At 45.3% G+C, this 119,465-nt stretch overlaps 5 protein-coding genes across 5 annotated transcripts in view; 2 read left to right on the plus strand and 3 right to left on the minus strand.

Annotated features, from left to right (window-relative positions):
• Window positions 1–1,076: 1,076 nt before the first annotated feature.
• On the minus strand, window positions 1,077–3,285 carry LOC133024412 (E3 ubiquitin-protein ligase TRIM39-like). The gene is made up of 2 exons (XM_061091506.1): window positions 3,217–3,285; window positions 1,077–3,133 (listed from the first exon to the last, which is right to left on the minus strand). Exon 2 carries the CDS (start codon window positions 3,129–3,131, stop codon window positions 1,491–1,493), a length of 1,641 nt encoding a protein of 546 aa, XP_060947489.1. The 5' UTR covers window positions 3,132–3,133; window positions 3,217–3,285; the 3' UTR covers window positions 1,077–1,490.
• Window positions 3,286–14,085: 10,800 nt separating this feature from the next.
• hivep2a (HIVEP zinc finger 2a) lies at window positions 14,086–94,454 on the minus strand. Its single transcript, XM_061091417.1, has 18 exons — window positions 94,079–94,454; window positions 85,984–86,039; window positions 70,365–70,418; window positions 52,354–52,420; window positions 31,368–31,423; window positions 29,950–31,273; window positions 27,809–29,691; window positions 27,321–27,584; window positions 26,945–27,113; window positions 26,766–26,850; window positions 24,898–26,623; window positions 24,649–24,806; window positions 21,151–21,326; window positions 19,880–19,981; window positions 16,516–17,380; window positions 16,283–16,373; window positions 15,474–15,593; window positions 14,086–14,805 (listed from the first exon to the last, which is right to left on the minus strand). Exons 6-18 carry the CDS (start codon window positions 30,932–30,934, stop codon window positions 14,113–14,115), a joined length of 7,317 nt encoding a protein of 2,438 aa, XP_060947400.1. The 5' UTR covers window positions 30,935–31,273; window positions 31,368–31,423; window positions 52,354–52,420; window positions 70,365–70,418; window positions 85,984–86,039; window positions 94,079–94,454; the 3' UTR covers window positions 14,086–14,112.
• Window positions 94,455–104,026: 9,572 nt separating this feature from the next.
• aig1 (androgen-induced 1 (H. sapiens)) lies at window positions 104,027–114,604 on the plus strand. The gene is made up of 6 exons (XM_061091428.1): window positions 104,027–104,289; window positions 108,116–108,271; window positions 110,494–110,595; window positions 113,504–113,619; window positions 113,793–113,959; window positions 114,147–114,604. The coding sequence occupies exons 1-6, from the start codon at window positions 104,149–104,151 to the stop codon at window positions 114,164–114,166; spliced, it is 702 nt and encodes a 233-aa protein (XP_060947411.1). The 5' UTR covers window positions 104,027–104,148; the 3' UTR covers window positions 114,167–114,604.
• Window positions 114,605–116,207: 1,603 nt separating this feature from the next.
• adat2 (adenosine deaminase tRNA specific 2) lies at window positions 116,208–118,433 on the minus strand. Its single transcript, XM_061091432.1, has 6 exons — window positions 118,221–118,433; window positions 117,532–117,636; window positions 117,145–117,295; window positions 116,960–117,066; window positions 116,792–116,864; window positions 116,208–116,484 (listed from the first exon to the last, which is right to left on the minus strand). Exons 1-6 carry the CDS (start codon window positions 118,305–118,307, stop codon window positions 116,456–116,458), a joined length of 552 nt encoding a protein of 183 aa, XP_060947415.1. The 5' UTR covers window positions 118,308–118,433; the 3' UTR covers window positions 116,208–116,455.
• Window positions 118,434–119,247: 814 nt separating this feature from the next.
• Window positions 119,248–119,465, plus strand: part of pex3 (peroxisomal biogenesis factor 3) — a 6,216-nt gene continuing 5,998 nt past the window's right edge. The window contains exon 1 of the mRNA XM_061091423.1: window positions 119,248–119,426. Coding sequence (XP_060947406.1) covers window positions 119,354–119,426 — 73 coding nt within the window. The 5' untranslated portion in view covers window positions 119,248–119,353. The remainder of the gene's footprint in view (window positions 119,427–119,465) is intronic.

A 119,465-nucleotide genomic window follows, 5' to 3' on the forward strand; every position in this document is an offset into this window, starting at 1 on the left:
TAAAAATGGACGACTCTTCCTCCTGTTGCTCTCGACCAATCAGGAGTCAGTGTCAGCTGTCAATCATGTTTTAAAATCATCAGAAAAGAGGTGAATTCATCTTTTTTGGCACTAGGGGGCAGTAAATCTTATAAGCCAGGGGTTTTCAACCGGGGGTCCGCAAAATTCGCTTTGATATTTCAACACATTTCCAGATTACTCTTGAAAAATATCTAAAATAATAAAAATATGTCTAAAATTATATAAAGGTGCTGGTGATCATGAGGTTAAACATTTGTTCGTGTGATATTGTATGAAATTCATTTGTGACATATTCTGCATTACTTTGTCATCTTCCCTCTTCAGTTGTAGCCCCAGTTTATGTTGATTGTTATTGATCACCGTTACTTTAACGTTCTCTCAACATGTCAGCTACACGTCTGCACATTTAAGTCATGAACGTTATATATTGATGTACATATGGTTCTGAGATGCAGTACAACTACAAACTGCTTTTAGATTTTGTTTTCAATTCTTAAGCACTGAAAATCAACCGTTTTTTGTTGTTTTTTTACACAGATTTTGCTAGATTTGTTTGAGGTTTTTAAATAAAACCAACATGGAAAACCAAACGTTAAAACTTCCTTAGGCACGCGCGTGCGTACACACATCAGTGTTGCTTGTTGGCGCTGTTTATTCAGTTTAACAAGAAAACACGACATGTCTCCAGCTCAGACCAGAGAAGTCAATTCGCTCTAAAGACAAGATGATATTTGAGATTGTATACGGCCCAGTGGGTCTCCGAGGGTAAACAGAAGACATCTGCAGAAATAAAGTTTATTATTTATAAAAATGAATTAAAAACGTTTACAGTTTAGCAAATTTTTCCACGATCATTGAGACAGATCTCTTGCAATAAGATGTAGTTTAGGCCCCTTAACATTTATCTCAGTGCAAAAAACTGAACCTGTGATCTGCTCCAAACACTGGAACCTCGGACTGTAATCCTACGAGTAGTGTGATGTGAGGAGGAACTGCTTTAGTCTTTAATATATAAATCCAGCTGAGCTGTGACATGAAAGAATGACACAACAGAATCTGTATATATTCAGTTTATTATGTAAATATTTCAACGATTGAAACACCTGATAAAACACTTGAATTAAAACCAACACCACATTATGACAGTAAACTTTACCATTCTTATATAAAAGGATCAGACAGTAACAATAACTAGAAACATGCACTGGGTCCATACATTTTTTCCAGATTTATATGGGGTCCCTGTGACCTTTGACCAATGTATTTCATTAATAGATCTTTGATTCAAAATGATAAATAATCAACATTTTCTCATTTGTTGTTCTCTGAGGCCACCATGACCTTTGACCTTTGGCTACCAGATTCATAACCAGTTCATCCTGGATTCCAAGTGAATGTTTGTACCGAATTTGAAGAAATTCCCACTTGACTTTCATGGGTTTCGTGTTCTCCAGAATGGGACGGATGAACTAGTGAGTTTGAGGTACAGGTGTAATGATGAGAGGGGCGGAGTTTCTTCCATAAGCATTCCACCCAGGGTAGAAGAACGGATAAAGTTTCTCTGTAAAGCAGCAGCCTGTGATACAACCGATGAGTGATTTAGAGTCTACATTGTAAAAAGACACCTCACCTTTGTTGTAGTCTACAAAGACGCCCAACTTCTGAAGCTCTTCTTTCAATATTATAGGTTCTGAGTCTGCAGTTGTTTTATATTTGCCCCCATCCAATAAAATGCACCAATATCCATTTTCAACTGACCGACCCAGCCAGTTCTTTCTCTCCACCGACTCCCTGACCACACCAACGACCCAATGTATCTTTCCTTTCACCTGCACCTCAAAGTAAAACTTCCCTGTCGTGAATCCCTCTTTTGCCAAAACCTGACAAAATACATGAAATCTCTTTGGATTGTCTGTAACTTTGTCCTTTTCAATGTTGTCTTTTACTGTAACTTGTTTTCCGTCTTCGCTTATGACAAGTGAGTTATGTGCAGTGTCAGGGTCAAGGGTCAAGTCGACCGCGTGCTCTCTCATTCTTCTCATTCGTTTCATTCTGATCTCAGGAATCTCTTCCATTATTTCCTCGACTCTCTGTTTCAGCCGAGTCAGGTGACCTCGTGTTGCCTGGAAAGACAGGTCAGGGCCGAGGTCTGTGTCGGGACAGCTCTCGTGTGGAGGTTTGGACAAGGTCAGGAAGCTCTGGAGGAAATGATAGTGATCCTGTGACTGTGACAGATGTTCCAGCTGACTGCTTCGGCTCTTGAGCTCAGTCACTTCCCTCCTCAGTTCTTTGAGAAGCTCTTCACCCTTTTGCTTTATTCCTCTGTGCCTCTGCTGGATCACTTCAACCAGCTCGGCCTGGCTCGCCTGAATGGACCGGATCAACTCGGTGAACACCTGCACGGCGGCTTGTTCCTCCTTTTCAGAATCTACCCGGCTGACATCGAGTAATTTTTCAACCTCCGCTATCTTCTCAATCCGTGTCTGTATCAACTTCTGCATGTTTGCCTGTGTCTCGTATTTTGTTGCCGCTACTTTTTCATATTGCTCCTCCAGGAGGACGGCCTTGTGACCCTTGTGATCAGCTGTAAAACACAGGAAGCAAATGAAGGCCTGCTCCTTCAAGCAGTACAGCTCGGTCATCTTGTTGTGTGTCTTGCACATCCTGTCGTCGAGATTCTTCACTGGCTCTATTAATGTGTGACCTTTGAGCACAGCAACTCTCCGATGCGGCTCCAGGTGTGACTCACAGAAAGAAGTCAGACACGTCAGGCAAGATTTAACGGCCTTTTCTTTTACCTCAGAGCAGAAGTCACAAAGAACGTCAACAGCAGGAAGCTGTGGGCCTGGAGTCGAGGCTTTGACTTGAACCAACTTCTTAAACTCATCAGCTAACTCTGAGATGAAAGTGTTGACTTGAAGTTCAGGTCTTGTGGAGAATTCCCGTTTGCACATGGGACACTGGCAAGTGTCTCCGCTGTCCCAGTACGTGTGGAGACATGAGCTGCAGAAGTTGTGTCCACACGACATCGTGACTGGGTCTGTGAACACGTCCAGACAGATGGAACACAGTAACCTCTCCTCTGACAGCACACAGCTGGCTGAAGCCATATCTGGACAAACACATGGGAGGCAGTTATAACTCATATCTGTACTGAATAATCTGTTATAGATTTAATGGAAGGTTTAAATTTACCTGTGAAGTTTGAGAGTTTTAGAAGCAGCAGCTTGAAGTGACGAGCAAACTGTAACTTTCCTCGTTGAGTTTCACTTCAGCTTGATGACGCTGGTGATGGCCCCTCCCCTGCTGCTCTGCTCCACTTCCTGGTTTTGTTTAACTCTTTCCACTCTGGTCACATTGGGAACTACGGTGGCCCTGAGAGCTCAACGCACAGCAACTTAAGAAAACACATGCAAGTGGACAGAACACATGCAGGTGGAAAACATCTTCATCAATTTCACAACACAACACTACACCAGTGTTAATTTTGGCAGCTATTTTTGATTTAGTCTTAGTCTTAGTCTTTTGACGAAAATGCATATTAGTTTTAGTCTAGTTTTAGTCATTTTTATCCTTCTTAGTTTTAGTCTAGTTTTAGTCGACGAAAACAAATTACATTTTAGTCTAGTTTTAGTCACATTTAATAGCCACATTAAACTCCTTATCTTCCCTTCTCAGGTCCAGGGACCCCCTGTGTTGTGTCTACAACTGCGTACTAGTCTAGCTTGCAGTACTTAGGTTGTCCATTAGATGTCCCTCCTATAGGTCTATAGCAGGGGTCGGCAACCTTTACTATCAAAAGAGACATTTTGCCCCCTCTTCCCCCAAATAAAATTTGTCTGGAGCCGCAAAACATATTTGATAACAAAGCTGATAAAATGTTATATAAAGTTAAACTATACTAATCTGTAGATTATTGCATTTATGAAATTATAGAACAACAATAAAGAAAACTGTTGACATTTTATTTATTTTTACCTGTTACAACAAAGGGAAACACCAAATGCTTATGAAGAGGAGAAGAAAATACACAGGCAAGTGTAGGCCTACTTTGAAATAAATTAAACGCAGAACTATGTAGGGTTATTTGAGTCATCCCCATATTTGTGGGAAATGTATGAAATAAAAAGTACCCTATTTTGAAATAAATAAAAACATATAGCTGCAGCCTATATATTTTAGTTGGCGTTGGCGAAATGTGAAAACAAAAAGTGAAAGCAGATCAGACCGGAGGAGGAAACTGAAGCTCGGTAGAAACCAGCTGCAGCTTCTGCTCTGATCCAGAAGCTGCGGCGCTGATCTCAGAGCAGCTGAGACCAGAGAAACTCTGTGTTTTCACTGTTTCCATAGTTAAGAAGCAGCCGGGGAGTCAGTGAGCGGCCTGCTTCACATGAAAGAGCTCTGATCTCTGTCTCTCTGAGCGAGTGCGCGGGGGCGGAGCCTCGGGACCGGTGCGCTGTCTGGCAGCAAACACACACACACACACACACACACACACACACACACACACACACTCGCCGCTCCGGGTACTTCATGACGGCCTGATACGATTATGTTTTTAAAAATTGTTGTGACTTAGTCAACCGCCAACATTTTCGTTTCGTCTCGTCTCGTTAACGAAAATTAAAATAGATTTCGTCATAGTTTTTATTTTCAAAGATCCATTTCGTTACGTCTTCGTCTCGTCTGAGTCATGGGAAAAGGGGCGTTAACGAATATTTTTCGTTATCGTTATCGTCAACGAAATTAACACTGCACTACACAACATATCACAGGAACGTGCAGCAATGCAGAAAACGACAACGGAAGTGTTTCCAGAGGACAACTAAAAGTGATGGACACTGATGTCATAACAATATCTAAACAAAAATAAAATTACAATATTGCCTCATTTCCAGTTAACTTTTGACTGAATGTTTTAACGGGAGAAGACACATTTAAAGCCTCTGATCAGAGACCATATGTCCCTCGGAGCTTTAAATAGAGCTCAAGCTTCATGTATTTTCAGGCGAGTGTGTTTCTGGCCTCGACTCTGGAACTGGCACCGCTCTACCTCGACTGAGATGAACAGCCTGGACGATGAGACGCTGCCAGCTGGAGGACGTCCAGGTGGACAGACACAGGGACACACAGGGACACACAGGTTCACTGTCCCACGTCACAGAAAGATGCACTTTCAGTTTGGAGGTAAATCAGGAACCATTCATGTTCTCATCTGAGACTCTGGCTCCGAACCATTCACAAGCTGGAGTCCAATCAGCCGGTTGGACTAAAGAGCGGCTCAGCACATTTCCTCCCAGTTGCATTTTCAAACTGGAAAAAAAGAGCAAATAAACAAGCGAGTGTTTCTGTGTGTTCAGCCAGATTCTGTAAATAGACGGAGAAGACATATGGCCGTGCAGGGCGGCAGGTGCAGGCGGTGAGGAGCCCCAGAGGGAGGAGCCTCCCTCTGGGGCTCCTCCCACGTCAGCAGATCCTCCGTCTCTGCAACATTCTGTCATCTGTCGTTCTGCAGCAGGGAAATATCACAAGGAGCTTAACCAGGGAAATGAAATAAAACTACACAAACGTCCCTAGAAGCTGTTTTGTGAAGCAGAAGTTTGTCGTGATCTCAACGTTTGATTCACACAAATGAACTTGATTCAAGTTAATTTCTGAATAAAAACGTCTGTTTCAGTTTTATTCTTTCAAAGTTACAGACGCTCACTTTAGGAAATTACTGGAATATGTTAATTTATAGACTTCTATTACAAGAGCTTCTTTCTCCAGTAACTTAAAAGCCTGATTGTTTCTGTCAAACTATTTTAAAACCAAAAACGTCCTTTAAAAATAACCTTGAGGGTGAATTATGAAAACATTAAACAGGAGTTTATCGTTTGTCCTGATTTAAACTTCTGAATTTAACGATTTCTGTCAAATCAGTGAATCTGTGTATTTGTAGAAATGCCCTTTAAGGCGTTTTTAAGATATCGTGTTTACAAGAATGCTACGTTCATACGAACAACAAGAAAAACCTTCTGCCTCCGGCCACTAGGTGTCGTCTGGAAAAGTGAGGGTTGGTCCTTTAATGACACGATCATTCTAACACATCTGGAACTGCTGGACAACTGCTGTGTGTCGGGGTGAATCTTTAACCAGCAGTGTGTGTGTGTGTGTGTGTGTGTGTGTGTGTGTGTGTGTGTGTGTGTGTGTGTGTGTGTGTGTGGCGGGGGGGGGGTCACATGCATTAGCCCCTTACTCCCGCCACAAACAAGTCGGGGCGTTCCAGTAAATAACCAGCAAACAATTTATCTGTGCCCACATCTGGTTCTGGTTGGACACACACACACACACACACACACACACACACACACACACACACACACACACACACACACACACACACTTGATGTAGTGAAGGTTTTACTTCCTGTGACTCAGGCGTCTTCTCGGCCTCCATGTTTCTTGAAGCTCTTCCAGGAAACGGAAGGAAAACATTTTGTCATTTCTTCCAAACGACCACATCTGTGTGTGCACTACCTCCGTCCGCCAACAGGGGGCAGTGTGCAACTGTGCTCAGCTCCTCTCCTCCTTTTTCTCATCTCTCTCTTTTTCCTTATTAAAATCATAATGGACAGAAACCGTCTCCTCCTCTCTTCTTCTTTTTGTCTCCAGTTAATATTAACGTGGAGTTTCCATTCTTCTTCTTTCGTTTCCTCTCAATCTTTCTTCATCTTCTGTTTTATTTTGGAAACAAAAGGAGGAAGATTTTTCGCAGTTTATCCACTTTCCTCCGTCTCTCATCTTTAATCGTCTTTAAACAGTTCAAGATTTCTTCTCCTCTCTCTTATCCTTCGTCCTCTTTCCTCCTCTTCTTCTCTTTCCTCCTCCAGATGAACTCTTCCTCTTCTTCTTCTATCCTCCTCCTCCTCTTTACCTGGACTCCGCTCTTCTGTTTCTACAATAAGAATAAAGACTTTTATTCTATCTTCTTTTGTTTTACAGATTATAGGAGATCAGCCCGAATCAGCTGTTTCCAGAAAATGGAAACATTTAAACCAGATTAACTTAAACAATATATATATGATTTTAGTGTTTGGAAGGTCAAAGGTCGCTGCCACCTTACTATACTGACATCAATAATTCATACGCCTTCAAGGAAAGTAGAACTTTTATTGGATTTCTTCCCTGAAGTGATTCTGGACGAGGCTGACGTGGTTGGAGGTTAAAAGGTCAAAGGTCAAAGGTCGAATGGATTTTACAAAACAACGTGAACACATCTCAGGATGTAGTTGTGAGGGAACTTTTTTAAAATTGGGATCAAAATATGAACGGATACGATTTTGGTTCGTCAGAGGTCAGAAGAGCTTCGACCTCACGACACAATAATTCATAAGGATTCAAATTGTTAATATATGAAAAAAGAGCCTCAATCCGGGTCTTTGTCACGGCCTCGGAACGGAAGAGGATTTGAACAAATACAATAAAAACTGATTTCCGAACCCATAGTCTGCATCACATGTATAAAATGATTCTGAACAGACGAGGACGTAAACTGTCATTAAACGTTAAATATTATAAAAGTCTTTCAAATTCTGCTTCTTCCTCCGCTTTGTTTCTGCTTCTGTTCTCGTCTTCTGACCTCCTCTAATTTTAGAAATGTTCCTGCTGGCATCTCCCATAAAAAACTAACAAATTGAGCTATCTCACTTTCCATTTGGACACACACACACACACACACACACACACACACACACACACACACACACACAGACACACACACACACACACACACACACACACACACTAATTGCACCTCTTTTTTCCTGGCTGCTAAAAATGGAAACTTGTTTATTCCAATGAACAGATGCCTCCATGACACACACACACACACACGTTTGTTCATGTATCTTAGTGTGGACACTCGTTAACACTAAACACCCGCTGGTCTCTCACCTGAACTCAAACTAAACCTGAATCTGACCCTGAACCAGGTCCTCACCCCCACACAGTCAAAGTGGGTCAGAGACTGAGGACCGGTCAACATGTCCCCAGGCTGCAGGTTGTAGGCTCGATATGGTCCTCACAAATATATCTGTACCAGTACACACACACACACAGACCACCCATGGCTCTGTGTGTGTGTGTGTGTGTGTTCCTTTACACACACACACACACACATCTCACATCACACTCTTCACTGGGTGTGTGTGTCACTCAGCTGACTCGTCTCTCTGGTTCTTCTCTCCAGCAGCAGAGTGAAGGATCCTCAGAGACCTTCTTCTTCTTCTTCTTCTGCGTGGGAGGACGAGACGAGTCGGAATCGAACCCCCGGGCTCGGTCGGGGACGGACTGAACCACTTTCAGGCCAAATTGAGCCTTTGTCAAGTCTCGCCTCTGCTCCGCTCGCCCCGGTTACGGTTGCTAAGCGAGACAAACAAGTGGCCCCGGAGTCCGTCTGCACCGAGGACACCTGTGGATTTAATTGAGTCATATTTCTTATTTAGCCTCGTTCAGCCGCAGCTTTGAGAAAATGTGGTTTTCGGTGTCGTCTCCAAACACCAGCGACCAAATTCATATTCATAAGTAAAAAAAAGCCTGAATAGATTTCACGTCTGCTGGAGAATCAGATCCAACGTGTCCCAGCGTTTAAATAACAAGAGAAACGTGTGGAGACGGATCCGTCACATCAACACAAACAAGAAACTTCCACTCGAGCTGTTTCCTGAGTGTGACCCCACGATCGACTTGACCTTTGACCTTTTGGATATAGAACATTTTCGTGAATAGCTCACGAATTTTTGCGGTGAAAGTTTGAATGCTTCTTGGTTTTTTAACATTTCTTTGTTGTCGAGTCGATGATAAAGAATCGGACGTCTCTTCGCTGATTGTTTTCTCAAACACAGTTTGTCACCAAACTGCAATGCATTCTGGGATATCGGCCCCGAGAAGCATCCTCACTTCCAGAGCCAGTAGATTCCAGTTATTAAGATACGTTCTATAAGTTATTTGTCTAAAAGCACTGGTATCAGACCAGTGCTCGCTGCTCACAGGTCCAGTAACAGGAAGGAAACTGGTCTCACATCATCTCTGAGTGAAAAGCTGGAAATGAAACTGCAACAGTTTGAAGTTAAATGCAGAATCTGCAGAACGACATTTCCTAAATGGAGCCAGAAAAGTCTCTAAAGTGTTAATTACAGCCGGGAACAGCAGTTAAATGTGGTGTTCCCCTCCACCCACACACACACACACACACACACACACACACACACACACACACACACACACACACACAGACACACACACACAGACACACACACACACAGACACACACACACGGGGAGTCCCACCACAGCCAGTTTGCTACTAACCATCAAGTCGTGTAAACAAGTCGATTTGGGCGACACACAACCTGAAATGAGAGCTCTCTTTTTACCCAGCATGCATCTGTCCCGTTGCGTGAGATCGTGAAATCTCTCCCAGTCGGGAAATGATACGCTGAGCGACGTCCCCGACATAATTAGTGGTTGCTTCATGAGACATGATGGTCTGAGTGTGTGTGTGTGTGTGTGTGTGTGTGTGTGTGTGTGAGTGTGTGTGTGTGTGTGTGTGTGTGTGTGTGAGTGTGTGTGAGTGTGTGTGAGATAAGGAATGTGAAAACACAACCAGCAGGGAAGATACTTTAAGATGTTGGTGATTCCTGCTGCAGGAAACGACTGTGACCTCAACAACCACGTGATGTTTGCACCTCTGTCTGTTTGTCTGTTTGTTTGTTTGTCTGTTTGTTTGTTTGTTTGTTTGTTTGTTTGTTTGTTTGTTTGTTTGTCAGCAGGATGACGCAGAAACTCAGACAGTTATTTCCTTGAAATTTGGAGGAAAGATGGAATATGAGCCAGGACAGAATCTATGGATCTGTTGTTTCTTTCTTTCACGATGTGAGATGTGATGTTTGGATATTTTCACCAACGTCCCAGAGAAGAATTCATGAAGCTGCATGAAACGACAGAAATATAAGAAGAGGACAAACACTCCCTGAATCTTCATATCATCTTATCTGATATGATCTTATCGTCTCGTGACATGTTTTGGTTGATGTGTCTCTTATTGTCGCACGTGAACCTTCAGCTTCTTCCTCAAGCTCCAGTAGATTTAGAACCAGATATTAAGGATCGTGAATTTGACTCTGTCCTCGACCTTCTTGATTTTTTCACTGTAGATATCAACAAACTATTAATATGAAATCCTCTGAAACAGATTCATGTGTAATAAGAGCTGAAATCACCTTCTCAGATAATAAAGACATAAATATATATATATAATAAATAATAGAAGTAACTTACTGATTGATTGATTGACAGGTGCTTGTTTTTCCTGAACACAAAAATGTTCAGGTACAGTCTGCATACTCTAAAAGTTACGCTCAAGAGTAAACACATGGAAGAACAGGCTCAAAGGCAGTGACACACACACACACACACACACGAACACACACACACACACACACACACACACACACACACACACTCGTCTCAGGGGAGATTTCCATATGCTCGCAGCGCTGAACCATGCAAACTACACTCACACCTCACAAACCTGGGATGAAAGTGATTCCTCCGAAACACTAATCAGCTCCAGAAATAACTCTCTTGATCAGCGTCTCCCAAACGGCCGCGGGACTCACCGCCGGGAGGACAGACTGACAGAGCAAATGTAAGATGACACCAACCCAGTTGTGTCAAAAATGAAAGGAAGGAAGCACAGAGAAAGAAGTAGACAGGTAGACATATGTGGGACATGGCTAATGACAGGGAGTACATTAAAATTAGAAATGAGAGGGAGACAGGAGCAGGATGAAGACGCTGGTACAGTCAGAGTCGTATGTGCTGGAGACTTATTCACTGACCTCCTTCAAACACGGGATGAAAGAGACTTTTTACACAAAACACGTCTGAAGTGAAGCGTCTGACTCTGTTCTCACTGCAGCTTCACTTCACACAACATGAAAACACAATAAATGTCATAAACACGGAGGAGAAAGCAGATTTGGTTTATGTGAAAACCACACCCACAAGACACAAGGAAGAAATCAAATATAAAAAAAATCCTCAATACAGCTTCTATTATAGTCTTTAAGAAAAAATTCAACTTAAAATTCTACAAAAAATACTGCAAATTGGGTTTTCTATAATAATAACTTATACTGTCCGTAAATCATTGATTGATTGATTGACTCTCAGTAAAGGCGATCAATCAGTTTGTATTTGATTTGCATTTAATTGCATTATTTATTGATTAAGTTTTATTTTCTTTTGATTAAAAGAAACAATCGAGAGACAAATATGAAAGATATGCATCCCAGTTTGTTTTGATGAACGTGTTTAATATGTTTAACCTTTAATCCATCGACGAGGTTCATCTGCTTCCGTTTGTTTGTTTGTTGAATTGTTCTTTATTGTGTTATATATGAAATTTATATTTTGAATCTTATAAATTTCTTACTATATTTCCCCTTGTGCTGCTTTGTCAAATTGAATTTCCTCTTCAGGGGATTTATAAAGTCTCTATAAAGTAATTTCTTCATATTAATATGTAATTAACACATATAAACGGTAAATTAAAGAGTTACCATTTTGATTCATGGTGTTTTAAAGGTTAAATCCTGATTATTGATGAAATCAAATCAAAGTCTTTATTGTAATTGTACGAGATGATAAAATGAAATTCTCAGATCAGCTGCGTCCGTGCGCCGCCATCTTGTTTCCAGTGAAGAAATAAAGCACAGACAGATAAATTACTGTATTTATATTTATTTGAAAACAACAATCCATTTTTTCCACTTCTACTGCGATTCCTTGTTGACTGGGGTCATACATGATATTTGTATTAATTCCACGGAACACCATCACACACGTTACCCTTTTATATGCACATTTACCTTTTTTTTGTCCTTTTTTTGTATTGTATTGTCGTCATTTCTATACAATGACTTGTGCTTTGATATTCTTGAAAGAGAGAAACAGACTTTTTTTAAAGACATTGCTGTCGTCATGATAAGTGTATAGAACAGAGGGAGGATCCAAATAGAAAAGAGTGGTAAGAATAAGAGGATATACTGGTCGAGTACACACCGATACAGAAAACAGAGACACACACTCACATTGCACCTGCCCGACTCCACCAGGACCACACCCCCGACCCCCCCCCCCACCTTCTCCTCCCCCCCGACTCTACGACGGGTTTGAAGTACAACTGCTGTTGCCTTGCAACAAATACTCCCCCTGCTGGTGAGCAGAGCTCCGGCTAAATATTGCTTAGCTACAAAATGAAATGAAGGAGCGGAGGAGAGGAAACGCAGAAAAGACCCGAAGACTGAGAAGCTGATTGTTGCTTTTTGAGGCTTCAGAACAATTCATCTTCAATTTCAATGAAAGTTTGCTGCAAAATAAAAAAGGTCAGAGAGCTCGTCTTTAGAAATATAAGGTGCATTTATCAGAGAGTTTGCTGAACGTGTTTGTCTCCAGATGAGAAGAGTTCAGACACGATGAGAAAGAGAAGTTTGTCTTCGGGGTTCGACTCAAGATTCAAGATTCAAGACTCGATGCTGAACCGACTGGAATGTTTCCCCCTTTTTAAAAAACTGTTTTCATTCAAGCAAAAGTCACGTGACGCAGAGTGGAGCCGTTCAGCGGCTGGAGTCGAGGGAGGAGTGTTAGAGGGAGGAAGAGGAGAAAGAGGAGGAAGAGGAAGAGGCGAAAGAGGAGGATGAGGAGGAGCAGAATGCCACGGTGCAAGAAGGCATGTTCATTCACTTAATGCTGAGTCTGAGCCTCGCAAATAAAAAAAGAAACAAAAGAAATTAAAACCAAAAAGTTTTAAAACAAAAAATAAATCACAACCAGAGACGAGAGAAGAGCAGCAGAGAAAATGTACAAGCTCATAAATACATAACCTTAATGTGAATGTCATTCTATATGATAAGTGCAGAGAGAGAGAGAGAGAGAGAGAGAGAGAGAGAGACTCTATATTCTGTATGTATTCATATGCTGGGTAAATATTCATCTTACTTCTATGTGTATATAGCTCCAAGCAGAGGGTGCTCACTTAGACGTATATAAATAGGTCTAACATATAAAGCCATAGTACAGTGTTTATATATCCTCGCCCTAATGTCAGCGATAGCAAAAAACCCATGCTTTACATAGAAAAAGGCATCCACGACATTTAAGAAAAAATTTACAATTTATGAAACATGGTAACAATAATAAATAGTATTATATAGAATTGCCGCTGTACACAAAAAAGCCATTTTTTTTAAAATTTCACTCATATAAAAATATGTTTTAGTGCAACCGTACGTAATAGTAATATCCATAACTTCACATCGCTTGTCCAGACTTTTTAAGGTGTCCAAAAAGAGAGAGAGAGGGAGAGAGAGGAGGAGGGAGGAGGAGGAGGAGGAGGAGGAGCTTGCATTTATTACAAAGCTGATATTATTGTATTTACATTTACCTTCCTGCTTCGTTTGCTTATCAGAATATAAGCAACAAAAAAAGGTTGAAAGAAAAGGCACACGCAGCTGTCCAGTCTTTTGTTTCCGTACCGATTCTAACCCGACTTCCTCCTTCCTCCTTCCTCCTTCCTCCTTCCTCCTCTCTCTCCTTCCTCCTCTCTCCTCCTCTTTCCTCTCCTCTCCCAGTCGAGCGCACGTTGTTTCCGTGCACGTTTGCAAATCCTCTTTAAATAAGAAAGTGTCCGATAGCAGACATGTGACAGCATGCTGCAGAAGTTCATTCATGTTCTTTGTATGTATCTGAGAGAGAGAGAGAGAGAGAGTGTGTGTGTCTGTGTGTGTGTGTGTGTGTGTTTGTGTGTGTGTGTGTGTGTGTTGAACTAGAAGAAATGTGTGTGTAAAGTGTGCAAAGGTCATTTCTCTCTCGGTTGCACTTCATCCCTTCCTATTATCCCAAAACAAAAAAGAACTCCTCCTCCTCTCCTCCTTCTTCCTCTCCTCCTTCTTCCTCTCCTCCTCCTCTCCTCCTTCTTCCTCTCGTTCTTCCTCTCCTCCTCTCCTCCTTCTTCCTCTCCTCCTCCTCTCCTTCTTCCTCTCCCGCTCTATGACACGTCTCTGCTCCTCTTTGTGCTTTCCTCCTCTCCGTCTCGCTCCGCCCTCGGAGGTCTGGACGCCGTCGGAGGCTGGAGGGCGTCGCCCGCGGGGCTGTGAGGGTGAGGAGAGGAGGTGGAGGATCGGGGGGAGGAGGGGCCTGGCGGGTGGGCGGGCCTGAGCTCCAGGCCGCTAAAGTGCTGAGTCCCCGGGGGCGAGGGCGAGGGGTGAGGAGAGGGCGGCGACCTGGAGACGGAGGGCGAGCGGCGCTGCTGATGGAGGGAGTCAGGGGAGGAGGAGGAGGAGGGGGAGGAGGGAGGAGCTCCGCCTCCATCTTTACCTTCACCCCCCCTCAGGCCTCTGTCCGCCGGCTCCTCGGCGTCGATGCAGAGCGAGGCGATGGCGTTGGTGCACGTCAGCACGCCCTCCTCCTGCTCCGGCCTCACCCCCCCGCCGTCCCTCCCCTGCGAGGACGGGTGAGGTCCCGACGACTCCCTCACCCACTCCCCCCCCCCTCCTCCCCTCTCCATGAAGGAGATGAAATGTGGGGGGGCAGCCTCGCCGGGGGTGGAGTCCTCTGACGTGCTCTTCTGCACCGCCAGGCGCGGCGCCCCCTGCTGGGCGAGAGGGACGGAGACGGAGGCGTGGACGGAGCGAACCATCTGGATCCCTCCGATGGGGGTCATCGGGTAGGGAGAGCGCACCTGGAACCACAATGACCACGTTCAAGGATCCAGTGAAGGTAAAAAGACACAAACACACACACAGACACACACAGACACACACATTAAATCTGTAATATATCATATTAGAAACACAGAATCTAGAATAGTGAGTAAAGTCAAATAAAGGAAAAACAAAAGTACAGAAGCGTATTGCATTCACTTGAAATTTTTTAAAAGCTCTGGGTAAAAAAAATAAAGTTCGATAAAAACAGGATTTTTCCTGTTTTCCGAACTTTTTTTCCCCCTGTTTTTCCGAGATAAAAATCCTGTTTTTCGCTCAAATTTTTTTCCATGCTTTTATTTTGAAAGTGACGTATAGCTTCCATAGACGTAGCGTCAAATAAACCTGAAAACATCAGTCTCGACCATCTTTCAGGGGAAATATGCTACAGATAGGTAGAGGATAGTTTTTATTTTTGTCCCGTTAGTGGCTTTATTATAGAAGATTGATGTGTAGTTCCTGTTATAAGCAGGTTGGTGTGGACTCTTGTTTTGAAAGGGGTTCTATCGATAGAGAAAAGTGAAGGAAAATAAACGAGTGTGATGTTCCGAAGGCTTTTTTTTTTTTTCAAGTGAATGCAATACGCTTCCGTACTAAAATGTAGAAAACAAATAAAATCAATATGATAAAAGTAAGCTGTCGTCACCTGGAGTTGAGAATGAAGAGGAAGGTGACTGAACAGGACTTGGTGAGGCGGGCTGGACTGGTTGCCGTGGTTACCGGCCTGCCGCTGCTCCCCCAGTGACGGTGAGTCTGGACGAAGTTCCTGGAAAAACACGAGAAACACGAGAGCAGTGAAACAAACTGAAGATCTGATTGAATAAGTTGATTCGTCCAAAGAAAACTTTGAAGAAACCTCAGACTCATTTTTTAAATCTGACGTCGACATTCAAAAAAATAATTACACGCACTCAGTTCTAGTTTTAATAAAAACACATTTGACGCTTCGTGATGAAAAAGCAAATATGAAAATGAGCGTGGTCGGACGTGTCGGTAGAAAAACAAATGAAAAAGAAACAAAGTCTCAGTCGAAACTTCTCGAGTCTGAGAAAAGGTTTTTAAAACATGAATTTATTATTTGAAGAACAGACGATGATCAGTTGTTTAAAGTCGCAGCCGCAGCAGAAGCCAGAGTTTGAAGTGGAGCTCTTAAGAAGAAAAACAGCCGAGTTATTAACCGCAGCAGCGTCGGCCAAGATCCCGTTACCACCAGAACCCAGCAGCCCCATCTTCCCTCATCCCTCGCTCCGACTCTTTCTTCCCTCGTTCTCTCTGAATGTTTCTGCTCCGGCTGCCAAACGCTTCTCTTCTCTTCACTTTGTGCATCAGCTGCTTTTCTTTCCGTCTTAATTTCTACTTCAGGTTTTTCTGCCTCGACGCAACGACTCACAGAGTTTAGAAAATCACCGTTGAGAAGTGAACTGGGAGATAGAGAAGCAACAAACTGGTTCTTACCGTCTCCATCTCCGAGCTGCTCCTGCGACGCCCCAGAGAAGAGAACTCCCCCTGACCCGCCGGCCTCAGGCTCCTGGCGCCGCCCTGCTGGCTGCAGGTCGCAGGTGCACACACATAATAACAACGATTAATATCTGTTTGATCCTTTTTACAGGAACGAAATACGATAAGAGGTAAATCCAGAGAGTTTATCAGATATGTTGTTGTCAGATTATGGTAAACAGTGACCTCACCTTGGGGGGTGGAGCTGCGGGTGGAGTCCACGGCGAGGGGACAGAGGCCGGAGCCCCCCCCGGTGGCGACCTCGTGGTGAGAGGTCACGCTTGTAGTCTCTTCCTGCCGGAGACGTGGGTCGGGACAGAGGGGAGAGCAGTGAGAGGTGTGTCCTCCTGGGGGACAGGTCCCTCCGGTACCCCCCCGCCGCCCCGTGGTCTCTCTTGGGGGAGATGTGTCTCAGGGGGGAGACGTCCCTCCGGGGCGAGAGGTGTCTGGGCCGGGGCGAGAGGTCGCGGCGTGGCGAGAGGTAGCGGCGGGCGGAGGGCGAGGAGGAAGGGGAGATGGGGGAGGGGCAGCCGGAGTGGTCCAGCCCGGGGGAGGAGAGGCGGGAGGAGGAGGAGGAGGGGGGGTCCGGGGAGTGGAAGGACAAGTCTTCATCCATGGAGGAGCCGGGTGGAGCCAGCAGCCGGCTCCCCAGCGCCCTCTGCAGGCCGTGATGGTACTCGTGACCACGCTCCCTCGCCGCCAGGTCGCTGGGCGGAGCCTGCGATGTGATCTGGATGCTCGGCACGGTGGTGAAGTATCCAAACAGCGGCGGCTTGTTGGCGTGTCCCAGGAGGTCGGAGTGATGAGACAGGTGAGGAGACGGGTGGGAGGCGGCCATGGCGCTGATGGACATGGCGGGGAGGCCGTACGGCGTCGGGCTGGTGGAGCGGGAACGAGTCTTTGGAGTCGAGTCGCCATCGTAGTCGTCCTCTTCATCGTCTTCATCGTCATCGCCGTCATCCTCGCCGCCGTCAGAGTCGTCTGCATCGGAGAACTGGTGGTCGGCCATCACGCCGCGGGAAACCTTCTCTGACCTCTGACCTTCATCTCCGCCATCTACGAGGCGATGAGGAGGGAGAGAGAAGAAGAAGAGGAGGATGAGGAGGAAGAAGAGGAGGAGGAACAGACCAAAGGAAGAGGAGACGAGAGAAGAAGAAGAGGAGGAGGAGGAAGAAGAGAGCAAAGGAAGAGGAGAAAAGAGAAGAAGAAGAGGAGGAGGAAGAAGAGACCAAAGGAAGAGGAGAAAAGAGAAGAAGAAGAGGAGGAGGAGGAGGAAGAAGAGACCAAAGGAAGAGGAGACGAGAGAAGAAGAAGAGGAGGAGGAGGAGGAGGAGGAAGAAGAGACCAAAGGAAGAGGAGAAAAGAGAAGAAGAAGAGGAGGAGGAAGAAGAGACCAAAGGAAGAGGAGAAAAGAGAAGAAGAAGAGGAGGAGGAGGAAGAAGAGACCAAAGGAAGAGGAGAAGAGAGAAGAAGAAGAGGAGGAGGAGGAAGAAGAAGAGGAGGAGGAAGAGACCAAAGGAAGAGGAGACGAGAGAAGAAGAAGAGGAGGAGGAGGAAGAAGAAGAGGAGGAGGAAGAGACCAAAGGAAGAGGAGACGAGAGAAGAAGAAGAGGAGGAGGAGGAGGAGGAGGAAGAAGAGACCAAAGGAAGAGGAGAAGAGAGAAGAAGAAGAGGAGGAGGAGGAGGAGGAAGAAGAGACCAAAGGAAGAGGAGAAGAGAGAAGAAGAAGAGGAAGAGGAGGAGGAGGAGGAAGAGACCAAAGGAAGAGGAGACGAGAGAAGAAGAAGAGGAGGAGGAGGAGGAGGAGGAGGAAGAAGAGACCAAAGGAAGAGGAGACGAGAGAAGAAGAAGAGGAGGAGGAGGAGGAAGAAGAGACCAAAGGAAGAGGAGAAAAGAGAAGAAGAAGAGGAGGAGGAGGAGGAAGAAGAGACCAAAGGAAGAGGAGAAGAGAGAAGAAGAAGAGGAGGAGGAGGAAGAAGAGAGCAAAGGAAGAGGAGAAGAGAGAAGAATAAAACAGTGACAAATGAAAACGTAGAATAATGAAGGGAGGAAGAGGAGGGATATAAAAAGTGATTGATGATAAAAAAGAAGAGGGGAAAAAGAATGTAGAGGAATTTAACGGAGAGGAGGAATGGAGGGAGAAGAAGAATCAGGAAAAAGTAAGAGGAGAGGAAGAGGAGGAATAAGAGAAAGTAGGGAATGTGATGGATGAAGAAAAATAAATAGGAGACAGCAGAAGAAAAGGAAAAGGAAAAATCAGAGAGAGAAAGAAGAAGAGAAAGAAGAAGAGGAAGAGGAGGAGGAAGAAGAGAAAGGAGGAGAAATTAAGACGTGAAATAAAACCACATTTTCTCTCCGGCTCCCAACAATAAAAAGTCAAAGACAATAAATCTCCGGCTGAACGACTTCATTCTGGAATAAAACAAATCTGCTCGTCTGAAAACATCATCATTTGTTTGTTTGTTTCTCTGAAGACAAAGAGTCAAAGATTCAAAGATTCAAACTGACCCTGAACCGAAGATTCATCTGGAAACTAAACCGAAAAACACTTAGTTTTTATTCTTTTTTAAAATTTGCTTTTTCTTTCCTCCTCCAGACGTTTGAAGATCGTGAACTTTATTCAAACGACTTCTCACAGAACCTCGAGTCTGTTTGAGTCTCGAATGAAATCTGGAAACGAAGCCAAAACATTAAGAATTCAAACGCTGATGATGATGTCAGAGTCTGTTGATGATGAGGAGTCGTCTGATAAACAGGCTCGACCAATCAGGGGTCAGTCTCACATGTCAATCATGACGACTCCGCCCATTTTTTATATCATCGAATAACAGATTAAAACCAAACTGATCAGAAACGAGTCCTGGACGTTTCCCGACAGCGAAACTAAATAAAACAAAGATATTAAATTCCTTCACGTTGTCGATGGGAAACAATCAGAGATGATTTATGTCTTTTTATTGGTATTAAGAAAGTAAGAGAATCACCAGCCTGTCGTTAATCCTGATGAAAACTCTAAATGAAATGAATCCCACTCGTTATCAAGTCATCTGAAGATTAATGGGAAACCGAAAACCCCCCCGACCTCACCCCCCCCCCCCCCCCCCAGCCAACTCCTGCCAGGAGAATTTATTATTTGTGAATATTTCATGGGAAATCTCGTTCATCCCTCGGAGCCCACAACATCTTCCCCAGTAATAATTTTCAGATTATTTCCATATCAGCTGATTAATGGGATCCTGGACTCCGGGAGCCCCCCCCTGCTGCGTCGGGGGTGGGGGGGGGGGGGGGGGCGATGAACGGCAAACACTCCTCTCTGTGTCTGGATGGAAAATAAATGTGTGGCTTCACAAATTGTTCCTTGGAGATGTTTATGGAAATCTGTGAACGCTGGATAATAAGAGGCTGAGAGACTTTTCTCTCTAAAGCTGCTGATGAGTCGAGTGTTGAGCTCTGCTTCCATTTCACTTCCTGTCCCGGTGCGACCACACGGAGCAAAGCCCGGAGTGTGTGTGTGTGTGTGTGTGTGTGTCTGTGTGTGTGTGTGTGTGTGTTTACCTCCATCGTCTGCCTCTGCGTCCTCAACCGACGACATGGACACTCCCAACTCCAGACACTTTTTCATATGAGCCTTTGACTTCATGTGCTTCGTCAGGTTTCCTACAAACACACAGTGGTGTATAAAGTACTTGAAAGCCATACTTGAGTAAAAGTACAGATCTCTTACCTGAAAGTGACTTCGGTAAAAGTAGAAGTCACCCGTCAGAAAATGACTTGAGTAAAAGTCTTAAAGTAGCTCATATTAAAAGTACTTAAGTATCAAAAGTATCTGGTGTTGAAATGTACTTAAGTATCAAAAGTAAAAGTAAAAGTACCAAAATTAAAATGCTTAGTGCTTTTTATAGTAGGCCTATACAGACACAAAACAACCTAAAATGTTTCTCCTCAAGATTTATCTCAACTGACTGAAAAATTACACCAACAATATGAATATAATGTATATAATGTATCATTTTAAAAATTTTGAACCCTAGATGAGAGCGAGAGAGAGAGAGAGAGAGAGAGAGAGAGAGAGAGAGCTGCGCCAACCTCCGCTGCTCAAGTAACGAGCCAGTTTGAGAATGTAAGAAGTAGAAAGTACACATATTTTTGTTCGAATGTAACGAGTAAAAGTAAAAAGTCGTCAGGAAAATAAATACTCAAGTAAAGTACAGATATGTGAAAAATCTACTTAAGTACAGTAACGAAGTATTTCTACTTCGTTACTTCCCACCACTGCAAACACACACATTAGACACAAACACACACATTAGACCCACACACACACACATTAGACACAAACACACACATTAGACCCACACACACACACATTAGACCCACACACACACACACATTAGACACTTTGAGTGACGAGAGGCTCAAATGGACATTTTGTAAAAGCCGTACAACAAAAACAACCACATAAACAAAATTACAATTAACAAATCACACATAATTTCTTCATCATGTGATTTAATGAACATCGGGCAGAAAACAGCTTTTTAATAACGATCAGATATCCTCAGCCTCTGATATGATGGAGGCTCCCGTCCGACCACCATGTTTTATTCACCACTTACTTCTATATTTTGGGATTTTATTCTTCAATTAAAACCTCGATAATGAGTTTTTTCCACTAAAAATATCTTCGTAAAGATGCTATTCCTCAAAAGCGTGATTAGTCTTGTTCAAAAGAAAGTTTCAGGGCAAATTTGTGAGATGATGGATCATTTTAATTTCCTGAGGGGAATGTAAAAGTCCCGGATATGAGATGGTGACTGCAGCCCTACCTTTGGTCTTGAAGGCGAAGTTGCAGAACTTGCAGACGTAGGGTCGGACGTCCGTGTGCGTGCGGATGTGTTTCTTCAACATGCTCGGCTTCTTGCAGCGGATTCCACATTCCTCACAGATGTACTTCCCTCGGCCGCGACCACGGACGTACACATAGTCCTCGTTGGATTTGTAGCTGGAAGAAAGAACAGAAAGTTATGAGAGAAATGTGATTTCCAGGTTTTGGTTTCAGCTCCGTCTGTCTGTTGCTTTGTTTGTGTGATTGTCAGCACGATCACATAAAAACAACCACACTTCTACAAAGTTCGGTGTAAGGACGAATAATGGTCCAAGAAATGAGCTGTTAAATTTTGGGTTTGATTGAAGGAATTTTAATAAGACATTTTTGAATTTCTATCACATTCTTATGGCCCCTGGGAGAGGGCAATGGTTTTATATCGTCCATTTTCCTTAAGTTTAGTCACGACTAATAAATATGTCCCTTATACGCAAATTTCCAATGTTTTAATTAAAGAAAATAAAGATTCTCATCCCCGACAATTGGAAACAAATTGTTTAAACTAATTCTTTCACAGTCGGCAGCTCCTCTACAGCAGGTTGGGATTTATTTCATTTCACCAGATTTTATTCTTTCCCTAAAGGTGAATAAATATAAAAAAAACATCTCCACAGCAGAGACACAACTCAAAAAAAGCACCAGTGCAGGTTGCTGATGGAGAGAGAGAGAGAGAGAGAGAGATCCTCAGGGTCAGAGGTCAGAGGTCAGCCGCCCTGCAGCTGGTACAGAATCACAGTCACCCTCTGGGACTCAGATACTCGCTGACACACAGGTTCTGCTTTAAAAAGGCTGAAGCAGGTTTTCTCTGTGCTCGGCTGCAGCTGCCTCAGACAGAAGCAGCCGAGTCTTCGATCCGGATCAAACACGAGCACGTTGCTAACGAGCTGAAGTTAACGAGCAGCAAGGAGATGTTAAAGAGTGAGAGAGAGAGAGACGACAGGAAACGCCCTGAGATGAAAGTTGTGCGTCTTTAAAACGTGATGTGAAGTGTGAAGCTGCTGAAGTTCACACGAGTCGTCGCTGCAGGATGAGACGAAGGAGGAGAAGTGAGAAAAACAGATTAACACGTTTCCTCCCGAGAGGCGGAGAGGAAGAAATAGAGAGGATGAGTTTTCTCATATTTCTACTCATCAACTCGTTTATATGCAGATGATCCGACCGTCTGAGGAAAGTGATGCTTGCTGAACATTAAAGAACTTTTCATTAATGTCTCTTTCAAGGAGTTTCAAAATAAAACAGCAGAATTCCACCTCTGTGCTTTGTGTGTATCCTTCTCTTCTTCCTTCCAGTCCAACTTTTTCTTTGATTTAACTTAGGATTTTACATTAAAACAAGAGTAAAACAGTAATAAGCAGATAGATCCAGGTTATAACAAGGACAGAAATAAATTGTGTTGTATTAAAAAGCTTTTTCACATTGTTTCTCTCATAATTAGTTATTTTTTAAATGTCAGAGGCGTTGGAATTAACATTTCTTTTCATTACAATGGATTTCTTTTGTTTTTGTTTAATTTAAATTGCTCACTTTTTATATTTGTATTTCTTTTAGAGGGAAATCATTATGAAGTTTCAATCCATAACTGCAATTTAACATTTTATTTTGCTTTATGATGGATTAGTGTGAGGATCATTTATTATCGTTTACTTTAGTATATAGTTGTAACATTTTCAAATAAACCTGAATATGAACAGGACTTTAAAAACAGAGATTCAGGGTCAGACAAGCAGCCGACACTTGGCAGCAGCATCAGTTCACATCTGCACGAGTCTGTCTGTCACCAGTCAGACCCCGGCTGCATCTTCTCTGTTTCCCGACGCAGAAGCTTCACATTGAGGTTCTGTGTTGTTTTGTTTTATGCTAAGAGAAAGAAGGGATATTTCCTTTGTGGTGAGATGGTGAAAGCGGCTGGTGAATTGTGTCGTTTCCTGTCCTGTCTGCAGCGGCTGCAGGAGGAGAAGGTGAGTTCAGGGCCTCGTGTGTTGGAGGAGCTGGAATATCAGGTTCATCAAACCAGCCGACTGGGGGGGGGGGAATGCCTCTGAACCAGTCGAGACGTTTACACAGCTGCGGCCAGTTATGAAAATGAATTATGATGATGATTATTTTGTTTTATTCCGCTCCGCTCACAGCACACGGTAAGATCATGAAGCAGATTCGCTTACCGATTCTTTCAAGGCCGGTAATGGATTTGATTTCTCTGCCAAAACTTCTCCTTTATGGATTTCTGTCATCTAAAGAGATTTTAATCCTGTCGTGTGTTTGTTAATGAGCTTAAGTGTGTGTGTTTGTGTGTGTGTGTGTGTGTGTGTGTGTGTGTGTTTACTACTGCTGTGCATCATGTTTATGTAAGTGCATGTGTGTGTTTTCCTGTTTGTATGCTTTTATCCATTTATTGCTTCTAAAATGTCCTTCGGGACAAAAGAGAATTACTTCACTGTCTGCTGCATTTAATAACGGTTGTGTGTCTGTGTGTGTGTCTGTGTGTGTGTCTGTGTGCGTCTGTGTGCGTCTGTTCCATTCAGCAGCCTTGCTCTCACTGGCTCTACTGTAAGACTATAAACATTATGATGCAGGAGGAATATCTCACTACAGAGGTTTGTAGATTTTACTCCCTCATACAGTCTTTTTTTTTTAGACTTTAGACTTTACTTAATGAACACTTAAGAGCAAATGTTTATTTGATTGTTATTTATGTCTGTCCTTGTTATAACCTGGATCTATCTGCTTATTACTGTTTTACTCTTGGTTTAATTCTAATTCTAAAAGTACCCTGGTGAAGAACCTTGTTAACCTGCAGCGATGAGTTCTGGATAAAAATCTTTCTATAAAAGATGAAACTAGATGCTAAAAATAAGAAAGAAGGAAAACGTCTTGGCTGCCGTCCCACTCAGACATTACTTTAATCATGGAGTTGATTGATTGACTCAGTAAAGTAACTGTAAGGTTTGGAATCTCAGTTTGTCAGATTTCAATCACTGTCAAAATCTGACCAGTTATTCCTGAAGAAGACTCCTTCTGTGCACCAGATGTCACTGAAGCTCCTTTTAATAAACTGAGAAAACAATTAAAAGTAGAATGTCACTTAAACCTCCACCGAGGAGCAACAGCCCTTTGAATTCAATCCAGCTGCACACACTCATAGATATTAGTTTCCGGAACATGAATGATTGATTTCATCAAGATCCATGAATTAAATGTCATAAAACCTCATCACCATGTTAGAGACAGATCCTGGGTTGATGGGTTCTTCTCTGACCCTCAACACAACCTTCCACCTCCAGTTTCGTGGTAATTCATCCTGTAGTTTAAGTTTGATCCTGCTTACAAACCAACAGGCTGAGGGACCGGGGTGAAAACATAACCTCCACTTCGTCTTGGACATGGACAACGATGATTTAGCATTTGAACCTAAAATAAAAGTGTCTGATATTGAACATACCCGCCTTCGAAGATCTTGATGCGGGAGGGTTCTCCGGCGGACTGTTTGGCGGAGACCTCCTTCTCCACCTGCTCCTCCTTCGATCGGTCCCACGACACCACTCCTTTCATTTTCCTCCCAAAGTTACAGACATCAACGGGCATCAGCTCTGGTTTCAACTGCAGAGAAAAGGAGGGAGAGGAGTGTAAAGGAAAAGGGTTTCTTCTCACCTGTGTGTCTCTGTGTTGTTTCCTCTAAATTTCTCTTCACCTGATCAAACCTCAGCTTCCAGGACACAGACGACACCAGTTTTCCAGAGCTGGGTGGAGACATGGCTGATGTGGTGTAAACAAAATCTATGTTCCTCCTCTGCTTGGACCTCAGCAGGGCCAGGGCAGCCTTGGTGCTGAGGTTCAGAGGATTGGGATTGTACGAGTTCACACACCATGAGCTGTAGACCGACCCTCGCAGAGCGGCCGGGCTGCTGTTGGGTTTGGTGTATTTCAGGAAACACCAGCTGACTCTGCTCGTAGTGCGCAGGCTCGGGAACTGGAAATACTGCTGCACATCAGCCATGTCCGTGAGTAGCAGCGTCTGGCCCGTTGCTCCGGATAGTCCTGCGCTTTGGTTGGACGCGAGCTGAACCAGAACGCCGACCGGGGTTTTACTGGATGCACCTGGCTTTGTGTTGTCACCATCTTCTGCATCATTTGAGGAGACCATAGACTGGGGGCTGAAGCTGGGCTCTGGAGCTGAATCATCCACATCGAGTTCCTCTGGGGAGTCTCGGCCGCCTGATCGGTCGGTGACGATCTGGAGAGGAGGGGTGAAGCTCTCAGCTCGGGGAACATCAGGGAGGTGGGGGGCAGAGGAGCGGACGGGAATGGAAATCTTTGTGGCAAAAGGGAAGTCGCTCGGTGGGGAAGAGGACATCCTCTCAGAACCATCGATGGAGCCGTCACTCTTCAGCCGGGCTTGCAGACCTCCGCACTTCCCTTTATCAGCTGTGCTGCTGTTCTCAGTTCCACTCAGCTCCACAGCGCTCATCTCCTTCACAATCTGTCCGTACATCCTCTCCTCCTTCACTCTTTTCTGCTGCTTGGTCTTGAAGAAGAGCTCCAGAGAGCTGGTAGGGGAGAGCATGCGCTTGCTGCCGCCGATGCCGGACCCCGAGGCGTCTGTGGTGGAGATGGTTCCTGATGTTAGTGACAGTGGGATCCCTGTGTTTAGCCTTTGCTCCGGCAGAGAATCTGGAACCTTCCAGGGAGGGTAGCACAGAGTGGAGCCTTCGGTCTTTCCCAGGAAGTGTGACAGGTCGAAACCTCCTCCAATTCCTCCTGGTGGTTTGCCGGTGCTCGCAGCACCGACCGGGGGAGACATGCGGCTGTAGTCAGCACAGCCCGGACTGCTAGCTACCAGCTGACTAACACTTGTGTACATAACACTACCAAATGATGGCATATGGGTTTGGAGCCGTACAGGAACCATCATGCTGGGCAGTGAGGCCTGTGATCCCAGGTTCTGGGTCGCAAAGACAGGTTGGATCTGCTGCAGAAGCATGGAGGTGCTGCTGGAGCTGGGCAGCAAGAACTTAGAGGACAGCAAGCCAAAGTTCTGCTGTTGGTGGGACAGAGGAGAGTTTCGGGATGAGAAGGAGGCAGGGTACATCGGAGAGCTGGCGTTTTCAGATTTTCCATCGTGTGACTGTTGATCATGGATTTGCTGCAGGGAGTGGGGGGGTGCGTGTTTGAGTTGTGGGTGTCCAGCGAGGCTGCCTGGTGATCGGATGTGGAGTTTTGGGAGCTGCTGCTGGGACGGCTGATGTCTTGGCGTCTGTCCGGCCTCCTGAGACCAGAAGATACCTGGTTGCTGGAAGGAGAGGAAGGGGGGGCCACTCTGGTAGTGCTGCATCATCACTTCCTTGTTCATGACCTCATGACCTGGATGTTCTCCTTCAGACGACGAGCCCTGGGCATGCAGACGATGCTGTTGGGACCTGTTAGGAAGAAAAGGTGGAATATTCTTAGTATTATACTAAATATAGATAACAACATTGTATTAATTGAACCAGTTGTAGTCCTGGAAATTGTTGAAAGGGTTGATGGAATTTTTTCATTCTTTCCCAATTGAACTCTTACCTTCCATAGAGTGGTTCATCCTGCAGGCTGTCCTCACTGATACTCTGCTGGAGGACATGCTGGTGGTGCTGGTGAGATCCCATACCTGGGAATAAAACATACAAATGGAAAATGAAGAAATTATCCCCAAAGTTTTCTAAATAATCAGCTCTAATAGATAATAAGAGATGAAAGCTTACCACCGGTGCTACTGCTAAATCTCTTGGTCCTGCTGGCTACATCAGGGCTGCTGTGGGGGGATCCTGGTGGTCCGGACCAAGTCACATGTTCCAAACTCTCCTGCTTGATCAACATCTCTGTGCCGCCTGGTTCCTGAGAAACTGACTCTGGATAAACACTCAGCGACGCCTGTCGAACGTGGGTGAAAAGAGTAGTGTGTGTCAGTTGAAATGAAATGTTAAGATACTAAGTGTGTGAGACAAAGTATGTGCAGTCACATTGATATTATTATTGTTATATATTATATAGGAAAGGAGTAGTATTAGTGTATATCGGCCAGACGTGTGCTCATATATAAGAACAATGATGCAAATAGCATGAGACGGTTACTGCTACCTGTCGGACCAGATATCCTCGCCGGCGTTCCTTCATCGCAGAGGCACTGGAGTAAAGCTCTCCCTGTCTGGAGGTCGACAAGCTTCCATAGTCAAAGGACTTGCTGCGCATTTCAGGCAACTCCGTGGGCAGTGTGCACGGTGCCTGCTCCGACGAAGACCTCCTCATCTCCCTCTGCTGGTGGTGGCTGGAATGACCACTGCCGGGTACTGTCAGGAACTCAGACTGCTTAGCTCCACCACTGGGGGCCAACGAGTCATCCTGCTGCAGAAAAATTGCAAAGAAGGAAATTCAGAATTCTTCCCATTTCCCTTTATACAAGTGCCAAAGTACAAGTCATCAATTCATTACAAGTACGTAAAAGTAATAATAATGTACCATAACAATGGTGGGAGCGGCGCAAGAAAAGCATTCCAGAAATAAACTGTACTAAAGCTGCTGGAAAGTTAGTTCAGATAGTTAAAAATACTAAACATATAACAAGGTACCTGTTTGACGGGTGAGACAGACTTGAGGCCTTCCTCTCTGTCGAAGGACATAGAGAAGGAAGAGGAGTGGGATAGGTTGCTCTCCTGACTGGGGCTGCGAGAGAGGCTGGTGCAAGTCGACTCAAAGCTCGATTCCCCGGACGAGTGCTCCATGTCCGCCAGACGGAGACGCTTCTTCTTGGGTGGCAGCTTTTCTGATGGCATCTGGGAGAGCGTGTCGCTCCTCTGTGGCAGCTGGAACTCCTCGACATGTGGCGGCTGCTTATCTGGCTCCTTGGTCATTGGAGCTTCTGTGTCTTTCTCAGGTTTGTCCGGCTCCTCTGTCACCCTGATCTCAGGAACTTGGATGTTGGGTTGTCGGACCAGCTTGTGTGGGATGTGATAAGGCTGACCAGGGGAGGCTGCGGCTGACGACGATGAAAGGGAGGCCAGGTCACTGTCACTCTGCAGCTGCTGCTCCATGCTCTCTGGCAGTAGGGCAGATTCAGGACTGAGAGCATCTTCATAGATGTCTGTGTCCGACTGTTCAGAGTACTGGCTGGGTGGACCTCTCTCTGAGGACTGATATCCTGGATGCTCAAAGGACTCTGACTTCTCAAAGGAATTTGGCCGGCTGAGGGAGTTGGTGTGTTGGATGACTGATATGACATTCCCAGCTGCCTTCCTGCACTCAGACTCAGTAAACAATGCAAGGTCCTCAGAGCACATGCTGGCACAGGTGTCAAAGCTATCTGATTGGCTGTGAGCACTGAGAGAGCCCTTTCCTATTGGAGGTGCTCTCGACCCATCAAAACTACTCTGCTTAAACTCATAGTCCCCTATCATCTCCACTGAACCACTACAGCTACTGTCCCCATGTCCAGGGCTGTCCTCCTCGTCCCCAACACTCGTCTCTTTCCTCCTTTTTCTTGTGGCTATTTCTGACATGCTAACTTTAGTACCATATGGGCTATAGGCAATGTGCTCTGGGACTCCTGGGCTGCGCTCGCCAATCTTCATACCCAGAGATGAAGCTAAATTCTTGGGCAAGTGTCCGTAGCCCTCGGCCTCTCCTACATGGGCTTCAGCGGCTGAATGTTCAAACGCAGCCTGTCGTTGGAGTCTGCGAAGCCCTTGTGGGTAAAACACATCATCTGGTGACATCATCTCATCGAAGGAGTGGCTGCCCCGAATACCTGGTGGGACGCTGAGGTTAGGAGGGGAGGAAGTTGGCATAGAGTTACTCCTAATTAGGGTTCCAGAATCAGATGGAGGCTCCAATAGGCCTGTACTGCTTTGACAAGGTCCTGTTGGATACTGCTTGGGATCTCCAGAGATCCCTACATCCCCTCTGAAACAGATATGATCCTCAGCTATCTTCCCCATCTCCAGATTAGCACCAGATTGTTTTAAACTAGACAGGCTGGCTGGGTCTGCCCCTGCCATGCCCACCGTGATGGACTGCCTGGATCTGGAGTTGGGTCGGTAGTACCAAGTCCGACCAAACATAATCTCCTCGTACGTCTTGACATTAGAGTTTGGAGAGCTGATCTGCTGCTCTGCACTCTCAGAGCGGGAAAAGTAGCCCGAGTCTGTGCTGCCTTTGCTGTGAGGACTGAGGAGGTTGAGGGACTGGGACATGGCACAGTCAGTGTCCTGGCCCTTCTTCTCCGCCAGCCTCTCGGCCAATCGTTGTTTGATGCTGGGGGAGTCGTCCAGAGAATGCGCTCTTCCGCCAACCTGTGATCCCAACATGTGATGGGACCCCTTGATGTCCTGAAAGGGTGGGCACTCCATGCCTGTGGAAGGGACTCCCCCAGACTTGGGGACAATGAGGATAGGCACTTTAATAGATCCCACAGGCAGCTCTTCAGCCGAGTCTGCATATGCTGGTTCAACACCACCTGTGCAGTGAGAAAGAGTGGAGCATGACAGAGAATAAAGTAAAACATAAAAGGTAGGGATTGATTAACAGACACCTCAGCAAATGAATGAGTTTAGCTGAAGTCACTGATTATTAAGTAATACAAAGAAATGTCCATATTGAGAAAAACTGAAGCATCAAAAATACTTGATTGTACGTTGATTAAACTCAAACACTGAGTGATACCTGCTAAATGTTTATCTTTCTGAGGAAATTGGCTTGATCGATGGAGGATTACCTGTATTCTTGTCAGCCTCAAAGGAGATCTGTGGGATGGGTCTGTCTTTGTCCATCAGCATGGTGGAGCCCTCCACACCTTCCTCGTCCGTGTCGGTGCTCTGCTCTCCGTCGGAGTGAACCTCGGCCTCACCCGCTGGCGACGCCTGGTCCATGTCCCCACTACGAGCTACAGCTAGCTCTGAAAACGGTACGAGTCCAGCCTTGATGGCATGAGCATGGGACTTGCGATGCTTGTAAAGGTTGCTCTTCGTTTTGAAGGAAAAGCCGCAGGGTACACATGGATATGGCCTTTCTCCAGTATGTGAGCGGATGTGCTTCTTTAGGACGCTGGGCTTGGCGCAGGCTCGACCACAGTAGTGACATATGTACTTACCGGGCTTTTTCGGCTTTAGCTCTTTTTTGCTGTACCCCTCCTCTCCAGGCTCAGTGCCTGACTGAGAATACTGTCCAAAAGAGCTGGGTAGACTAGGAGATTTCTGCCGGGGAAACCTCCCAGCCCCATGAGGGTGAGAATGTCCCGGATGTCCTACGGGGTAAAGGTCATCTGAGGGCAACTGGCCAGCAAACGGCCAGGCATGTGGCTCTAGGCCAGGTTGAGGTTTGGCTCCTGAGAGGAAACGCTCAGTTTGGGGGTGCTGAGGGTATGGCTGTTCCAATTGGTAGGGGTATCCCCTTGGGAACCCCTGAGCAAAGGGTCCTTGGGGGTCTTGAGATGATGGACCTCCAATAGCTCCAAGTGCAGAGGGTCCAGATATCAGCTTTCCAGAATTCCCTGTGATTGCGTACTTCTGCTGAGGCGCTGATCCCCCGGTGGCACCACAAGGCAAACTCTCACGGTGTTTCGACTCTTGGTCGGCAAAAGTGCTTCGTTTGGTTGTTGCCGAGGGTTCCGACGCCCACTTCCTTTGCAGAGGCACCTTCTCCTTCCCTGCTTCCTTACTTGAGGACTTGTGCCCAATGGCAGCTGATTCACGTGCCTCCATTTTTCATGAAGCTCTTCTTTGGGTGAGAAGAGAGGGGAGGGGGAGTTGGGAGGGCGGATGCTGGAGGGTTACCAGTTCCCCAATCTACCAGACATGATAGCTTAATCTGTGAGGGGTTCCGACAAGTTCACAGAAACAGAAAGGACTCATCCATTGCCTCGATAGAGTGATTGTGGAGCCAGGCTGGAAACAGGAATCAGGAAGTGGACATTTAAATGGAGGTTTGGTGGAAAACATCAGAAATATTTCTCTCTTTTGGCCATTTTGTAAACCGGCTAATGTTGTTGTGCGCTGTTTTTCTGTCCAGCTCATCTAAAGGCAGAAGGATCCTTGAGTGATCTGGAGAAGAGACACAAAACAGAGACACATTTGAGGAGTTTTGGAGACCAACAGTGTAAATCAAACACAATATCATCAAAGCATCAACACAAACCTTTCTTCAGGTAAAGGTGCTTCGTCTTCCTGCTGCTTCATTCGCTTTTCAGAGACCTGCAGAAACACAAAAGAGAAAGAGAGATAACAAGTTTAGTTAATTATCCATCAAATCCAGTGACAGTAAAAGATCGCCTTTTATTTTTGAGTAATTTACATGTTACATGTTGCAAGTGCAACACACGACCACACACGACAACACACGGAGAAGCTGTGTGAATGTAAATGTCATTGATTGCTCAGTTAGTTCCTTCACACTGGAATCTATCTGCGCTCGTTGCCTTTTCCGTCTCTTCCTCCTGCCTCCCCCCCTCCCTCCCTCCTCCCTCCCTCCTCCCTCCACTCAGTGAGTCACCAACGCAAAGCAAACCCACGCTGTTCCTAAAAAGACACAAAGGCTTATAAATAGTTCTGTGGAAGTGACGTGTGAGTGTCATAATGTGTGTAGGCGTCCGAAAAGGCCAAGTCGAAGAGCAGTCATCACTGCGAGCACCTTTCCTTCCTCTCTGGTGTCAGAGTTCTATAAAACTTGGTGTGCACTCCGTCACACACACACACACCAAAGACACACACACACACACACACACACACACACACACATACACACACACACACACTTCATACAGTACTTGAAAGTATTGCAACTGCACTGCGAACACTGCAGCAGATGCAGTGTGTGTTTCCGTTGTTTAACGTTTCTTTACCACACCAACACCTGAAATCAGAAGCGCATACACACACGCAAGCACACACACACAAGTACACACACACACACACATACACACACACGAACATACACACACACACACACACACACACAAACACCTGCTGAAGTTGCAGTTTTGCCTTTGTATTTCCTCATCTCAGTGTTTAAACAACCTCCCTGGCATTCTGATTGCGACACACACACACACCCCCACATAAACACACACACACACACACACACACACACACACACACACACACACACACACACAATGTAGCCACAGTGCTGGTAAGCAGGGCTCAGTGACGCGTGTGTCTAGGGGCCCAACGTGCGATCTATAAATAGCGGTTGAGGAAAACATGCTGTATTCTTAGCAGCAGGAACGCTAACTTGTGTGTTTTTTCACATGTACCCCCCTCCCCCCCCCCACACACACACACACTCACACACACTCACAAACAGACCACAATGATTATCTCAGACCTGGGTCACATTTCTATATTTTCCATGGTGTCGAGAGTGCAAGAATGTGCAATGAAACCCAGAGGAGTCTGTTAGAAACAATGGGTTTCCAGTTGGAGAATCAAACTCAGCATGAAGCTGATTGGCCGGTCGGAGGGTCAGCTGACATAACTGCCTGAAGACAACCTGCGGTGATGACCTGGAGAAGAAGTTGCTGCCAAAACAAAGTCGAGGCAGCTTTCAAACACAGAAGTGATTCAATAACGTGCTCGGATCCTTCGGTATCACAGAGTCGTGGCTCGTGTGTCCTCATGAGGCCGCGGAGCAGGAAACCAGCTGAGGTGCAGGAGCCAGGATGAAGATCAGAGTCGAGAGTGAATCTACGTTAGATTAATGTCAACAGCTACTTTTTAATCACTTGAAAGTCTCATGATTCTCAGTCGAGTGATTTTACTTCAGCTTTGCTTAACGCCAGGTTTCACATCATCCCAGAAGAAGAAAAGGGAAGTTACAGGCGGAACATAAAACCACAACAACCCTGGTTCTGTGAGAGAACTCACCCAACCTGACCCTCACCAGCAGGAGACTGGTCTGGGTTCTTTTCCTTGATTACAGACATGTGAAGTGTTAAAATCAGACCGGCCAAAGGGACTTGAAGTGTCCTCATAGTCAAATCCAAACACCCCAAAAATATATATATATTCAGACACAGAAAAATCCAGTTTGAATATTCATTCAGTGTTTGGGCCTAAGGGTTCAGGTTTGTGTAAGTTATGGATTTTGCACAAGATTGATTTTGGGTGAATTCAACTTCGGTTTATCGACTGAAACTCAACAATGAAACTTCAACCTCGTGTCATTTCAGCCCAAACAGACACATTTTTAGATTTCTTGACCCTGAGGTCTTCAAACTGAGCCTCTTGTGCCACCGATGCATGGATGAATGATATCGCACAAACACAAACACACACACAAGTCCAGATATCTGACTTCCTGAATCACACACAATCATAATCCTGCAATGAGTGGAACGAGTTGGACCTTAAAGCAGATAATTACCGGTTAAACTCCAGCGTAGCCGTATGTAAAGTGACTGGTTTTATAATGAAAGTGTTGAATGGTCTGCAGAGTGAGTGGGAGCCTGCAGTGAATGGCTTACATAAATCTGTATTCATACGCGCACCGACACAACCTGCCCCAGTTCCTGTGCGTAGGTGAGACGTAGCTACCGGCCATGTTTCTGTGTAGGAAGCCAGTGTGTATGGGGGGGGGGGGGGGGGGGGCGGCAGAGGGCATGACGAGACACCCAAGTTGTAGGTAGGTCGAAAACAAGCAGCATTCACAGGCTGCACTCAGAAGCAAATATAGTGAAGCACACAAACACTCACACACTCTGATGTATGAGGATGTTTGAAATAACCCGAGTTACCTAACGCACGGGAGCAGAGATCAGCTCGACTTCCACAGAACTGGAAACAGATCGAGATGATGCTCAACTCCCACTGACACCAGCAGACCGGAGCTAAGTTTGTTCTGTGTGTATGTGTGTGTGTGTGTGTCACTATCATGTATCCGAAGTTATCTAATCCCAAGGAAACAGCGTTACACAAGAGTGGTTGCATTAGAAACAACCCGAGGAGGCACCGGGTTCATCGGTGGGTTTTCTGAGACGCAGGTGGACGAAACAAGCACCTACAAGAAGTCATGATTTCCTGGTATTGGACAAACAATAAAACTAAATTAAGTACATTTTTGTCTTTCACTTAACGGTGGTTTGCTGTGGTGGTCGTTCCAAAGCACCTGTCGCTCGACACAATCACACAAAGCCTCCGTGTCCAGATGTTCCTCAGAGATGTTTACAGATGTTCAACAGTGAGAAGAGTTACAGGTATGAACCAGGACACATGAACCCAAACCCTGGAGGTATGAATATACTGTGTGGGCATTAATCATGCACTCAGAGGGCTGTGTGTGTGTGTGTGTGTGTGTGTGTGTGTGTGTGTGTGTGTGTGTGTGTGTGTGTAGGAGGCTGTTGAATCCTGAGGGCGGTCGATCTCTCTCTCCCTCTTCATTTCATCCAGCTTCACTGGGAACACGTTCGGGAATAATGTTGCCAAACGATGAGATAAAAGATCAATATTTGTGCAAATCCCCGTCTCTCTCATTGATAGCGTGTGTGTGTGTGTGTGTGTGTGTGTCTGTGTGTGTGTGTGTGTTTCACAACAGGATTGTAATGCATTCATTAAACACACACTCAATCATCCCTCTCTCCTAAAATGTCTTGTTCAGATATGCACTGGATAAGTCTTTCATTTACTTTCAGTGAAAGACCCAGACGAGGGCAGAGCTGGCTTCTGGTACAGTGTGTGTGTGTTTGTGTGTTTGTGTGTGTGTGTGTGTGTGTGTGTGTGTGTGTGTGTGTGTGTGTGTGTGTGTGGTGTGTGGTTGTTAGTTATTCTTAAATTGGCGAGCCGGGGTGCCACATACCAACAGGAATGGTTGGAATTCCTGCGACACAAAAACAGAGAGAATGTATCTTTGTGCGTGTGTGTGTGTGTGTGTCTGTGTGTGTGTGTGTGTGTCTGTGTCGTTTCTCTCTTTCACAAATAGCATTTTCTGCTTATGAATAAAACCATGAGCCGAACACAGAACGACTGTGTTTGGGTGTAATGATACTTTCGAGGATACGGAGCGGCAGAGGAAACGAGAACACGAGAACACGAGAAAACAAAAGATGACAAAGGAGAGAAAGACAAGAAGGACACAGGAGAGGAAATAACAACACAAATGAGGAAGTGAGTGTATAGCCTGAAGGAGAGAAGGAACAAGGTGGAGCAGTGTCGGGGGGGAAATGTCTTATGGTAAAGAGGTGTTGTTTATAAATCTGACACATCTCAAAGCACATGAAGAGAGTGAAGACTACACAACTGGAGGCTTCAGGTGGACACACAGACAGTATCAGGTTTTACCTCCATCTTCATCACACACACACACACACACACATACAGGTTTATGTATAGCAATTACCATGTATGCATGGATTACACACACACACACACACACACACACACACAGGTGCGGTTCATATTTCTGAAGTGTTCTGCTGCTTCGGGTCGTCAGACGCTGCGTAAATTATTTAAACATGTTACTAATGGTTTCCATTCAGTGATTAACCACTTTATACAGAGAGAGAGGGGGGGGGGGAGAGAGAGAGAGAGAGAGAGAGAGAGAGAGAGAGAGAGAGAGAGAGAGAGAGAGAGAGAGAGAGAGAGAGAGAGAGAGAGGGAGAAGCTGGCAGTGTGTTTGACTTGGTTCGTCCTCGACTGGACTGAATCCACTCACACCTCCATTAACACACTACTTGTGTTTTACCTGGACCGAGTGTGTGTCTGTGTGTGTGTGTGTGTGTGTGTGTGTGTGTGTGTGTGTGTGTGTGTCTGATATCAGCAGGTCGATGATCAAACTGAATTAATAAACTCTCCGACTTTGTTTCATCAGATTCTGCGACTGTTTGACATGTTCTGTTGATTTTGTCGCTCAAACCGAATCATCACTTGTTAACTTATCTGTGAACTCACTTTAAGTTTCTTGTAGAAAAGCACACACGTTGAATTAGAACGATCAGGAGACGCACACACCAGCATCAACACAACACATGGGAAACCAGAACAAATAGTAAAACCAGGTCGAGAGGCGTAAAGAGGTTTGACGGGAAAAGCGGTTTTATCTGAGGAAAATAGAAAGACCTCCCTTTTATTTTCTGGGTAAAAACACAGAAGTGTGTGTGTGTGTGTGTGTGTGTGTGTGTGTGTGTGTGTGTGTGTGTGTGTGTGTAGAGGCCCCGGCTGCAGCAGAGTTAAAACATTTTAAGAGCGTCTCTGCGCCAGGCCAAATAAAACTCGGGGCCAATCCCAGCGCCGGCCAGAAGTTTAATAAATAAAAAAGCACTTGCTCAGCAGTTCTGTTTGAATACCTCTGCCCCCCCCCCCCACTTCAGGCCAGGTACGTGTTTAACGCATCTCTGTTTTTTCGAAGATTAAAAAAGTCACGTTTGAAGTACGTTGCGTGGAAATTAGAAACATGGGCGCTGTTCAGCGACTCTGCCCTTGAGCAAGGCACCGGAGCAGCAGGAGGTCGTGGTTCAAAACCAGGAAACTCCCAGCGAGACACGAGGGCAACTCTACCTCCGGCCCGAGGAGGTTTCTTTACAGACATGTGGTTCTACCTGTAAAAAGCAAAGGTTCTCCAGGGAATCCCAGCGGTTCAGTGTCAGGTGCGATTCCCTCACAACGGGTTTTTATTTACACCTCAGCAGCGTTTTCACAGCAGGTGAATCCAACCCTCTCTGTTCCTCCGGTTCTATTCCTGCCTCTCGCTTCCTACAGATCCCACAAAGAGTCTTTAACAACCTCCGGAGAACGAAAACACCTGAGGGTCACACGTGTGGGCGGAGCTCGGTGAGATTCTCTTTTCTCTTTTCTGAATTCTGGTTTATTTTCTGCTCTCGTGGGTTCAAGCATCTGCCTCCGAGCTCGAGAAGGACGAACGCACAATCTGGACAGTTACCTCCGAGACGGACGATTCTCAAGTTGGGAGAAAAACGTCCTTTTTAAATGAGGAGTTAAACATAATATAACAAAGAAGGAGAAATATCCCACTAATAATACACGAATTGTTGATATATATCTGAAATAGAAACACGTCCATCGATGAAATAACAATCATCATCACATTAAACTCATTATTTCAAGTCTCAAACTCAGAGCAGAAGCATCATCTCTCTCCCGTCCCACGACTCAACTCCACTCGCTGCTCGCCGCTCGCTGCTCGCCGCTCGCTGCTCACGCTGAAGCCGCCATGTTTGGTTTTAATTTGGATTCTGTCAATCACGAGCTGAGCCGACGCATCAACGCCGATCTGAGGAGCCGGAGAGAAGAGGCTCTCCAGAAGGCAGGGGAATGAAATCCTAGAGCCACAGAGATGAATCAAGAGCACTTCAACTGTACACACACACACACACACACACACACACACACACACACACACACACACACACACACACACACACACAGCAGACAGCTTGTAGACAGTGATTTACAGCAGGTAGGAAGTCAATTACTGCTACTGGATATTTCTGTTAGAATATGTGTGTGTTTGAGTGTGTGTGTGTGTGTGTGTGTGTGTGTGTGTGTGCCCTCAATAGGGTATGTGTGTGGGAGGTGGCAGCACAGGCGGCTTTGCTGAGACAGGATGAGTGTGTGTGTGTGTGTGTGTGTGTGTGTGTGTGTGTGTGTGTGAGTGTGTGTGTGCGTGGGAGGAGGAAGTTGTTGAAGTGCCAAGGTTACAGTTCTGCTGCTGCTGTAGAATCGCTGTTATAAAATCCACAGTTACACAACGGACAGACTCGGAACTCAGAGCCGCTCTGTGACGGAGACGGGATCAAACTTTGGGATCATTCACAAACTTCATCTCTAAGTTAAGTTTGTAGAGTAAAACTCTCAGATGAGCTGCAGACACTGGAAAGTTACAGGAAGGTAAAAGTCGAGGAATAAGTCAAACTGCACAAATTCAAATTAAAAACAGGATGAACGTCAGAATTTGCTGAAGCGAAACAAATCAAAACTTTATGCAACATGTGAAAAAACCTTTTTCAAAGTTGACACAAAATAAAAAGGAAATTGAAAATGTTGTGTTGAATACGGTGCAGAGAAGAAGCAGCTTTGTGTTTCACTTCTGTCACGCTCAGATGCAGGAACTGTCCCCTGCAGGCTTCCATAGGTAATCTGTGTTCTTAGAATATAACGTGTGGTTTCCAAAGAAAAGAGAAACTGCAGAAGAAACTGCTGACCAGCTAAAAACCCGCAGCAGCAAACCGAAGCAACGAGTTTGGTTTGAAAGAAAAGAAAGTTTGTGTTACAGTCGAGGGCGGAGACGCTGTTTAATTGGTCAAAAAATATAAGCTCCAGGAAAACAATGAAAATCTGATAAAGAAAGAAATATGACTTTTAAACTCACTTTAAACTTTGGCTGCTCTGAGAGAGAAAAGAGTTTTAATGTGGAGAATAAATATCGTGGATGAAAAGTCGGAGTTTATTTGTTTGTTGATGTTTTTACCTCTCGGACTCACAGGCGAGTTTTTAACAAGACAAAACTTCCCGTTCACACAACTCAGTGAAACCACAATCTGTGTGTGTGTCTGTGTGTGTGCAGCTACAGCTTTATAGGACACACAAATCTCCAGCGTCCCAATTTATTTACATTTAATTTATCTTTTCTTTGGTGAGTATAAATTCAGCAAGTGCCCAAACTCTAACTATTGCTCCTCGGGCGAGTCTGAGATGTTTGTGGTTCTCTCGTTACGCTTCGTGCTGTAAACGCAGAGTCGACACTTCCTGCCTCCGCTCACACCAGCTCATCGGGGATTTACTCCCTTGTTTCTTCAGGAAGACTTTAATTGTGACACGTCTGAGGGGAAGTGTTGAGTTTCAGGGACGGCAGCTTGACGCCAGGACGGAGCAGAGTCGAAACAGATGAATCAGTTTCTGTCAAACACAAGTTGGCAAAACTACTGAAAGAAAATGAATCGTTTGCCAAATCAGCTGTTTGGACAGAAACACCAATAATTCATCTTTTGTAACTTCAAATCTAGTCAAATTTACGGCTTCAAAAATCATAACTTTTCAGCTCAAGTCAGAAACAACAATTTATTGTAAGAATTCAGGTCAATCGTCAAACGACAGTTTACAAAACCACAGAGTTGGTTCAGCAGCTGTTGAATGAAAGAATCTTCAGAGCGAAGCTGCAGCTAAAGAATGTTTTCACCATTTCCTTGATTTAAAGAATAAAAAACAAGCCACAGGGAGGATTTCAATGTTTGTGTTTTGTCCAACAAACAGTGAAAAACTTAATTTATTGTCATATTTGACAAAGAAAAGCAGCAGATTTAAGGACCTGAAATTACATTTAAAAATAATAAAAAAAACGCTTTATCTCTCTCTCTTCTTAGTTTAGTCTTATTTTATTATTGCGATTTATTAATGCATTGTGTCTTTATTGCTTCTCTTTCATTACTAAGTTGATTTTCTTTCATGCGTTTCCCTGCAAACAATGTTCATCTGCTTGTTCTTTATTATTATAAATCATGAGTCAGAATCTTGAGTCTAAATGGACAAACTTCTGATACTCTTTCATTAATGTTATTTTTGTATCTATTTGTTCCAGTGTGCACACACACACAGACACACACACACACACACACACACACACACACACACACACACACACACACACACACACACACACACACTGCAGTTACAGTAACATGGGAAACGAGATGTGACCCTGCGCCAATTCAGACTGTAAAAGAATTCCATGTTCAATGTTGTGTCTCTTGGCACACACTCTTACATACGGCACACACACAGTACACACACACTGTGCACACACACTGTGCACACACACTGTACACAACACACTGTACACACACACACTGTACACACACACTGTACACACACACTGTACACACACACACTGTACACACACACTGTACACACACTGTACGTTCAGAGTTTTCTTTTCCAAAACAGCCGTTCTTCTGCAGCTGTGGCTGTTTGAGCAACATGTTTCCATTTAACCAAGAAAGCTAAAAGAGACAGAGGAAAAGATGGAGAGAGGGAGAGAGAGAGAGAGAGAGAGAGAGAGAGAGAGAGCGAGAGAGAGAGAGAGGGAGTAAAAGAAACAGAGGGGAGGGGTGAGGAGGTAAGGAGGGGAAAAACAGGCGTCCTGTTGGTGTAAATTGCCAGTGGAAAAGAGAAGGCGGTCATATTTTCCACAGGGCCGTTGAGCCAGCCTTGAAACTATTACTGAGTTAGCCCCGTGTGTGTGTGTGTGTGTGTGTGTGTGTGTGTGTGTGTGTGTGTGGCTTCATTACATTTTCCACAACAGTTTGCAGAATACACCAGGAAGCACGATGGACAGAGGAAGGAGGAGAGAGGGGTTTGTTTAGCGGATGGTTTTCAGTTCTCCTGTGATGCACCAACGTCCGAACTCTGGTGTTTCTATAGAGCTGCTTCCTCATCATCGCTCCTCCGTATGAGGAGGTGCACGTGTGAACGCATATCTCCGAATGAGGAGGCGCATGTAGCTTCCACGACCTTTCTCCACCTGACCTCCTGGTTAGTGTGAAATCCAGGAGAAGCAGTCGATGTCTGAGCGCAGCAGAAGATCCTCCTCCGGGTTTTAACCGTAGATCACGTCTGAAAAACGGCTCTCGAGGTTTTCTGAGCTGAACCAGTTGTAATTAAATTCTTTAGGGCGTGATCCAGGGTTCCCCCCCCCCCCCCCCGGCTCCTCTGAGGTATTTACTGGCTGTTGAGGAATAGGTTTATAGCTGAAGTGTCCTCCAGCAAAACAAAACCTGTTTGACAGATAACGCTGAGGATTCCTTCACCGGGTTGGTTTCAGATCTTCAGACTTTTCAGTTTAGTCAGAAACTAAATATCAGTTGTGTGTCTGGGTCTCAGACCTGTTGTGGGTTCAGGTCTCAGTTGTGTGTCTGGGTTAGGGTTGCAAAATTCCGGGAATATTCAAAGTTGGAAACTTTCCATGGGAATTAACGGGAATTAACGGGAATTAACAGGAATATACGGGAATTAACGGGAATAAACGGGAATATACGGGAATTAACAGGAATAAACTGGAAATGTTGTGGGTAATTTATACTAACTGTATTTACCTTGTCATATACAGACATAAATATAAACATTTTGTTGTGTCATAGGCTGATTTGAGTCCTGAGGAAACTTTGGGCACTTGACTATATGCTTCTGCATCGTTGTGTCATTCTTAACATAGGTCTTTGCACAGTATTTGCAAATGTACACAGCCTTTCCTTCTACATTGGATGAGGTGAAATGTCTCCACACATGAGAGAGTGCACGTGGCATTGTTCTGTAGAATAAGATGAGAAAAAAGTTTGTAAAAAAACACTAATGCAATGCCAGAGATATAAATAGTTAACTATTGCAATTGTCTGTAAACATATTTTACAATTGATGGATAAATGAATGGAAATAGTCTAGATGAACAGATGAACAATCCTCAATCAGCATGCTAATATATTTTCCCAGTAATATCATGGAAACTTACCTGACTAGTCCTGCACTCTACAGCAGGCCTCAATAGCCCTGCTGTAGAGTGAAGCATGCTGGGAGTTATCTGTGCATGTGATGGAAGAATGACCAGTGGAGGGTTGAAACTCAACGTTCCATACATCTTTAAAATAGAGTTTTGAATGATGTTTTTATTGCTCAGCGTTTAATTTGCGTAGTGTTTTTTTTTTTTTCAAAATTCCCAAAATTCCCGAGCTAAACTTCCCATGGAAAGTTTCCGGAAAGTTTCCGGAGATTTACCGGAAACTTTCCGCCCCTTTGCAACCCTAGTCTGGGTCTCAGACCTGCTCCGGGTTAGGGTCTCAGTTGTGTGTGTGGGTCTCGGACCTGCTCCGGGTTCAGGTCTCAGTTCCCTGCAGACCTCCAGCAGACACTGGGGCAGTGTGTCACTAACAGTAACAAACAGAAGCTCATTGTTCCTCCTCAGATCCGGTTCGGACCCGAAGTCGAGACCACAACAGTCTCTTCTCTTTCCCGGCTGATCTAAGTTTAGCTCCGGTGCCTCTGGCCGCGGCCGCAGAGACGATTGTGACGCAAACTGCAAAACCTCGACACACTGGCGTCCGTTATAGAGCTTCTTCTTCATGCATTCATCCTGATTGAGCTGCGTGCACAGAGCAGTTTGTGTTTCTGCAGATTCTGAGTCTGTGAGTGAAAGATGCATCGAGTGGGAGCGTCCGGCCCAGAGCTCCGAAGGTCCCAGTCAAACACAGGGCACAAGACTGCTCCTGGTGTGTGTGTGTGTGTGTGTGTGTGTGTGAGTGTGTGTGTGTGTGTGTGTGTGTTTACAGGCAGCATCACACTTACATAAGCTGCTTTTCTTTCATCTGCATCCCCTCGTTTCTCCTGCTTTCCTTGTTGCCTCGTCTCCTTTGTTCTCTTGCCTCCTCTTGTTGTCTCCTTCACTCGTCTGTGCACCTCCTTTTCCATTCCCTCTTTTTCATTCATGCCCTCCCGTTTCCCTCTCCTCTCCTCTCCTCCCCTCCTCTCTTCTCTCCTCTCTTCTCTCTTCTCTCTCCTCTCTTCCTCTCCTCCTCTCCTCTCTTCCTCTCCTCTCCTCTCTCCTCTCTCCTCTCTCCTCTCTCCTCTCTCCTCTCTCCTCTCTCCTCTCTCCTCTCTCCTCTCTCCTCCCCTCCTATCCTCCTCTCCTCCTCTCCTCTCCTCTCTCCTCTCTCCTCTCTTCTCTCTTCTCTCTTCTCTCTTCTCTCTTCTCTCTCCTCCTCTCCTGTCTCCTCTCTCCTCTCTCCTCTCTCCTCTCTCCTGTCTCCTCCTCTCCTCTCCTCTCTCCTCTCTCCTCTCCTCCTCTCTCCTCTCTCCTCTTCTCCCCTCCCCTCCTCTCCTCTCCTCCTCTCTCCATCGTTAATAAAAACCCTGCAGGCAGGTTTGAGCTGCACCATAACGCTGAGTTAGTTTTCCTCTCCTCTCCTCTCTCCTCTCTCCTCTCTCCTCTCCTCCTCTCCTCCTCTCCTCCTCTCCTCTCCTCCTCTCCTCTCTCCTCTCCCCTCTCCCCTCTCTCCTCCTCTCCTCCTCTCCTCCCCTCCCCTCCTCTCCTCTTCTCCTCTCTCCATCGTTAATAAAAACCCTGCAGGCAGGTTTGAGCTGCACCATAACGCTGAGTTAGTTTTCCTCTCCTCTCCTCTCCTCTCCTCTCCTCTCCTCTCCTCTCCTCTCCTCTCCTCTCCTCTCCTCTCCTCTCTCCTCTCTCCTCTCTCCTCTCCTCTCCCCTCCTCCCCTCCTCTCCTCTCCTCTCCTCTCTCCTCTCCTCTCTCCTCCCCTCCTCTCCTCTCCTCCTCTCTCCATCGTTAATAAAAACCCTGCCGGCAGGTTTGAGCTGCACCATAACGCTGAGTTCGTTTTCCTCTCCAGGCCCAAGTTTTCCTGGAGCACATTGTTTCACAGAGTTGCATCAGAAGCAGTTTGAGCCTCGGAGCAGCGATAAGATAACTCACGTAGCATGGAGGCCGGGTAATTACCAAGACTTTCACTTACAGACCTCACAACCCAAACAGGATCCAATTAAGGCCGGTGGTACCAGTATTTATGTGAGGAGGGGTCGAGAGAGAGCGCCCATTATAGAGCGTAATAAAACATGTATCATCTGTGGAACCAGTGTGTGTCATCCTGTAAAAGCTCTCAGAGGAAGAGTTTGGTTCCAGCCCCCCCCCCTCAGTCCTTCACCTCCTTTTCATTCAAGCCTGTGTTCATTATGAAATGTTTTCCATTGTGATATTAGAGAAACAACTTTGCACGGACGAGAACAAAAGGCTGACGCACATAAATGTTGAATGTGGCTCAGGGGGGGGGGAGCGAACATTTCTTTTTGCAACGTGTCGTCACAATTTGTTGGACTTTTCCAATGAAGTGTATCTATGAGAAATTCAGAAGTTGTGTATAAAGTCATTATTGAGTAAATAGAGGAAGACAAAAAAAAGAAAAGTGGAAAAACCCTAAAACAACATTTAGATGAAGTCTAACATCTTCGCTCCTGGCTCCTCATCTACAAGCAGTGAAATGCACAGTGTGTGTGTGTGTGTGTAGTTTATTCTCGACACAATGGGGGCGGGTGGTTCAATGAATACTGTCCCCAACACCCGTTACTCACACACACACACAGACACACACTGACTGTCCACCCACGCCACACAGAGCTAATCGCTGTTCCCTCACATCCGAAGAACAGCAGGTATGTAGGAGGTGTGTGTTCTCTCTCTCCTTCTGTGTGTGTGTCTGTCTGTGTGTGTCTGTGTGTGTCTGTGTGTGTGTGACTCGTACCCTACACCTGCACATACAGAATGTTCCTGTTCCATTTCCTGCAGCAGAACTTGCTGCTGATTTGCATCTCTTCTCCTGTAATTTCCTTCTCTGTTTAAATTCAGCTTCTTTATTGCTGCGACATGTAAAACAGATTAATGTCGTCAGAGCAAATAACCTAAAGTAGAGAAGTGAACTTTCTGTCTAATGCAATAGTTTGAAATGTGCATGAAATGCGTTGAAGGAAACACGGCCACCGAGCTGTGAACGTTCTCCTGATAGAAAACAGAATCTTCCTCTAAGTGAGAGTTTAACCACGAGATTAATAATCGTGGTTTCATCACTACACGTGGTTGTTGTGTAGCAGGATCAGATATCTTAGCAGAAATTAAATGTTTGCTGATCAGTATCAACACATCTGACTTGTGATTGCTTATCAACACGTCCTCATCACGTTGAGAACTTTATCTCCTTCTCCTACAAAGTGTATTTGCTGCTGCACTTTCAGTTGCAGTTGCACAATTTCGAGGAGACAAAAAGCCGCACAACCAACAATCTCAACTCCAACACAACATGTGAAGCTCGGTCCAGACTCAGGAACATGTGGGGAGCGTCCAGGCGAGGGGCGGAGCCTGTAGAGCAGCAGGAGGCGGGACATGACGTATAAACTCATGTAGAACTGAAGGATGATCAACCTCGTGTCTCTCAGTGTCCATCTCCATGGAAACCAGCTGAGTACCAGTTTATTCATCAATAAAATCATCCAACACACAAACAAATGTACACACAACCACACACACACACTGCTCTCTATCTGTGAGGACACACACTCAGGGGGGGGGGGAGGACGCCATAGGAACAGATGAAGGCGCTGTCAGCAGCACCTGCTCCTCCTCCCATGATCCTCTCTGCTCCTCATGGACCACTGACTCCATTTATAAAAAGAAGGAGCGCTTGATTTGTTCGTCACCTTCACCTCAGATTGTCAGGTTTCAAAACGCTATAAAAATATCCTGGGAAAACAAAAAACAATATTTGTTCTTTTCACGTTTTTTATTCTCAAAGTCAAATTGTCACGTCGGGAAACAATCACATGACTCCGCCTCCGCAGCGTCACACACAAAGAACCGTCAGTCAACACTGTGTGTGTGTCTGTGTGTGTGTGTGTTTGTGTTTCAAGCCTTTGTCTTTCTCTCTACAATCCCCCTTTGTTTTAACGTCTTGACCTCCACCACCTCTCTCTCCCTCTCTTTCATTTCTTTGCTTCCCTCTTCTCCTCTTCCCACTTCTCTAAATCCATCTCTCCTCCCTTCTCCCTTTCTTTTCCTCTCCTCTCTCTCCTTCCCCTCTTTCCCGTGGCCGTGATCATCCCTCACCTTTCCTCCCATTTTCTGGTTACACTTTTCCCGTCGTCTGCAGTTTTTAATTAATCAGGCGACTCGTTAACGAACTCTCCCCCCCCCGACCGTTAATTAATCAGGTTCCTGCCTTAATGAACAGTCTAAACTTGTTAAACCTGTTTCGCTCTTAATTAGCCCGTTAGCTCCGGGGCCCGGCGCTCCGACAAGACTATTAGGAGCCGTACTACGCCTTGATGAGCGTGAGCGTGAAGATGACCTCACTCCCTAATGGGGCTGCTCAAATATTTATAGGGCAGGAAGCTGAATGGGAAGAATGATGGAGCTCAGGGAGACAGCAGACATGAGAAGAGCGATGCTGCCTCCGAGTGCTCGTACGCTACCGACCTCCGACCTGCGAACACGTGAAGACGAGTGAAGCCCGAAGGGTCAGAACACGCCGCTCGGCCTCCTGTACCGAGAACATGTGGACGTTAACTGCTGGACGTCACCTGACAGGTTCTGGAAAGTCACTGAATCGTTGGCTCACGGACAAGTTCATCGTAAATTTCATCAAAAAGGTTGTATCCAATATATATTATAAAAAGGTTGAACAATCAGTTTGTTTTGTTTGAGTAAAATGTTCAGTTTTGTGGCCAAAAGCGATAAAAATAAGTTTATAGAAACTCAGATCCTCCTTTATGAACAGGTGTTCAGAGCTGGAGCTGCTGAAGGTCTCAACTCGATCATCTGGGACATTAACTGTCCCTCAAAGTCTTCTGATGAAGTGTTAGCACGAAGCCCGTGTCCCTCGCCGCGGCGTCGAACCCGGGAACGATCTGGACCTTCGGGTGATTCATGTTCTCGCCGGGCAAAGTCGTGAAGTTTACAAAAACACGAATCACGGTGATTTGCTGCAGTAATTCACTTCAGATCCGAGTGTTGGTTCCTCCTCCTGCAGGCGAGTGAGATCATTCCACTTGTTTCCAATTCCTTCTTCCCTGTGTCAGGAATCCTCTGGCAGCACGTGAGAGGACGACTCAGGCAACACGCACGTGAAGAGGAATGAAACCAAACCTGTGAAAACTGGAGCGCGATAAAGAAACCGACGGAGCGAACGCATGAAATCAGGAACAAATGAAATGATCTCACCCAGATTTCCCTTCATCGTGAGACAAATGGGATTTTAAGACTTATAATTAGATTAAATTACATGTTGATGCTTATCTTCAGGAATTCAGGATGCAGAACGACAGGAAAGAGAGGAGAAAGGAGAGATGGAGGGGGGGGTGGGGGTGGGGGGTGACGCCATGGATGTGGTATCTCGCCGGGGAAAGTTTGGGGCGATGACATCAGAGCGTCGAACACAAACACTGGAACGAGCACGAGGTCAAGGTGTTGTGTTACCGTGAGGAGAGTGGAGGATGGGAGGATGGAGGGAGGAAGCCAGAGTCCAGAGAGGGAGAGAAAGAGATGAAGAGAGAGAGATGAAGAGAGAGAGAGAGAGAGAGAGAAGAACAGAAAGAGGGAAACAATAAGACGATGAGCGATAAAGAAAGGAGGACGAGGGAAAGAGGTTAGAATGAAGTCAGTGTTGAGGGACTGGGTGGAACCAGATGGGAAACACATGCTGTGAAACACACACACACACAGACACACACAGACACACACACAGACACACACAGACACACACACAGACACACACAGACACACACAAACACACACACACAGAGACACACACACACACACACACAGACACACACGCTCCAGTGTAGCTGGAGTCTTACGATGACCTCCTGACACCAGATGGAAGGATGACGCTCCTTCCTCTCACCTCCAGGATTCTGTCAGTCACAACTCGGCATTCTGGGAAACTGAGTTCCCACAGTAGTGATGCTGCGTTCAGGGCCCAAGGAAGAGGAAGTACATACAAGCTTCACACAGGAAAGCAGAGTTCAGGACATGTGATCGGTTCAACTTCTGAACTCTACAAGAAAAACTGCCAGACTGCACCTTTACTGCAACTTTACTCTGGAATAAAAAACTAAAATGCTTCCAGTTTAAATGTTAATTATTATATCAATAAAGAAAAAATACTTTTTAGCTGCAGATTAAAAAACTGCTTCTAGTTTCCAGCCCTGGTTCGCAAATTTAGCCTTAGATTCCATATTCTACAGAAAATGGCCAAAATTTGTATGGAAATATCATTTTCATCACATTTGAGATCAAGTGTTGACATCTGCATGGTCAGGCCTTTAAGTGTGTATGTGTGTGTGTGTGTTTGTGTGTCTGTGTGTGGTTTGGGGGGGTTTGGGGGGGGTGAGATGACACAGCATGACGCCGAAGCTCCCCCGCTTCCCGAGAAGCTGATGCGTGAGCGGCAGTTTGTCTCCATGGCGATGAGCAGCTTTTGACACCTGTAGCTGTCATACCCCGACAACAACGTCACAGTGTGTGTTATGTACAACGCACACAGACACACACACACACACACACACACACACCCACACACGCACAATCATCTGTTAATGCCGCTCGGAGACTTTCTGGTCGACAGCGGTTGAAGTTGCACTGAACCACGAGGGCGTTTAAACAGATTCAACATGGAGGATCCTTCCAGATTACGAGTGTTCACGGAAACACTTCAACCGTCACCGTGTCGGTAAGAAAAACACCGACGCTGATAATAGACGGTCGGGAGCCGGGATGTGTGATCGTAACAATCGCACACGATTGCAGATGAATTAAAAAGCCGATGCTCTTCACTCAATGTGTTCAGTGTCGTTATCTCTCAAGTTACCAGAAGCTTCCGTCCCTTCCTACAGATTCTGAATATCCACATGTTAAATCTGTTTATGGAGATTAAACTGATCAATGCTGAAGTGACAGATCTGACACTTCCACGTGTGAGCCGGACGAGCCTGACATGGAACCAGTAATTAGCCGCTGACTCATCGTCGGAAGTGAATAATCAGGTTTCTGTGAGACGTGGATTCTGAGTTATGATCCACATCGTTGAGATTCATGTGAAACCACGGAAACAGACGCTGCTGCTGGATCCTGACGCGTTGCATCACAAACACAAACCGCCATCATCGACCAGACCGGATCCAAACCATGTGACCCGGTATCACAACGTCAGGGTGTGTCTATGTGCTGGAATCTGGGGTCAGGTGTCGTCCAGAGACGCCTTGAAAATCTCTTTTATAGTCGAAAGGATTTTCCCCAATAAAATGTGGTTATCTAGGTTTTTCCTTCAGGGAACTTTACGCTCAGTTTCTCTCTTCGTTCACACACAAACGTTACTAACACAAAAGCAAGAAAGTTGAGATTGTGGTCTTTCCAGTTGTGCAGGTGTGCGCTCGGCAGGTGTGACCAGCACAGGACGTTGTGTTTGTTTTAATTACACAAGGGAGCTCCCTTTTGTCTGCATACATTTTTTGAAGTCAAACAGCTGACTCGTGATTTGTTTCAAAGTGAGTCAGCGGTGGATTCTGGGAAAGGGTTGGGTGAAGATGACCAGGGCTGATGGGAAATACACACACGCACACACACACACACACACACACACACACACAGGCCAGTTCCAGATTGTTATGCGTTTTATTGCTTTGGCAACACAGCAGTGACAGTCGTGCCAGTGATGGATGTTTGAATGAAACCGAGTCGAGTGAGAGCGGAGAGCAAACACACACACACAAAATATAAGTACTTTTCAAGAATCTCAGATTTCAAAATAAAAGCACGCACAATGCGAGACGGAGAACGGACAGAGGGAGAAACAAATAGTTTTGCAGCTGTGTATTCATAACTCGACCTTTACCCAGAATCCCTCACTCTCTAGAAATGTCCACAAATATGTTCAAGTAGAATAACGACCCGCTGTGTTTACAGATTCGTCCGTTACCTCATGGAAAAAGTGAAATGCACATTCAGAAACGTTATTTTCTGCTGTTGTGCAAACCACAAAGCCAAAGTGATATTAGTGGTATGAAATTATGATTACTACATGCTGATGCTGAAACCGTATACATCTCTGGAGTTCAGGCTCGGAGGTAATGATGATGAAGATGAAGGTCTCCTGCCAGGATTCTGCCTCAGCTGCACGGACGTTTATTCATGTTTTCACCAGCGTTGCAATAACAGAAGTTAAATCTAAAACCCGGGGACCGGATCCCGAGATGACGGGAAACCTGAGAGTTTCATTTCGGATCATTTGAACCTTGTGAAATAACAGATTGTTTCCTGTACGTCAGGAATCGTCACGATAGGCTGATAACGGGAAGTTAAAGGTCAAAGTTCATCAACTCCTGAAGAAGAGACGTCTCCGCCGAGTGGTTCAGGATCCAAATCACACGGGAGGAAAACTCCCTCCTCATCGTTACCACAGAAAACAGAAGTTGGTAACATCATGTCTGACCGCTGATGTGTGTGTGTGTGTGTGTGTGTGTGTGTGTGTGTGTGTGTGTGTGTGTGTGTGTGTGTGTCAGTGGGTCTGAGGCTCGTTGGTTAACGTGCAAACTTCAACAGCTGCTTATACGACTTTTAGCCTCTTTAAGAAAAAGTACATATCAGGTTGTATCACGAACAAAATGAAAACTTTCAGCTTTTATTATAAGTTTGTATTATTTTGAATATAACTACGTCAGATCTTTATCATTTTGTTTTGTTTCTTTTCGTAACAGGTTTTTTAAAAAAGTCTAATAATCACGATCATGACTGAAGACTCTACTTTCATTGAGTCTTATTAAACATGAACTTGCACCTGTGGACGAGCAGCTCTCCACACGTGATCCAGCACCGGACACATTTCTGGAATTAGCCGACAGAAGTCTCGCTCAGCAGTGTGCAACACGTCTGCACAACAATCTGTGAGTTAGTATTTCCAAAGCTCGCAGCCAGTTGGAAGTTACCACCCCAGCTGTTTGCCACCTGCTAGCGTGGCGTGCGTTTCCTGCTCCGCATGCAAACATGTATTTCCACTTTGCGTCGCTGCCGTGCACGAGGCTGAAAACAAACGTGATGCACCGAGCTTCTCGTCGCCTTGGTAGGAGAAGTCGCTGCCGAGTCCTTCAGGTTTTCTCTCATCTGACCCCAGACTCATTCTGCTGTTGAACAGACACTGTGGTGATCTGTAAGTTGATCCACTTTCAAACAGTTTGACATTCGTGTTTATTCGACTTTCAGACGCACAAAACCAACTCGTTTCACTGGTGGATTAATTCTGTCTATTGTTTCATTTGATCCCGTGTTTATGAACATGCAGCTCGTTGTGAGCCCGGGTTGTGTTGTTGATAAAAGACACATTTCCCATCGGGGGGGGGGGGGGGGTAGTAAGAAATCCTCGAAGCCTCAGCCCCCCCCCCCCGAACTGAGTGAATGCACGAGCGTTACCCAACTGGAGCGAGACAGCTGCAACAATATCAGACTGGAGAGAGAGAGAGAGAGGGCGAGAGAGAGAGAGAGAGAGAGAGAGAGAGAGAGAGAGGGAGAGGGAGAGTGGGGGGGTCAGCGAGGTTCTATTTTTATCTCCTGCGAGTCGTGTCTCGGCTTGAATGGAGGCAAAGAAGCAAACAAGAATTGTGTTGAAAGGCGAGCGCAGGCAAATTATTTCATAACCTTGGCACACAGCAGGCTGCTGAGTGCCAGGGTGTGTGTGTGTGTGTGTGTGTGTGTGTGTGTGTGTGTGTGTGTGTGTTATCATGCTGCACTATAGGACATCATCACAAACTCAAACTTCTCCAAAGCTCCACATGATGCATCTTCTCGTTGCAAAATGTACTGCTGCCCTAATTAGTTTTTCTTGATATCTTTTTATATTTGGCTCCTACTGCTCGTTTGTATCACTGTGTGTGAGTGTGTGTGTGTCTGTGTGTGTGTGTCTGTGTGTGTGTCTGTGTGTGTGTTTTAGGGCACGTACTAAATTCAGTTACAGCTTTCTAACAAAGTTCTTTGTCCCAAAACCACAAAGTCTGCGTCAAACCAGAATTATCAGAGTTGCTCACATCGCCTGGTGATTTATTTCCCTGGAATGTGTGTGTGTGTGTGTGTGTGTGTGTGTGTGTGTGTGTGTGTGTGCGTGTGTGTGTGTGTGTGTGCGTGTGTGTGTGTCTGTTTTACAGCTGTATTCTTGCTCCATTTGTGGCTGTGGTCACATTTAAATTCTGTCCTCTCCTGCAGTAACTATTTCAATTCAAGGAATTCTCTTCACAGAATCCTGGAGGCTGCAGTCGTCCTCGAGACACGAGTCTGAAAACCTGCACGTGACAAACACAACAGCACCGGGGACGCCAGCGGTCGCACAACAGCAGGGACACCGACATGCACAACAACACATCCTGTACCAACAAGAAGCCAAATGAGAAACTCCATCAGAAATGTACTGAAAATACCAGTTCACCACCAACAGCAACACAAAGACAATCACTAACCGTTCTGCAGGTGAGACCCACAACGAGGTTACACCCCCCAGTGACCTGATTTCTACCAGTTCAACAACAGAGTCTGAACTGGGACCAGCAGCTGGGGGGGGGGGGGTTGGGGGGGGGCAGATCTGCTTACCTGCAGGTCTGCACGTGCTCAGGTGGATTTCAGCCGGAGTCCCTGGATGAGGGCTCACGAGGCCGTCCTGGAAAACAGATGAGAGAGAGAGAGAGAGAGAGAGAGAGAGTGAGTGAGTGACACCGACAAGTCATTAGAGCCGACTTCAACTCAAACCTCCATAAAAACACAACATATCTAATATCTATATAGTTTAAATCGTATAATATATTATATACGATATAAACATGGTGAATTCCAGAAGATTACACAGTTTCAGCCAAAGTTACTAAAGTACATTTACTCAAGTACTTTATGAGTTACTGGTACTTTACTTTCCACAACAATTGTTTTGTGAGTGTGTGTGTGTGTGTGTGTGTGTGTGTGTGTGTGTGTGTGTGTGTGTGTGTGTGTGTGTGTGTGTGTTTCTGAGGAAGCACAGTCACTATCGCAACAGGAAATAAACAGGATGTGGTGGAGGAAGTGGTCACTGGGGGTGTGATACAGAACCCTCCCCCTCATCCTCACATTTTACAATTACACACACACACACACACACACACACACACAAACACGCACCACACACATAGACACACACGAGGAGAAACACAATAAGTGTTTTCTCAATGAGAAGAAAAGAGAGACAGTGGAGAGACGGGAAGGAAGAGAGAGCGAACGAGGGAGTGGAGGAGAATGAAAAGAGAGGCAGAGGGGAAAGACAAAGAGAGAGAGAGGGAGGAAGGGGAAGAGAATGAGATATAGAGGGGTGAGAGAGAGAGAGAGAGAGAGGGAGAGAGAGAGAGAGAGAACTCACAAGAATGAAAGTTCCTTCAATTCATCGAAATCGTTGTCCGTCACAGACACACACACACACACAAACACACAAACGCAAGCACACACACACACACACATACACACACACACACACACACACACACACACACACACACAGAGGAACGACTGTTTTGAGATCAGATTTTTCCCCGAGTCGTCCTTTTGCTCCGGTCTGGAAAAACTATGACCCTGTTTTTCTGTTTCATGTCTGTCAAAACAGTGTGTGTGTGTGTGTGTGTGTGTGTGTGTGTGTGTGTGTGTGTGTGTGTGTGTGTGTGTGTGTGTGTTATTTCCGAAGAGGAAAAAAAAGTTGCACAGCTGTTCCGCTTTGCCCCATTTTTGAATTGGTTTATTCCAAACAACCTGATCAGACTTCATCATATTTGACCCGTGAGTCAGTTCTGCTCAGTGATCAGAACCTGAAGCTGCTGATCATCTCCTTCTGGTTCATGTGAAAATCATAACTGCATCTGTCAGTTGACCTTTGACCTACAAGGTGAGGGCTGCAGCCACAGCTGAAGCTCATGATTTATTGTTGTGAATCCATTCATCTATTAATAATTTATAAAAACTCAATAACTTCTTCCAACTCTTAATTTACTGTCACATAAAATCACAAGAGCTTCAGTAAAAGTATTAAATACTTCATAACAAGTAAACATAAAAAAATTGATTCAAGTAGAATAAGGACAAACAGTATTAAATTAAGTAATACCACTAAAGTACTATAGTAATTTGTTTTACTATGTGTGCAGATGTACTTTTGTAATGATCGTAACATGCAAGTATTTGTATTGTCAATGTGTGATACACTATTTAAAAGACTGTTAAATGAGTATTCAATAATTACTTTCATTATGGATTAATTTGATATATATTTTCCAGTTGAGACGATTGTAAAGTTTCTGTAAATAGTGAAAAATCTCACAGTTCAAAGCAAAACTTATTGATTAAAAGGAAAATCGTGGTTAAACGAGAGGAAACTGATTTTTCTGTGGGACATATTATCGATCCTCGTTAACCGTCTGTTGACGAATCAAAAACCTGAATCAGCTCCTCTCTCTCCTCCTGATCCTTCGCTCGCCCTTTAAACAAACCATTAAAACCATGTGAGCATGTGACTAATTCCTGCTGATCACATTTCTCTCGGAGACACACGAGGCCGGAACAAGGACTTGTGGAATATTCCTCTGTTGATTTTCCGTTCATTGTCGCCTCCGGCCGAGGGAAAACTGGGATCTATTCTCATCTCTTCCCTTTTCTCTTTCTCTCTCCTGCAGTGAACTCGTCCACGACTCATATTTCTGTTTGCATCCTCGTCCTGCTGCTTCCAGCCGGGTCCCAGGAAACCAACACACCACCGACCAGCTCCCAGAGAAACACTGCAGCTCCACCACTGACTCAAGAATCCAGTTTCCAGAGAAACACACAAACTCACTTTGATTCGTCTCATTGATACAAATCATCAAACTCCGATTATACAACAAATCAGTTCAGTAAAAATCTGCTATGGTTTCACATAATCCTCGTGAAACCATCAGCTACTTTTTCCTATTGTTTGGTTCGTGTCCCATCTGCTAACATGGAGGAGGCAAGGTTTATGACCTATACTGCAGCCAGCCACCAGGGGGGGATCCAGATGCTTTGGCTTCACTTTCACGATACACACACTGTTTTTGCATGAAATGGATTGAAACAAAACTGGAGAGCAAATTAAAAATATACCTACAAATATTCACGCACTGTTTGAAAACCAACAAAACAATCAACAAACTTCTTCAAACCGAAAAAGTCAACTGACGCAAATGTTTCTAAACAACCAGATAACTTCCTGTCGTTCTGAGTCGACTTCCTGTTCCATCGTTTCTCTGCTCGGACGGAAAAATGTCAGAGTCGCATTTTGGGAGTTTTATGGTCGTAAGGCAGCGAAGAGGAGGAGGAGCAGCTTTTATTCCACTGTTAAGCTGCTCATTATGAAGCTCGACAACACACACACACACACACACGCACACACACACACACACACACGCACACACACACGCATAACCTCCCACCTGACACAAACACACACATGAACACACACACACACACACACACACACCAACAGACCGCAGAGGAATTTCCTAGTTTCATATAAAACTGATAATGGGATGTGTCCCAGCGGGAGCGGAAAATCAGAGGTGACTTACAAGCCTCCACATTCCAACCCCACACACAGACACACACACAGACACACACACACACAGACACAGACACACACACACACAGACACAGACACACAGACACAGACACACACACACACACACACACACACACACACACACACACACACACACACACACACACACACACACACACACACACACACTGAGGTTCGAGAGAGCAGACAGAGAGAGTTTGGCAGAAGGAAAACCGTTAGCTCCTCTAAGTTTCCATGTCGGCCTCTTTGGAGGAGTCAAGAGGAGTCAGGAGGAGTCAAGAGGAGTCAGGAGGAGTCAAGAGGAGTCAGGAGGAGTCAAGAGAAGTCAGGAGGAGTCAAGAGGAGTCAGGAGGAGTCAGGAGGAGTCAGGAGGAGTCAGGAGGAGTCAAGAGGAGTCAGGAGGAGTCAGGAGGAGTCAGGAGGAGGAGTCAGGAGGAGTCAAGAGGAGTCAGGAGGAGTCAGGAGGAGTCAGGAGGAGTCAGGAGGAGTCAAGAGGAGTCAGGAGGATTCAGGAGGATTCAGGAGGAGTCAAGAGGAGTCAGGAGGAGTCAGGAGGAGTCAGGAGGAGTCAGGAGGAGTCTGGAGGAGTCAGGAGGAGTCAAGAGGAGTCAGGAGGAGTCAGGAGGAGTCAGGAGGACTCAGGAGGAGGAGTCAGGAGGAGTCAAGAGGAGTCAGGAGGAGTCAGGAGGAGTCAGGAGGAGTCAGGAGGAGTCAGGAGGAGTCAGGAGGAGTCAAGAGGAGTCAGGAGGAGTCAGGAGGAGTCAGGAGGAGGAGTCAGGAGGAGTCAAGAGGAGTCAGGAGGAGTCAAGAGAAGTCAGGAGGAGTCAAGAGGAGTCAGGAGGAGTCAGGAGGAGTCAGGAGGAGTCAGGAGGAGTCAAGAGGAGTCAGGAGGAGTCAGGAGGAGTCAGGAGGAGGAGTCAGGAGGAGTCAAGAGGAGTCAGGAGGAGTCAGGAGGAGTCAGGAGGAGTCAGGAGGAGTCAAGAGGAGTCAGGAGGATTCAGGAGGATTCAGGAGGAGTCAAGAGGAGTCAGGAGGAGTCAGGAGGAGTCAGGAGGAGTCAGGAGGAGTCTGGAGGAGTCAGGAGGAGTCAAGAGGAGTCAGGAGGAGTCAGGAGGAGTCAGGAGGACTCAGGAGGAGGAGTCAGGAGGAGTCAAGAGGAGTCAGGAGGAGTCAGGAGGAGTCAGGAGGAGTCAGGAGGAGTCAAGAGGATTCAGGAGGATTCAGGAGGAGTCAAGAGGAGTCAGGAGGAGTCAGGAGGAGTCAGGAGGAGTCAGGAGGAGTCTGGAGGAGTCAGGAGGAGTCAAGAGGAGTCAGGAGGAGTCAAGAGGAGTCAGGAGGAGTCAGGAGGAGTCAGGAGGAGTCAGGAGGAGTCAAGAGGAGTCAGGAGGAGTCAGGAGGAGTCAGGAGGAGGAGTCAGGAGGAGTCAAGAGGAGTCAGGAGGAGTCAGGAGGAGTCAAGAGGAGTCAAGAGGAGTCAAGAGGAGTCAGGAGGAGTCAGGAGGAGTCAAGAGGAGTCAGGAGGAGTCAAGAGGAGTCAGGAGGAGTCAGGAGGAGTCAGGAGGAGTCAGGAGGAGTCAAGAGGAGTCAGGAGGAGTCAGGAGGAGTCAGGAGGAGGAGTCAGGAGGAGTCAAGAGGAGTCAGGAGGAGTCAGGAGGAGTCAGGAGGAGTCAGGAGGAGTCAAGAGGAGTCAGGAGGAGTCAGGAGGAGTCAGGAGGAGTCAGGAGGAGTCAAGAGGAGTCAGGAGGAGTCAGGAGGAGTCAGGAGGAGTCAAGAGGTGTCAGGAGGAGTCAAGAGGAGTCAGGAGGAGTCAGGAGGAGTCAAGAGGAGTCAGGAGGATTCAGGAGGATTCAGGAGGAGTCAAGAGGAGTCAGGAGGAGTCAGGAGGAGTCAGGAGGAGTCAGGAGGAGTCTGGAGGAGTCAGGAGGAGTCAAGAGGAGTCAGGAGGAGTCAGGAGGAGTCAGGAGGACTCAGGAGGAGGAGTCAGGAGGAGTCAAGAGGAGTCAGGAGGAGTCAGGAGGAGTCAGGAGGAGTCAGGAGGAGTCAAGAGGAGTCAGGAGGAGTCAGGAGGAGTCAGGAGGAGTCAAGAGGAGTCAGGAGGAGTCAGGAGGAGTCAAGAGGAGTCAGGAGGATTCAGGAGGAATTCAGGAGGAGTCAAGAGGAGTCAGGAGGAGTCAGGAGGAGTCAGGAGGAGTCAGGAGGAGTCTGGAGGAGTCAGGAGGAGTCAAGAGGAGTCAGGAGGAGTCAGGAGGAGTCAGGAGGACTCAGGAGGAGTCAGGAGGAGTCAGGAGGAATCAGGAGGAGTCTGGAGGAATCAGGAGGAGTCAGGAGTGGTCAGGAGGAGTCAGGAGGAGTCTGGAGGAGTCAGGAGGAGTCAGGAGGAGTCAGGAGGAGTCAGAAGGAGTCAGGAGGAGTCAGGAGGAGTCAGGAGGAGTCATGAGGAGTCAAGAGGAGTCAAGAGGAGTCAGGAGGAGTCAAGAGGAGTCAGGAGGAGTCAAGAGGAGTCAAGAGGAGTCAGGAGGAGTCAGGAGGAGTCAGGAGGAGTCAGGAGGAGTCAAGAGGAGTCAAGAGGAGTCAGGAGGAGTCAGGAGGAGTCAGGAGGAGTCAAGAGGAGTCAAGAGGAGTCAGGAGGAGTCAAGAGGAGTCAGGAGGAGTCAGGAGGAGTCAGGAGGAGTCAGGAGGAGTCAAGAGGAGTCAAGAGGAGTCAGGAGGAGTCAAGAGGAGTCTGGAGGAATCAGGAGGAGTCAAGAGGAGTCAGGAGGAGTCAGGAGGAGTCAGGAGGAGTCAAGAGGAGTCAAGAGGAGTCTGGAGGAGTTTGGAGGAGTCAGGAGGAGTCAGGAGGAGTCAGGAGGAGTCAAGAGGAGTCAGGAGGAGTCAGGAGGAGTCAGGAGGAGTCAGGAGGAGTCAGGAGGAGACAGGAGGAGTCAGGAGGAGTCAGAAGGAATCAAGAGGAGTCAGGAGGAGTCAGGAGGAGTCAAGAGGAGTCAGGAGGAGTCAAGAGGAGTCTGGAGGAGTCAAGAGGAGTCAGAAGGAGTCAAGAGGAGTCAGGAGGAGTCAGGAGGAGTCAAGAGGAGTCAGGAGGAGTCAAGAGGAGTCTGGAGGAGTCAAGAGGAGTCAGAAGGAGTCAGGAGGAGTCAGGAGGAGTCAGGAGGAGTCAGGAAGAGTCAGGAGGAGTCTGGAGGAGTCAGGAGGAGTCAAGAGGAGTCAGAAGGAGTCAGGAGGAGTCTGGAGGAATCAGGAGGAGTCAAGAGGAGTCAGGAGGAGTCAGGAGGAGTCAGGAGGAGTCAAGAGGAGTCAAGAGGAGTCAGGAGGAGTCAGGAGGAGTCAGGAGGAGTCAAGAGGAGTCAAGAGGAGTCAGGAGGAGTCAGGAGGAGTCAGGAGGAGTCAAGAGGAGTCAGGAGGAGTCAGGAGGAGTCAGGAGGAGTCAAGAGGAGTCAGGAGGAGTCAGGAGGAGTCAGGAGGAGTCAAGAGGAGTCAGGAGGAGTCAGGAGGAGTCAAGAGGAGTCAGGAGGAGTCAGGAGGAGTCAGGAGGAGTCAAGAGGAGTCAGGAGGAGTCAGGAGGAATCAGGAGGAGTCTGGAGGAAACAGGAGGAGTCAGGAGGAGTCAGGAGGAGTCAGGAGGAGTCAGGAGGAGTCAGGAGGAGTCAAGAGGAGTCAAGAGGAGTCAGGAGGAGTCAGGAGGAGTCAGGAGGAGTCAAGAGGAGTCAGGAGGAGTCAGGAGGAGTCAGGAGGAGTCAGGAGGAGTCAAGAGGAGTCAGGAGGAGTCAGGAGGCGTCAGGAGGAGTCAGGAGGAGTCAGGAGGAGTCAGGAGGAGTCAGGAGGAGTCAAGAGGAGTCAGGAGGAGTCAAGAGGAGTCAGGAGGAGTCAAGAGGAGTCAAGAGGAGTCAGGAGGAGTCAAGAGGAGTCAGGAGGAGTCAAGAGGAGTCAGGAGAGTCAGGAGGAGTCAGGAGGAGTCAGGAGGAGTCAGGAGGAGTCAGGAGGAGTCAGGAGGAGTCAGGAGGAGTCAGGAGGAGTCAAGAGGAGTCAGGAGGAGTCAAGAGGAGTCAGGAGGAGTCAGGAGGAGTCAGGAGGAGTCAGGAAGAGGAGTCAGGAGGAGTCAAGAGGAGTCAAGAGGAGTCAGGAGGAGTCAGGAGGAGTCAGGAGGAGTCAAGAGGAGTCAGGAGGAGTCAAGAGGAGTCAGGAGGAGTCAGGAGGAGTCAAGAGAAGTCAGGAGGAGTCAGGAGGAGTCAGGAGGAGTCAGGAGGAGTCAGGAGGAGTCAGGAGGAGTCAAGAGGAGTCAGGAGGAGTCAGGAGGAGTCAGGAGGCGTCAGGAGGAGTCAAGAGGAGTCAAGAGGAGTCAGGAGGAGTCAAGAGGAGTCAGGAGGAGTCTGGAGGAGTCAGGAGGAGTCAGGAGGAGTCAAGAGGAGTCAGGAGGAGTCAGGAGGAGTCAAGAGGAGTCAGGAGGAGTCAAGAGGAGTCAGGAGGAGTCAGGAGGAATCAGGAGGAGTCTGGAGGAAACAGGAGGAGTCAGGAGGAGTCAGGAGGAGTCAGGAGGAGTCAGGAGGAGTCAGGAGGAGTCAAGAGGAGTCAAGAGGAGTCAGGAGGAGTCAAGAGGAGTCAGGAGGAGTCAGGAGGAGTCAGGAGGAGTCAGGAGGAGTCAGGAGGAGTCAAGAGGAGTCAGGAGGAGTCAAGAGGAGTCAGGAGGAGTCTGGAGGAGTCAGGAGGAGTCAGGAGGAGTCAGGAGGAGTCAGGAGGAGTCAAGAGGAGTCAGGAGGAGTCAAGAGGAGTCAGGAGGAGTCAGGAGGAGTCAAGAGGAGTCAGGAGGAGTCAAGAGGAGTCAGGAGGAGTCAGGACGAATCAGGAGGAGTCTGGAGGAAACAGGAGGAGTCAGGAGGAGTCAGGAGGAGTCAGGAGGAGTCAGGAGGAGTCAGGAGGAGTCAAGAGAAGTCAGGAGGAGTCAAGAGAAGTCAGGAGGAGTCAGGAGGAGGAGTCAAGAGGAGTCAGGAGCATCTGCAGAGTCTGAACATGTTGCTGCAACGTGCACGGGCAGTTACAGCTGGATTCAGATGAAGGGATAAGAAAAAGAGCAGAAAGTCAAGAGAGCGGGAGAAGGAGTGAGATGGATTAAGAAAGTGTAGAATAGCTCCAAGGAAATATAGAAGGAGCAGGAAGAGGAGAAAGAAGAACAGGAGAGACAAAGACAAATGGGAGAGAGGAAGAGACAAAGATGACAGGAGGAGATGAAAACAGAAAAGATTAATAACGGAGTCAACATGCGATGAATGGATGAGGAATGTTGGAGAAAAGAGGAGTTTTTGCTCCTCTTCTTCTTCTGACCTTTGTTCCCTCGCTCAACTTTACTTTCATCTCCCATCATCCTTTCATCTTCCGGACCCCCCCCCCCCCTTGTATTCACCTCCTCATCACGAGAGACTTTTCTCTGATATGAGGAAATGCAGCTTTACCTCAAAACAGGAATTATGATTATCAGTATTCCCATCTTCCTGTCCTCCCTTCATCCCCAGCTCCTCCACTCCTCTATTCTTCAGTCACTTTTACCCTCACGTCATCATCCCTCCATTTCTGCCTCTATCACTCTCTCTCTCTCCGATCCATCCACTCGTCCATCTGCTCCTTATTTCACTTCTCTCGCCACATCGTGTTTTCATTTCTTCCTCCATCGCCACGGTTACGTCTCTCCCTTCCGTCTCGTCACCTTCCATCTGTTTCTCCCTCTATCACTCCGTCCGTGACTCCTTCTTATCACTCACTCCCATTTCCTGTCATCCCTTCATTCTCTGCCTCCTTCACTCCCCATAACTCCTCTGCCCTTTTCCTCTCCTCCGTCGCTCCACCGTCGCTTCATTAGTCCTTGATCGCTCTTTTAATCCCATCTCTCATTCTTTACCTCCACCGTCCCCTCTTTATTTTACTCTTTCCCTCCTTCCATCAACCTGCATCCCTCCTTCCATTCTGTTTCATCCCTCCTTCCTTCCTCCCTCCCTCCATTAGCATATCTTCCTCTTCTGTCATCACTCCATCATGAAGCTCTGTTTGCCAGGCGACCAGAGGCTATGATATGCTGCCACTACCTGCTGTGTGTGTGTGTGTGTATGTGTGTGTGTGTGTTTGTGTGTGTGTGTGTGTGTGTGTGTGTGTGTGTGTGTGAGTGTGTGTGTGAGGTCCTGGCAGCTTGTGTAGCACAGAAGGTAAAAGGAGCTTATACCTGCAGCGAGAGAGAGAGATGAATGTAGAGAAAAATGGACGTCAAGGCGACACAGCCACCTGTCCTTGTGTGTGTGTGTGTGTGTCTGTGTGTGTGTGTGTGTGTGTGTGTGTGTGTGTGTGTGTTTGTTTCTGTGTGTGTGTGTGTTACAGACAGCGGAAGCTTGTGTTCAGTAATGTAGGTCAGATGGAAAGTTGGATACGTGTCAAAGAGGAAGAAGAAAACAAACGATGCAAAATGCAGATTTTGACAGCGACTGACGTTATATCAAATTATTAAATCGAAGAGAGTGTTTTAAAATCTTGATTAAAAATTGTACCCATCTATTCATTGTAAAAAACGTTTCTCGCCTTTTTCTTGTGAAAATCCTCTCACATTTATAAGAAAAGATAAAATTGTTGACACAGTCAAAGTACAACAAGACTTCACATCCAGACCTGACATGACAATCACTAGGAAAAGGTTTGATTAATCAGGTTTGTTTAAATTCCATCTAATTAAAACTTTCTGTGTAGTTTAGTCGAGCTTTACTGTCGCGTTACAGATGAAATCACACGTTAAAAAGAAATCTGATCACTGAAGTTATGCAGAAAATGAAATGAACTTCAACATTAGAAGATGCTCTTTGAGAAGTCTTCATAACAATCTTTAGAAACATGAAACTACTAATATGAACATTGATTATAACACACCTTGCTTCCTGGTGGCCGACGGCTTACGAGCTGATTTACATTCTGACACTGGTTCATTTGTAACTGACCGGACTTCACCTCAGTGACACAACAGTGCGGGGGGGGGGGGAAGTTTCTTCAGTGCATTGCAAACAGTATCGAAATGATTTGTTTGCATAATATGCAAAAACAGTAACAAACACTGAGCTGCTCTTTGGCAGAAAAGGAGGATTCATATAAAGTTTTAGAGTTTTGGACGTGAATCACATAAAACATAAAAACTAACTTTGCTTCACACGTGTCCAAACAATAAAAGGATTCATTCACAATTCTTCAGTGTGTTTTGTCCCGTCTGGTGAATAAATCTGTGAGTTATGGCCACATGATTTGTGACATCACACTGACCTTGACCTTTGACCTCCAGTCAAGACGGAGACAGAGAGATATTGTGTTGTTTATGTCTTTGTTGTCAGTTGTCGTTATTTGTGCATTAGCAGCAGCAGCTAATGAAGATAAAACACATGACATGTAATTCATCGCAGTCCAAAGGAATCCGGTTGTTTAGTCGCGTCTTCAGAGACGGACCGAGGACTGAGACATCACACAGCCCGTGCACGTAAACACACACACACACACACGCGTGCACACAGACACACACGTGCGCATACCAGGGGCAGAAGCAGCACACTTCACTGTCTGAGAATTTGTGAATGGAAAAATGGTTTAACACACTTGGCCGAGCAGCAGGACTTCCTACGCTTCTCTCAGGGACGACTGGAGGAACTGTCTCCGTCTGTCTCTCTGTCTACACGTCCTCTTCTCTGTCCTCTGTCCATCTGTCCGTCCACTCGTCTGTCAGACTCCTTGTTTCTCCATCAGTCTCATCTCTCCTCTCACTATTTGCCTGCAAGTCTGGATGTTTTTCTGTTTGTCTATTTTCTATTTCTCTCTCTGTCCGTCTTCCTCTCTGCTTATATTTCTGTCTCTGGATCTTTTTCCACATTTCTCAGACTTGTCCATCTGAGCGTTGACTTGTCTCTCTGCCTGCTTCAGATCTCCCTGACTTCCTCTCTCTGTGTCTGTCTGCATGACGGCCTGTCTCATGTGTGTGTCTGTGTGTCACTTTATTTGTCTTTTCCATCGACAGTGTGTTTACTGAAGTGTCTGTCAGTCTTTTTCCAGAGAACCACACAGACGGCTGCGTTTTTTCCACCGTCTCTTTCTCTCCGTCTGTCACAGAATCCACACTTCTACCAAAAGTCTTATGATAAAGCATAAAGATAAAAGGTCAGAGGTCATGGAAGATTGAATGACAAGAGGCAATTAAGGGGAGGGCAGTCAAGGAGAAAGTATAGTTTTCGAAATAAAAGTCTTTCTAAGGCTCAAAAGTGATGAGAGAGACAGAGTAGAAAGATGTGAGAAGAAAGACAGGAGAGGAAGGAAAGACTGGAGGAAAGGGGGGATGAGGTGAAGGAAAATAACTGAAAAAGAGAAGGAATCAAATGAAAATGCAAAAGTTAAGAAGAGCTGAAAGAAATTTTAAAAAAGAAGAATAAACAGCGTAAAAATCGGAAGAAAAACAAGACGAGAAAATGCTCCCAAGGTCGCTGTAATCGCAACTGTGTGTGTGTGTGTGTGTGTGTGTGTGTGTGTGTGTGTGTGTGTGTGTGTGTGTGTGTGTGTGTGCATGTGTAAACTAGAGTAACTTGTTATGCAAGGAAGGTCCCAGCAGCGAGGGAGACATGAAACATAAACACAAACACACACTCACACTGAGTTCAACCTGTTTTCCTGTAAATCACTTTGTGTGTGTGTGTGTGTGTGTGTATGTGTGTGTGTGTGAGTGTGTGTGAGTGTGTGTGTGTGTGTGTGTGTGTGTGTGTGTGTGTGTGTGTGTGTGTGTGTGTGTGTGTGTGTGTGTGTGTGTGTGTGTGGCAGCCCTCGGTTAATGGAGGGAACTGACACCACTGTGTGAGACAGTCAGCTGTCCAGTGTGTGTTTGTGAGTGTGTCCATTAACAACAGTGCCCAAGGAGAGATGGATAGATAGATAGATAGATAGATAGATAGATAGATAGATGGATGGATGGATGGATGGATGGATGGATGGATGGATGGATGGATGGATGGATGGATGGATGGATGGATGGATGGATGGATGGATGGATGGATGGATGGATGGATGGATGGATGGATGGATGGATAGATAGATAGATAGATAGATAGATAGATAGATAGATAGATAGATAGATAGATAGATAGATAGATAGATAGATAGATAGATAGATAGATAGATAGATAGATAGATAGATAGATAGATAGATAGATAGATAGATAGATAGATAGATAGATAGATAGATAGATAGATAGATAGATAGATAGATAGATAGATAGATAGATAAATAATGAAGTGGTCCATGTCTCTGTCACCCTTGTCACACAAACACACACACACACACACACAGGTACACACACGATTAACCACACACTGTCACTCACGGCTGCTGCATCGCCACGACAACAGCAGACGAGGACATCCCCCCTGCCTGGTTGCTAGATAGATAGATAGATAGATAGATAGATAGATAGATAGATAGATAGATAGATAGATAGATAGATAGATAGATAGATAGATAGATAGATAGATAGATAGATAGATAGATAGATAGATAGATAGATAGATAGATAGATAGATAGATAGATAGATAGATAGATAGATAGATAGATAGATAGATAGATAGATAGATAGATAGAGAGAGAGAGAGAGAGAGAGAGATAGATAGATAGATAGATAGATAGATAGATAGATAGATAGATAGATAGATAGATAGATAGATAGATAGATAGATAGATAGATAGATAGATAGATAGATAGATAGATAGATAGATAGATAGATAGATAGATAGATAGATAGATAGATAGATAGATAGATAGACAGACTGTGAACCAACCTGGCCAGCTCTCTCTCTCTCTGTCACCGAAAGCATGTCTCCGTTTTCTAACTCCCTTCTTCCATTACCACGGTAACAGACACACGGACCGGCCGACCCTCGCACACACACTTTCACACTCTCTGTGTTACTCTGTCACACACACACACACAGACACACACACAAACACACACACTCAAGTTTAAACTCCCATGATGTCCAGTCCGTCAGCAGCCTCCCATTCATCCACCCATCCGCTCCTCCGTCCGTCCTCCACTCTGTGTTTACATCTGAGTGTGCTCACTTGTTCACCAGGCAGACAGCCCTGTGTGTGTGTGAGTGTGTGTGTCTGACGGAAGGTGCTTGTGTGTGTGTGTGTGTGTGTGTGTGTGTGTAGCAGAGTGGGAGCCCTAGAGAAACACTCCTCTTGCCACAGGAGTAAAGCCCAGGCATGACGCAGAGCCAGAAATAGATGGAGGGGCCCCGGCTGGGGGGGAGGTGCCGGGACAACACACACGGCTCTTCTGCAAGGACTCACACACACACATACACAAACACACACTTATACTGTACATATATATATATATATATACTGTTTACACTACACATTTAAGGGGAAAACTTATAATTCACACGTGCACTGAGATGAGAGGAAGCAACAGTACTGCATGTTTTTGTAAATATATCATAGTTCACGGTTTTAATATCCTTTTAGAAAAATCTCACTTTACATATGACAACACAAATAATGGTAATATTCAAACTACACATATATGTACAGTAAAGGTGACAGGATGGATTTCCATGAAATTTGATTGCAGGATGTGGAGTCAGAGAAGAACCCAAAACATTTACTTTCATTGATTTCTATGAGTGTGTGTTAATTGATGCAGCTTGATTGTTGATATTGAATATTTTCCTTCAGTAAATTATCTTAATGCTTCTTCCACCTCTGAGCAGGAATATGATCACACAGGAGCAGGATTAATATATATATACAGACTTAGAAATGACCCCTGTGTCTATACACTTGCTGTGTGTGTGTGGATGTGTGTGTGTGTGTGTGTTTGCAAACCTCATTGCTATGCAGCTTGTGCCTGGTTAAACTCTGATGTACACACTATGTATTATGTATGTCCGTCCTCACATATACACAGTATTATGAATTATGTATATGTAGAGCCTGCAACTATAAATAGTTCCTCTACTGTTTAACTTCAGAAGAAAAAGTATTTTTATCGATGCTTTTGATTGGTGAATATTGACCGATATGAGTCTATATCAATGAAATACAGTCTTAAAGATTACAATCGATACAAGAGATGTGTATTTATATTAATTGTTGTTATTGTTGTATTTGGTTGTGTTTATGTTTTATTTTCCTATATAGTTATTTATAACAAACTTCTCAATTTGTTTCTGAAACACTTTTCCTCTTCTCTCTCCCAACAGATTCCAATAACTAAGAAGTCTGGAAAAAGAAGAAATAAAGTGTTCTGTCCTCGCAGAACATTAATAAATATGAACAATTTCACTCAGACTCATGGAAACTCGTCTTCTGTCAGTTTCTCAGTCAGCGTACGGTCATTTAGGGGTGGGGCTTTGACGAGAGGGCCAATCGGAGGAGGAGGGACATATCGTAAACTTTTCCAAGATTATAAAATCCTTAGATATCTTTATCAGCACAAATCCACATGTTTACGGATCAAATTATTTCATAAAGAAGTAAACAGCCGTTTGTAAACATTAAACAACAGACCTGTAGTTTTTTGAGGCGGTCAAATACATGTCTGTTCTCTCCTCAGCATTAACTGCAGCTCCAGAGCTTCTTGTGTTGACTGACACACGCACACACACACACACACACACACACACACACACACACACACACACACACACACGCACACACACACAAACACACACTGCTGGTTACGAAACAGCTGTTGAGTCGAAGGCTCTGCATGTATCGGAGCAGTGAGAGTGCAGCTTACATAAATACATGATCATATCTGGATTGCTCTCAGTCTGAAAATATATAATCCGCCTTGTTAGGATCACTCAGCATGAGGGCGGAGCGAGGGAGGAAAGAGAGGAGGAAGAGAGGGATGATGGAAGGAAGAAAAACTGTCAATGTGAACTGGATCCCGAGCCTGAAGCCCATCGTGGTTTTAACCAGATGAACCAGTGCTAACGCTCAGCAGCTGCAGCTCGGACAGCGCTTGATATCTAATGTTGTCGCGTCATGTTCACTTCACCTCAGCAGGAAAGTGAAAACTTAATATAATGTGAATGCAGAATAAACAATAATCTTTGAGGCATTTATGTACGGAAAAAAGATGCGTCCATTACTTTAAGAGTCTCAGGTGAACACGTCGAGTGTCGAGCTGCAGATTTGGATCCTGAGAGAGAAGCTCTGCATGGAGGACGTTTGTCTTTGTAGCTGCTACGAACCACTACACTCACTTCTCTTCTTCTTTGTTAATGGGGAATATTAATTTCCTGTAGTCCATCTTTACTGGATTAATATTTGATGATTAAATATGACTCGGAGCGTCTCTTCCTTGTCTCCAGCCGGGCTCCGTCTCAGTCTTTGTCTCTCTGCCGTTTTACTTTCTGTCTCTTTAAATGTGGTTTACTTCTTTGTCTTTTGTTTCTGTTTTTTACTTTTTTCTCTCTATGTATCAGTCTTTCTTCTTTAGTCCTATATCTTCCTCTCCGTTCCTTCATTGTTGTTCTTCCTTTCCTTGTTTATTGTAAATATTGATCTGTTTCTGTTTCACTCTTTAAATTCCTCTTTCTCAGTGTTTTGTTTTCTTTCTCCCTCTCATCCCTCTCGTTCAGTCTGGTGGTTCTTGACCAGGTCCTGAATCTTAGGTCCAGTTGTTCCCATGAGGGAGGGGCCTAACGTGGATCCAGACGGAAACGCCAACCAGCAACAGTTGTTTAAACACATTTGATATCCAGCAGCCAGTCACGGGTGGATTTAGCCAATGAGAAGTCAGCATGCTACTTTGTATAATTATGTGCAGCGCTATTTGAATCCCTATGTGGCTCATGCTTGCTAATGCCGTCATCCATAAAGTTTTTACCACCCACGCAGACAGTGAGACCTCATAGTTCCAGCTGTAGTTGTGCACCAACCTGCAAGTATCTCCCTCTCATGCACAAGTCTGAATTTTTGCGTGGGATCTAAATAAGTTCTTCGGAAGGTCGTCTTCCCACAGTTTTATAGTCTCAACACGTCGTTTCCTTCCCACTCGTTCTCCACAACATTCAAAACTAAAGTTTTCTGATTCTAGAGAAACCAGTCGCCAGTTATCTGACAAGCATCACAAGTACTTGTACGGACATTAATTTACATGCACGTACACATACCTGCATGCAAACAACCGAGAACGCCTGCGAGTGCCGACATGTGGAGCGCTACACACACACAGACATATAAAAACACATATTCGAACTCACACAGACACACACACCCACAGGCATAACAACATTTAGAATGCATGGCAACACACACACTTCATTGCATGCCTGCAACCTTACTCATAAAATAATGAACAAATGAACAAACAAACACACACACACACACACACACACACACACACACACACACACACACACACACACACACACACACACCTCTATAGACAACAGAGAGCAGCCGGTATCTTATGTGAAGCAGAGAAAATGCAAGAGTTGTTCTTTTCCACAGCAGAGTTTCCCTGCAGCAAAGCATCATGGGAAACAGCGTGCTATGAAAACGCCTGAGAGACCCTCGCACAAAAAACAAAAATTTAAATAGTTCAGATTTAGTTTTCTTCTTGGTGTTTTTGACAGCAACTGCAACTGTAGTTCATATTTTGTATCTTTTCAGCTGAACGTTGATTCACTAACTTCTGTTTGACACTGTTAAAATGTTTTATCAAAGTCAATAAAGCTTTGTTTGAGTGAATTGAGTGAGAGAAAGGGAGCGGGACCACTTTAGCCCCTAAGCCACGGGGGGGGGGGATCCAGTCGAGTGTTACGCAACCAAGCCATGCTAACACACACAGACACACAGGCCAGCTGTCCCTGACTCCAGCAGTGAAAACTATCTCTGCTTCCCCGTCTCTCTCTTCCTCTTCATCTGCCTCCGTGTCCTTGTCAAATCATTTATACAACATGGCCAAAAGTATGTGGACACACACCTGTCCCCTTTTCATGGTTTGGCATTGGCCCATTTAAATCAAGTAAAGAAACGGCAGCAGGAGTTTGTTGTGGAGGATAGAGAGCTCCGGCCTGAACCCGTCCACGACCTTTGGGATGAAGTGGAAGCGAGAGACAAACCTCGTCCCTCAACATCAGCGCAGGACGTCCCTGACGCTCTCGTGACTCAAATCCCTGAAGCCAGGTTCCAGAATCTGGCAGTAAAACTGAAACCAGAGGAGAAGACGCTGGTGCAGCCGCTGGTTCACGCTCACCGGTTTGGACAGACACATACGTGGTGTGTGTCCGCAGACTTTTGACCATATCTCATTTCCTTAAGTTGTTTCTCTCCTCAGTTCTTCCTCTATCCCTTCACCCTCTCTCCTCCTCCTCACCCATCACTTCACACCCACTCTCTTTCTCTCTCTCTCTCGCTCAGCATGTCACTCTACAGGGTGTCATGTTGCCCGAGGCACCTGTCGCCCCCTGGGGGTAATACACTCCGACTGAGACAAACACTTGACTCGACTTACTTGAAAAGGCGCTGCTTGTTATTAGAAGTCTTGCAGTGTATGTGGGGGGGGGCTTCCCACTTTTAACAACGGCAACACGCACACACAAACACACACAAACACGCACCCGTATGCCAGCAGCCTTCGCAGCATGGCCGAACGAAGACAAAGCACAATACCTCAAGTTCACCCTCATTAGAGACAATCCTGCCAGCCTCAAACACACACACACACACACACACACACACACACACACACACACATTCACACACTCAGAGCAGTAGCTGGCTGTGCAGGTACAGCTGACAACAGTGGCTGACGTCAGCTCTTTACCGTAAACCTCCCTCAGTGGAAAACACAGCAGAGCCAGCCTGATTACAAAAACTAGAGTGTTTACCCCAAACGTCTGTTCATTAAAATTAACGAGCCAAACCTCAAAACACAAAGGTTATGCCCGACACTAAGCACAGAAAATCAACACAATAATCCCACATACCTGATTCCTGGACCAGGGAAGGAACACCTGTGACATGGTCCCATACTCTGAGCCCTGAGGAGACAGAGAGCAGCAAATCAGGACAAACGTTTATGAGACCTGTGTTCATGCAGTATTTGTCTTTATGATTCTAATTTTGAAAAACTTGTCAGTTTTTAAATTGAGTGATTCCTATCCCATGAGCTTTTTGTAAGGTTGTGCTATTGTATAATGTCTCTGTGTTTTATTTTGCCCATATTCAAAGAAGGACTGTTATCTGTAGCTGGAGTAGAAAGTTTAATTTGCACATTTAGAAATATTTGTACATTAATGGCTCATTTTAAAAGATTCACATCTTGACCTTGGATGTGAGAGTTGTTGGTTGTTTTGTTTGCTTGAAATCACACAACTGTTCGTAACATAAGATCCATTGTAAAAAGCTTAACGACCAAGAGTACAGTCAACCTACACATACTGATCTCTACATCTTTGGACAATTAAGATTGACTTGAAAAGGCGCACCAGCTTCTTTTGGATTTAGTTTAACTACATTTATCGGGCTCATCACATGAAGCCTCACACGGGGCACCAACATAAATACTTTATGTAGCATTTTGGAAGATGTTCACATCTATTGGAGCAAATTTGAATGAATTCACGAGTCATCAGTCTCAGACTCTCCTATGCATTGATGAAGACATGAGATATGGCTCTTCTGATCCTCGGTGTGAAAGGCAGCAGTCGGGTCTGAAGGCACCAGGAGAGTTTCCTGAATAAAGAACTGTTTCTGCACTATGATGTGGTTAAGAACCAGATGGGAACATTTCATAAATGCCACGGTTATTTAAAGATGTTTGCAACTGAATAAAAACAACTCTTTCAAGGTGGATTGGAATTGGCCGGAGGTTAAATAAGATTTTCTTTTTGATAAGACGTTTAAAAGTGTCTGTAACACACTCCGACATCAGAGAACAGAATAATGGACCCGAGTATTAAAAACCTCTTTGAGTGTGTGAGAGTGAATTCTTTCTAGGGGGCGATTTGTAGGCCTCTGATAATAAGGAGAATGATACAGACTCAGAGAGATGGAGGTTAGCTGGGCACATGAGGACAGAAAGTCTATAGGATGAAAAGTTAGCCAACTCCTAAAGACCAGATAAGGATCATCCCTGGGTAGAATAACAGAGAATCTGGAAAGAATTAATTTATGCATATTTTACTCAATTTTTTTTATATTGTACACTCCATTACTAGACAGATGAGAAATATAATGCCTTTAAACACAAAAACAGTAAGTTATCTGCTGATTATACAACATTGATCTATTATTATCAGCAATAAGAGGCTCTAGATTAATTTTAGGTTGGACCTTGGTGACAGCCACCTGTCTCCCTCTCTATCTGTTTGTATTTCTGTCTGTCGGCTCAGCTGCTGGTCTCTGCGTGTCGTCCAGTTCAGGCTTGCCCCATGAAGCTAAAATTATTCGGGGCTGTCCCCACGGACAATCCAGCTATGTGTCCGCTTCAGGGAAGCAACTTTGGTCCCAGAGACATCAGGAGTATCCAGTTTAGTGATACCCTAGCAAACTACGCCAGCACACACACACACACACACAGCTACTAGGCCTGTGTCAGGGTTAAGGGGGCAGAGCCGTCAATCACAGCTGACTGAACCAAACTAACCGACCAGCCTAAACCTGCAAGTCTCTTTTACTGTTTCACGAGCCGACTACATGCTGAAAAATGGTGTGTCACATGACTGTTGGTTTCAAGTAACTTTACCCAACGTGAGAGTGTTAGTTGAGAATCCCAGTGAATGAGGATCCTCTCCAGCCCGGATCAGTTCCTGGAAGGATTTCTCAAAGTACCAGCCAATTTCTAATCTTTCCCAACACACCCTGGCATCAAACTCAGCACCACTTCCCTGATGCGTTTTCCAGCAAATTCTAGTAGAACTGCTTTTATCCATTTTAAAGAGGTAATTTGGGCGTCATGTGCGCCCGTTCATCATTCATGTGCCTTCGTCCACCTGCGAAAGAGACGAAGACCCGTGTGGAAATCAAGAAAAGAAGCTTTTTTCTCATTTGAATCTGTCTGGAGATCCAGGAGCAAGATTTACAACCTGGACGGAGCTGCTCTATTATACCAGGGTAATGACATATTGGTCAGGAGTGTGCAGACGGGATGGTTACGGTCCAACACCGAACTTGGCTCTGCCCAGAATGAAATAAATACACCTGACAACTACTTCTAAGCTGAGTTATTGATACCAGTCTGGTGCCATCACACCTGCAAATAGACCAATGTTCAAATCTACGCTCACCAACTATATTTGGCAACTCACGCTGCAAAGAATGTCTCGAAATTACTGTACTTTAAGAAGTGGAACAGCAGGAAACTTGGTCTAGAACCAAGAAGAACAAATCTTTGAAATGTGAGTTTCAAAGAAGCTGATTGGATGAAGCCTGTTTTGTGTTTATGCTAATTTACAGTGCTCATTCCACAGAAAACACAAAGACAGGAGAGTGGAACCCATCGTCTCATAAACTCTGAGGAAGAAAGTAAATATCTACATCTGTGTTTTAATAACTCTTTGAGGTAACCAGGATTGACTTTGCGCTGCCACTATGTAACTCTGTAACTCTGTTGTAACGATAAAAACACTAATCAATGATCTAAATAAGCTTCATTAATCCAATTAGACTGGATGCATACTCTCCCTTTAGAGCCGGAAGAGACGCAAACATCCGCAATGTCATCATTTCCAGAACATGTGACTAATGCAATACATCGTGATTTGCTGAAAAACTTATTGGAAAAGAATAAGAATGAAAAATATGGATCATTTCTTTATTTTGTGTACCAGAAATGTATGTAGAAATTAAAATGTTGTTAAACGTTGTTAAAGTTCTGTCGGCTCTTCAGAAAAGCTTCATGTTTTAAGTGATTGTGTTCAAACGATGCTGAGGTTTAACAGCGAGTTCTCATTATCTGGTCCTAATGTGTTACGGGAAGATAAAAACGTAAAGATTATCATCAGTGTTATGAGCTGGAAAACATGGAAATCTGCAGCAGAACCACAGTCGATGCAAAACTTCTCTCAAAATCAAACATTCAGTCGTAACTGCAGCTCTGATCAAATCTAAAATGAAACAACTTCCTGATTTGATTGTTGTTTTTATATTGTGTTTCACAAAATGATGCATCTAAAGATCAGGTTGAGAATCATTGAGTTGAGGAACCCCCTCCCCCCCCGAGCCGACAGGAGGAGGAGCTGCCAGCCCGGCTCGGTGTGTGTCAGTCAGCCGGCGCTTCGTTAACTAATTAGTGAGCTCGTTTATCTCATTAGGCTCTGATTGATCTGCCAGCTGATGGACTGGCAGCCCAGCGCCTGTGTGTGTCTGTTGTGCGTCAGACGGAGCCAGCTAATCGATATTAACAACGCAGGGAAGAGTTTAACTGTTACACAACCTCATTATCTGGCAGTGACTGTGCAAGGGGGGGGGGGGGGGATTCCAGCGTTACACCAATGTCAGCAGAAGGGCAGCGTTTCCTGTTAGCGTTAGGATATTAGCTCAGTTAGCACTAAGAGCTGGTCATCGGGTGATAACTGATGGTCAGGGCACGGCTGGATTCACACAACGTTTAACTGTCACACACAGTCACATAGACACACACACACACACACACACACACACACACACACACACACACACACACTGTATCAAAATGAGTGTGGACATACACAATTGATGACTTGTGTATTGCTCATAGTGCTCATAAAGTCATCTGTACTGGGATTATTGTGTTAGTTAGATTAGAGTAAATGAATTAATGAGCCCAATTAAACCCCAAAAAGAGAATTGATTCATCATTTAAATCATTACTTAATATAAATGAATAAAAATTTGATGGATCCAGCTTCTCAAATCTGAGAATTAACCCAACAAGTGACAAATTTAGTCTCATTTTGGGATCATTAACACACTTTTCTTTTAATCCTTCCACGTTAACATGGATATAAAATAATACACTGACTTTTTTTTCTGCCTTCGTTTTCCCTTAATGAATTTCCTCTGTGAATTGACATTTTCCATCATCTATGAACGGAACCTTCGGCTAAATCTGACTTTCCATTGTTTTAATTTGTTGTTGCATTCACTCATTTTTTCCCTACGTTGTTTTTGTAGCTCTTATTTTTTCCATGAAATTAAGAGAAGGAAAAAACAATTGAATAAAGGAGTCGCAGTCAGCAGATGAGTCAGACTTCGCTTCCCGACAAAAACAAATCAGAACAGGTTGTTTACCATCAGGACGCCGACTCGCAGGAAAACTTAAAGCATGACGGGAAAGCTTCATTAAAGCAGCGTGGGAAATCTGTTGTTGTTGTTTTTAATTTAGTCTTTATTTCTCTGAGGGGGAATTCCACACATTCCCACCTGGGAGCTGCCCCACATCTCCACCACAGGCTGGGATCTGACCCAGGGACCTCGAGGACAACAAGTCTGTCATCTCTGCCCTTTACAGAGCGGTGAATAAATACATTAAACAGCTCAGCTTCCCCTTATCTAACTGGAGAACCAGAACTCCTCTTCTGCTCTGAGGAACCTTTCACACCTGATGTTTAGCTTCACACTGACCTGAAGAGTCTGAAGCTCTGAAACAAACCAAAATCACATGTTCCAAACAACTCGCTGTAGCTCAGCAACTCAGCAGAAAGTTTTACATCTAAAATTGAACGTCCTTCCCCGCTCCGCTATGGCGCCGTGCCCTGAGCGTGCACACTCCTGATGCCGTGCACACTCCTGATGCCGTGCACACTCCTGATGCCGTGCACCGATGAGGCCGATCCAGGTAAACACCATTACCCTTCACTATTAAATCTGTTTTGATTAGGGAGGAGCACAAGGAGCTTAAGGGGAAGTAGACAGTTTTAACAAGTATAAGACTTTATATCAGAAGGATGTTTTCTGGATTCAGTATTTGTGCACACACACACACACACACAAACACACACACACACACACACACACACACACACACGCACACGCACACACACACACACACACACACACACACACACACACGCACAGTGTAGTTTTGACTGCTCGTTCACCTTTAGATTTCCATGTGATGCAACAGCTTAGGGAGGAGGGCATGGAGAGGCTAACTGTACAAATCTGGCTCCCCTCCTCTACACACACAAACACACAAACACACACACACACACACACACACACACACACACACATAGAGCTGTCTGCATCACCACTGCACCATCCAGGATCAAATATGCATCAAATTATATAAGAGAGACTCTTATGTAACAGACTCGATTCCCTCCTCTAGCCCAGTGTGTGTTCGGCATGTGCGTGTGTGTGTGTCAGTGTGTGTTTGTGTGTGTGTGAGTGTGTTTCACGCTGAGGTCTGTGGCTAATGAAGCCATCTTTGCAGGGGTAAAACACAGAAACAGAGGGAGAGGAGGAGGAGGAAGAGGAGAAGAGCCAAATATAACTCCTCTGGTCCTGAGAGGCATCTGAGAGGAGACGAGGAGAGGAAACGAGGGTAGAGGAGACGAGGGTAGAGGAGACGAGGAGACGAGAGGACACGAGACGAGAGGAGGAGGAATGAGAAGATGAGATAAGGAGAGAAGAGGAAACCAGAGGTGATATGAGGAGAGATGAGATTCAGTCACATTCAAAAGTTCAACTCTCTCTCTCTCTCTCTCTTTCTCTCTTTCTCTCTTACAAACACACACACACACACACACACACACACCCTGCCCAAACAAACCCACACCCAACATAAACACAACACACACAGCTCTGCCACCACACAGCCGCCTCTCAGCCCGACACTGGGATCCACAAACCGAAGGGAAACCTTTAATGGCCTGAGGTCGGCTGAGAGAGAGATGGAGAGAAATTACAGAGTTGGGTTTGGTGAGCAGGGAGAAAACCAACCGGGAGTGTGAGTGGGTTCATGTGCAGCGGGTCTGACTCTGTGTGTGAATGTGTGTCTTTGTGTGTGAACATGTGCATGAACAAAGCGTGTGCTGCGTGTGCTTCACCTGCGAGTGTGTGTGTGCAGAGGTCTCGTTTTTCCAAAGCAACACGTTGAACCTTTTACCTTCAACGTTCTGACTCATCAAAACAGGAAATCACTGCTGACATGATAAAAAAACACAAAAGGTAAGAAAAGAGGCGACTTTTTGGTTTGTGAGCTGCGGTTTTGAACATTTCGACAGTTTGTCCAGCGCCATCTTGTGTTTTCTTAAAGCAGAAGTAACCATATAAGGAGGAGCAGGAGGTGGAGCCGGACTTATATGGATTTTTGGGAGCAGATATATAAAATCGCAATTGCAATTTCTTACAGCAATCAGATTCCTAAATTCTGAATAAACACAAATATTTAGACAGACTTACTTGTTTTAATTAAACTGCTTCGAGAAAGCAAGTTCATTTCCATTTTTTAGTTAAAGCAAATTACCAAATTGAAGTAAATACATCAACAATAAGATCTTAAGCAAACACAACTTAATAATATTATTTATTTACCATTTTATTTAAGACAGTGTTACTGTTTTTAGGTTGAAATTTTACCAAATTTAGTAAATACAACTAAGTTCTAGGTAAAAGTAGATATAAAATTGTTTGATAGACAGAATTCTGCAAAAACTACAGGACATATTTCCATGAAACATGAAGAACTCCAGAGATTTTGGTTTGGAGCTCCAAGTTTACAGTGTGGCACAAGCCAAAGTATTTTCCACGGCTCAGTTGAAACTCATCTAAACTTCTATATCACTAAGAAATTTGTCAACATGCTAAGAAAATTATCATCTTGAAGCCATTTCTGACTCGTTTTAAATTAATTTAAGCTGCTAATTGCCGCTAATTTGCATTTCTACCTGCTGGCCGTTGGCATTTTACAAATTGGTTTGCAATTCTGTCCACAAAACCATAAGTGGACTCATAATGTGCTTCACTTTCATGCCAGCGATCACGATTTTGGAAGGGACATCTCCTTATTTACATTTTTAGACTTATCTGAATATATTTGCATAGATATTTCTGGCCCTCAGCTGAACGCTGCCGGCTTTTAAACATCCAGTGGGAATTAGATCCACGGAGCAAATTGTACTGACGACATTAAGACTAACGAGAGAACACACAGGCAGACGGCTGACAGCTGCTTCTGATCCTCCTTCAGTTAACACACAGGTCTGATATCAGCCAGTCGTCAGACAAATCCTGTCACTGACACCAGTGTAGTGTGTGTGTGTGTCTGTGTGTGTGTGTCACAGCACGAAAACACACATCACATACAAGTACGCTCACAACAAACAGGGAATATATTTAATTTCTCCTCGTTCTTCATCAGTTAAACGACTGAAAAGTGAAAAGAGACCACAGCTGACAGCCGGGGGGAAAAGGAGGATCTGTTTTGAATTTTTGGATTTTATTTTGGTGCACGGGGATGAAAGAGGAGATGAGGAGAGGAGGGGGGGAGATGACACAGGAGAGGGAAGGAGGAGAAGAAGAAAGGATGAAACGGGGGAGTGGATGAGGAGATTGGAAAGAGGGAGACAGGGGGAGGAAGTTGAGAAATGTGAGGACGGCGGAGGAAGAGTTGGGAGGAGGACCGAGAAGAGGATAGAGGGATATATAGATGAGCAAGGGGGAGAGAGGAGGGCGAGAGAAGGGAGGAGAGAAGGAAGAAAGGAGAGGGTGCATGGGAGGTAACAAACGGAGATATAGAGGAGTGGAGGAGAAATGTAAGACGAGACAAAAATAGAGGAGAGAAACGAGAAGAAGAAATGAAGAGATGAGAGGGAGGGTGGCAGATTGAGAGGAGAGAAGAGAGGAGAGAAGAGAGGGAGGAGGAGTGATGAAAAGGAGAAGAAGAAGAAGAAGAAGAAGAAGAAGAAGAAGAAGAAGAAGAAGAAGAAGAAGAAGAAGAAGAAGAAGAAGAAGAAGAAGAAGAAGAAGAAGAAGAAGAAGAAGAAGAAGAAGAAGAAGAAGAAGAAAGAAAAGAGTGGAGAGGAGGAGGAGAAGAAGGGAGAGGAGCACATCAGAGAGGAGACAAACAGGGAGGAGACGAGAACAGAGAGGAGAGAGGGATGAGAGAGAGGAGAGGATTGAATCCAGAGACAGAGCTTTGAAGAAGAGGAGGAAGAGGGAGGCATGGATGGAGGGATGGGAAAAAAGGAGAGCAACACTGAGATGAAAGAAAGAGGGGAAAAGTTTAACTCTGACATGTGAGGATCAGAAGAAGGAGAAAAGAGAGGGAGGCCTCAAATGAAATTTACATTTCTGCAACGACCTCCGTCACAAAAAAAAGAAAATGGTGGAAAAACATCAGTTTATCATCTTTTTGTAAAAAGAGGAAGAATTTAAAAGGCTCAGTTCTTAACTCACGGAAACATTGGGAACAAACCAGAGAACTGATTCAAAGTCTGGGTGTCGCTGTGATTTGAAATATAGAATTTATTAATACACATTGTGTTAATAATCCTGCACTTATTAAATCATTTTAGTTTTTTCCTGCTTGATTTGCCAAAAATGTGATAAACACAAATCAAACTGAGCTGAAGATGAAGTCTGCTGCACATTAATCTTTACTGATTTGGCAGATGAAACCGATCTTTAATTATTTTAGTCGCGAGAACGTACGTGAGACGATCGGGTCGAGACGCAGCATCACACTCTCCACAGGTCAGAGGTCAAACGTGACTTTACAATAAAAACGTAGTATGAAAACTTTCTTAAGTTGTTTCTTTGGACATTTATTTCACGTCTCTAAGTCGCCGTTGGAATCTATTGCAACTAAATCCAGATTAAAGCATCTGCCGTGTGAAACATTTTGAATAAAGGCTTTAAATTCTGTGTTTTGGGGGATTTACCTTAAAATACCTCTAGTGAAAACTTTTTAAGATTTTTACGTATAAACTTTTAAACGCGTTTATCTAGAAAAAAACAAATAGCAGAAACTTTGATTTGAGAGTTTATCCGGTGAGAGCTGAGACGGTTTTAACGTACAGACGAATATTTAATCCTTTGACTGGAGTCAAAACTGAACTCTGGGAATTCTTCTTCAGCTTCATGGACGATGTTTTTAATAAAGTCAAATCCCGTTGATGTTGATTAATGTCTTTTCCAGGTTTTATCTGTATAATGTTCATGTCTTCACACTTAAACTCTCATGACTGCACAGGAGACAGACTGAAAAAGACAAATATCAGTGGGGGGGTGTTTTCAGGTCGCGTCAGATTTACTTCCTCTCTAATTCTTCGCCTGCACGGCCGCGCTCGGCACAGACCGGCGTTAGCATGTGCTAATCCCTGTCGGGAGGCGCTAGGTGCTAGCCAGCTGTGCTAGCTCTTAAGCCCTAATACCCTTAGTGTGAGTGAGCTAGCGTGGAGCTAATCAGTCTTAATGCCATGCATACGGGGTTAGCCGCGGAGATGGCTAGCTGCTGTAGCAGCGGCTAATCCGAGCGGCTACAGGAACGAGCCCAATCCCCCGTTTCCCCCCAAAATATGTCAATTTTAGAAACTGCAGCGTGGGATTAAGATTAGAGGAGGAGAATAAAAATAGAGCGGAGGAGAAGAGAATGATTGAAAAAGAGTAAGAGCTCTAAGCACTTGTAACGTGTTATTCGGGAGGGAGGCACTTTTGTTTTTTTTGATGGCATCATTTACTGTAAATCTTTTAGAAAGAATGTGTTTCATGTAACAGTCTCCTCAGGAAACCACATTAAATTCATCTGATTTTTATTTGGATCTGCACACATTCATAAATATCAGCCTCATAAACAAGTCAGAGAACAAACAGACTCAAGTCCTAATATTTGCATCATGGCTGGAGCCATTTTCCTGAGAACTCTGATATCATATGCTCATATTTAACATTTAAATCATTTGATTGGTATAAACACAGCGGAAAATACTGTGACATTTATCATGATAATTATTGATATTATCTTTTTTATCTTGATGGCATTTTTGGCCGAATCCTCCCGGCCTGTTTGATTAGTTAAGACGCTGAGATAATTTGCCTGATTGTCGGATTAAAAACACACACACACACATACACACACACACACACACACACACACACACACACCACAGGCTCTTGAGTGTGTTGACTTCCTGTGTGAGGACAGGATGTGATGTCACGCCGCTGTGGGCTCAGAAATATCTCGTTCGCTCTTATCTTTAAGTGCAAGTGCTTCAAACTGAAGCTCCTGCTGCTCTCTGTCGCTCGCCCAGTGTGGAAAATCAAACCCTTCACTCGGACCACTCCTCTTCCTCCTCCTCCTCCTCCTCTTCCTCCACTTCCTCCCACTCCTCCTCCTCCTCCTCCTCCTCCTCCTCCTCCTTCCGCCCGTCACATGTTACCAGCCTGAGAGCCAGGGCACTGACACAGGCCTCTCTCTCTCTCTCTCTCTCTCTCTCTCTCTCTCTCTCTCTCTCTCTCTCCCTCTCCCCCTCTCCCTCTCCCTCTCTCTCTCTCTCTCTCTCTCTCTCTCTCTCTCTCTCTCTCTCTCTCTCTCTCTCTCTCTCTCCCCTCTCTCTCTCTCTCTCTCTCTCTCTCTCTCTCTCTCTCTCTCTCTCCCTATCTCTCTCTTTCGGGCAGGAAGCCACCAAGTGGCACAGCAGAGGCGAGCCACCTGTTCCTCATGGCAGAGGAGATTACGGAGGGACGGAGGGAGGGATGAAAAGACGAGGGCACGAAATGACAGGAGGGGGCGAGTGAGGTGAAGAGGAAGGGCACCAGGGAGTGGATGAGTGCAGGAGGAGGGAGGGGAGAGAGAGAGATCATGTGGAAATGGGAGGAAGAAGGAACAAGGGAATAAAAAAGAAAAGATGGAAGCGAGACATGGGGGCTATAAAGAACGAATGGAAGAAATAAGAGAGTGGACGATGGATGAAGAGAAGACGATGTAATGAAAATGGAGGGATGAGAACAGAAAGAGAGGGAGAGGAGGGATTGAATGATGGGGATAAAGGGAAGGGACGAGAGAGACGGACAGAATGGGTGGGGGTGAGGAAAGGAGTGATGTAAAGGAAAGACGACAGAGCGAAGGGATGGAGGAACAAAGAGGTGAGCAAAGAGAGCGACAGCGGCCAATCACAATCCCTCCTCCCCTCTCTTGACCTTGTCCTCCCTCCATCCATCACTCCTCCTCTCCTCCCACAGACATCCTGTCTTCCTCTGAGCGAGTGTCCACCTGCACGTGACGTCTCTCACCGACACACGTTCAGATTTATGAATGAAGACGACGGCTCAATTCACACGCGTGGTTTCCTCTCCCTCCTCCCTTTAAATTGTCTTGTTCGCCCCCTGGTGGCTGCCTACGTATAAACCCCGCCTCCTCCGAGCTGAAGCACGTATCGAAGACATGTTTCCCAAAGATGGTTTCTGTCAATTCAGGCGATTAATCAATTATGCTAACGTTAGCTTTTAGCTCATAGCGCGAGCGCAGGCCTCAGAGAAACGCTAGCATGGCTGAAGATGCTCAGTTGTGTTACTCACGTGTGTTTCTGAGGTTTATCGCTGTTTGTGCGACTGTGTTTAGAAACTGTGGCAAATTAGAGAAGCAGCTGAAACACACACACACTCACACAGGAGAACACACAACGAGGTCAGAAACACAAACACATGCACTCAGATGAACAAGCACAGACACACACAAAGCCGGTTTCTTATCACTGACAGGGATTAAACAAGCATGGACACACACACACACACACACACACACACACACACACACACACACACACACACACACACACACACACATATAGGGCATGTACAGGAAGTCTGCAGCCTGCAGAAGCAACAGAGCCGTGATTTGCATGAGGAACGATGCGGAAGTGAAACCAAAGCTTCTTATTGAGCTGCACAGTCCTGAGACACACCACTGTGCACACTCTCTCACTCTGACACACACACACACGCACACAGACACACACACTCACTCACACACGTTCATCTGTCTTGACAACACATTCCCTGTAGCCCCCTGACTCTTTAAAACTCCTAAACTTAAACTTAATTCTTATCTGAATCTTAAAACACTCTCTTTCTCTCTCTCTCTCTCTCACATACACACAGGACAACCAGACACACACACACAGCACAACCACACACATGAACACACACACACACACTGCTTTCCCTGTCATTTGAATTCACAAACAAAGAGGCCACTGGACTTCTGGGTACCTGCAGGAAATGGGAAACAAACTAACGGCTGTTGTCGCGGCAACAGCCATATCCCATAACGCTATTCAAATTCTAAAGCTCCGTTATCTCTCACATATACACACACTTGTACACACACACACACACACACACACACACACACATTTAAAGGGAGGAGGGAGATGTTCACCCAAAGGCCATTCATTTGGACACAGCTGCTCAACAATGCACATGGTCATCAGTCGCCCTGTGTGTGTGTCTGTGTGTTAGTGTGTGTGTGTGTGTGCGTGTGTGTGTGCGTGCATGCAACTCTTCCTCTCCATGTGATGTTGTCAAGGGCACAGCTTGCATCCATCGTACCAAGCCGTGGTCACCATGGCAACAGAACATACACTTCACCTCCGACCAATTTTTCTTTGACTTTTTGTTATTCGTACATACTATTATGTGGGGGGTGCAGGAGGTTAACCTATGCGTGTGTGTGTGTGTGTGTGTGTGTGTGTGTGTGTGTGTCTGCGTGCGCTTCAGTCACTTCCTGGTCGCTCTTGGGCCAATCAGAGCACAGGGAACCATGTGCGTTTCTCATTGGCTGACTGTCCACTAATGTTCTTTTTTTCCGTGTTGGCCACTTGTTAATGTTCCAACTCTCTGTTACCATGGCGTCCGGATCCATTTGGGCGCCCATCCCTCTCTCTCTCTCTCTCTCTCTCTTGCTCTCCATGTTCTTCTACTTCATTTATTTCTTTCCTTTTCTAAATTCAGCTGTTTGAACATTTGTCTCTGTCTTGTTTGTTTGTTTGTTTGTTTGGAAGCTGTTGATTATTTTTAAATTATTGTTACTAATTATCCTCTTGTTTGTTTTTCTAGTTGAATTGTATTTTTTTATAACGATTAATGATGAATTAAAGGAAAAAGCTGAATAAACGAGCAGAGGAACTACGGGTTTGACGTCTCGCTGATTGGGTTCATGAATGTTGTTTTAATTATTGATGATTTTGAATCTTATGCAGAGGCCTCAACGTTCACCTGATCTCAGCCCAGTTATTATGAAACATCAAACACAGGAATATTAATCAATATCACTGAAAAGAAAAAGACAAAGAAATGAAGAAGAAGACAATGAAGAGGAAGATTACGAAGAGGAAGACGAAGATGAAGACGAATACAAAAGAAGACGACGATGACGACAAATGTGGTTATGAAGAAGACAAAGACAAAGAAGACAATGATGAAGAAAACAAAGACGACAACAAGAACAAGAGGACGACACAGATGAAATATTCAAAGACGAAAAAAACGATGTTCATCAGAATAAAAGGACCATAATTTCAATTTCAATTTGTAACTTCATTTGCAGAGAGAGAGAAACACACTGAGAAGAGAAAACTGTCATCACATGTTCTCTGAATCAAAACTCATCTTTTCCACAGAAATCAACCAACTAATGTTTCATCGTTTTTACTTCCTGCTTCTTTTATTCAGTTTTTATCGACGTGTAATTTCAAGCTGCTCAAAAAAAAAATGGACGTCTGATCTCTGAAGCAGCCGTTGACATTTGTCCCATTCTACGTACTCATAACCCAATAAAACACACACACACACACACACAGACACACAACCTGTGCATCTTAGAGCATGTGCACAGTCTGCAGGCAGCGACGCACATCCTGTGTATGTGTGGTGCTGTGTGTGTTTCAGTGTGTGTTCTAAAGGCCCACACGTCTGTGCTCTGAGGTGCAGATAGTAATCTCTGCTTTACATGATCTATTTCTGTCTGACTCCACCACACACACACACACACACACACACTCACACACACTCACACACACTCACACACTCACACACACTCACACAAAGTGGTGGGACTGATGTGAGAGTGAGGGGGAGATAGAGGAAGACAGAGGGTGTTTGGATGACATCGTTCATCTCATCCTTGATACGAAGCCGTCGGTTGCACAGGAAGAGGAAGTGACACCGCTCTCACACACACACACACACACACACACACACACACACACCTACACACACACACACCTACACACACACACGCACACACTCTTCTACTATCCACTACATCTCTAATCTTCTGTGTGGCATTAATCTCCCACTTCTCTGATATTATCTTGTGTTTGAAGCAAACATTCGTTGTCATGCTCAAAGTCCCAAGATGCCGAGGCCTCGTGACCTTTGACCTTCCTGGTGCTTAGAAAATGAAACAAGACCAAACATTGCTGAGCTTTAACAAAACTAATTTCCAGCCTGGAGGTATAAATTAACGACCATGATCGTTTGCCAGTGTCAACTGTTATCACGTGTTTTACTGTCAGAACAGATAAATGTGTAATTTCACATTTTACTTCCTAGTTTTTTTGTATTTTTCAGAAATTTCCTTCTGGGTATTGTATCGTGTCTCCTTCTTGTATTGTGTATTCTTCTGTGTGTGATACAACAGCAGCAGATTCATTCCCATCAATGTCGTTAGTGCTAAATACAGGTTTTGAATCTCAAATCTTGAAAAAGTTGAATCTTGTGACGTCTATTTCTCAACAAAACACGAGACCAGAGACGAATATATTATCGTCATCAGCTTCAATCCATGAAACCATCTCCACTCGTGTCTCTTCTCTGTGTCGGCTCAACAGAAGGTTTCCTTTGTAATTTGGCTTAATTTGTTTTTAACTAACGGGGAGAGCGATGTGTCACGTTGAAATAAAGAAACACTTTGTTTTTCTCCAGCACACAGGGACACATTTTCTCTAAAAATTATATTTTTCTCTTTACTGAAAACCAAATGACTCAGGGTTAACAAGAGACTCTTATGATTAGAACCTATCACCAGATGTATTCAACCAGAGTGTATTGTGGGTAAGGAAGCGAGCAGACAGAAACTTTAGGCGCTGGCGGGCGGCGCCACCGTCAACGTGAGCTTTTTCATTCACACTCCCGGCTGAGGTGACACCTCCGGTAACGAAGCTGGCCGGTTGCCCCGACAACCAGCCAGGGAAAAAAGGCAGCGAGAGTAATTCTGGGTAAATGAAAGCAGCTCCAACGTCTCCTCGTCTCTCGCTCGCTCTCATGACAAAAGCTGCGGCCATTTTAAATCATAATGATGCTTATTATTACAAAAGGTCCTTTCCCTCCATTTTCTCCTTGTTTTTCAGGCACTCTCTCACTTCCTGTCGGGAGATTTCACCTCAAACTACTTTCATCTCAGTGGTTTGAATTCATCTTATTACTGTGAGATGCTTCATATTTCACTTTAATAATCTCGTTTCACTTTCACTCTTATATTTAGATTTATTTTCTGTTCCGTGTCAGAGTGTCAATTTTGCCGTAATCGTCCTTTTTCTTCTCACTTCACAGTTTATTGCTTTCTGCAAACACACACACATACACACACACACACACACACACACAGACAGATCCTACCTGGTGAACTTTTGCCACCTGGTCCGGTTTATTAAGTCCGACACTGGTCACAGCCGCTGCAGGAAACAGAGACAGAAAACACATTAAAGATGATGTTCAGTGCTTCATGACAACGATTCAAAGGCTTTATTGTTATTTGCAGAAATATCATATTAACCGGGATCCAAATCTAAAGAAAACTCATCAACTCTGACGTCCACACCACGGAAACTGAGAAGTTTGGAAACCTCGTGCTCTTTGTTAACAACATGCGGAGGAGACGAGATATTATTCAAGCAATTTGCAACACACGTATTCCTTCCTGTTTAAATCTGCAAGTGAGAGGTTGTTTGATATGTGTGTTCAGACGTGTTAGTGCGGGTGGGGATTAAAACTGATACTGAGCCTAAAGGCCGGTGAGGACAGAGATCGTTTTAGTTTGAAATCATGTTGTTGAAGTATGGAAGAATCCTCAGAATGAACTCGGTACATCAGTGTTGGATCTCATGCCCTAAGGAGCTCATCCCTGCAGTTTCCAGAATCTGATGGCGAAGCTGCAGTATTCACGTGTCCACATACATACGTTTTCCCAGAGTTTTAAAGGTCAAAAGGTCACGAGTGGATCTCAGCGTATTGTTTCTTGTGAAATCTCCCCGACGACAGCAGCCGGCACTTTGGAATCATGAAAACTCTCCTTCATTCCCCAAAGTCTCTGTTGTTTCCTCTACAGATTTCTGAGCGTTTGGCATTGACATTTCAAACCCTTCGATAAATCCAACGATGAACATGAAACCACGGAGTTTCAGATCCGTCCTGTCACCGTTTGTCATCTGGATTCTCACTTTGCTTTTGTCACTTTCCTCTCTCTTCTGGGTGCGCCGCTTTAAAAGCCCGTTGGGGTTTCTGTTCTGCTTCACCCGCTGGGATCCGATTTCTTTTCAACCCCTGATATTTTTGAAGTGTCATTTATCTTTTTCTCATATGCAAATATCTCAATTTGAATCTATAGCAGACACCGGCTCTGTGTTTTCATTGTGCCACAATCAGAGAAGAGGAAACCAACCCAGGGCAGAAAGTGTGTTTACTTTCATTTTGAAAGAGTATTTACTCTTTTAAACAACTTCTTGGTACAAGGACAGCTGTGGAAATATTTCCACCAAGAGGAAGTGAAGAAAAAATAAGGCATAAAATAAAAATATTGGATTTAAAAAAAGAAGAAAAAAAAATAAATTGCCTTTTTTCTCGTAAAAATCTACTTTCTATAATTAAGTCAACTTTATCTACTTTATCCATTCGTTTTCAATTATAAATACTTTTATGGATTTACAACAACCACATTACAAACTTCTCCTTTTTCCTTTCGAGAGTATTATTATGATTCTCACTGAGCCGGGTTTTACCTTCAGGTTCAGAAGGCGAATCATGAAAGTGAAAGTTCCACAGTCAACTCAGAACTCTACAACCTGTATCGTACATTCTCTGTTTCTGGTTTCATGTCCGTGGCGGCAGAAACAGAATCCACCGTATGACTGTTGAGCGCGGCACGAAATAGCGGCTGTAGATTTGAAAGTGAGTCACATCTGAAACTGTGAAGGTTACCGGTGGAGGAGATTAACCAAACCGTTTTTATTCCCTTTCATTTAATTCATATTAAACCAGAGCTGCTGGAGTTATATTCATGATCAGCCCCAGGAACTGATGAACACTACATATCGATATTGGCTCGTGCTCAGAGGCCGTTTCCCTCCTGAGTGAACGGAGCTGGACGTTTATTAAGAGCAGCTGCGTTGCCAGGAGGTGGACGAGGGGGAGAACGGGCGGAGAAATCACATGACGGTCACGCCAGAGAAGGTTTGAGTTCCATCTGTGGTTCGGGCAACAGAAGCTCTGTGGTTGAGGTCAAGCAGAGATGGTGGAAGTTTAGGAACACGCTGCGAGTTGTGAGAGGAAACCACGAAGCAGCTTAATGTCACTAACGTGGATATTTATAAATCAAATAAGTTGAATCAGTATCAACACATTGTGAATTAACATCTCGTGACCTTCATAGAAAGTTGATTCTGGTATTAAAGACGAGCTCTTGCTCTAAGTGCAGCAGGATGACGAACTCCCACTGAAGGTCACGGGTTCACAGCTGGATGTAAAATGATTTTTAACTGCATCAATCAATTCTTACTGTGAATGCTGTTAGTGACGTGCTAATGGCTCCACCCACGTCAGAGCAGCGTGGTTGGTTAGTTGTGTTTCTCCTTGGTAAGCGTACGATTGGCCAGTTGAGGGGGGGAGGAGTTACGTGTTGACTGTAGAGTTACGTGTGATTTACAATCCGCTCACTGGGAAGTGGCAGCGAACAGGGGAAGGAAACAAGGGGACGAGCAGGGGAAGGAAACAAGGGGACAAGCAGGGGGAGGACACAAGGGGACGAACAGGGGAAGGAAACAAGGGGAAGAACAGGGGAAGGAAACAAGGGGACGAGCAGAGAAAGGAAACAAGGGTACGAACAGGGAAAGGAAACAAGGGGACGAGCAGGGGAAGGAAACAAGGGGACGAACATGGGAAGGAAACAAGGGGACGAGCAGAGGAAGGAAACAAGGGGACGAACAGGGGAAGGAAACAAGGGGACGAGCAGGGGAAGGAAACAAGGGGACGAACAGGGGAAGGAAACAAGGGCACGAGCAGGGGAAGGAAACAAGGGGACGAGCAGGGGAAGGAAACAAGGGGACGAGCAGGGGAAGGAAACAAGGGGACGAGCAGGGGAAGGAAACAAGGGGACGAGCAGGGGAAGGAAACAAGGGGACGAGCAGAGGAAGGAAACAAGGGGATGAACAGGGGAAGGAAAAAAGGGGACGAGCAGGGGAAGGAAACAAGGGGACGAGCAGGGGAAGGAAACAAGGGGACGAGCAGGGGAAGGAAACAAGGGGACGAGCAGGGGAAGGAAACAAGGGGACGAACATGGGAAGGAAACAAGGGGACGAGCAGAGGAAGGAAACAAGGGGACGAACAGGGGAAGGAAAAAAGGGGACGAGCAGGGGAAGGAAACAAGGGGACGAGCAGGGGAAGGAAACAAGGGGAAGAACAGAGAAAGGAAACAAGGGGACGAACATGGGAAGGAAACAAGGGGACGAGCAGGGGAAGGAAACAAGGGGACGAGCAGAGGAAGGAAACAAGGGGACGAACAGGGGAAGGAAAAAAGGGGACGAGCAGAGGAAGGAAACAAGGGGACGAACAGGGGAAGGAAAAAAGGGGACGAGCAGGGGAAGGAAACAAGGGGACGAGCAGGGGAAGGAAACAAGGGGACGAGCAGGGGAAGGAAACAAGGGGACGAGCAGAGGAAGGAAACAAGGGGATGAACAGGGGAAGGAAAAAAGGGGACGAGCAGGGGAAGGAAACAAGGGGACGAGCAGGGGAAGGAAACAAGGGGACGAGCAGGGGAAGGAAACAAGGGGACGAGCAGAGAAAGGAAACAAGGGGACGAGCAGGGGAAGGAAACAGGGGGACGAGCAGGGGAAGGAAACAAGGGGAAGAACAGGGAAAGGAAACAAGGGGACGAGCAGGGGAAGGAAAGAAGGGGACGAGCAGGGGAAGGAAACAAGGGGACGAGCAGGGGAAGGAAACAAGGGGACGAGCAGGGGAAGGAAACAAGGGGACGAGCAGGGGAAGGAAACAAGGGGAAGAACAGGGAAAGGAAACAAGGGGACGAGCAGGGGAAGGAAAGAAGGGGACGAGCAGGGGAAGGAAACAAGGGGACGGCTGCAGTTCAGATCCTATGATCACAAAACATTGATTCAGCTCGACTCTGATGCATTAATGAAGTGAGACTAATTACAAGACCATGACAAAGTGGGTAAAGGTCTCTCTCTCTCTCTCTCTCTCTCTCTCTCTCTCTCTCTCGCTGCTTCCATCTCTCCATCATCTCCTTGTTCGTTCAAATATCCACAAAACACACAAACACACACACATCCGCACACACACCTGACAGCCTGTCCCTTTGAGTTATGACAGGTTGGGTTACAACATCAGCCTCTGTCACACACTCACAAACACACAAACACACACACACACACAGACACACACTCGCTCTTTCCAGCGAGCACAAAAACACGAACGACCACGTTTCCCTTCTCGTTAGAAAGCTGCCCCGTGATTGGTCGGTGGGAAACAGCTGTGAGGTGATCGTTGATTGGCTCCGGGATTAAAGATGTCCTCTGTTCATCATCAGCTTCCTCTCGTCTTTTGTCTACTTGTTTCCTTTCCTCCTCTCTCTTTATCTTGTTTCCTACACTTTCCTCTTCCTTCCTTTTTCTATTCTCTAGTCTCGGTTCTCATCTCCTTAAATTTTTTATTTATCCACTCGTTTCCTCGGCCTTGCTTCTTTTCCTTTCCTTCCTTCTCTCTTTATATTTTGTCCCTTTTTAAGTTACTTACTCTCATTCTATCTCCTCTTGTCTCCTATCTCTCTTCTCCTTCTTCTCCCTTTTTTCCTTTCCTCTCCTCCTGTTTCATTCCTTCTCCTCACTTTGCATTTTGTTCTTTTCAGCTCCTTTCCTCTCATGATCTCTCTAAATCTGTCTCTCTGCTCATCTTTCCTCGTCTCCCGTCACTTTCCCTTTGTTCATGTCTGTCCATCTCCTCTCGTCTCCCTCTTCCTTCCTCCTCTCTCTCCCTCCTTCATTCCTTCACCTCCTCCTCCTCCACTTTTCTCTCCATTGTTGTTCTATTGGCGGTTTCTCCTCCTCTCCTCCAGGTGTCTACGTCCAGACGGAAAGAAAACCAAACCACAGAGGAGCAATTTGCAGGAGAAGCCAGTCAACCAACTCATTAGGCCGCACGTGTGTGTGTGTTTTTGTGTGTGTGTGTGTGTGTGTGTGTATGTGTGTGTCTGTGTGTGTGTGTGTCTTAATAATTTAGCCGTGGTTGTCAGGACCTCGGTCACCAGAGCGCTCTCAGGTTCCTCTACAGCTCTCAGGTAATAGCACACACACACACAGACACACACATACACACACACACACACACACACATACACACACACACACACACAGTGGATGAGCTCAGTGTGAAGTCTGAAATCCTCCTTAAAGCTCTGAATTCATCGCTTCCTCCTCATCCCTGAGACTCACTGAGCTCCGTGTCCTGTTACTGAAGCTTTTCTTTAGTTCTGAAACGCTCCAACTCAGAGTGGAGCCACGCCTCCTCCGTCCAATCAAAGGTCAAAGGTGAAACTCTTAATATAGAACTAGAAAGTCCCACAAGGATGTTGAGGCACCTGAAGCCTAATCAACAATGACCACTGGATTTGCAAAGCTTTCAGTTTTTCTCCCGTCTCGTTACCAAACAGGAAGTGTTTCTGTTTCTGGTGCGTGTCTGTTATTCATTAGCAGGATTACGTGATTACACCACCGATGGAATGATGCAGGACGGATCAGGGCAGAGTCCGATTCAAGTTTGGTGCAGATCTGAATAAATGGGCGGAGTTCAGTCTATGGTGGTAGTGGGGGGGGGGAGGGGGCAACAGATTCCCAGTGACAGGTTCACAGACCAGAGAGGGAAAGAGAAGTTCTTGGAGCTGAAACTGTCTGCAGACTGGATGTTTGAGATTTGTGCGTGCGTGCGTGTGTGTGTGTGTGTGTGTGTGTGTGCGTGCGTGCGTGTGTGTGTGTGTGTGTGTGTGTGTGTGTGTCCCTTCATCACGTCGCACCGTACATCTGTATTCATTTCAAATTCTCCAGCGATGACGTGTTTGCTACTTGACAGCAAAATACAAAGTTATCACATCTGCAGCGAGCGACCAGACACAGGGAGACGGAGGGTTTCAAATGATACAACACACACACACACACACACGCACACAGACACACACACAGACACACACACATACACACATACAAACACACAAAACACATCCCACAAGGCCTTAATAAATGAATTGAATGTTCAGTGCAGAAAATCAACTCACACTTCATGCACATCCTCTGTACACCTGTCCACCAGTGTGTGTGTGTGTGTGTGAGTGTGTGTGTGTGTGTGTGTGTGTGTGTATGTGTGTGTGTGTGTGTGTCTGTGCATGGATTCCTGCTCCTACGCAGTACATGACGATGGCCATCTGAGGTGACAGTGAGACAGATGGTATGTAGGTCGGCCTCTCTCCATGCTCACTCTCACACAGACACACACACACACAATCACACACACACACACACACAGACAGACACACACACACACACACACACACACACACACACACGTGCACGCTCACAGCCACCAGCGTGTGTCCCCACAGCAGAATAGTTGCCGTCTCTTCAGCTGCAGGATTATAACCTCCTCACCTCCACACAGATAAATTCATCTGGTTCCTCACTTGTTCTGCAGAGACACTGGTTTGTAGTGGTTCTAAATACTGGTGTAGTGTTGTCGAGTCTCAGTCAGTCGCACAAAATTCAACACTGTACTTCACGGGACTGTTTACGACACACATGACGAGTGTGAAGCCGATGAGTTGAACGGCTCTTGAGATATGTGAGTCACACACTGGAGTTATTAGATATATACAATCTATACAATGCTAAAACATATTAGAAGTTAGCTTCCTAGCCTCCACCCTGCCGTCGTGCCCTTGAGCAGCATCTCTTCAGCGCCTGTTTCATGCAGTAACAGTGTTTCGACCCTGACCTTTGACCTTTGACCTCTGATTGCAATGTGGAGCTTTTCCTTCACACAGAGACCAGAGGATTATGACGCGCAATAACACAGGACGTGACGGTGTGATGAGGCTGCAGATCAGAGAGAGAGAGAGAGAGAGGGAGAGAGAGAGAGAGAGAGAGAGAGAGAGGGAGAGAGACCAGGGCCGGGTCGTGTGTCGGAGTCTCCCCGGCCGGGGCCCCTCTCTAGACGGCAACACGTCATGGAACATTCCCGGAACCAGCCAGCGCACCACCCACCCTCTCTCTCTCTCTCTCTCTCTCTCTCTCTCACACACACACACACACGCACACACACACACACACGCACACACACACGGACACACACACGCACACAGGAATCAAACGATGTGCACATGAGATAGAGTCGCATCTACACACGAACGCAGTTGTTGTGTTGTGACACAAAGTGACAACAACACAAAACGCGTCTGACACGGAACCAGGAAACACCGGGGCGAGTGCGCGGAGGTCACCACGCACGCCAGATCACCGGGAGTCATGGCAACACAACACACACAACACACACTCACACACTCACAGGTGAACTTCACAGAGCCGCGGAGGCGCGTGCACGTCTGCACGTCCAGCGCGCACGACCTTCCAGACACCCTCACCCTCCTCACACCTCTCCCCCGGCTCTGGAGCCTCTCTCCCCGGCTCCAGAGCCTCTCTCTCCCCGGCTCTGGAGCTCCAGGTGCCCGGCTCTGGAGCTCCAGCAGCCGGGCTCCCTCCCTCTCTCTCCCCGGCTCTGGAGCCTCTCTCCCCGGCTCCAGAGCTCCAGGTCCCCGGCTCCCTCCCTCTCTCTCCCCGGCTCTGGAGCTCCAGCAGCCGGGCTCCCTCCCTCTCTCTCCCCGGCTCCAGAGCCTCTCTCCCCCGGCTCCAGAGCCTCAAGCAACCCGGCTCCAGAGCTCCAGGTCCCCGGCTCCCTCCCTCTCTCCCCCGGCTCTCTCTCCCGGCTCCAGAGCTCCAGGTCCCCGGCTCCCTCCCTCTCTCCCCCGGCTCTCTCTCCCGGCTCCAGAGCCTCCAGGAGCCCGGCTCTCTCCCTCTCTCCCCCGGCTCTCTCTCTCCCTCTCGCTCCCGGCTCTGGAGCTCCAGCTGCCCGGCTCTCTCCCTCTCCCCCCCGGCTCTCTCCCTCTCTCTCCCCCGGCCTTGCAGCCACCCTGGCCGCGGAGGCTACTGCAAATTCCTCAGGATATTACGCAACCTGGGTAATCTGCATGCAATGCGATGCGTGCCCAGGGTATTCCCCGTGCACAGCCGTGCCCTTATAAGCTAAACGAGCCGATCCAGAGCCGTGGAAACAGCCCGGAATGTGCGTCACGGTGCAGAACAGCTCGCTGTCACAGTGAAACGAGAGAGAATGGGTCCGGGTCCGGGTCTGGGTCCGGGTCCGGGTCTGGGTCTGGTCTGCTTACCTTCAGGCTGCTGCGCTCCGGCTCCGGGAGAAATGACAACAAGCCAACCCGGTGACAGGAGCTCCGAGTCCGGGCTTCACACCTCGAGGAACCGGGGCTGAGGAGCGAGGAACCGGGTCCAGGAGGCGAGGAACCGGGTCCAGGAGGCGAGGAACCGGGTCCAGGAGGCGAGGAACCGGGACCAGGAGGCGAGGAACCGGGGTTAGAATCCACAGGAGTCGCGGAGCAGCGGAGGGAAAGTTGTGCGTAAAGATGAAGGAATCCTCTCCGACCGGATCCGTGCCGCCGGAGCTGCTGCTGCAGACAGACAGGCAGACAGACAGGCAGTGTGTGCGTCCCGCTGTGTTGTGAGTGTGCATGTGTGTGCGTGTGTGAGAGAGGGTGAAACCAGGAGACACACACACACACACACACACACAGACACACAAGTGCGCGCACACGGGGGTTATTCCAAGCGCCACTTCCCAGAATAGCAGCAGAGAGAGAGAGAGAGAGAGAGAGGGAGAGAGAGAGAGAGAGCGAGAGAGAGAGAGGGAGAGAGAGAGAGAGACGGAGTGGCAGAGCGAGGAGAGAGAGAGAGAGGCAGAGAGAGAGAGAGAGAGAGAGAGAGAGAGAGAGAGAGAGACAGGGAGAGAGACGGAGTGTCAGAGCGAGGAGAGAGAGAGGGCGTGTGTGTGTGTGTGTGTGTGCGCGCTTGTGACGTCATCGGATCCCCCAGCGCGCACCCAGGGCAGAGGGAGGGAGGGGGGGGGGGGCAGTGGCCGAGGAGGAGGATCTGTCTGCAGCTCTCTCACAGAGCAGGATTCCCCGGTCACCTCTGGAGCGACCTGTCTGTCTGCCTGTCTGTCTGCCTGTCTGGATGCCTGCACGTCTGTCGCTCCAGACCGGAAGTGAACACATTCAAGTGCATTTTGCAGCATGAAACGACCTTGAAATCACATATGAATAAATATAAATCCATCTCTCTGTACTATTATTAACAATCATCATCGTTATTATCGTTACCTTCGTGTGTAAGATAAATAATAATATCTCCAGGATAAAGTGCACACAACATTATTAACCCATTAATCGCCTAATCGCTTTATTTCCGCTTATACCTTCTGTGTGTGTGATTTAGTGGCCTCTAGTGGTGAAGGTGCATATTGCAACCAGCTAATTCCCCTCGTCTCACCCTCCACTTCCTGTGTGTGGCCTCCAGGGAACGTAAAAAAGCAAAAAGGCCTCTCGGGAGCTGGACTTGGGTTTGATCATTCTGGGCTACTGTAGAATTACTGGAAGAATGTGAACGAGTTTGACCCGGAAACCTCAGAGGAGAAGCTGAAGTTCTCCATGGGCGAGTTTCCCTCGGGAGGAGAAGTGGTAAAAGACAAATATGTGAAATATGTTTCCAGACTATTTATTTATTTATGTTTCCTTTATCCTGACACATTTTTAGGACACGCCCACTCCAGCTGATTCACTTCATCTGTCAAACACGTCCAGTCGAGAACACGGAGCTTGTTCACGCTTCTTATGAATCAAATCAAGCTTGATAAAGTCGTGTCTCCTCCTCAGAGCAGGTTCGACAGGTTTAAAAAGTGACTGGACACAAAGCAGCTTGCACCTGAGGCGCCGCAGGTTTGATTCCCTCAGGCAGGCGGCGAATCCACCGGCCTGATGTGTGAAGCGAAGCCAGCAAATTCTCACACAAGCCTCCAGTGTGATGAGGAACCGGGCGGACATTTGCAAAGCCGAAACTCAGATAGCTCCCATTGTACCTGGGAACAGATAATCACACGTAATGGTCCGGTAATCGTCTGTGGACGGCAGAGAAGTTATTTTAGGTCAGACCAGCGAGTGTACATCACCATCCAGAAACTTTTAGTCCTAAAGAAGAAATGAAATGTCAGAGTGAGCTGTAGATGGACGACAAACTGGAGGAACACAAATATCACAGGATGAAAACCACGAGCCGTACAAGAAGAAGACGACAACTTGGAAAGACGAGCCGATTTGAGAGATTTGAATTGAGAGATTTGAAAGTTTGAACAAATAAGGAAAGAACAGTAGGTTGGTAATCTGGAAAAAAGAGAGAATACAAGCAGCTCATATCAGTCTGTTCCTTCGCACCAGCTCAGACACAAGAGTGGAAATGATTGAAGGAAATAAATACATTTGTAAGAGCCATTATGCAGTGTGTGTGTGTGTGTGTGTGTATAGTTAAATAATCATGTTGGTTTTATAATTTCTTATATTATCCAGGTTTGTAGTTTAAGGTTTGTACAGTTGTATATTTTGTATATTGTGGGTTCTATATTTCAAGTATATTTTGTTTTGGCCAGTTTGATGAGGCCGTGAGGGGAGGAGTCTGTAGGAGTCGACTCAAACACGTTTTGACCGTGACATTTATGTGAAACGTGCGTGAAATGTGAGTGACATTAACGTGAAGATGACGGGAAAGTGATGGTTGATATCAGTGACAAGAGAAAAGAGTGACGTTGTGACCAGTCTGGAGTTAAGGCATGCCAATCTACGATAATGGATTGTTTAAATCCTGTGTCTGATCTGTGCTGGAAAGGAAAATAAAATACCTCACTTCAAGTTTAACCTGCCTCCTGGATTCGTGTCACAGTGGGTTATCACTACGGGACGGGTTCTGTTGTTTGGACACGAGTCAGCTGTAAGGAAATACTCCTCAGACACAATCAAGTGGCCGTTATTGCAACTAAGGTTGCAAAATTCCGGGTATTTTCAAAGTTGGAAACTTTCCATGGGAATTAACGGGAATATACGGGAATATACGGGAATTAACGGGAATTAACGGGAATCAACAGGAATAAACGGGAAATGTTGTGGGTAATTTATACTAACTGTATTTACCTTGTCATATACAGACATAAATATAAACATTTTGTTGTGTCATAGGCTGATTTGAGCCCTGAGGAAACTTTGGGCACTTGACTATAAGCTTCTGCATCGTTGTGTCATTCTTAACATAGGTCTTTGCACAGTATTTGCAAATGTACACAGCCTTTCCTTCTACATTGGATGGGGTGAAATGTCTCCACACATGAGAGAGTGCACGTGGCATTGTTCTGTAGAATAAGATGAGAAAAAAGTTTGTAAAAAAACACTAATGCAATGCCAGAGATATAAATAGTTAGCCAAACAATTGGAATCGTCTGTAAACATATTTTACAATTGATGGATAAATGAATGGAAATAGTCTAGATGAACAGATGAACAATCCTCAATAAGCATGCTAATATATTTTCCCAGTAATATCATGGAAACTTACCTGACTAGTCCTGCACTCTACAGCAGGCCTCAATAGCCCTGCTGTAGAGTGAAGCATGCTGGGAGTTATCTGTGCATGTGATGGAAGAATGACCAGTGGAGGGTTGAAACTCAACGTTCCATACATCTTTAAAATAGAGTTTTGAAAGATGTTTTTATTGCTCAGCGTTTAATTTGCGTAGTTTGTTTTTTTTCAAAATTCCCAAAATTCCCGTGCTTAATATTCCCGTGGAAAGTTTCCAGAAAGTTTCCGGAAATTTACCGTAAACTTTCCACCCCTTTGCCACCCTAATTGCAACTGAGTGGAACGGCCACTACAACATTTACACATCAAGTGTATTTCAGGAGCTTGTGCTGTGGATCCTGTCGTGTTCCCTGAGTCCAGTCGGAGAGAGGAACCTTCTCACCTGTCTGGCTCCACACATGTTGACATTCTCCTGCTGGAGTCTTCTCTGAGATAAGATCATTGTGTGGATGTGTGAGACGAGCTGAACTCCAAGATGGCACCGATTCAGTGGAATGAAAATAACAGATCCAGGCCTCGAGCCAGAGAAAAGTTTTTCTGCTACTTGGTTTTTTCCAAGTTGTGTAGTGGAGTGCGTTAGTGTTTCTCTCCCTGGCCCCGACTGCACTTTGCATTCAGGTGATGACATGTGCATCAAACAGCTCCTCCAGGCTCTGCACAGGGAACTAAAGCTGATATAAAACATTTAATTTCAATGGTCTGTGGTAAAAATGTTTTGTTTTCTCTGCAGCTGTGGAACAAGGAAAGCAATCAACAAAGTTCATGGAAGTTCCTTTTACTTTGAAGAGCAGCGGCAAAGTGTAAAGTCAGAAAACCATCGGCTCAGGTCAGGTAGTGACTCGGTATCTGAGGAATGTCCCAGGTTACTGTGGGATGAGAGGATGGACTGAGAGGGATGAATAAATAGATAGAGATAGATAGAGATAGAGATAGAAATAGATAGAGATAGAGATAGATAGAGATAGATAGAGATAGAGATAGAGATAGAAATAGATAGATAGATAGAGATAGATAAAGATAGAGATAGATAAAGATAGATAGAGATATAGATAGAGATAGATATAGATAGATAGAGATAGATAGAGATAGATAGAGATAGATAGAGATAGAGATAGAGATAGAGATAGAGATAGATATAGATGGATAGAGATAGATAGAGATAGATAAAGATAGAGATAGATAGAGATAGATAGAGATAGATAGAGATAGAGATAGATAGATAAAGATAGAGATAGATAAAGATGGATAGAGATAGATAGAGATAGATAAAGATAGAGATAGATATAGATGGATAAAGATAGATAGAGATAGATAAAGATAGAGATAGATAGAGATAGATAGAGATAGAGATAGATAGATAAAGATAGAGATAGATAAAGATAGGTAGTTGAGTGTTCAGATCACTGACCTCAAGCAGCAACACTTCTCAATGAAAGACCTGCTTATCCTTGGTATGTGTGTGTGTGTGTGTGTGTGTGTGTGTGTGTGTGTGTGTGTGTGTGTGTGTGTGTGTGAGTGTGTCTCTGTGTGTGTGTCCGCACCATAAGTGAATTAAGGTCTGCCGTCTCCCATAAGACGCTCATCGGGACGTGATCTCATCACCGGTGACCTCGGAGTCCCCATGGCGACACCGTGGCAACACAGCACCATGGCGACGGGAGCTGCTGCAGCTTCTGATGCAGCGAATCTGCATCTGCTTTTCATACGAGGGGGGGGTGGGGGGTGCAGGTCGCAGCTCTGCACAGAGACGCTCTCTCTCCTGACAGGAGCTGTGCATGGAGGTCAAATGTGCACGGAGCTGCTCAGTTGTTGTTCAAAGTCAGAGAAGTGATTTCCACACAAAGCTATTTGACCAGCAATTGTCATATATCTATAACTCTGTCTATAATTTAAATAATGTGCTTTCAGGCCAGTTGTAATTTTGATGAAGTCGACGTGAGAGCTGCTCTGGCGTCAGTTTCACTTTGTGGAGTTCCTTAAATTTCTTCTCTATACGTAAATGTCATTTCTGCACGTTTTCAGCATTGAAGCATCTTTATGGATTGAAAAATAAGAACAGGAGGAAAGAAAACTTGCAAAGCTTAAAATCGAGAAATAATATTACAATCGTTTGATTCACTTTTCATTGACAGACACTTTATTAAAACTTTCAGGCTGTGGACTAGAGTCTTTCTCTAGACTAGAGTTCAGCTCCGACCTGACATGCATTTAGTTTTTGTGTCCAAACTCATTGTGTGTGTGTGTGTGTAGGTGGGGCAGAGTTATGTAACTGTATCTGAATCCATATGTGCAGGATCAGATTCATAAATGTGTACAGGAATCTGCAAATGTGTATTCAGAACCTGTGTGTGTTATAATCTGTTTTGCTCTCGGAGTCAAACCTTTTCACTTTTCAACCATTAATGTCCGTGTCCACATTCGAAGGTTTGTCCAAACGTCTACAAATCTCAACACGTTTATACACATCTGCAGATTCCTGTATGCATTCAGATACTTCTACACAATTACTACACACGAGGACTGAGACACACACACACACACAGAGATAATCCTGCTACATACATATTACTGACTTGTGAAGCCTTGAGGAGACTGAGGTCATCACATGGATGACTCATAGATAATTATGCTGCTTAGCATTAGCATGCAGCGACCCCTCTTTGACACAGAGGCGAGTTTGGAGCCAATCTCCTCCGGGTGAAATAACGAGTGCGATCGCAATCCCACGATGTTTAGTCATGTGACCCGCTCCGAGGTCGCAGACCGGAGCCCAAACCCTCTGTTCACGCTTTGCACTCACTGGTGTTAAAGAAAAACAACCATGAACAAGGAACCTGCTGAGTAGCTACGGGAAGTTATGAATAATCCATTACATCAGAGGGGTTGACACACACACACATATGCATATGTACACACACACACACACACACACACACACATGCATATGTACACACAAGCAGCCGAGCGGTGGCCTCGGGCTCTTGTCCCAGAGTCGAACTGTAACGCTCTGCAAGACAAAGCACTTCTGTGACAGCTGACTGATTACTAATGCTTAGTCATACACACACACACACACACACACACACACACACACACACACACACACACCGCTCCCCTTTGCTACCACTCCCAGTTACCACAGATTGACAAGTGAGCAAGTTGTGTTTGTCTGACACACAATTTTTTGTGTGTATCTTTCCATCTCCTGGTCTTTGATTCACTTTCTGCAGCATTAATCACTGACACTGTGTCATTCTAACATATACAAACCCACACACACACACACACACACACCCACACACACCCACACATACACACACACGTACACGGACACACAGACATGCTGTTATCAGTGTGTCGAGGTGTGGCCCAACTGTTACATAAAGGTTCCAGGATAAAGGTCAAACTACCTGAGAGATAACAGTTCCATCTTCTGAGGTGTGTGTGTTTGCGTGTTTGTGTGTGTGTGTGGGGAGGGGGGGATTGGTTGAGAGAGTGAGAGAGAGAGAGGAGACAGTTCGAAGGAGTGAAAGGAAACGTGTACACACACGCACGCACACGCACACACACACACACACACACACGCACACACACACACATACACCATCAACCTTGTTAGCACTCAGGTTGTTCAGGGGCTAAACTCTGCCCCCTACTGGTCAGCATCAGTACTGACACTTGCTATTATGACCAGCTTTGTGCAGACTCCATGATTTTGTTCTCGTCAAGTTTCATGGAAATGTGTTCAGTAGTTTTTGTGTAATCCTGCTGACAAACTAACAACAAGTTGTGTTGCGTAAAGAGTTGAAATGTTGGTTCATCCACATTCACACCGAAACATGTCTCAGCAGTTTGAGCTTTTAAAGGAACCTGTGAGATGTTCTCTCACCAGAAATACTCCTGATTTGATTAATAGTTGTTTCTAATCGCAGGTTTCTGATAAGATATATAACAGTTCATCACATTCTATTCATAAGCAGCAAAAATAACATTTAATTGACTTACTTTTTGTGTTATGGTGAAATCAGATGTTTAAAAGTAGAAAAGGAACTTACATCGTTCGATTGATAATTTCCTCATATTTAAATGTTACAATCATAATATACACGTTTATATAAAGTATAATTGTAATCATGATGCTGAGTAACCTGTATAATTACAGGTCTCCAGCTACTTTGTGTCTGTGTCTGCACAGTTTCCATCATGGAACATTGTGGAGAAGAAAGAAGGGAGACGAAGAGGAGGAGGAGGAGGAGGAGGAGGAGGAGGAGGAGGAGGAGGAAATGTGTTGCTGCCACAGAGACCCCAAAGAGCTGGCAGTGTGTGTGTGTGTGTGTGTGTGTGTGTGTCTTTATGAAGTGGGAAACTGACATCCTGGTAGAGGCTTATTTCCACAATTGGAAACTTTTCACACATGCCCTCACACACACACACACACACACACACACACACACACACACACACACACACACACACACACACACACACACACACACACACACACACACACACACACTCACACATTCTCTTGGATCTACTGGGTTAAGGGTTTGAAACCCCCGCTCATATGGCCAACAGACTATTCTCACTCATCCAATGCAGAAACCATCTTTGACAAACATTTATTTAATGTGTAATTTAAAAAATTTGTTTGGTCCATGTCCCATCTGCTAACAATGAGGAGACAGGGTCAATGATATACTGCAGCCAGCCACCAGGGGGCTTTTAGGAGTAGTCATGGCATCCATCTTTATATTCATGGAGATGGCTGGTTGAATGATTAAATGCTAGAAGTGAAATTATTGTTTCCATCAACAAATGAAGACTCGGTTTCTGGAACCAAACCACAAACCAAAGAGGACGAGAACTTGTTTGGTCTTTGATTTGTCTGGAGAAGAGAAGGAGAAGGTCACGCTGGAGATGTTCAGCTATCTCCATCGGACCAGTCTGACCAGTGCTCCTCACCAGATGGTAGAGCTGCTGCAGCATTTCACCGTCGGCCAACCGCGAGGAAGAGGAAGAGGAAGAGGAGCTTCAAGCTGTGGTCCAGTGTCTTCACAGAGATACTTGAGTCTTCACTCATGTGATTTAATTAATTTTGGCTGGTTGGAACTCGTGCAGGAACCAAACAAAACAGGCACTGTTGGTTTCACTGGTTTTAAAAACCATGACGCTGTGGGCTGGTGTTGAGGAGGCGGAGCTTCCTGTGTCCTGTAGGGTCACTGGGATCATTTCAGAATTTAGTGAATGTCTGAAAGTAGTGATGATGCAGATTATAGGTTAAAAATCAAACGAGAAATAAATTGGATATTTTTGAGATTACGAAGTGAAGCAGACGGGACAGAGGCTGAAGAGAGGAGCTGCAGCATTGGACAGAATTAATTATCTTTTATTCATTATTTCTTTAAAAACATATTCATAAAGAGACTTACAGTATCGGCCCTGTAACCCTGACGATCACAGGTTTGATCCCTGCAGCCGCCCTGTGTGTAAACACCTTGAAACATGTGAGGAACGCACTCAGTCATGTTGACAGACTCGTGTGTCTGCTTCCATATTTCCATAAACCTGTTAATTGCAGGAACAGTGTGAGACACTTGCGTCTCCATGGCAACAGCATCACCTTTCTTCGCTCGCTGAGGATCTTTTCTCGATGTGATAAAATCCGTCAGCTCTCGTGTCTCTGCTCTCTCGACTGAATTCAGTTCATTTACATTTTAAACGGCTGCTTGGTTGGCACAGTTCAGGTTTTTTTATGGAGGTAAGAAAACATATATATATATATTCTTATACATTTTGCAAAACCTAGAACTCTTACCTGGTACAGCGATGTTGCAAAAACGCTTTCCAAAACCCCCAAAAAGTTATTATGCAATTAAGATGTCCACATTTCTAAATAATGTGATATAATGATAAGGTCAGATTTCATTGAGGTGTCATCAAACCGATGTGACAATCGTGAGAATGATTATGGATCATAGTTTGTGATGGAAGATTGAGATTACAACCTGATTGCTTGGATATACATTACATTACATTACATTTCATTTAGCTGACGCTTTTATCCAAAGCGACTTACAATAAGACAATATACAATAAGACTACTACGACTATACGACTATTATTGGAAAGACCTTTTGTTTTTGTTCTATATTTTAAGAATAGGTCACATTTTACTCTAACTGTATTAGATCAGACCCCCCTCTATTCTATTCTACTCTACTTTATTCTATTTTATTCTATTTCTTATATATTGTTGTTTTTCTTATATTGTTGTTTTTATGTTCAGTGCACCAACGACACCAAGTCAATTTCCTATATGTGCAAACATACCTGGCAAATAAAAGAATTCTGATTCTGATTCTGATCTGATCATATTGGTGAGGAGATAATGAATTAAAATGTTCAGTGAACTATCCCTTTAAATCCAAGGAGACAAATAGTGATTTGTGAATAAGGACAATACTAATAATAATACTAATACTAATAATAATGTATGTGACTAATTAATTGAGCATAAACATATCTTGGTTAAATTAATCTGGTTTTAATCTTGTTAACGTTGGTGTCCATGGAAACCTGGAGCTTGGAGCCCCGCCCCCCCGACTCCGCCCCCTGACATCCTCATCATCCTCTTCATCACCACAACCGGAAGCGGTGGCCGGACGGAGCAGCGGAGACACACCGGCATCCGGTTGAACCGTCGCGCAGGTGGCGGGAGGAGAGCGGGAGCCACACCGGGAAGCAGCCTCTGTCCGCCGGCGTCATGGCGCTGATCCCCTCGCAGGTGCTGCGGGTCGCCATCCTCCTGTCCTACTTCTCCATCCTCTGCCACTACAAGGCGCTGGACATGCCGGCGCACCAGAGCTACGGAGGCAGCTGGAAGTTCCTGACCTTCATCGACCTGGTGAGACAAGCCGCCCGGGGTTCGCTTCCGGTGGGCAGCTAGCTCCGTGGAGCCCGGGAAGGGTGGGTGTGGAGGAGGAGGAGGAGGGGGGGGGGCGTCAGGTTGAAAACGGTGCGCTTCACTTCCGGTCCCCTGTCCTCACCGCTCCGGTGGTTGAGTGACTGAGGAGGAGGGGCTGGGGGGTTAGGGGGGGGTGGGGTCGGTACCGGAGCCTCCACCGGGATTCACCGGTGAGCTCAGCGCGGCGTCACAACCCGGAAGTGGTGGAGAGAGAGAAACGTGTGTCTGCAGGTTAACGGTCCCCCCCCCCTGAACAATTAGAACAGCTGCATGAATCATAACCATCAAACATTTCAAAATCAATTTGGAAAAAAACTGACTGACTGTAGTCATGTGACTGAGGAAACTACACATCCCATAAACCACGTGGTCCCAGTGTTTCCTGATCTCTATGAACCTGCAGCTGGGAGGAAGAGCAGCTGTGGTGATCGCCATGGTAACGGGGAGCTCCACCAATTCGAGACAGTACTGCTGAGGATTGTGGGTAGTGTAGTGCTTCTCCGTGACCTCACAAATACATCGTGTTTCTCTTAACACACAGTTGCAATCATTCAGACTTGTTGCTTCTACAGGAGAAGTCTACCTGGGATGGTTAAAATATTATGGCTTGAATAAACTCCTCCCCTTTGCAATGGGGAAATAAACAATCTGCGTTTTATAAATAATAACTTTCCATCCTCGATCGCACTATTTACTGAACCTCACGTATTAATGGAACTACCTTCAGTGGGACCTTCGTCCACATGACAGTAAACTTAGAGTCCAATTGAATTACGGACTTCAGGACGCTGTGAGGACCGGATCGAATTAGAAGAAAACACAAACGCACACATAGACACAAACTCACACAGCCTCCATTCATACTGAACAATGTTTGTGTACCAGCGCTCACAAAGAGGCCGTTCAGTCACAGTGCGTCCACACATCAGGGTCGCACACGCCGAGCCGGGACAAGCTGGACAGATGTTAGTGGACAGATGTTAGTGGACAGATGTTAGTGGACAGATGTTAGCGGACAGATTCTCAACAAAATGTTTTCACCCGTTTGTTCGCAGGATAACACAAAAACTACAAAACTGATTTCCACCAAACTAAATGGAAATCGGTCACAGATAAAGACTTTAGAGTAAACGTGTAGTTTGGCCGTGAAGAAGAAAGATAATGGGAGCCTGTTTATGTAAACCTGTTATTTGCCAAAATTAAAATTATTTTACAGGAAGTTAAAAAAGTCACATGTTTTTTCCACTAATATGAAGGAAAACGTGACAGATGAATAATTAAAAAGCTTAAATGTGACTCACAATACTTTAAACTTATTTTTTACAAGTATTTTTGCCCAATGATTCCAGCAGATTATTTACATCAAGACAACTGACTCTATAAAATACTGATTGATAATAGTCCCAAAGGCAAATACATGTTATTATAGTTTTTTTTTTAGCGGTGTTTGAAGTCCGGTCTGTTTAAAGGCAAAGTGTGTTTGTGTGTCTCTGTGTGTGTGTGATTGTGTGTGTGTGTGTGAGAAATAGCCGTGTCATATTTTCCACATTAGACCTCTCCCCCTGGTTAACTGTGCTTTTAATGACCTGTACACACCAGCAGCCAGGAAACACACACCACTTCAACATCTGGATCGTAATCACTGTGTGTTTGTGTGTGTGTGTGTGTGTGTGTGTGTGTGTGTGTGTGTTAGCATCTGTGCAACATGAAACCTGCAGATTGAAACACAGACATGCTTTAGATCCATTGGACAAATAGTTGTGCACAAATTGTGTGTGGTTTCGGGAGATGAAACACTCGTCGTTAGCCAGTTTCTCATAGAAAGTCATTATCTATGTAGCAGAGAAGCTACGTTAGCCGTAGCAGCAGCCTTCGATTTGTCAAAACGGATAATAGGTCTTCAAAGAGGCAACTAGGGTTGCAAAGGGGCGGAAAGTTTCCGGTAAATTTCCGGAAACTTTCCGGAAACATTCCACGGGAATATTAAGCTCGGGAATTTGGGGAATTTTGAAAAAAAACTATGCAAATTAAACGCTGAGCAATAAAAACATCATTCAAAACTCTATTTTAAAGATGTATGGAACGTTGAGTTTCAACCCTCCACTGTGCATTCTTCCATCACATGCACAGATAACTCCCAGCATGCTTCACTCTACAGCAGGGCTATTGAGGCCTGCTGTAGAGTGCAGGACTAGTCAGGTAAGTTTCCATGATATTACTGGGGAAATATATTAGCATGATGATTGAGGATTGTTCATCTGTTCATCTAGCCTGTTTCCATTCATTTATCCATCAATTGTAAAATATGTTTACAGACGATTCCAATTGTTTGGCTAACTATTTATATCTCTGGCATTGCATTAGTGTTTTTTTACAGACTTTTTTCTCATCTTATTCTACAGAACAATGCCACGTGCACTCTCTCATGTGTGGAGACATTTCACCTCATCCAATGTAGAAGGAAAGGCTGTGTACATTTGCAAATACTGTGCAAAGACCTATGTTAAGAATGACACAACGATGCAGAAGCATATAGTCAAGTGCCCAAAGTTTCCTCAGGACTCAAATCAGCCGATGACACAACAAAATGTTTATATTTATGTCTGTATATGACAAGGTAAATACAGTTAGTATAAATTACCCACAACATCTCCCGTTAATTCCTGTTAATTCCCGTATATTCCCGTTTATTCCCGTTAATTCCTGTTAATTCCCATGGAAAGTTTCCAACTTTGAAAATTCCCGGAATTTTGCAACCCTAGAGGCAACACACACACACACACAAATCATCATAATAGAGGGTGTGGGCATCAGGTCAGATCTGTCATGAACATTCTGATGGAAGAGTTTCATTACACATAGATGGAAGCACTGTTTTTTTTTTGGTGTTTCTCCACCGTCCAGTTAGCGTGGACGTTCAAGTCTCTGGTTGAAACGGACCTGGTTTTGTCTCCGAGGAATCGAACGGCTCCAGAGTTTCACTTTCACACAAGCTTTGTTCTACACCTGCCTTATTGTTAACCCCCCCAGCTCTTAGGAAGACATAATTATAGAAGTGTCAGTAACGATTAGAGATGTGTGATGGTAACTTTTTGGAGATATTTAGTCGTAAGCATAAAGAAAAACCCTGGTGCTGCTGCTGATGAATATGGAGTTTACTGCGTTCAGATAAACCAGCTGAGGAGATTTAACATTTACAACTCAAGTACAGATACGTTTATTAATGCAGTGGTTTGAGTTGAACCATAGTGTTGCTGGGGGTTGAAGCTGTGACTCTCAGTCAGATCTTCTCACAGGAGCTGGAACAGTTCAGGATGAGGAGTGGGAATGAAGGAGGAAACTCGGCTCCTGGTGAAATTTGTAAACTTTATGATCACGTTAAATCTCAAACCGTCCCGACATCCTTCTGTTGTTACTCAACTAAAATGAATTAACTTAACAGCATCATGGATTTGATTCTAATTGAACTGTGGACTCTGCAGAAAAACACATTAACCAACAGAAAGTTGACTTAAACAGAAAAGAAGCGTCTCCATGAAATGCGATCCAGGCTTTTTAACGGCGGTGCAGTTTAATGTCTCTCGTCCTCTCTGAACTCTTCCTCCTCCTCCTCCTCTTCCTCTGAACATTTTTACCGTTCTAAGCTCTTTCCTCCTCCTCCTCTGTCCATCTCTTTTAAGTGTGTGTCATGTGAAAGTGCTGTAAGCAGCTGTTAGCGCTTCCCGCTGAGCCGCCTCCCTCCTCCCCCTCCTCCTCCTCCCTGCAGGTGATCCAGGCCGTGTTCTTCGGCCTGTGCGTCCTGATCGACGTGTCCAGCCTGCTGACCAGGGGGGGGGGCAGCCGCGAGCAGGAGCGCCAGCTGAGGAAGCTGATTGGCCTGAGGGACTGGATGATGGCCGTGCTGGCCTTCCCTGTCGGAGCGGTGAGCGGATGGATGCACACACACACACACACACACACACACACACACACACACACACACACACACAGAGACACACACACAAAGAGAGACACACACACACACACAGACACACACACACACACACACAGAACAGCCTGGGGAAGGAAAAGCCTGGCTTGCAGGAATCAAAGGCTCGGGAAATGTGTTTGCAGTATAATCAGCTCTCTCTCTCTCTCACTCTTTCTCACTCTCTCTCTTCCCCCTATTCCTTCCACCTCTCTCCCCCCCCCTGTTCTCTCTGAAGGGAAGTGACAGCAGATTTCTACAGTCTCTTAACCGTGGTGATGTTTAGTGGCAAATGGCCTTAATGTTAGTTTCCGGTTTTAAAATGTCTCTTCATGTTGACGCTGGCGAGACAAACGTGTTTAATGATTAACAGCAGATCAGGAAACCTCCGGGTCAAGAGCACAACACACAACACACAACACACAACACACAACACACAACACACAACACACTGGTCTTACTGGGAGAGGGGCCAACACATAGAACCCGGGCGTCTCTTGGAGTCCACTGATAGCAGCGTCCGTCTCGAGTGATCCAATCACAACCGGACAGCTCAGGTGTCTCGCTCGTGCAGACTCACACAGACACACAACCCCGTTTTGATTGGACACGTCTTTTAACTCAAACTGGGTGAAAGCATCATCATCTGGTCCAGGGGCAGGGAAGAGACGTCCAATCACAGGAGACACATTCAGGACGTGTTCTATCACCCGGGGTAAAGAGACAACCTTAGATCTTGTCAAAGCTCCGCCCCCAAAACACATCAACGTGCATCAACTGCTAGAAGACGAGTTTTTCGTGTCTCGCTAATGGAAAGATGGTCGAGTTCATTTCAGTCCTGTGAAGAGTTCAGCTGCCGCACACACACATCTTCAGTTTGCACACAAAACACACACACACACACACACACACACTCATACACACTCATGAATATGCATACTTCACACCCACAGACACGTATCACAAACACAGTTGGTAGATAACAGCCCCAAGCAACCTTAGTACCAGTCAGATCACAACAACAGACACACACACAGACACACACACACAGACACACAGACACACACAGGCCTATAGAGGCAGTCAGCTGGCATGGAGCCGTGCGTTGGGCACAGAGTTCAGTTTACACACAGCACAAAAGACATGATTATCATCACAGCTAATGTCTGGAAACCCAGTCCGACTGGAGTGTGTGTCTGTGTGTGTGTGTGCGTGCTGTACACATGGATGGAATGTAGGTTTATCTCATGTGTTGTGTGTGCATGTACTTTCCACCGCAGTATGGAAAATGGAGTGTGTGTGTGTGTGTGTTGAAAGCAGAGAACTTGCCGGTCAGGGTACAATGATGGTGTGGGGGGGGGGGGAGTGGGGGGGGGGTTGGTTCAGATGCCTCGGGCAGGAACCCAGATGACGGTCAGGTAATTCCACCCCCGTCCTGCAGAACATGGTCTGGCCCGGCTCCAAGCTGCAGATACATTAGACCACAGGTCCGTTGGCTTATGGTGCGTTCAGGGCACGTGGGACAGAAGGAGCTTCACCATCAAGATGCTCTGGATCCAAACCCGGGGCCTGAAATCTCAACTTGATGACTGTGTTTGTGGGGAACTGGTGGAATGTTTATCATCCAATCACCATTTCTGGCTTTGTAGACTTTTCTGTTCTTCCTCCAGTGGTTTGTCTCTTTCTCTAAAGTCTCAGCTTCACGTGGAATCCCGTGAGATCTTTGTAACGCCACAGTCTCACCTGCTGATGTTTCCTGTCCTATCAGGGACCTGATGTGGCAGCCGCCCACTTCCTGTTGTCCAACCACTGAACCACCACCACAGAGCAGAGGGATCGGAACACAGTTTCATTTAGTCTCGTAAATAAAACATCGTACGCAAAACTTCCTCTGGAAAGTTTCCAGTTCCTCAAATTTCACTCGGCTTTGTTGCATCACCACGGCAGATTTTATTACCTCGGCCGAGTCGTCTTCTTCTGCGTTCGTCTGATCTTCAGCAACGTTAAAGAAAAACCATGGAAATCTGTTCTGTAGTTTGTGAGTAATCCTCTGAGGTAATAATGTGAGGGACGGGTAGTAGAAGTATTTCTTATCACTGATCTAACGATGCTGTTTCTTCCTTTCTCGTGTTTTTCCAACAGATGTGAATTGTTTTTTTCTTTCTCTCTCTCTTTAGTTCGTGGTCTTTACGTTCTGGGGTCTCTACCTGTACGACAGGGAGCTGGTCTACCCCAAACTACTGGACAACTTCATCCCTCAGTGGCTGAACCACGGCATGGTGAGTGGATCGATACACAGAGCTGATCTCAGACCTGCTCTGAACTCTGGAGATTCTCCTGAAATGATCCCGAGGAGTCAGCTGCTCCGTCAAATCTCTGCAGCTGATCTCTGCAGCCTCCGAGTCAAACCTCTGGGTAACGTCTGAATGAGCACATGTGAGAATGCAGCAGGAAATAGTGCAAATAATAAGGAGGAAATCTGGGATCATGCATTGAGAGACTCTGAGGTCGCTGCCTGCTGCTGAATCTGAGCCACTGAATTGATCTATATTGTAGAATTCTGCACGTAAAGATCATTACTCGTATCAGTGAATCATAAACCACGTAGAGAACTTGACAGATCTTGATCAACACTGGTGCCGGGAAACGTCTGAGTTCTAATGGAGCGTTGGCTTTGATTTGCCGTCTGGAGGAAGCAGCTTTAATCTCATATTTCAGACGGCGACCAACGCGCTGATAACAGCCGCGTGCGTGCGTTACAAAAATCAAGCTGCACGATAATCTGACGTTGTTCCAGCGCTGCGTCTGCGATATGCAAAATCATATCATGAAGCTTCCCTCGGCCAGAGCGCTGTCCGCAAGGGCTGGTTGTGTGTTCCCATAACACAACTCTGAGATGAAAAAAAAAAAAAGACACAAAGACGGCGTGTGTGTGTCTGTTCGGTGTCTCTTCTCCAGGAGCTGATGTAATAGCTGAGTGGTTGCTAAGGCCCCGTCGCCAAGGACCAAAACAACCAGAACATCACCAACGGCCGTGTTTTCAATCTGTGTGTGTTTGTGTGTCTGTGTGTGTGTGTGTGTGAGAGACTGAAATTCTGAGGAAGTTTGTGCAAGTCTAACATAATTTGCGTGTGTGTGTGTGTGTGAGAGACTGAAACGTGAGGAAGCTTGTGCATGTGTTACATATTTTTTCTGTGTGTGCGTCCAACGCTTGTAAATATTTTGCGGTATTCCATGGTATCACTGTTGTTTATTTACCCCGGCTGCCACGGCAACCATGCAGCCATTCCCATCGGAGGAGGGAGGGGTCGAGTGATGTCGAGCGAACGGGAGAAAAAAGACGACGATTTTAATAACGAGTTCAGCAGCTTTGCCAGCGGCGTCATCGACAGAGAACAAGAGGAAGATTAACTGCAGACTTGTTATTCACTCGACCGAACTGCAGCTTCAGTTCCCTGAGTTTAACATCTCGTGCGTTTAGATCGATTCCGCAGCAGACGATTCACACTTCGGATAAATATGTGATCTGATCTCGAAGGTTTTGCGATGGAAACCGAGTCGGATCAACACAGGAAATCCAGAGACAGTGACAGAAACCAGGGTCCAGACAGTTTGACCTCTCGGTGATCTTATGACCTGGTTGGATGATAGTTGCTGCAGATACTCCAGGTTTTATATATTTAGCTTTCACTGATAAGTCTGAGTTCTGGGTTTTAATCCAAGTGCTGCCTTGCTTAAGAGCTCCTCAACATCACGCACTGATGCAGCTGAGAAGTTTTAACTCACTTTCTCCAGCTCATTGGTTTAATTTGACTTTTGGATCAGAAGCCACCGCTCTCAGGTCCGTCCCAGGGCGTCTACATCCCATCAGTCATGACAGTGGAGGTTGTTTGACCCCGTGACCCCGCCCTCGGCCATGTGACCCGCCGGCCCCCTGCTGTGCCTCTCAGTGTGAAATGGTTTGTCCTGTTTTTAGCCCGAGACCAGAGGAACCAACCACCGCTGTTTGTGGACGAGGGGGGATTTTCCACAGAGGCAGAACGATGGCTTCTCGAGCGAGACCACAAAAACCACCGAGAGGGAGACAGAGAGAGACCGAGAGGGAGAGAGGGAGACAGAGAGAGAGAGAGAGAGAGAGAGACCTAGATATAAAAATAGAGAGAGAGGGACACAGAAAATAGACGGACTATTATTTACGAGAGGCGACTCCTCTCAGAAGAGACTAAACTTAAACACGAGACTGGAATTCCACTGAGGCACCCTGGGTACAACTGCAGCTTCAGGACGTGTGTGTCTGTGTGTGTCTGTGTGTGTCTGTGTGTGTCTGTGTGTGTGTGACGGGAGGTAAACCTATAATTTAAGACCCCAGGAGAGAGCGAGCGGTTCTGTCCTGATGTTAGTCTGAACCCTCGGAGCTCGGCCTCTTGGAACCTGACGGGTCAAAGTAAAGTCTTGACACTCTGGTCGCCTCCTGTGGTTTGAATCTTTCTGCTTCAACATTCACAGGATTTCCAGCGGGATCTATTTTCAAAATGTTATTCTTCTGACACAAAGTTTAGACCAAAGATTTGAGAGAAACCAAGACGTGTGAAAAACTTCCACCGTTCACCTTTAAACCAGGAATCAACCCACCGGGACCAGTGGTGTGTGTGAGCTGCCGTTAGTTGGACGTCAACACATCCGCTGCTTTATTTGACTATTTTACTCTAAATGATCAGAATTTACTAAATACTAAAAGTTGATATGAAAGAACTGACACTTGAAATAGTTAAAATAGAATCCTGTTTAACAAGCAGCTTTGAGTCAAACTGTCTGAATCTCACAGCATCAAACTGAACCACTTCACACCTGCAGGATCCCAGTCGTTGTTTTTCTCACTTCAACATGACGAGCACGAGCAACACACACACACACACACACACACACACACACACACACACACACACACACACACACACACACACACACACACACACAGCTGTGCTCCTCCACAGTGCAAATGAGGTAAGAGGTCTGGACTCTGCAGAGACATTCTCGCCTGCTGTCTGTCTTTGTTTTGAGTGTGAGTGCCCCCCAGTGGACAAATACAGTATCGCTTGAAGTCAATGCTGAGATTTTGATGTATTTATTTAGATTTTGTCTGAGAATCTATATTTTCTTTCTTCTCTCCCTCCGGCTTCCTCTCAGCACACCACCGTTCTTCCCTTCATCATCATCGAGATGCGGACCACCAAGCATCGGTATCCCAGAAGGCTTTGGGGCTTGGCGGCAGTTTGCTGCTTCGGCGTCGGATACATCCTCTGGTACCGAACGTTTACCTTTAAAACCCGTTGAACCCTCAGGGAGTAAATACCAGGTTCTGATCGTTAAATAACCCTGATTGTACTTTTCTAGATTAGTTTAGGGTTTATTTACTGAAGTGTGGTTGAAATGAGCCCTGTTCAGTAACCGCCCCCCCCTCCGTCCCCCCCTCCAGGACCTGCTGGGTGCACCAGGTCACGGGGGTGTGGGTTTACCCGGTGCTGGAACGCATCGCTCCGCTGGCCCGAGTCGTCTTCTTCAGCGTCATGACGTCGGTGATCTGCATCTTCTACGTTCTCGGAGAAATCCTCAACAGCTACATCTGGGACCAGTCGCACACAGGTACACAACACACACAGCAACAGAAACACACACAAGTACTACACATGACACACAACTATGAATGAACTACAACGACTTTCACGACGGAATCTCACGTTTTCCCTGGTAGAATAGAAACTCTGCTATAGATAAGATTCATGGTTCAGAAAGCTGCTCCACGTGTTCACTCTCCTCTCTCTCCTCCCAGTAAAGGTCAAAGGTGAGTGATCCTCGACCCCTGGGTCGGACCGGAGAGGACGAGTCGTGCTCCGCCCGTCCAGGACAGCCCAGGAAAGAAAACAAGCGACCTCTCTGGAGGTGGACGTGACCATTTCACCTTTGAACTGTATCCATGACAACAACCATAAAGAAAAGACGGAAACAAATTTGTTAAATGTAAAAAGAGAAAAAGCGATGAACGGCCATCTTTTCTGGTTTGGTTTTGCATTTGATTTTTGTTTTGTGAAGGACTGAACATCTACATTTCACATGTACCACACACACACACACACACACACTGTGTTGTCATCTTCTCGTACAAACTATTAAACAATGTGAATGAATCCCATCAGAAGCTACAATGAAACCACTGAACATCCATAATGTGTCGAACTTCATTATTCATCCTGTCATTTCATGTGAGTTAATAAAGTTGGGTTCAAAATCTCCTGATTCTGAGTGAAGTCTGACATGTGATCGGGTTCGAACCCCCGAGTGACACACAGACACACACAGACACACACACACACACAGACACAGACACAGACGAGCAGGTGGAAGCTGCTCTGGATGTTTATCTTGAAGCGTCAGCAAAGATAATCACAGAAAACTTCTCCTAAATGTTCAATCACCTTGTAACGTGTCCACTTAGACTAATTGGCTCTAATTGGTTCAGCAGAACTGACATAAGTTACCATGGCGATTGCAGTGTTCAATTAAAGCTCATGATGTCTAGAGAAGGGACGTAAGCTGCTGTTTGATTTTTTTGTCCATCGCCATCTTGGGTTTTCTGTAACCAGAAGTGACGATAAAGAAGAATAATTTCTCCGACAGAGGCTGAAACATCTGAACATTTCAGGATGTAAACACGAAAGATCTTTTATCTCCTGAAAACAATAACAAATATCTACAGATTGATCCGAACCATCTTCATGAGTTTCAACAGAAAACCAGTGAAACCAGAATCTACTGGTTTTCTCCTTCAGTAATAATCTGAGACGTGAAGCTGAAGGTTTTCACCAGATGTCTCTTTCTATTTTGGATCTAAAAAAAAATATTAACATGTCTGTGCAACACTTCCTGTCAAGACAAACTCCCCCCGTCTGCTTCCTCCTGGAACAGAAACAAGCGCCCTCCCCCTCTCTCTCAGGTCGTCTGCTGTTTTAATAAATGCAAAGAAACTTCTTCATTTTTCTGGCACAGTTCTCTCTCGTTTACACAAAATGACATCTGATGATATTACACAGCTATTTACAAAGTGATGGACTGTGTGTGTGTGTCTGTGTGTGTGTGTGTGTGAGTCCTCGGCTCCTCTCACTGTCAGTTTGGAAACAAGAGTCTGACACAACACACCCTGTTCATTAGCGCTCAGCAACTGACTCTGCACCCCTGTGTGTGTGTGAGAGAGAGCGTGTGTGTGTGTGAGTGTGTGTCTGTCTGTGTGAGTGTATGTCTGTGTGTGTGTGTTTGTGGTCTCTTCATTAACAAGTCAGCTCTGAGGTGACGCATTAAAACGTTCAGGAATATTCGGCTCTGAATCTATTACCATAGATCTACATGCTAACGAGGAGCCGGACGCCGACTCGTGTTCCAGATAAATAATCACATCAAATAAAAAAAGAATAAAACGCCTCTAAACAATTTATTGTGTGAAACGTTCTGAAGAAGAAGCGACTGATGGGAAATATGATGAATTCATCTTTGAGACGGAGGAGAGCGAATTTCACAAGGAGGGAAGATAAAAGATGAAACTAGTAACAGAAAGCTAGGAAGGAGGAAGGTAAGATATGGTGTGAAATTGAAAGAACAAAGAATGAAGAAACGATGGAGGAGAGACAAGGAGGTGAAGAAAAGAGGGAGGGACACAATCATGAGGAGGCATTGTGGGAAGAAAGGGAGGGAGGAAAAGAAAAGGGAGGAAGGGATGAAGAAGGATAGGATTCAGGAAGGAAAATGTAATAAAGCAAATTGAAAGAAAAGAAGCGAAAGAGAAACGTCAACCATTAGACCGTGTGTGAAAAATACGAACGCACACATTTTATTTGATCATTTTCATATTTTTGTTTTAATCCCATGTTCGACACAGTTTTAGTTTCTGATATTTTACACGTTCAGATTTATTTATTTCATTTCTGATTGGGACACCGTGTGGTTAGTTGACCTACAGCGCCCCCTGCTGGCAGATTGACTGACAGGCAGCAAAACAAACAACATTATTTATAAAACAATTTATTAAATTACAAAGATATAAAAAGTATAATACAAGATAATCTACAAGTCCTGTGTCTGAAAGGCGCCTCAGTCCGTCCTGGGTTTAGGTTTAGGGGCTGAAACAGACAGAAAGTAAAAGACTGTTAAAGAAAGGAAGATAAAAAGAAGAGAAGAAGGTGTGGAAAGAAAATGGAATAAAATTAAAACAGAGTAATTATAGAAAAGGAAAATAAAGTACAGCTGATGTAGGAAAAGTTAAAAGAACAACAGAAAAGAAAGAATAATTAAATAAAGGAGGGAAGAGAAAAGAAGCGTTTCTGATCAGATGATAAAAAAGAGAGAAGAAGAAGAAGAAGAAGAAGAAGAAGAAGAAGAAGAAGAAGAAGAAGAAGAAGAAGAAGAAGAAGAAGAAGTTCTAATCACCGTTTGGATTTTCCTGTTTGTAGAAAGTCTTCAACATCTCAACAGCTTCTTCTGCTCTGTGACCTGAGACACACTGAACACACAAGATACACAGTTACATACACAACACGCTACACACACACAGACACACACACACACACAGACACACACACACACACAGACACACACCTTGAACGTGGTCCCAGTTTGAGGTAAGTCTGCGGAGGAGACGTCCAGAACCGAACCGCAGCCTCCGAACCTGTCGTTCCTGCAGCCGTACACAACCACAGGGATATCTAACACACAGTGAAGGAACAACACACACACTCACTCACACACACACTCACACACACAGACACACACTGGGAGGATACTGAGCAGGCGCAGGGCCGACGCACACATGATGCACGGCTCCACGGTGACGTACAACGCCGTTCGCTCGCACACGCTCCTCACATCCAGGTTGCTATGGCGACACCAGTCCAGGAGCTGGTCCAGAGCGACAAGCTCAGCGTGACGCGTCGCCTGGGAAACCCCCCCCCCCCAACACACAAACACACACACACACAAACACACACATAATCACATGTTAGTGACAACATCAACACAAACTCTCATACAGTCAAAACCACGCTCTAGATTTTCTTACTGTATATATTGTTGTTTTGTTTTTATGTACAGTGCACCAACCACACCGTGGCAATTTCCAATATATGCAAATATACGTGGCAATAAAAAGAATTCTGATTGTGATTCCGTACGTTCTTGCTCTGGTTGACCTCGTTGCGTCCTCGCCCGACCACCTGCTGCTCGTGGACCAGGAGACATCCCACAGGAACCTCTCCGTTCTGCAGAGCATCTCTGGCCTGAAGACACACACACACACACACACACACACACACACACACACACACACACACACACATGGAACCAGCAGGTCTGTATCTTCTCTGGAATACTTCTACTATTCAATCAATTTGAACTCTTAAAGATTCAACATGTTTTATTTCATCGTGAATATTGTTACAGCCGGAGATCACGTGATGAACTCAGCTCCTGTGGCTGTTTGATTCTGCTGCTCTTCTAAAGCACTTTGTAATTTACATTGTGAAAAGTTCTCTATGATTAAAGTTATCATTATTACTATTGTTATGATATTTACGTGATAATAATTTATTTTAAAAACAGAGTCCAGGTTTCTGATTGGCTGTCGTCGCGGCTCCTCGAGTCGAACACATCATCACTGATTAACACATTGTTCATAAACATGTTGTTTTAAACACTTTAAAACTCGTATTCTCACTCAGCTCAAAGAAAAGACCTTCGAGAATAATAACTGTATTTGAACATATATTTTTCGTTGATGTCTGATATTGAAAATGCCTAAATATTAATAGATTATTGATAAATGAATCATTATTATTTATAGATGAGTATTTATTTTACGCACCATCTTGAACGCGTTGAACATCCACTTCTCAATTTCTTCATCACTCGGATAAAAAGCCACAGCTTCACTTCCTGTCTGCGTTCCCATGGCAACAGATACTACTACATGTACTTATACTACTGAAACTACAACTATTACTGCAACTGTTACTACAACTGATTCTTCTTAACTTGAGTAAAATGAAAACACGTTGTAGCTCACGAGCAGCACAGGGACCACGCAGGAGGGGGAAGATAATATTGGATGCACCACTTCCGCCTTCAGACATGAGCAGTCGAACCTCGATATAAAATGAAAACAGGAAGTGTGAGAATAATTCCTATAAATTAAAAGCATAACTCAGTGAAGTTCACACGTTTATTTATAATCAACATTAATATCGATGGTATTTTAGTTTAAAAAAGATTTAAAGTTTGAATAATAATTATATTTGTGGCACTTATTAACTGCTTAAACAAATAACTAACAATGCAATTAAAAATACTCCTTAATAACACTTGAAATGATTTCTGTTCTATTTTTAGTATACACCATATTTAGAGCTTTAATACGTTTTGTATATATTTGGTATATGTCTTAACTTTGATCTCTGTCTATACATTAGTGGTAAAACATTTTTTTCTCATGTGACTTTAATAAATACACAAATATATGACACATATACAACAGATACCTCTTTAAAAATAAAAAAAATGTAGTATTAATTTTACTGACTGATAGTATGATAATAACTCACTATTTTAAACAGCTGTTAACTCTTGTTTTTTCTTCTTTCACTCCAGTTAATTAATGTTCACATTCAGACTTTATTCAGATTCAGTTGCAGAAAAGAAAGAACAGTTGGAATTACCTTATTTTAAAATGCTTGTAAATTGTTACATGTTTAACACTAACACTTCTTTATGTTTACAAAATTGGTATTTATGGTTCGATGAGGATTTTGGGGACAAACATTTAAGCTAAATCACTTTTTTTATTCTGAAATGTTCAACCGGAACCTGCGTCATCCTGTTTCTTCTGACAGCTAGCATGTAGCAGATGCTAACTAGCGAACATGTCCGTCAGATAGTTCGTGGGAAGTTCGGAAAAGGACGCAGAGTTTCCGCACTTCCGGTCCGCGAGTCTCTCCGAGGATGTTTTCTTCCGCCTGGAATTTTATCAAACGTCACAAAAAGAAATTCCTGTTCACCGGAGCTGTGGCTGGAGGTAACGCTGTTAGCTGCTGGGCTAGCATCCGGGACACCA

Source organism: Limanda limanda, chromosome 18 (genome assembly GCF_963576545.1).
Source record: "Limanda limanda chromosome 18, fLimLim1.1, whole genome shotgun sequence".
Classification (NCBI taxonomy): Eukaryota; Metazoa; Chordata; class Actinopteri; order Pleuronectiformes; family Pleuronectidae; genus Limanda; species Limanda limanda.

Bases quoted from the DNA above. Each gene is read 5' to 3' on its own strand.
- LOC133024412 (XM_061091506.1), bottom strand. From the start codon at position 3,131: ATGGCTTCAGCCAGCTGTGTGCTGTCAGAGGAGAGGTTACTGTGTTCC.
- hivep2a (XM_061091417.1), bottom strand. From the start codon at position 30,934: ATGGAGGCACGTGAATCAGCTGCCATTGGGCACAAGTCCTCAAGTAAG. The intron at 21,327-24,648 runs GTATGTTCAATA...TCTTTCTTCCAG, and splicing joins ATCAAGATCTTCGAAGGCGG to CTACAAATCCAACGAGGACT. The intron at 15,594-16,282 runs GTAAGAACCAGT...GTGTTTTTCCAG, and splicing joins GCAGCTCGGAGATGGAGACG to GAACTTCGTCCAGACTCACC.
- aig1 (XM_061091428.1), top strand. From the start codon at position 104,149: ATGGCGCTGATCCCCTCGCAGGTGCTGCGGGTCGCCATCCTCCTGTCC. The intron at 108,272-110,493 runs GTGAGCGGATGG...CTCTCTCTTTAG, and splicing joins TGGCCTTCCCTGTCGGAGCG to TTCGTGGTCTTTACGTTCTG. The intron at 110,596-113,503 runs GTGAGTGGATCG...GCTTCCTCTCAG, and splicing joins AGTGGCTGAACCACGGCATG to CACACCACCGTTCTTCCCTT.
- adat2 (XM_061091432.1), bottom strand. From the start codon at position 118,307: ATGGGAACGCAGACAGGAAGTGAAGCTGTGGCTTTTTATCCGAGTGAT. The intron at 117,296-117,531 runs GTACGGAATCAC...GGGGTTTCCCAG, and splicing joins AGGTCAACCAGAGCAAGAAC to GCGACGCGTCACGCTGAGCT. The intron at 117,067-117,144 runs GTATCCTCCCAG...ACTGTGTGTTAG, and splicing joins GTCGGCCCTGCGCCTGCTCA to ATATCCCTGTGGTTGTGTAC.